Below are 143,877 nucleotides of genomic sequence, written 5' to 3' on the forward strand. Positions count from 1 at the left end.
CGTGTTAAAGGTAAATGCAGCACCAAAATAGATACAAAAATAGAATTTCGGGTCTTTTGGCCCAGCTTCACTATTAATATAACTGCTATGAAATGTCAGAAAATAAAAGCTGCTCTCTCTATACACACCTGCCCCCCACCCCCCTCACTGTCAGTATTGCCACACGCCCGGTCCTGTCAAACAGGGCATCAAGATGCCTGTTTTCTCTATATTTTAAATACAATTGCTTCCATCCCCCCATTGTAAACAAACATGGCAGAAAGGGGTTTGGAAAAAAAAAAAAAAGAACAAACAAATAAAAACCTACTTTAAAAATCCTTCATCATTTCTAGCATTCTAAATATTTCTGCCCCCTGGGGCTCAAATCCTGCCAGGTTGTTTAAAAGGACAGAAGGTACCTGTGATTTCTGATGAAGGCCCTGATGTCCTTCTCGGGTTTCCTTTGGATGCTCTCTGGTGGGGATGAGAGAGATAATGTATTTGCTTTCCTCTATGCAAAAGTCACAAAGTGTTTGATCGGCAAACCCGTGACTAAAAAAAGTAAATATATAAAATAAACAGCGATCCACAGCCTCTTTCTTATGTTTCCCCATCTATCCAGTTTTCAAAGTGCAAAACCTAGAGAAGCATAGAATTATTTTCTTGAGGTGTTTTCCTCCTTTTGTTAGGGCTTTTTTCCCCCACGTGCTTGACTGGAATGGCCTTTCTACAGCAAAAGTCAGATAAAGCATAATTGCAGTAATTCTGCACATGGAATCATGAATCATTCCAGTGACTTGAGAATCTAAGCTGTTAATAGGCTAAAAAAAGGAAATTTTTTTTGTTGGTCTTTTTTTTTCTTTTGTTTTCTTTTTGCATTATAATTAAGCATGAATATATATTACTATATTACACTGCTTGGATTGCTGGAGCAATCCACATCTTCCTATGCTGTAAAACTAACTCCCACCCTGCTCTCCCCAGATCAAGAGCTTTTTTTCTCCTCCCTGTGCCACTTACCCTCAATTCACATGATTAAAAGTCCCCTACCAGCCCCCCTTGTTTTTTTCTTTTTTTTTTGTATTTTTTTTTTTAGTAGATATTGCCGCATTCTTAAATTCATGCATTGCTGCATTGCTATTGCACATATATAAAGGATTGCTCGCTCCCTCCCGCCTGCTCCCCTCCCCTCACTGGTTGTGCACATCCTCTCTGCGGACAATCTTGTAGATGATCCAGTAGAAAATGTTGAAGATGAGGAAGGCCATGGGGAAGCCAATGCGGGAGATCTTGTCGATTTTCTTGGCTCTCTGGATGAAGAGTTTCCTCATCTCCTCGGGTGAGCGGGACGGCGCCGGCACCGGGTTGGCCGTGTTGTTGTTGTTGGCTCCCTTGACAGAGATGCCATCCTTGGCTTGTAGGCAAGCTGGCCCCATCCCATAGGCGGTGAAGTTGAACCTGCCTTCACCAGCTTCGTCCTCCTGGAACAGATTGAGCATGGGACTCTACTTAAAATGAGATATAGCCAGTGCACCCTCGCTATAAGGCTCTCCGCTGACGGTCCTGCTCTGCATGGGAGAGATGCTCCCACCACGGCACCCTGGGGCAAACCCTGCTCTTGGGAGAACAGCCTTATAGAGGGGTGCCAGCTGTGTGATGCACAGATGCAAATCAGGGGATCCAGGCACCCTGTGGAGAACTGGACTGACTTCCACCCCGCTGAGGTCTTTGACGTATTGAAGGGTTGGTGGCACTGCTTTCATTTTTCCAATTGCATCCCCTGTTTTGCTTCTGCCTCTCCCTACCCCCCCACCTCCTATCAGCACCTTCTTTGCTTTGCCTGTGCAATTTCAGCTTGCCCAGAAGGAGTGGGCTCCATGTAACTCACGTAGCCAGAGCAGCAGCTGCTTCCTACAGAGTTACATGGATGTGCAGGAGCCAGGAGCTGTCCAGGAAAAGAGCTCTGCAGGCAGCGTGCAACCAGCCCTCACTCACCTGCCCATGGCAAGCCCACAGCCATCCCCATCAGCCAACTTTTGGGGGAGGAACTGAAGTGCCCTTCTGTGGGTCAATGGTAAGACATGGCTGCTTGTGGTAATGCCAATTATTGAGAAAAAGTACAATTTGTGTTCTGATTTGAAGGCAAATGGTGTTTCTGTTTTTGGTATTTTTTTTTGTGAAAGCTTTGCTGGTATCCCAGAGTGATTTAGCCCTATTTTATTGAATACAAGGATGTAATGACAGGGAAAATTAAGTTTGGCCCAAGTAATTCAAGTAGTGAGTTGCAGAGGCAGAGTCAGAATCTGAAGTCTCTTGACTACAGGTCACCAAGGCTAATTATAGACCAGTGGCACTAATTAATCACTAACAGAGACTGATCCATGCAGTGTCTCCTAACACTGACCTAGCAGCCCCCTCTTTTGTAGCTGCCTGCCCACTGTGCCTTGCTGCCCCTTCCCCTGTGCTTCAAAAGTGTCTTTTCTGGATGGCCCCTGCATTCCACGGGCAGCTGCATGGGATGGAGGAGCAGGATACAGGGGACTTTGGAATATCTGAGCAAAACAATTTCTGAGCAAAACAAAACTAGCCAAATAAAATCAAGAGCTAACTTTCAGCAATAGTCAGAGCTTATGGAGCTTCTCACCATGTCTGTAAAACAGGGGTCAGGTAAAACTGCCTCTGCTCTTTTCCCACTGCACAAACACTGGCACATATCTGGTTTAACCTAATCCTCTCAATCCTTAATTTAGTGGATGCTTTTCTCTACTTATTTCTGAGGGGCCACTGACTGACTTTGTTTTGGCCACTGTGCCTTTATTTTGGTGAATGCTGTACTGGAGTTAGAGAAGACAAGACTTTTTCAAGGTGCCATATCAAAGGAGAAAGGCAAAGACACCACCAGCCACACTGGGAATTGTTTCCAAGTACACTCCATGTGGGTCTGATGATGCTGTCATGTTAACCAGACTTTTCCATACCACTGCAACATCTCACTTTTTTTTAGCCTGGTGTGTCATGCCTAAACCAGTCAGAGGTACCCAGACAAGTCAGGACATCAGGACAGAGCAATTAGTGTCTTTGGCAGCTGCATTAACCCATTTGCATATTAGCAGTCAGCTTAGTTTTCTGATGAGTCTGCAAACCTTGTTCATTTAGCATTTGCAAGTGTTTTTGTTTATGCTTTGCTCCAATTAAATAACTGTGAGATGGGGCAGGGACTGTGCTAACAGCCTTGTGTTCAGTGAAACACCTCTGGCAAATATCTCTTAAACTCATCTGTGTATTAGGGGCTTTTTTTCCCCTTCTTGTTGTTTCATCAACAGACTGATCTGCATACAGCACAGATCCAGAGACAGGATGTCTGAATTCAGATGAAGAGATAAATGCACTATGGAGACACCCATGTGGGTGGGTGTGGCTCTGCCTCTATTCAGCATGCTGCATCTTCTGAACCAAAGCTGTGTTGATTTTGGCTCTGTGGGTGCTGAGGGTCTCATCTGTTACTTCTCATCTGTTACTTCTCATCTGTTACTTCTTTTCCCTTGCATTTGTCCAATGCTTTTCATCCCTGGTCCTGGATGAGTTGAGCACAAGTGAACAATTATCTCCTGTTTTGCAGATAGAATGACTAAGAGAGAGAGAAATCTAGAAAAATACAAGGATTCCTGCTCCTCAGCCCCCACTTCCTCCTGGAGTGGTAGCAGTTCTGCAAGCATACACTGTGCAGTGCTGCAGGACAGGTTAGACCCTGGGAAGGACTTTTAATGGCTAAGACAGTGAAATGATGGAATGGGGATAGGCTTCTGGGTGGGATGGATCATGGAAAGTAGGCAAATACCTATGAGGAATATTTAAGGCAGACCTTGGTGGTCACCTATGTGCTTGCTTGAGACTTTAATCAGCAAAACCATCTTTGTTTTTTCTCTCCTGGCAAATATACTGGTTTTTAATGCTCTCCCAAGGGCAGCCTCTCAGACCTGGTGCTGAAAATTTCCTAACTCCTTTCCTGATTCTACCAGTTAATTAGGGACAATTTTAAAGTGCCTTTGGCCTTGTGATCACAGACACCTTTTTGTTCTTTCTAGTGTGTTCTGTGAGGTGAAATCTTTGCTGTGGCACCTCAGCCTAAAAGCTGTTAGAGCCCAGGCTGGGGAGTTGTTGGAGCTGCATGCATGCTCAGATTGGGATTGGGATTGGGATTGGGATTGGGATTGGGATTGGGATCAGCCATGGCAGGTAAGCATGGAGCAGGCTAAGGCTCAGAATAAAGCTCTTTCCTTACAGGAGGAATTTGCAGTCTGAAAGCAGATGCTTTTGAACACAGAGATGGCAGAGACAAAAGAGGTGTCACTTACCTCTGGGCTGCTGTAGGCTGTTGTTTTGGGGGTGCTGCTCTCTGACAGACACCCCTCACCCCTCCCTGCCTGCCTCCCCCCAGCCCTGGCTGCAGCTTCTGGGGAGGAGAACTCACACCAGAACTTTGCTGTGTGAAAATTGTCCTGTTGAGAGCAATCCTTTTGGCTGGCTAACAAAACCCAGCTTGTTGGACTCCTGGGCTCAGGAGGTTAGAACAGACTCCATTCATTGAGCAGCCCTGGTTTTGGTGTGTGAGCCTCCTTAACACCTGACCAGACACTGGGGACTTGCCTGGGGGCTAGTGGCTTGGTTCAGTTGGTCATGGAGTCACATTTCAGCTGTGTCCTTCATGCTCTATGTATTACCTTATGATGCCTCCTCTTCCTCCTGAACCTGAGCAGCTCTTTGTGCTGCCGAGACACGAAGTTGACAGCAGCGTATTCCAGAAGGGCAGAGAACACAAACAGCAAGCACACAGCCATCCAGATGTCTATGGCCTTCACATAGGACACCTAGGAGCCAGAGAAAGGGACAGAAATGGGGTGGCTTCCTTACCCAAATGCATTTTTACTTGGTGTTTTACCTGGCTGACATCATGTTCAGTTCATCTTGGATACCAGAATCTTGCTCGTTTAATGTGAATGTGTTATCAGGTCACTGAAACTCCTCATGGGCTCTTAAGTAGCAATAATTTCACAACTTTTGATTTATTCAGGCTGTATGTATTGTCTGTGATTGTTTATGTGCAAGAAAATCAGTAATCCACCATACCAGAAGCCCTTCATAAAGGGAAATTCAGTACTATTATAAAAGTAGGATGGTCAAGTGATTAAAAGGCTAAAAGGTAGAGTGCACATCCATGTGCAGGGGTTTGTAAAGTACAGAGCTCCTGTTTACTGGGAGCTGTGGTGAGTGCTGGATCTTAGGGGAAGTTCTGCTGCTAGTCCTAGAGAATTCAAAAATTTTTCAGGATAGGACTGGAATTTGTTCAGCTTGCCCTTAAACAGGAATAGTGCAAAGGCAGCAGGAGGATCTGTGTGGGGATTTCCTGGGGGGCATGGGTTCCCTGGTGAGGGCAGGGGTGGTCCCTACCTTGGGCAGTGATGCTCGGGAGCCAGAGCTCTGCGTGGTCATGGTGAGCACGGTGGTGATCCCCAGCCCCACACGGGCAGGTGCAGCATCCATATTGATCCAGAAGGAGATCCAGGACAGGATGACAATGAGAAGGCTGGGGATGTACATCTGGATCAAGTAATAGCCCATCTGCCTCTCCAGGTGGAAACGAGCTTCTATGCAGGTGAACTTGCCTGAGGAGGGTGGGAGATACGTGGGAGGTTATTGGTAAGGCACAGTGAGCCTCCTGTTTGCAGCCAGTGTCTGGGGATTTTCCTTGCATTGCCTAAAGCAGAATCTTCTTAGGGGAGGAAATGAGCAGCTGCTGCCCAGGGATGTAGTGATAGGACAAAGGGGAATGGCTTCAAACTGAAAGAGAGAAGGTTTAGATTAGATGTTAGGAAGAAATTCCTCTGTATGAGGGTGGGAAGACCCTGGCACAAGTTGTCCAGAGAAGCTCTGGCTGCCCCATCCCTGGCAGTGTCCAAGGCCAGGTTGGAAAAGGCTTGGAGAAACTTGGAACAGTGGAAAATGTCCCTGCCCATGGCAGAGGGATGGAACAATATGGTCTTTAATGTCCCTTCCAACCCAAACCACTCTAGGATTTTATGAACATTAACATGGCAAAGAAAGCCCTTTGGCAGTATGTCCTTTGTCACATAAATTTCAAAGACAAAATAAGGTTCTAGGAGAGAAGATCCCAACCAAACACCCTTGAATTGATGCAGATGTTACTGGGCACAAGAGGATTTTGCACATTTGTGTCCATTAGCTTTTAATTTGTTATATATATTTATACAAGTCTGTTGTCTCTGGAAGTGTAGGACAAGGCCAGAGTGCCATCAGACAGAGCAAGAGACTCTGGTAAGTGCACAATCCAGAATTCCTCTCTCCTGAACCCCTCAGTTGAGTGTTAACAGCACTGACCTGTGTTGTAGTGCTTTGTGCAGTATCTTAAGTCTTTTTCTTCTTTGAGGATAAACTGAGGCAATGTCAGCCCATCAGCAACTTGCACTGCTCCCTTTTCTTGCCACTCAAATATGAGATCATTCATTGTGTAGCCAACTGTTGAGAGGAAGGGACAAATGTCATGTGAATCACATTAAATACTGATCTGGAAAGGGACAGTGCTGCAGAAGAGAGCTTGGAGGCAGGGGTGCATGCTGGCCTTCCCTGACAGTGCTTCATGAATGGGATTTGGGTTGAGGCAAAACTGCTGTTCATGTGGTGAGAGCCAGGGCAACAACCTCCACTGGAGCTGCAATGGATTTTCTGCAACAATAACATTTTTTTCTTTAATTTGACCTGCTGAACTGTTTTCTACTGTTTCCAACTTGACCTCGTTCTCTGGAAGAAGCTCATCATCTTTCCCTCCTTTGGGATAAGCAACATGCACAAGTGGCAGATGTTCATCCAGAGAGAAAAAATCCCGCTTGTAGCTGAAAGCACTTTCACCTCTCTCTGCAAAGTGAAAGGCCAATGTAAACAGAAGCAAGCCAGGGCTCCTCACATGGGACCTTTGCAGGTTTGGCTTCTCTAGCAAATGCCACATGTGCTGAATGAATGGAAAGTCAATCCTAAGCAAGAGGTTCTTGAGCAAGCTCTGAAGGCTGGGCTGGGAATGGGCTGCAGCTGGGAAAGGAGATGGCAGGGGGAGCAGAGGGAAAAGAGCTGGTCTCCCTCCAGCCCGGGGTGTGCACAGCACTCACAGCTTTCCAACTGCATGATGCACGTCTGCACATCCATGGGGAAGTTCTTCAGGTCCATGGGGCAGGCCAGGGTCAGCGTGATCCTGAGGGGAGAAGAGACCCAGGGAATGCCAGACACTGATGAAGGCTGAGCCCCAAGCTGGGGGCAGGACTGATCCTCCATGGCTCCCCTGCCTGTGCTCTCTCTCTGGAAAGCATCAGAAGGGCTGAACATTTGGGTGTGTGACACCACTCCCAGCAGAGCCTGCTGCACGGAGCATTGCAGTGCTGAGACTGTCTAACAGAGTTTCCTGTGGATGCTAGTGACACTCAGGGAAAAAAGCAATTTGAGTTTGCCCAAGCTACTCAAAGGAAAACAGAGAGAAAAGAATTAATAACAGAGTTTAGCACCTGCTGTTGTGGACAGGAGGAGTGTGTGAGGAACGTGATGTTTTGGTAAAAGCACATTTACAAGAGACGTTGCCTTCCTTGGACCAATGAACTATAGTTCTATCCTTGTTTAAATGAACCAGTCTATAAAAATGTGTCTGCTTCTACAATAAATTGCTTCTTCAGCCTTCTGGATGAAGCCCATGTTGCTGTATTCTTTCACCACTCCCCAGCCTCACAGTGACACTCACCAAACCCTTCTGCTGCTCTGATTTTCCTGCCTTGCCTTGGGTTCACAGCAGGATTAGCAGAAAGCCCAAACCCACTCTCTGGAACCCCCAGATGGATTTCTAGAGACTGGCACTGTTTGTATATCACTGACCAGAACGTTTCTGTGTCATAAAAAACCACCAAAAAGAAGTTTGATCAAGTTCATATGTTTGTGTGAGGGGAAAGAAAGACTTCAGTGGGATTTTCTGCAGGGAAAATGCCTTGTGCTAAACCAGTATGAACTCCTGTATCTTCCCAAATTCCTCCAGTGCCCTTGAGACCTCTATTTCTGTCTCCATTTTCCACTAGGTGCAGGCTGCATTTTCTATGTTATATTGTTGTGCTGCTCTGTACCATGATCTATGCTTAAAGTGTTTGGTTGGTTCAACAAGCTGATACTAAATGATTTGCTCCAGATAGTTAGACTTGAGTTATCTGGTTTGATAATGTTGAAAATGCTGTTCCCTGAAGTGTTCAGGGTTTTCAGCTTTTTGCCTTGATGTAGAAATAGCAGAATTACCCAGGAGACAGAAATTGAATTTTTCTATCATCAGAACTACAAGAAACTTATCAGGAGGGAAAGATACTTCAATTTAAAATCTTATGTTGTGAGAAATTCTCAGCTTGAGTTTAGAGGCATGTTGGGACAGAAGATGTGACAAAGTCCACCTTCTTGTAATGCCTTGCCTAAGGTTTGATTATTGCAAATAGTAGTAACAAAAATCTGGTTAGAAAATGGCAGAGCACCCTGGAGAGGTTTTTTTTTTTAAGGGAAAGACTATTTGTCCTCCTGGAAACTCTGTATTTACAGTGTGCTCTTCTTTAGGAAAATTCTTTCTTTTTAATTTTCACAGGAAAATGTACTTATAAAGAAACTTATATTTTCATTTGGAGACAAGAGAGATAGGAAAGTTATTATTTTGAAACAAGAACTGAAATATTTTCAAGTTTTTGCCTTGAAAATGGTGATTTTTTCCATGTTCCCAGCTGATTGCCCCAGGGCTTGGGCACCCTGCATTTCCCCTCTGTGTCCCTGCAGACCCTCCTGGACTCTGTGCCACTCTCACTACAGAGTTGTTGCTGTTGGTTTTGCTCCCTACCTGTTTTTTAAAATTAAACAGTGTGATGTTACCCCATTCAGCCAACACACTTTTTTGTTTTGGCAATGAGGGAGCTGGTCTTTGGGCTGGAACCACCTTGGTGTTTGATGAAGGCCACCTAATTTCCATAATTAAGCTGTTTATTTCCCATTTTACAACTCCACACTGCTTTTCCTTCCCATAGCTGCCACTGGGAGCTGCAGTGTGAGATGGGGTGTGTGTCCCATAGGAAAATTTAGATTATACATGAGGTATAAAAAGTCTTCAATGTAGAGTTAAACTTCCCCAGTCTAAGCCAGTGAAGTTTGACCTTAATTTCATTGGTTGAAAATAAAGTGTGAATGGGGTTGGAATTGAAGGTGGGGGCTAAGGTTGATTCCCTGTGGGAAATTCAGTGCAATTAGTTCAATTTTGCTGATGGATTCTTGGATCTAGCAATAAAAGGATAAAACTGGGGAAAAACTAGGCTGAGACAAAGCCATGGGGCCCTACTTAGCATTTTCCCTGATTTTTTACTTTTTTTTGGTCAGGAAATGCTGCAGCTTTGAAAACAGAGTGTTCATGAGCTTCTACTGGTTTTCACACAGCACAGCTGCTTTTAGGCTTGTACTAACATAAGACAGATGAAGTAATTTTACATTAGCAATGTACCAGCAAGGAGCAGAAGTCCTTGAACTGAAAGAGGTAACGATGAGTTAAATTCCATCCCAGAACAACCCTCTGTCTCAATATGCTTTAAGAGAAGTCTCTTTCTTCCACATTGCTTCAGCACTGCTAATTTACACCTTAAAAACCTTAAATATATTTTCTGCAACCAAATCTAGGTTGGAATGGGCTTGAGCTGAGCCCCTCCCCAGCCTGGCGCAGTCACCTCACCTAATGCTGTAGAGCACGTTGCCATTCCTGGAGATCCTCAGCAGCTTGTTGTCCGTGGTAATCTCATGGAAATGAGCCCCTTTCTCGTTGGCAAAGAACAGGTCAGGCTTCCAGATGGAGTCCAGCATGGAGGGGTCCAGGTCCAGGGAGTCGTCGGGGTACTCGTTGTAGGCCAGCCGGGGGTCGTTCCACTGCTGCCGCAGGAAGATGTTCACCCTGTAATCCTGCACAGACACAGCCAGCTCAGCCCAGCTCAGCCTGCTGGGCAGGGAGCACCTCCTAAAACCAGCCTCAAGTGACCCAGGCCTGTGCAGGCCTACGGCTCCCAGGCTGTGCCAAGTGGTTTTGGTGTTATTCCTCAAGGGAATTATTAATTTGTGGCTTTGTAGCTTGCAGCTGTGTCACAGCATGAGCAGCTGCCTGTCCCTGCATCCCTCTGTGACAGCAATTGTCAGCTGTGTGGGCAGTGCCAGGACCTCTCTGTCTGCAGCCTGGGGCTGCACAGGTGATGAGCAGTTGTGGAGGTCAGGACTGCCTCTGTCAGCAGGAGGATGGTCCAGAGGATTTTTGGGGAAAGAAACTGAAACCAGCATCCTTTCAGAGCTGAACTGTCCCATACTGTGATTATCTGTGGTTCCCCCAGCACTGGGAAAGGAAAATCACAGTGAGACAGGTTGTCCATGAAGGAGAAATTCCCCGTGTGTCTGCTAATATAAGGATAACTCAGATGCACTGATGGGAGCAGCTGCCCTTGGTTAGAATTTATGAGCAGGAGAGGGATATGTAGCTCTCCAAATCCTGAGCATTCTGGGTTCCCCTCTCTAATGTCAGAATATCATAAAGGCTGCAGATTTTATAGGATAACCATCTTCCTTAATTGAAGGTAGTCCCTCTGCACTATGCAAAATTATACTTGCTTCATAACCACGAGTCTTACAGCTCCTCTAAGGTCCCCAGGTCAAGGCTGGCTGTTGATGCAGAGTTCAGACACTACTGGAAAATTAGAGGCAGTTTCTCTTCTTCCTGTCTGACCAACAGCTTCCCAGGGTGATCAGCATGCTCCTTTTCTTCTGACTTGCACATAAGAAAGTGAACCAATAAATTAAAATGGGGAGAGGATGTGCCAGCTATCAGGAGAGGGATGAAAGCTCCACAACCATAAATTAATTGACATTTTCTAAGTATAGAGGCAGACTGAGTCTGAAGAGCAGCATATAATAAACCAATTCCACTGCCCAGGCCCCAAGGAATAGTTGTGCTCATGGTTAAGGGTTTCTTTGCTGCCTTTCTAACAAAATGTACTTTGAAGACTTTTATTAGGAGACAGGTAATGGAGGGTGTCTCATGGTGTCTGATCCCTGCTGCAGCACTCGGTGAGAGGCTCCCCCTCACTCTGCCACCAGGTTTGCTCTTTCCATCTGGAGAGCACAAAGCTCTGGAGTGGAGGGTGCCTCTGTAGGAGAGACTTTCTGCTGCCTCACGAGCTCACTTGGCTGTGCACCTACATCCTCTTGTCCAGGAGGGCACGACTCTGGTGGTGCCCAGTGGCACTGGAGGGCTGGGAGAGGATTGTGTTGGGTGCTCTGTGCCTTGGATGAGGCACTTCTTAGCCAAGCACATGGTCTAGAGTCTGTTTCAGGCCACTTAGTGCCATCTGCATCCTCAGAGCACAGAAGCTGCTAATGACATTAATGATTGTGACAACAGCAAATGAACCACGGACTTGATGCTAAAAGGAGCAGACCTCTGAACACAAAAAAGAGTTGCAACACTCTTTCCTTCTGCTGATATTCCAAGTGTCACCTTCACAAGTCCTAGTGCATCCCTCTCACTTAATTATTCATGTCTGTCGACCCTGGATAATGTGTCTGGAGGAAATGTGAATAGCTGGGGACAGCTGGGGATCAGGGTCTCAGCACAGAACCAGCCCATCACACAAGCCTGGACAAGGAAAGGATCCATGAATTCCCACTTTCCACAGCAGGCAGCAGCTCCCAGAACTGTGTGTATATTTTCAATTCTCCCTTTTCTGTGCATCAAGATCTGCAGCCATTACAGTCAGGGGAAATCAATGTCACTGACCTAATAGGTAGAAAGCAAACGGTTGTTTTGCTTATTCAGCTACAAATAAGCTAGATGCTAGCAGGTCAGCTCCAGTTTGGGACTTCTGTCATGTAGAACACAAATTAAACTCGTGTTTGGAAGAAACTTCAGTGGTAGCTGCCCAGAAGTGTGCTCAGCCTGATGGAGTAGTGAAAGGGGGGAGGGAATGGAGCCAAATTCCCTATAACAGCCTGAGTTACTGCAGGTAAGCTTTGTTGATGGAGTAAATTCACTGTTTTGGCTCCAAAACTTGCCAAAAGGACAGGAAAGGGTGAGACAGGAGGTGGTGAATGGTTTATATTGGCACCACAGCAGGTATGAGAGCCCACAGGCAGAATGATAGCCATAGTCTGTCACCACGAGGAGGCATCTTAATTAAATGCTAGTGGGCCAAATGAAAATTAACTTCTCACAGTGGATGGATGTGAGGAGGCCCCTCCTAACTCAGCTCCAGAGTCACAGTGTCCTGTCCTCATGTCCTGCTGAGAGCAGCCCAGGGGCACATTGTGGATGTGTGGTGTGAGAAACTGCATCACCTCCACCCTGGGATGTGCAGCAGTGTGGGGAATAACTCTGGTTTGTGTAACTGTGCTACTCCTTTGGAGACAAGTGTTTGCTGTGGATGTTTTTTGTTTTGGAATACAGAAAATGAAGCATTTATGTTGTGATATAAAAAAGGCAAGGACAGAGAAATATGATACATGCACTGAATGCAATACTCTGGCTTTGACATTTCAAGGCATGAATATTTTACTTCTGTCTGTGCATTTATGAAGATCTTCCTACTGAGGGAGTTTATTCCACAGTCCTGCCCTTCTCACTGAGAATGTGGTTTTCTCCCAGATGCCTTTGCCCTTATGTCATTGCACTGCAGTGTTGAAGGTTCTGAGCAGCCTTTTAGGTTTCTTGTGTCCAGCCTTATTTGAGCATAAATGTAAAACCAAGCACTGTGACTGCAAACTGGACATGACACTGCCTGGGGAGGCAGCAGAAGGCATGGAGAGCAGTCATGGTATGTGTGTGCTGTGACACAGGCTAAGAGAAGGGTTACAGTGCTCTGTACCAGCTGAAGATCCTCTGTGCTGGGAGCTCTGTCCTCAGCACTGCAGTCAGGCTGAGAGGTGATGAGCCAAGCAACATTCCTTGGCTACCTGGAGATGGGCAGCATTTCCCCTGGATGCTGTTATTAGGAGATCTTCATTAGCATCCCCAAGAAGTTCATAGTTATTCCTAAATGATGGACAGCATTGGCTAATTTCTGATGTGAACTTTCAAGCAGAGAAAAAAGATGTTTGACTGGGGCTGTAAACTTGGCAAAAAAAAAATTCTCTTTCTCCATATCCTCCTCATTCCTCACGTTCCTCATTTGTGTGCCTATCACATCCAGGCATTGATTATCTTGTGCAGCCTGCTCCTCTGGCTGGCTGGGGAGAGGGGAGCAGCAGTGAAGGCATTCAGGAGCTTTGAAACATGGCACAAAGGCATTTTACTCCCAAAAGGGAAATGACACAAGGCAGGAAGAGAATAACTGGAGTGATCAAAGTAGTTCAATTTGATAATGCTGAAATGAAATTCTGCTTAGTGACCTCTCAAGGAGACAAGGAAACAGAAGATCATTTGAGACCTTCCCTCCCCAGGATCCCATAGCCTTGACATCTGCTGACAGCAGAGGAGGCTGGAGGCAGTGCTGGGCAGAGGGATGGAGCCTCTCAGGACACTCAATGGATTTTCCCTCCTGACTCAGGGGTTCTGTCAGAGCAGCCTCTGCACTGAACAGTTTTGGGGAGACATTTCCCCTTTGATAAATTTACATTTTGCTGTTGGAAAAAACAAGGTAGAGACTGATCTCCTTCAGATGGGGATTCTGGGACTCCAGCTGGGCAGCAGAGCATGAGGGGCTTTATTAGCATTGAGTTAATTCTCTAGAATGGGAATGAACAAACATTTTGAAGGCAATCTGTCTTCCCAGGATCACTACAACAGACTGCAAAAAACCCAAGCACACCAGGAGCAACCCTAGGAAGGGTTAATGGCCAAGTAGCCAGTTTGAAGCCAGTGTGGAAACACACCTGGGTGAGGGGAGGAGGAATCTGTATCAGAGAAGGGCAGGCACTTGGTGAGGGATGGGAGCAGTACCCTGGTGCTTAGTAAGTGTGGGGGTCTTTATGCTGGAACCCAAAGTAGAAAGTTTTTCTGTGTCTCCTACAAAAAGTGGGGAATATATATCTTTCTGAGCCAGTAGAACTGCTGGAATGTGAGATGTAGCCAGCATCCAGAATTACAAATGTGGGTATTTAGTAGTGAGGTTTTATTTTTCAGCTTGAGGGGGTTTTGTGTCCTTGTATTTGGGTTGCACAGCCCTATTTCATGGCTTCTTTTTGTTGTTTTTCTTTTCCACATCCCTCCTCCATTAGTGTGAAGACAAACTCCAATTACAGACAGCTGGAACACTGCAGGTCTAACACTGAAATGGCAGCAGACTGTGAGTTGTTGTGCAAACCTTTTCATTTTGTGTTGTGTGACTTGTTAGGTGCTTATCATCTCTGTGGGACTGATGGTTGGGTTTAAGAATGACTGACTGCAGGAAAATTTGCTCAAAACCTATTTTTTGCTATGGGCTTTGTGTGTTGAAACTCATATCCTTTGCTGATTTTTGAAATGAGTGGGATCAGCATTAAATGTGTGACCCAAGTTCTTCATCAGAATCTTGGCTGTACTGGGGTTTGTGGGTCTTGATTGAATTTATTGGTCTGCTTTGCAGGAGGCTTTGTTTTTTCTTGTTGGAAATCTCGTGTGCAGATGTCTCTGAACAAGTACTTAACATTTGGACAGTTGCAGCCTCCAGCTTCTCCTGTCCCCAGGAGATGCTGGGAGCCCAATTGTGGCTGTGCTGGAGCAGGCTGGAAGGTCACATTTGCTTTGCTCTTTACAGATGAGATAACTATGGCATGAAAGGAGCAAAAATGAATTTGCATATTTACATTGTGTCTAAGGGAGGCTGTGCTGGCTCTTCTGTGATTTTTCTTTCTTTTTCCAGTCTCTTCTTTGCTGTGTGTGGGTCATTTTAAAAGGAAGAGTCTAGAATCATCCTGAGTCCAGCTGCTAGCATTGCTAGGTGATGATATAAAAACATATTCCTTCTTCTCCCTGTGCTTCCTCTGTGCTCCCTGCTGCCTAAGCCAATGGAAAATCATAAAACTGCAGTTTCCATTGGAGAAGTGAACAAGGGCATCACTTCATTTCAAATTTGCTGTTATAGCAGGGAATTCGTTAATTAAATACTCAGATAACCCTACCAGTTGCTTCATGCCCCAAGAAAAAGCCAAAGCTGGTGCAGTTCATTCACTTAAAACCCCAGATCTGTTCCCAAGATGTTTCACTTCTGTTTATTTGGAATGAGGAATTTCTACATTTGCTATAGGTTTCATAATCTGGTATGGCTGGGGAACTGTTTGTGCTTTTGAACAGCAAAAAGGGATTTAAGAGCTTGTGTTTGGGGGTTGTTTGGTGTTTGTCCTAAAAATAATTGGAGAGAGTGGCTGCATCTTGCACTTGTCCTTGGGAATCCCTGGCTGCTGGCTGCACTATTGCAGAGATGCTTTGGGACAGGAGGAATCTGCACTCATCTGGCTGTTGGGGTTGGTGCTCTCCTTCCCTTTGGAGCACTGGCTGGTTTCACAGGGATGTGCTCCCAGTCCTTAGAGCTGCAGGCGAGTGAGGCTGGACACAAGCTCTGAGCTGCAATCCAGCATAAATGTCCAGTCAATTATCTGCACCACTAGTGGCTTTTATGTTGGGTCTCCAGCTCTGCAGGATGCTTAAAGGAGTTACTTCCCTTGCTCTAAATCAGCTCTGCCTTAGGAATTCAATTTGGTGGATGACTTTGCCTTTTAATTATTTTTAAATTCCTTCTAACCTTGCAGAAGTTTTCTGATCTCCATTTCTTGCCTTGTTCATTTTGAACCTTTGTGGGGCAGATAGCAGCTTTCTGCCCACTCTGGGGAGTTTCTGCCTTCTCTTGGCTGCAACTCATTTTCTTTCCTTCTGAGGTTTGTAGACTCAGCTGTCTGCATCAATTGCCTGTTGTTTTTTTGTTTTTTGTTTGTTTGTTTTTTCTATTTTTCTGTATTCTCTCCACTTTCTCTACCTTCCTGAGCACTCTCCCTCTAATTTCTCTAATCCTCTCTATGGTGAGCTCATGGTTTACACTGATTTGTGATATTCAGGCAGTGTAAACTTAGAAGGGAGCATTGGTATTTTCTATTGGTAGGAAGTATCAGCCCACTATGGAGATATTTTAAAGCCTTCTGCACTGCACGTGAGGTACCCATAAAACCCCATGATTTCTCCTGCAGATATTAGTGTAACAGTACTGAAATATAAGGTGATGTAGACCTGAACCTGACCAGGCTTAGAGTGCATAATGATGGGGGTTTAAAACATAATTTTCTTTCTTTTTGGTCAGTGAAGCAGCTGGGGGAGTTTTGCCATCATTGTTCCCAGGGGTCAGTAACAGGCTATAGATAAAATTGATTTTCCCCTCTCCATTTTTAAGCTGCCATCTCTTCCTCTGATATTTGACCACTTGTTTGAATTAAACACAGTCAGGTCTGTCTCAGAAGCCCTTCAAGGCAGGACAGTCTGTTCTCCCAGGAGCTGTGCTGGGAGCTGGCACTGCCTGTTTGTCCTGCTGCATCCCCAAACAGCAGGGAGGCTCTGCAGAGAAAATCCCAAGTGTACAAATCCCCAGGACCTCTCCAGCTTGCTGAGATCCTCTTTTCAGCTGTTTCAGTTCCTGTTTCTTGTGTTGCTGTTGGTGTTTACGAGCAGAGCTGCTGCTCCCACACAAGAGCATTAGATCAGGCTGTGTGCAGTGCTGTGTCAGCCTGGCATCTGGGCTGGCTCCTCAGAGCTGCCTCGGATATTTCTAGACAAAGCAATGTGCCCACAGGGTGTTCTTGGGTTCCCATGGGAAGTTTTTTTATCCATGGAAGATTGCCTTTGAAATGAGTGGCATCTGGAGATGATAGCAAGTCCCTGCAGCGTGTCTTGGAGGTGAGCTGCATTTCTCTCATGCTAGTCTGTGCTAATTTTATGGAGCATCCTGCTTTACAGGGATCATGTGGCATCTTTGGCTGCTCCAGTGCATCTCTCAGTGTGGGACAGATGAAAAGCACGTGAGTGGAATGTGCTCTGTGCATTGCACAGATCCTTTGTGGGCTTGTCCTGCTCCCTTGCACTCTGGGTTGGTGTAGGAGCAGCATTTATTGCCTGTAACTCCAAAGGAGGGAACCACTAAACAGTAAATTAGGAACAGATGTGTATTTGGGTGGCAGTTCTTCCTCTTTTGCTTTTTATAAAAGGAATCCATGCTACACTCCTCACCTGTGAGCTCTGACAAATTCTGCAGACCAGATAGGAAATCTGTTTCCTTGTGCTTGGACAGAAAAACAGCTGTTGTTTCCTCCTCTACCAGAACTGAACTGTCCCAACCCAAATATTTCCAGCAGAATGATGTAGTGTCAGGAGAGACTTATAACCTGAGCTGTGTGGCTGTGGCTCTCCTCTGACAGTGGTGTGCATGCCAAGTAATTTGTTCAAGTCAAAGGGTGTGATCTATATGCAAAGCCTAAAACTTCCTGCCTGAATGCACAAAATGCCTGAAGCTGGAGCCTTGCATTCTTCATTCAGCATTTTTCTAGAAAAAGAATTACCAGAGGGTAATTAAACACCATATTTCTGGATTATCTTTAATTAGCACAGCAGTAAGGCACAGTACCTCCAGAGTTTTCCTTTGCTGTTCACTGGTTATGTCACAACCAATCTTTAATAGTTTTCAGATGGAGCAATTATCTCCTGTTCTAGTGATCCTCTGCTCCTAGTGCCTTGCCAATTAGATACAGCCTTTAGCCATGCTCACTAATTTTGTATGAAGTGAGCCTTAACTCAGAAATATTGGTTTTGATTTTCTACTAAAAATCATTGTCTACCAGAAATATGTCTCCAAGAAAACAATCATCTTAATCTTTAATCTCATCATTTTCTTAATCCTTGGGAATCTGAAATCCTGGTGCAAGTTGAATTTGAGTTCAGTTGATTTCCTTTCTCTTTGAATCCAGGTTAATTTTGGATTTATGCCCACTTAAACACAAAGTATCTGTAACTGTCGCTGAGTTTGGAGTCTCAGGCAAATCTTCAGAGAAAGGTTATTTGTTTTCTTTTCTGGCCCTTGTCCTTTGCCCATGGAGTGTTTTTATAAGATGCAGATGGAAACTGTGTGATGTTCAACTACGTGAAACGAGTCTTGTGTGTTGACCATTAATTTACTCCAACCCTGAGTAAACCTGGGAGCAGTGAGTGTTTTTCCCTGGTCACTCTGAGGAGGAGGGTGATGCAGAATTTCTGGGAGTGCAGTGAGGCTGAGCCAGTAGCTGAGCAGCTGTGCTGTGGTTTGTACTTACCATAGTTGTTTCTGCAATCGAACCAAAGCTGTTGATGAAAATGTTGCAGCTGACGTTCACTGGTGGGCCTGCATGACAAACACAGATTGGAACAGCAGCTCACTGGGTGCTCCTGGAACAAAGCATTTCCACTCTGTGGAGCTGAAACCTGCAGGGGGAATGGGGTGAGGAGGGGAGGAAGGTCTGGGTGGCCCAGCCAGGTCTAGTTTTGGTTCTGATGCCAGTTGGACACCAGGCAGTGCTCCTGCTCTGCCTCTGCTCCCCTGTTTATCTATCTCTGCTGGAACTGTTCAGATGAACAGGAATAGATCAGACCAGCCAGGACAATGTCTAAGTATCTTGACCTGGCTATATCTCACCTTGGATGTGATAGCAAGTTATCCCCTGAGACACAACTGGCTTTTATTTAGAGCAATACTTATGAAACCCTCTCTGTTCCTGAACTAGGGTGATGTGGTCCCATCAAAGCCAGTGCAGCAGGGTGAGCTGCAGGATCAGGCTGGCCAAGGCAGTAAATACCCCACATGGTGGTGGTGGTGGGGAGCAGACACTGCCTGCTTGACCCTCTGCATCCTCAGACAGCAGGGAGGGACTGGCTGCCCATCAGAGCAAATCCCAGGCTACAAATCCCAAAGACCTTTCCAGTGTCCTGACATCTCCTTTTCAGCTGTTTCTGTACCTGTGTTTCTTGTGTTGCTGTGGGTGTTTCCAGGCAGAATTACCTGTAAATCCCAAACCCCAGGTGATGATCCTGATCTGGCTCACACTGGGTAGGAGAATTCAGGGCTGTGCCAGCAGGAATTCTCTGGCTGTCCTGTTTGGGCAGAAGGTAATCCTGGTCTCTGGGCCATGCCTCTCCTGGGCTTGATTTGCTTTCAGACCAAAACTTTGCTTACCCTGCTATTACTGGAGAGGTTAAGGGGTCACCAAAGGAGAAGACTGAGGGTTAAGGGATGAAAAGATTGTGGTTTGAGGGCATGGGGTCAGTCTGTGTGTTACTGATGCCCAAAGGAGTGACTGGAAGTGTTTCACAACATTGCCAGGAAAATGTGAGGTGGAAATGCTGTATTTACACAGAGGGAGATGCCAAGAGCTGCAGTTCAGCACAAAGCAAAAATCTGGGTAGCATTTTGGAACCAGGGCATACCTGGTGCCTGGCAAACCTATGGCTGCCCACATATAATGAGAGGATTTTTTGTAGAGGGTTGGAGCAAAAGGAGCCACTTCTCTAGGGGCTGCCAAAGCTGCTGTGGGCACTGCTCAGGATGTGGTGGGGAAAGGCAGCCCAGGCAGAGAGCAGAGACTGCCCCAGGGACCAAGGTCTCCTTTTGCACCAGAGTTAATCTCATATCATCCCTGTGACAGATGCTTCTGGCAAGATAAGATCTGTGCAAGTAGAGAGTGTGGATTTTCAGATTATTCTCCCATTTTTTATGGAGTCAGGGATGGTGTCTGCATTTCAAACACTGCCTGGTGGCTCAGCCTGCTGGGGGAGTGATGTTCCTGTTAAGGTCACATCTGCAGTCTGGCTGTTGCTGCAGCATGAAGTGCTGGGGGGGGAGGAATGGCTTTAACGAGAGCCTTGTGCCTCTAATCAGTGCAAACTTCCTCCTGTGTGGAAATTAATGGATTTTCATGATTACTGAGGAACATTTGGAGCTTGGTTTTCTCCATTTCCCTTTCCTCCTCTCCTACTTTGGCCTGCTCTAAAGTTTGTGCCTGTCCCCTGCAGTGATGCTCTCTGCTGGGGTTTTCTTGGTGTGAGTCCCAGGCAATCTGAGCAGCTGCTGTCTATCCAGCCCCAGACAACCTCTGCCAGCTCAGCAGCATCTCACACTGCTCAGCCTGTGCAGCTTTCTCCAGGCTGTTAAACACTGGCACGGGTTGAGCTATCAGACACAAAAATTATGTATTTTTTTCACCTCACCCCTGCATTCACCAAGCCCTCTTACCCAGAAGTTTATCCACAGGCTGAAAGCACACAGTTATCAGGCTTTAGTACTTGTTTCATCCCTTCTGTTGAGCTCAGGGGCATTGCTTTGTTCTGGATCCCTTCATGAACAGCATAAAAGATCCCTGAATATGTGATTCCCCTCCAACAGGGCACAGTATAAGGAAAACACTGAGCTGATCTGATGCCTGCACATTCTCATGGCTGTGACAGGTATGGAATATTTCTGTCCCCCTGCTTCTGCTCAGTGCTGGCACAATGCTGAGTGTGGGGTGGGTTTGGCTGTGCATGTGAAGCTCCTTGGGGCAGCCCAGCTCTTGTTGAGGCACTGAGCTCTTCTCAGTGTGTCCAAGGGGAGCCATGAGCTCCCTACAGGATTTGGTGGTTTTTGGTGTTTTTTAGCTTGTGAGAGTCTCTAGAAAATTCCCTGCCTATCACTGAATATTCCTCCTCTGTGCTGGGATGCGGCTGGGAGGGAATGGAGTTTTCCAGCAGCAGGGATAAGGGCACAGCCTGGGTGAGAGATGCCCTGCCCAGCCCCTGCCAGGTTCCTCTCTGTCCCTGCTCGACTTCCTGACTTCATCCTCTAGTTTAAAACCCAAACACCACTTCTGTGTTCTCAGAATGTGAATCCACAGCTAAGCCCAGACTTTACAGCATTTACAGAAAGGCTGCAATCTTCTTTTTGTTAATCTTCCCCTCCCCAAAAATCAATCTGATATGGATCTTCGGTATTATTTTCATTTAGATCTAAGCAATTAAAATGTCTTTATGAGTTACTGCAGTTAATTTAAATGATGTGCTTTGAGAGCTACAACCCCAAGCTCTGTAAAACACCTCCTATGCCTCCCATATAAATTGGAGCCTGATTTATGTGTGGGAGGCTAAGCCAGCAAAACTGCCCTGAGGGGAAGGTGTAGTTCATTGAAGTAAAACTGAAATTAAATTATCTCAAATAAAAATGCAATACAGCTGCCTTCAGCAGGAAGTGAATGTATACATTTCATTAAATATTAAAGTTTAATTTGTGTGTGTGCATAATTTAGAGGTAGGCAGGTTTATAGGGTGATATTTTAACTCCTTGTGATTTGGAAAAGAGCAGCAGTGTCCTCTGTTGCCTGGTTGGTTGCTGGGATGCAAGATTCCCACCTTTCTTTGGGTTTAAAAGAATTTATTGTTAGAAGCTGGGTGCCAGGTGCTGTCACCAGTGATTAATGGGTCCTGGGAGTCCTGTCAGCCCTGCCAGTGGCTCCAGGGGAGAAGGAACTGCTTGCAGGAAACAAAAGAAGTGAACAGAATGAGCTTTGGAGATGGCTGGGCAGTGTCTGAGAGGGGCATTTATCTTTATCTCTGGGTGTGATTTGGGGCCAAAGAGCCCTGGGAAAGGGAGCCAGTTAAAAAGAAAGGAAAACATAACCATAGAATAGTTTAGATTGGAAGGGTCCTTTAAGTCCCATCCTCTGCCATGTGCAGAGACATCTTCCATTAGGGCAGGCTGAAAAAAACATCCAAAAAGCCCGTTGCAGAACCCCACACCTCACTTGCTAGAAGAGCTGTTTTGAGGAGAAAAGAGGTTTTGTTGCCTCTGCCAGGGCCTGATTCAGTGCTGCTTGTCTGCCATGGAATATGGGGTAGACTGGAAAACTGGGTGGGAAAAACAGAGCAGTGTTACTGTAGGGGGCAGGGGAGGGTTTGGGCTGCCCCTGGCATGGTTGGAGTATCTTCAGAGCTGATGGGAGAGGCTGCTCTTGGCTGCAGTGGCTGTAAGGGGGAGCATTGCCTGCCATTAGCACTGTGGGCAGCAGGGAAATGAAAGTTGGGGATTTTATCTTAACCCCTAAAGATGCTCAGCTTCCTGCCAGTCACTGCTTGGTTTGACAGGATCCTTGGTCCCTATATTGAAGCAGGGATTGGAGCCCTATGTTTGCAGTATGTGAAGTTCTTACATGGTTGTTTCCACTCTGAGCAGACATTTGCTGATGTCTTTCCAGACATCTACAGGGATCCACGTGCCAAATATTGTTATGATACATACTTCATCAGAACATAAATATTCATATTTCATGTAGCATTAGGAAGGTAGTAATGAGGATTGCATGCAGTTTTCGTGCCAAAATGAAAACAAAAAAGCTGTTATTTTTGCATACCTTTAAAATTTGGTCTGATCCTGGCATCATATCCTGAAGTTCTCCCCATCAACTTATCCAAGAAATCAGAAGGAGACATGGGTTTGGGGGCAGATCGAGCTGCTGCTTCAGCTTCCTTGGAGGCTGCCAGGCTGTGCAAGTAGAAGTAGAGAGGAGGTTTCAGTGTGTATCCCATGCTGGGGAGGGCTTGGGGTCCAGAAACAGAGCAGTCAGCATCTTATTCCTGCTGAGGCAGGATGGGTACCCATGTGAATTCCTAATGAGGCTGGTCTCAGCTAAATTGTTTGCCCAGCCCAAACATCTCCAAATACAGAATCCCAGCTGCCACCAAAGCAGAAGAGAGATGATGAGCAGTGAAAATCCTTTTGTGAGTTTAGGTATAGCTCCTTGGTGTGCCACTAAATTACAAATGTGAACTCTGGTTTGAGCTCCACAGGTAAAATACACTCTGAGATTAGCCTGGGGCAGCAATTACTGCTTAATTACAAGGCAAATAGCAAGGAGCATATTCAGTACTCTGACAGTATGATTTTCCAGAAGGCAGGTAGGATCAGAGGAATCTGGGGTTTGAGGTTTAAATGAGCACCATGTGGTGGTACAGCTCCTGCAGAGCCTTTGGGGCTGTAGGGGACAGGGGTGGTTTTGCTGATCAGTCCAGCCTTTGCTATTGGTACCTGCAATGCAGGCTCTGAGTTCAACACACAACTGGAGTGTTCTGAAATTTTGCTCATGTTGGGTTGAAGATGAAAGGAAATGGAATCTTTCTGAGGTTTGTATGGACTCTGGGGCAGAAAGAGTGAAATCACCAATTTATCTGTAGAAAACAAAAACCTGTGGCTAGCAATGCAAAATCTGCAGGGTGATGATTTGGGATTAGGGACTCTGTTGTTTTCATCTACACAGCAGCAAGTGACCCTTGGTATTAGGTGTTCATTCTCAGCTTTGCAGGAAAGTTTGACTTCCCAGGCAGGAACAGACATTATTCAGTACCCTCCCTCTGCTTGTAAGGTTTGTGTTTGAATACCAGTCTGTTCCCAGGCTGCAAGTGTTGAGTAAAATTGCCTAGATTATCCAAAAAATCCCCCAAATCACCTATGCAATGTGCTGAGGGTGAGCCTGTGGGTTCAGGTGCTGGGTGAAAGCTGCAGGCAGCATTGCAATGCAAATGTGCAATGAGCCAAAGGAAGCAGCTCAGGAGGAAGTGAGGCCACTGCTTCACACTCTGCAAAATTCCTGAATGTTTTTAAGTTCTAAGGCTGTGTGGGAGCGGTGAGGAGCCCTGACAGAGCAGTTAGTAAAACTGAGGTAATTTACAACAGGCACAAGCTGTTTGGGAACTCATGTCCTCACAAATAACACCAGAGTTCTCTGACAGCATGAGATCCTCACCTTGGGAAGTTTTGCAGTAGCCAAACCTGCAGGAGTAGTGCTAAGTACTGACACAAGATCGTTTGGGAAGAATTTGGGGCCGTAAATATGCATGGTATTCGTGTGATCCCACCCCCAAAGATAAGCTCTTCTAATGCAAGTTTGAGCTGAAATCCCAAAGATACACGTTATCTTGACAAAGCCTTGATAAGAGCATTTTGAACCATTTGATTCCCTAGAACTTTAAAAAATCAGATGGGATTAAACAGTGCTGGGGTGCATAATTTCAAAATCAGGAACTGGGTAACCTGCATTGCATTGACTTTCTTTTCTGGTGTCAGCAGCTGTGGCTTGCCAAGCTTGGGTTTTCAATCCTGCAAACTCACAACTGCAGTCTGGCTCCTTTTGCAAATTGCAACAGAGTTCTCTGCTGGATTTTTAACTGTTAAAAATAGTTTAATTTGCAGTGAAGAGGGGAGATTAATTCCAGATCACTTCCAGTGAGAGCCTAAACTCAGGATTTTATTCCCTCCTTTGTGCACTCCCACACTGGACCCTGTCTGAACAGGCTGGTGCATTTCTTTCTTTCAGGTGCTGACCTGACAAGATGTGGGTCTTGCTCCTGCTACAACCATGTCCCTTTTCTTGTCTTGTCCCCATCTCTGCCCCAAGAAAATACAAAGCAGATCCCATGCGTTTCAGGGGTAAATGGGGTTGTGGAATGGGTGATGTTTTCAAATTTAATTTGTTTTTAGAAGGAAAGCAACAGGGTGCAATTGATTTTCAAACGCAGAAGAAAGCTGGGAGTGGGAGGACAATCAATACTGGGCTTGACTACTGCATTCCAATGGAGTGTCTGCATGGCAATGAGTCCAGAGAAAAGATTTCAATTAAGCAGCAAATGACTTGGTAACCAAAGACTTCTGCCACTTCAGCAAGATGCCAGACAGTGCAATACACTGATTTCTTCTCATTAACTGTAGACTGGATGAAGTATATGGAAATGGAAAATGTGTGTGGGAGGGGAAAGGCAATACAAATCTAATAAGCATCTAATAATCTTTAAGTGGAAAAAGATAATTAGAAACTGCAATTCCCCTGGCATTTGTTTTAAAAAATGAGGTGGAAGAGCACATAAGTCAGTGCTCATCTTTCCTGTAAACTCAATGTGAAAGCCTCTACTCAATATATTCACCCTACTTCCAATGAGTGAGTGTTGGGTACCCTTCTGCATCAAAGTTGCAAACAAATTAAATTCATGGGCTCACTTCCTCACTCCCTCACTATTATGGAAACAAATATTTGGATAACTGAATCTCAGAAACCTCTGGGAGAGGACCACATCTCCCAGTCCCACTGCTTTCTGCAGCTTCAGCCCCATCCCTGTGGCCAGTCCCTGGGACTGTCACACAATGCATGTTTGAAAATCAGTCTGTTTGCTGTGTGGTGTTGACCTGGGAATGGTGAGTTCTGAGTTCTTTCCAGTTCCTGTTTGGTTACTAGATAATTTCCTAAAACTAGATTACCCCTGGATTTAACAAGAAAAGGCAAGAAAGCAGAGCATAGGGAGCAGCAAAGCCTTTCTAGAAGCAGGCAGCTGAGTCTACTCTCTATCTTAGAAATAATGGCAGAAAACACCACTGGGAGCTACAGAGAGGCTGATGCACCACCTGCTTTAGGTGGATGGATTCTGTCTAACAGAGCCCCAAAATCTTCACTCTGGTTGTGACAGCTGAGCTTTGCAGTGGCAGCTTAGCTCAGACAGCACCCAAAAAATCTGCCAGCTTCCTCTGTCCTCCAGGTCTGTCTGGACTAGTGCTTTATGTGCTGTCTTGGGAGCTTTCTGGGATTTTCTCCATCCCTCAGTCCTTCCAGAACACCCTCGAAAGTCCCACAGGACTGTTCGTCTCCTGGCTCAGCAGGAGGAGAGGGAAATTGCCAAGTGATTGAAAATTATTGGCAATGGAAGAGAATTGGAAATTTAGTGTGGGTTGTGTTGCTCAGAGAGGAGATTTATTCTGTGCATAAACAAAGAGAGGCAAGGGCTGTAACAAACCCACCGAGGATGGGTTTGCACTGGTGTAAGAGTTGTCTGGGCACATTTTAATAGCAGTCTGACACAGGCTTATCTTATTTATGCTGCTCTAATCCCTAGTGGATCTGGCTGAGAAAGTGCCATCAGGCAATCATCACAGCAGCTACAATGGGAAGGATCTCTTCAAAGGGTCGATGAGCTAGCATAATCTTTTGTGATATTGCTGCTGGTGTGTAAGCAGAGAGCCCCTGGGAGGTCCAGCCACAAGCAGGATCTGGAAATGGGGGAGATGAGCAGCCCAGGATTGCATCCCTTAAAACAGAGCAGTCAAGCTTTGCAGGACACCTATTGCTGGTTTTTCCCAGCTTATGCAGGCACTGTTTACTCTGTCTTCATCATTTTGTTTCAGCTAAACATATATTAAATAAATATATTCTTACAAACAATTATTTGGTTTAGAAAGTGGCTCTTCTGCAGTCTGGATGTGTCTGTTCACTTGATTCCTGGCTTCCCAGTTATCTGTCCCTTTCTCTTCCTCCTTCCATTTTCATGATCCTTGAGCAATATTTTCATACTTTTTTTTTTTTTTTTTTCTTTTTTGGCTGTGGCCATGGTTGTCCATCTAATTAAGTCCAACATCACCAAATGCTCTGTTCTGGCTGAATGCTGATACTAAGAAATATATTTTTCTTTTTTTTCTTTAATTTTTTTTTTTGCCTTTTCAAAGAGGAGTGATGAAGGAATTTAATTAGCACAGAGCCTCTATTCCCTTGTCAAATAATTTAATTGTTAATCATTAATTCTGAGTGTAAAAAAATTATGTCTGGCAGCAGAAACAAACTGTTGCAAAACAAGTGTTTGTAGAGGAAATATCTCTCTTCAAAGTGTGAAAGGCTCAGGTCCCTGTGAAGATAAAGTGGTGCCACATCAGTGGCTCCAGAGAAATGGGATCTCTGCAGGCTGGGGAGAGAGGAAATACCTCATCCCCTACCCTGGTTCTGTGCTGCTCAACAAAGGTTTATGAAATGGCTTGTTTGGGGTTTTTAAATTTTATTTATGAAACACAGCAAGCCAGAAACCTTGGCAGAGATGTGCTGGGAATAGTGTTCAGGTGAGCTGCCTCACACATTTGTCCTTCAAATGTTGCATGTTCTTGAAGTAAATATCCCAGGGGAGGGAAATATCCATCAGGGCTGAGGCAGGGTGAGTGTGCAGAATAACTGCTTCCCCCATTACCTTCAGAGCCAGGCTAGGGCAGTGCTGGGGGCTGGGGATGTGGGAGAATTCATCAGCTTGGTTTTATTGACTGCAGCAGGCTCTGAGAGGGGCAGTTGCAAAGAGAACATTGAATATCTGGGCACAGAAAGGCACAGTGCTGTCCATGATTAACAAGTGCAGCCCAGGGTAACTCTCTTCTTCCTCTTCCTGAACCCCCTCCCTGGGCACAGAGCAGATCCTGGGGCTCAGCAGAGCCCAGCCTGGGTTCAGATGATGCTGGGGCTGCCTGTTTCTCTGTTCTCCTCTGCAGCAGGAAGGACAGATTGTCCTGGTGAAAAGAAAAAGGGGCAGCCCTAAACTCTGCACCCAGACATTTATTTCTGACTGCACACCAACATGTTATCTGGAGGGGAATGCTGCCAGGCCCTTGCTGGGAAGGCTTGGCAGAGACTGCAAGCAGACTTTTTATTTTAATGATTAGATTTACTATCAAAATTAATAGCACAATCAATATTGATATGCAATTCAATTAAATAGGATGAAACTCATTGCCTGCGTGTTTTTCTCTGTCACCTTGTCTGAATTTCTGGCCTGCAGTATTAGAGGTGGAAAGCAGATGGAATAGTGGAGGTGTGTGGGAGAAGAGAGCCCCAATACTGAATTTTTGGCTTGTGCTGGTGCTGAGCAGAAGGAGCTGTGAGTGTTACAGATGTGCTGGTTGCACAGTAGTGATCTCAATCCCTTGGTCGTGCTCAGCTGCTGACATGTTATAGCCCCTGGGTGTGGGGTGTACTCAGGGGTCAATTAATTTTAAAGTTAATTCTCACAGGTGGGAAGGGAATTTGGACATGGTTGTTTTCTTGATTCAGCTGAGTGTTCATGCAGGAGAGGCAGGGAGCAGGCCTGAATACGAGAACAGGTTAAGAAAGTAGATTTCTCCAGTGAAGCTGGAGAAATACAAAAATTGAGAAGCTGTGGAGAGATTTTACTCTGAGAAAGAAATGGTCAATGAGCTATTATTTGTCTCCGTTAGTGGCAGGAGGATGGGGACAAGAAAGAAAGAGCATGTTTGTTAAATGTTTCTGTCCTGCATGCTGTGCTCTGTTGCTCTTTAAACCAGTTCTAGCTCTTGCACCAGAAGTAACTGCATTGCAGCAGTCACAGGATGTAACCAGTTAAAGTTTTAACCCAAAGCATCCCAAAACACTCTCAAAGGTCCTGCACAGCCCATGTTGTCACTGATCCCTGTGGCTGTACATGAGGAGAGGAACTGGGAGGTGCTTTGTCATGAACCTCAGGGAATTAACCCTCTGTGATCATTCCCATGCAGGCTAAGCTGTAACAACTTTACTGGAGTGAGAAAAATCTCTTCAGACTGCAGCATTCTGGTGTCTCTGTGCTCTGCTGCCACGTTCCTGCAGCCCATGGCTCCTATGCCATATGGCAAAACACTCTGTCCAGAACTATAAACCATCCCAATTACACTGATTAACTCTATGGAAAGACACCAGCACTTGGAACATTTGCTGATGCTGCCTGGACAGAGCAGTAAGAAAATAATAAATGACTCGACAATTGGCTGGGGGGAGGAGAAATCTGCATGTTGTATTTAGTTGGGAATAGCAGAGGGACACCAATAAACTGTATGGGAATAATGCTCAAATTTGTGCTGGGTCTCTGTTCCTCACAAGGATTGTTGTTCTGTGGTCACTCTCGCTTAGTGCATACTAAAAAGTGTTTGTTAAATTAATTTTTGAGCCACAGGCATTATCTCTAGTGACTTTCTCAACTATTCCCTCTTCCAGAAGCATCTGCAGCTCTTGGAGCCCATGCAGTGACTTTTTGGAGATATAAGATCCTAAGCCTCTGAGACAGGTTTGAAAACAGTTCAAGCAACAGAGAAGCACAAGTCAAAGCTCAGGTTTTAACCACTTGTGAGATAAATCCAGCAAAGATCAGCATTGACTCTTACCTGTGCCTATACTTAGAGGTTTGCAAAAAAATAAGTTATAATTGCTTTTTTTTATTTTGTTGAAAAACAAAGGGGAAAACATCTTTGCAAAGACAAAAGCATGTGTCCGTAGCTTCACACACACACAGAATATTCCTTTTAAAGTCAGGAAGGCTAGTCAGATATTCAAAGTCATGCATAAACAGCCCTCCTGAAGGCAGTAAATAAAGGGGGAAAATGTCTTAACAAGATGAAACTTCACAATCTAGGTAAGAATATTCCCTGTGCTGATGTGCTGCTGATGTGGTGTTTGGATGGAGAGCTGCAATGGGAACCTCAATTGACGTCAGAGGGTTTCAGATCACAGAGCAGACAAGTGTCAGAGAATTAGGAGGAATCCTGGATCTCTTCTATCTATAGCTCTGCAGTCATCAGTTCAAACAGCTCACTATGGCAGCTTTTTAAAAATTAGTTTTAGTTTAAGGATTTATGCTGCTCGTTAAGATTGGGTAAGGATATTGTAACATTTTTGCTAAATCAGAAGTGGTATGAATAGAATTCTCTTAAGAGATATGACATGTAGTGCAGAGTGTTGGTGGATCTTATCTTCTACAACAATTTTTTGCTGCAGATCCTTTGAAGAGGTCTCCTGAGCTACCCTGTGTAACTTACCTACAAAACTGAGAGTCCTGTGGTAAAACTGGGGTTCTCTGATGAATTTTGTGCTGTGTAAAATGAGTTGTGTCATGAGAGTGCTCATGTTGATATTTTCTGATGGAATTGATCATTGTCATTGCAATGCAAATACCCTGCTAGACTTGAATGTTCCCTCTGTACCCTCTGTGATTCCATCAGTTTATTCATGAGCAATAATGAAATGTAACTTCTGGAATGAAAGGCTAAGCCCTGGGTCCCCTGCCCAGAAGGGATTTTCTCCTTCTCACTCCAGGTGCCCTCTGACTTTGTTTTGTCAGGGAATTGAAGAAACCAAACTTCATCTGTTCAGCCCTGATGCAGGGAGAGCAAGCTGTGTTTGATGAGGCTGCTGCTTTGTCAGCTACACTACTGGGAGATGATTTCAAACTCCACAGCTCTGTGTCAGGGTGTGATGGATGGGACTGGAAGCTGGACAATGCTTGTAATTCCCAGGCCCATGGGGTGGCAGGAGAGGTGGGATACACACATTTTGGGTTGTAAATGAGATCCTGGGCAACCTGGTGTAGGAAAGAATTCTGTGTTGTGAGTGGATGTGCCAGCAACTACTGCCCTGGTCAGCAGTGCTTCCAGAGGGTGAAAGGACTGTGAGCAAAGAGACAGGATTGTAAACATACCCCTCAGAAAGTCTTTTTTTTTTTTTTCCACAGCCTGTCTTCACATTCTTATAAGGAAAGGTTCCCTCACCCAGCAGCCAGAGCTTCTCCACTCCTTCCTGTGGTGAGCACACTCTGCTGTTAGGGGGGACAGAACCAACATTGCACAGGCACTGTTGGCACCACCAAGGACATTTGGAGCTAAGGCTTTTTAAAAGGGTGCTGATAACAGCTGGCCCTTGCAAGTTCTCAGGTTTTATAACTCCCCCATAAAAGAGGGGAGGAGGGGGTCTCTGCTCGAGGCTTTATACAATGCATTTTATACTGGCATCAGCTGAAAAAAAAAAAGAATAAAAACAAAATTGGAAGAAATCAAGGGAAGGTGAGCAAACCATGATTTTGTCTGGATTTCCTGCAGGATTCCCGGCTCAGCTGCATTTTGCTGCCGAGCCAGACGAGCGGCAGAGGCACGATCCCCCCCGATCCCGCCTGCGCTGCTGTTAAATTGATTTGTGTGTTTGCTCGGGCTGCCGGGGCTGGGGAAGGGGATTTGCATTCCGGGCGAGCGGTGGCAGGCGGCGCTGGCAGGGCGAGGGGAGTGCTGCCGGCAGCCGGGCTGATTGATGGCACTGCAAGCCCTGCTGCTCCAGCCATGCGACACTCCCGGGCTTGGAGCCCCCGGCGCTCTGTTCCCTCTTCACCCACCCCACGGTGAGGCACTGATAAACACAAGAGGGTTCCCTGGCTGTCTGCTGAGGCTCTTGGGTGTTTTGTCTTTTTTTTTTTTTCCCCGTGTTTTTTTCCTTTCTTAGCAGTCTGTGAGCCTCAATGGAAGAGTGAGGAGGGAGAAATCAAAAGGAAAGCAGGGATGCTGAAGTATTTTCTGTTGTTTTGCCCTCCCTCTCAAAATCTAAATTTAGTGGGGTTCGGTAAATTAAGGTCTCTCCTGCTCTTCTTGCTGGCACTTATGTCCAACAGAGATGTATTTACAGGATGCCAGCTGTGTCTGTGTGCCAGCCAGATGTGGTGTGGTCCCCAAGCCAGCAGCTCACCATGGTGCATTGTATGGATGGACTAGCTGCATAATGGGAGAGGCTCAGCTCCTGTAAACAATGGGTGTGTGCATCTGCCTCCATCTATTTCTGTTCTCTGCAGGCCCCCTCTGGGCTTTGGCCTTGCTGAGGGGAGGACAAATATTGTATTTCTGGATTTTTTCAGTTCTTCTGCATTAGTCTCTTGAAGCACCAGAGAGATTTAAGAGCAGCTTGGAGGTGTGTATGGGATCGATAGCACCAGATCAGCTGGACTGCATCAGCACTTTCCCAAGAGGGGAACTGTAACATTTTGCACCAATCTTGCCTAAGAAATCCCAATGCAAACCAGCTCCTCTGGAGGGAAATAGTTTCTGCTCAGTCTGCCTTTGTAAACACCAATGTAAATTGTTTGGATACTTTGGGGGAAGGGTGAGAGAAAAGAAAACAGTGAAATTTTTTGGTCTCTTTAAAGGGTACTGACCTGTTGAATTAGCAGTGGTTCATTATGCTGAGTACAATGCAAAAGTTACTCTTTCCTGGGCTGTGCTAGTAGGTCTGGAAGTCAGCAGCCAGAGAGTCCATTGTTGAGTTTTCTGGTCATGGCTGCTAATGATCCTTCCAGTGCCTTGCAGGAAGAATTCCTTCTTCTCTCACTCCTTCTCTTTTTGCTTCATGTACCCCAAACTGATGTTGGGTTTTGGTGTGTTGTTGGTTTGGGTTTTTGTCATTTTGTTGGATTTTTTTTTTTTTCCAAAATAAAGTTATCAAAAGTTCTTGGAATTACTTTTTTTTTTTGTCCATAAAAAAAATTGAATCAAACTATGGTGGGGAGGGTGTGCTGGAATGACATTTTTATCTTTTGAAAGCTTATGGTGAATCCTTTCTCTTGGAAAGTGTGAGGTGCACAGGTGTAGCCATAGTTCACAAAAAAACTAATAATTTGTGCTCTTGCTGATAGATAAGGTCAGTAGAAACATGCCAGGTAATGAGAAGAAAAGGGTAATTTACAGGACAATAGTGAAACCCTGATTTAATGTGCCACAATAGTGAGAGCTAATACAGGCAAATAAACCAGATGGAAGTCATAATTTGTAAACAGCCTCTCTGTTGTCTTAACATTGATCACTTTGGGATGTCAGAAAAGCTCCAGGTCATAGAAAATAAGCAAGTAAGAATAGGTGTGTGTGGTTTGACATAATTAAATGTTGTTGGTGTGATTTTTAAAGCATGATTTTTTTTTTTAAGACTCTTGTCTTTCATCAGTACCTAAATAGCAATTATATTCATTAGGTTCTTGACACTGGAATTTGGAGAGCCCTTCTAACCTGTCTCCTGGGATGAAAGGAGAACAGGCCTGTGTACTGGTTTTCTATTGCAGATAAATAATTACTACTCGGTGCTGGGATAATAAAGTAATTTAATTTTGGACATTGATTAACTTCTTAATTCAGATGTTGGGATCCTTTTCTATCCAGGACAGCTCATGAGAGTTTGGTGACATGCATTTCTTAAGCTCACAGGGGATGTGTTTACCCAGGACCAGGGGGAGTTGCCCTGTGCTGTTGCTTATGAGGGCTTTTCTTCCTGGCTGGAATCGCTTGCTCAGCAGCAGAGTGAACTTCCTGAGCCTTTTCCTGTGCTGTTAAATCAGTGCTGGGACACTCATGGTCAGAGGGCTGCTGACTTGCTTCATACCTAAGGGTGTCCAACATCTCTTACGGAAGAAGGAGAACAAGGATACCCATGCCTAAATTCTTGTTTTTGAAGAGTCTCTGTAGTGCCTTTGCATGGAAGGGCATGGTCTGACCATTCCCTCCAGATCTCAATCTCTTTTCAGAAGCAGCTCCTCAGGTATTTGAACAGTAAATCTCTGTTCTGCCAGTGGGACTTGCTGCAGTGTAGGGTAATATTTAGAGTGAGCCAAAGTGGACAGCCAGTCTGCATTACCTAAAATCTGCACAGCAGCAGTGCCTCAAAGACCAAGGATATTTTATTAGTCCATGTGAGAAACACAACATTTGTTGTAATGGTTTTGATAGGTAGGTTGGTTATTAGGGTTTTCCTGATCTTTGTACCCAGCCTAAGGTGGGGTGGGAAATAACGGGTTTTTTTCCAATCATTTGTGGAGCATGTTTTAATCTCTGAACCATCCACAGAGCAGGTCTGGAGTTGTCTAAGGCAGCTGTTTGGCTAAGAAGGCTGTTAGAAAATGTTTTGTGTAGTTTATGTTGATTTCTCTTAGATGCAAGAGTCAGGATGGATGGATCAAAGTCCCTGCAGAAGGCAGGGTCCCAGACATTTTGTGCTTTTGCTGCAATGACACCAAATTAATCTTTCTTTACAGAATGATTTATAAGAGTTTCTAGAATTGTCTACATCATCATATTTTCAAACCTTGGCTCTGTAACCCTTTTAGTGGGGTCTCTAATGGGACTACTAAAGGTTGCAGACCAAAGCAGCTGAAGAGTATCCTTAGAATCATCTGGTCCAAGACTTTGCTAAATCATTTATATTTCATGGAGATGAGGGACTCTGCAGAGGCATAACAGGTCACAACTTCTAGTAGATTTTAGTTAGCATGGGGAAAATATTCTGTGACTACTGACAATATCTGCTGCACTGTTTGTCTTGTGGCTCTGGAAGTCTCTGGTTAGGGCTCCACTCTGTAATGTTACCTCTTCCTGCAGAGCTATATAAGAAGCCTTAGAGATATGGTGCAGGTTATTCTTCTCATTCTTGGTATTTTCAAGGACATGAAACCAGCAGCTCTCCAATCATCCCCTTTACTTGCCAAGACAGTTTTAGGAGAAGGTTTGTTCCTGGTTTTTTTTTTTTCCCCTCCCAACAAGGTTGAGGCTTCATGTTCACAGTGGCACCTTCCTGTTGTTTTAAAAACTGGCAATGAAGACCTCTGTTACTGACAGGAGGGAATATAAACACGCCAGTTGGAGCAATCCAATAGGGACTGAGGCTGGCAGCAACTTTTAGCCTGTGACTCACTTGGAGCCTTGAATCACTCCTGCTAGCTGACAGATTGTTGTTCGGAAGGGGCCAACTCTGATCTTGAGTCACGAAGATTGTGCTGCTGATTCCTGATATTAGGACCAAAAACAGGCCCAGAGATTTTCAGAGCCTCACAGGACAGTGTCCATTTGGGTAAGGTGTCAGTTCTAGGGCATTTTTTCACTCCTAATTTGACAAGGTGCATTCCTACCTCCAGCTTATGCAGTGATGTTTCTGGACCATTACAACTATTAAAATGTAATGGTACCACAGAAAGTCCAGGCCAGATTATCACAGGATAAGGGAGCATTCTGTTCTGCATGAAGGAATTCACAACTGACCATTCAGGGTGTGTAGTTAGACTTTGGGAGAATGATTGATTGTAAATGTCTCCACAGATATAAGCAGGACATTTGGAAATCCCTGTGTTCAATATTGCCCCAAACTCTCTGATTTATTTTAAAGAACTAGCACTTTGCTTTACCTAGATACCTGTAAGGAAAGCTTGGTCAAACAAGCTGTCTTCATCCCCAACCCAGTTCCCATCCCTGCTCCTGCCCAGGTTCCCAGTAAAAGCCTGAGTCACAGCTAAGTGACTGCAGTCTGAGGAGGCAGGTAGCAGGATGGGAAGTGCTCTTCCATAAATAAAGGCATGTCGGAATAAGCCACATATCACAAATTCCTTCTGAAACACCCCAACTGGAACAGAAACAAATATCATATTGGCAATACCATAGTGTTTGCATTTACACACCAGCTGTTACTCTTTCCCATGGGGACTTGTTTTTTGAAAGGCTGGCAGAGGACATTTTTGTTAAGCAACAAATCTAGCCTTATTTTCTATATTTGCTTATTTTCCTATATTGGCTGTATATAATTTTCCTTTGAATCTTCGATTATCTTCTTACTTTTTTTTTCTTTCTTTTTTTTTTTTTTTTTTTTTAAATTTAAATTTTATTTTAAAAAATATTTGCGTGGTATATGTGCTAACATATCATGGATTCTCTTTCCAGAATATTTTGACAGTCTGACAATAAAGTGTGGTGCACTCTGTAATTTAGAGCAATGCATATTTCTCTTATGGATTATTGGATTATCAGCTTTGGGTTTGTTAAACATCATGTATGACTGAGTGCAGGAGTAATTGGCACACTAGATTAATGAATGACTGTTAATTAATAATTTTTTCTTACTGAAACTGAAATAGCAAAGCTATTCCTGGACTAGAAAAACTGGTAGATTTTTGGCCTGTAGTAAATTGAACACATAACAAAGTGGGAAAGAAAAAAAGAAACGTTGCATAGAATCAGTTCTGAGCAGGAATTACTGATTGGTTTTTTGTTTGGGCTTTCAAAAAAATGTATTTTCATAAATGATTGCAGTATATAAACCAATTTGATTTCATTCTTTGCCTGTAATTGAATTAAAGCATTTTCAAATATTCTTGAATGTTGATTTTGGGGAAATTAAAGTTCCAGAAATACCTTTTGGATGCAATATGATGTAATACCACATATGTCTGTGTGTAATTTATAACATTATGAACGTTTGCATTAGAATCTGAAGTGACTGGTTTGCCAGGGGTTTGAATGCCCATGACTGTGATTGCTGTGCTGGGAACCTGTCAGTGCTCACAATGTGGTGTGAAGCACAAGTGTGAGCAGGATCTGCAGGACAAATGTGCATCAATTTCACTATTCCAGCACTTCAGAGGAGACCTGGGCAGAGGCTTCAGTACCAGGGACACAGCAAATGCAAGCCTGGAAATACTCTTTCTTTTCAGTTATGTGATTTTCCTTTTGCTTTCTGGTGTTTGCGATGTTTAGTCTTGTTTGTTTTGTTTGTTTTTTTAACCCAATAGTTCCCCACTGTTGAATTAAGAGTTTATTGCACATCCATTTGCTCCCTGTCCGTCCCACTGTGTTGTTCAGGGTTGCAACACGCTTGTGACTAAGATGAGAAAGGATGGCTCTGAAGTGTTGATTGTTGGGCACTGCTTTTCAAAGATTGATGATTTTAGCTATTTCTAGAACTTTTTTTTTTTACCTAACATAAACATTTACTGCTTTGAGTTCATAAGACAATCTTGTTGTCTCTGAATTTTCATGGAATTACAGGAAAAAGTGGGGATATTTCCATTTTTATACCTAGAAAGACTTTTGTGTTCAGAAGGAAGGAGAATGCTAGCACATAGTCTGGTCAGTATTGACAGGTCTGTTACTGTGATTCATAAAATAATAAGCATTTTGCCAGTGATTTTATGCAAATAAAGTCTGTGTTTTCACATTAAACTACAAGGTGAGATTTTGGCAAAACACAGAAGTAAGAGTCACTCAACTGAATTGAAGGCTGAGACTGATGAGCAAGTTCAGATCATGAAACAGGGTTTTGTTCTCCAATTACCTATAGTGGATGTCTTACTTGCTACAGCAGGCTGCAGTTTTCATTGAAATATAGAAGCTTCTACCATTCAAAAAAAATTTTTTTTTTTTTTGGTCCGTTTAATAAAAGCAATGCAAGGATAGATGGACAAGAAGCAATTCTTTAAGACTAAAGCTGTTCGCTCTATCTTAGCCTTAATGAGAAACTGAGCACATCTAAACCAGAGTCAAAATACAGCTGGGTGATGATAATGGGCACAATTGGAAAAAGCTCCCCCCCCATCCCCTTTGGCTTTCATTTAGATTCTGCAAAGAAAGAATATCCAAAACAACACGAAAGGAGAGGGAAAAAAAGTTGGGAAGGAAGGAGATAATTCTTTGCTTTCGATGATTTTAAACACAGCCAGCTAAGGATTGAGGGTGAGCCGTCAGAGGCAGGCAGTACAAACATCCCACGGAACTCACCTGCAATCTGAGGATGGGGAGGGGGCGAGGTGAGGATATTTACCCGGGCAAATTCAATTGCAGCATTGCCAGCCGCCACTAGCTGTCACTTTGCAAGCAGTTGGGGTCGATGTTTTCAGCACTGCGGTTAGCGAGATTGCGGTGCTAATTAAACGGAGTAACTCCCCGAGCCGCGGAACGTCCCGAGCCCGGGGCTGTGAGACAGCAAGCTCGAGGCACCGAGGGGTGGCAAAGGACAGCTCGGGGCAGGGGAGCCGTGCCCAGGGGCTGTGCCCCGAGCTGGGGTGGGCACGGCGCTCAGCCTGGCTGCTCTCCTCGCGTAAAACCGAGCCTTACCTGAAGAAAACGATCGTCTCCCACACGTAGACTCCGAGCGCGTTGACGTTGCACATTTTTCCAGCTCTCGCTGTTGTTTTTTTTTGTACTCCGTGAGGGGTGGGCCGGTGGGGTTGACCAATAAAGTAACCGGGCACTTGGGAAGAAGCGGTGGGGAGAGAGAAACAGCCCCGGGGCACGGGCGGACAGCGGCGGGCGGGCGGGCGCGCTCAGCACCGCGGACAGCGCCCGGTGCGCGCCCGCTCAGCACCGCGGACAGCGGCAGCACCGCGGACAGCGGCAGCACCGCGGACAGCGGCAGCACCGCGGACAGCGGCAGCACCGCGGACAGCGCCGGCTCCGCTCCGCCGCTGCCTCGGCTCGTCCCTCCTCCGCCGGGGCCCCGCCACCGCCACTGCAGTGCTGCTCGGGGCCGGGGCTCCGGGCTGCCCGCACGGAACCCTCCCTTCAGCGGGATGTCGCTCCGGACATCAGGCTGGCGACAGGGGCGGACGCAGCGGGTGTAGGTTTGCCATCAGGGTGCTGGCGGTGAGGTGGGAGGTGGGGGGACGACGACCCTCAACAACCCAGGGTTTAATCTCCGCTGCTGGCCGGAGTGTCTTCCTAATTACATCCACAGGAATTTGTCAGTGTGGAGCCGTGCTGCAGTCCCGGCTGTGTCGCTTTCCTGCCCGCCGTTTGGCTGCTGTTGATTCCTGCTTCCTGGGCTATTTTCCTGCTGAATAAGTTATTGCTGCTGTAGGGAAGGTGTCCCATTGCTCAGGGTTAGAGCGGAGGGGAGCGAAGGGGAAGTTTCTTGGGAAGCACTTCCATTGTGCTCGGAAAGAAAGTGGTTCAGTGTCCTCCTAATGCATCTCATCTCCCCTCTGCCCTCTCTCCCCTGCTAGGACTCGCCAGATCTTGGGAGTTTCTTGCTGCATTAATTTACTAAACTAAAAAAAAAAAAAAAGAAAAAAAAGGACCGAAAAGAAGGGAAAAAAAGGAGGGGGAGGTGGAGAGAGGGAAGACAGAGGGGAGGGGGTAACTCAGCCTCTCCACCATCCCAAGGCCCTCCTCTTAGCTGTGCTCATTGGTCTCGGGGCTGAAAAAACTACTCTAGGACGTGGTTGGATAAACGCATGTTGTTCAGCAGAGGCCGTTAACCTTTAAAGCGCTGATACGTTTTGGTTTTTTAACTTGAATTGCTATCTTTTTAAGAAGTCTCTGAAATCACCTCCCTTGACAGGGCAAGTGAAACGTGCCTTAAATCTCCATCTCGTGGAAGATCTGCTTGGCCGGCAGCTGATATATGTTGCTGTTGGCTTTTAAGGAACATCTCTGGGTTGCATTTCTTTTGTCGTTTAGCTCTGATTTATCATTTTTTCCTTTTTCTCTTTGTTTTGTTTGATTGTGGTTTTTTTTGTCTTTTCCATTTGGTTTTTCAAAGAGCTTTGGCAAACACCAGAGCCGTCAAGGCCAGGGCAGGTAAGGAACATTCAGTAGTTTCTTATCACAGCTCCAGCTGTACTTGCAGAGTGCTGAGCTGGAGGTTGGGGTGGGAAGGATTGGGCTCCTCGGTCACTTTGTCAGTGTCACTCTGCTCGGCTTCTCATCAGCTTCGGAGAATTGAAAAACTTAGCTCTCCTAAATAATCCAGGATTTTTTTTCTTCTCTATTGTCCCACTGTAATGGGATTCTTCTTTAAGTTCTGTTTTGTTTACTTTTTCTGTGCTTTGCAAAACTCCCCACGGCAAAGATTCGCTTTTAACCCCTGTTTAACTGTCTTTAATCTACTCAAGGACTCTTCCCATTCTACGCTGAAGGGTGGAGGAGGACTCTTTCTCCACTACTATTGCAGCTCCTCCAGGCTAGGAAATAAGTTTTTCTTCTCCCTTTGGGTTGCATCTCAAAGGACCTTACTGCCTTACTAAAATTCAACTGATGTTTTTTATTTTCTGCTTTTGTTTTGTTTTGTTTTGTTTTATTTTTTAAATTTTGTTTTAAAGCAGTATGTTTATGTAGTGAAGCAGACAGAAATATCCTTTGGGTCACCATTCAAAAGAAAATAAAGACCTGCTTGGCTTCTAGCCACTGGTACAGTGGGAATTTAATCGGATTTACTCCAGCTCCTGGGTCTCGGTGTCTGGATAGATTAATAACAGGCTCTGATTTCACCTCATGGAGATTCCTGGGGACGTGATTCCATGCAGCATTTCCTGCATGCTGCTTGCTGGCTCCTTGCTGTCCCTTCTCTCCTGACATTTATCCCCACATGGATGAGCCTCTGCCACTGTGCTTTTCCAGTCCCCCATGGGCTGACAGACCAGAGGAGGAGCTCCAGACCGAGTGTTAACAGGACCCACACAGCAGGAAAGAAATGGTCTTTCTTTTTTTTTTTTTTTTTTTTTTTTTTTTTTTTTTTTTTTTTATAACTGGGAAGCAGTACAAAGAGCAGGAAGCAGAATAATCTCTTGGCATCTGTGGGTTAATTGTAGAGGCTGTCAGCCTTCTTGTTCCCTTAGAAATGGAAATGGGCTCTGTAGGAGATACCAATGTCTTATGTGATAATTACCTTGCTTGCAAGTTTGATCTTTATACCAAAAGATCTGGGCTTGTCTCTTGTCTCCACTTGCTGTCCCTGCAACTTTTTGGACCAGGGGAGTAGGGGGGCTGTGCCTGAGATAAAAAAAGCAGATAGATCTCCTGTTTATGTAGGATAAAGAGTCTTCTTGGCTGTTACTGTTGAAAGGTCTCAAAAATGCTTTTCCCAGGGAAAGAATTTCTCTGCTTTGCACTCAGCTCTCCTGGTGGTAATGGTAACCAGGGGGCCCAAGGACACGTTTGCTGATATTCAAATATTTCTCTCTACTGGAGAGGACCAGGAACATTATTTGCTTAGATATTTGGAGATATGGAGGATAAACCAGATTGCAACAGAGATTTAGAGCAGGTCATTAGGCGTTGAGGTAATGTTGACCAGGGAATCAAAACAAAATAAATGTGAATTTAATGGATATGAATTTTGCATGTTTTATCAGGATGACCTCAATGGTACCCACACATTCTAATTTACATTTTTGTCTATGCTGTACTATATCACTCTTAATTGCTTGCCTTGGCACAGTGCTATTTACTGTGCTATGTGAACATGTCAGGCCTTGGTCAGGATGGTTTCAGGTCCTCAGAATTCATGTCCTCTGATTTAACCATGGTGATTCCAGAAACGGCCTCACTGACTCCCATCTATAGTTTCTGTCTTTTTTAGTTCCTGATGTTCTTTCATCTGTAGATATCTGTGATGAAGTTTCCCACATTTGTTCTGTACCATGCCAGATATTTAGACTTTCTTCTGTTCTCTAAGAAGTTAAGGGCAGATAAACTGGACATAGGTCTGGAATAATGGCTGGAAGTCAATTTTATCACTGTTACTTTAAGTCACTCTTGTCCTCAGGTACTTCTCTCCCTGAATCTGTCCTGGCTTCCTCTTAGATCAGATTTTAGCTTTCTGCTTGGTTTTACTGCAGTGGTTTGTGATTTATTGTTTTAGGGGAAAGGTTCACTTGCCAGGTCTGCTGCTTTTCAAGCAGAGTCCAAATGGTTTTGAAAGGCATTAGTCTTTCTCTGGTGGCACTTGTACAAATTACAGAATTGAAGATAACTTATCATTATGTCAAATGAGGCTCTTAAAATTAGAATTACCTGCTGCGTGTTCATCTTGTTCTTGTTTTTAGTTTTAAAGTAGATGAGTCTTGTAAAACTCGCTCATAGGTGAAATTGGGAAGATTCTTTGTTATCTTCTCTCTGGACTGTGGGTGATGGATTCTCTTCAATATAAGACATCACAAAGATAATGGTTTTAATTTGTTTTTCAGCACTAAACTAAAATTTGGGAAGGATGTGCATGAGGACTGATAAAAGCCAGGGAATATCTGTTTCTTTGGTTTCCTTTATGCTGCTCATCCCTGATCCTTTCCCTTTGAACAACGCACATGAAATTCTTCTCTGTGAAGAAAACTATTCTTCCTGGTAGGCTGTGGCTTCATTTTATTTTTGATAGTTGATAGAATTGCTTAAAGAAAAGGAGAACACAGAAGGCCTTGGAAATCCCTCCGTAAAGAGGAGACCATGCATTCTATGCTGAGAATTAACCTAGAGATTCATTCACAACTGCAAGTTGATTTCATTCCTGATCTGTTTTCTATCTCTGAATTTTACAGCAGGTAGAGTCATTCTAGTTTCTTCTGCTTGATTCTTAGAATTCAAAATTCGATAGTAAATCCATCATGGTGATAAACTCCTTCAAGTTGACTGTGCTCTGCCTTCCTTCTCCAGATAAATGACAGGATTTTTGGTGAAGAGGTGGCCAGCACAGCAGTAAAATACACTCAGTATTATCTTGGGAATACTAAATCCATTATTGTCAGTTTGTTCTTTGGAAAATGGCTAATGAAGAAACAGTGCCCCAAGAATCTGGATTGTACTTCCCTAGGCAGAGATTCAAATTGCTACAGCAGCACTACTTGCCTTTTGACACTGAACAAATGAAAAACAAATTTTAAATTAGAGTTAAGTTCACAGAATTTTACAGAAGGTTCTATAAAGTAATTTCCTATTCAGCTAATTTCCATGTTGAGTAAGCTATTTCTGTGCAAGATGATTCAAGTAAATACAATTTTCTTAGAAACTTGAGAACGTGGGATTCTTTTTTTTTAAGAAAGTAATTGTTGGTAAAATAGCACCATAAAGTGTTTCTGAAATAATTTATAATTCAGAATTTATAAAGTGCAGAAAAAGATTCTTTACTTAAAAGATGTACAGAAGAAATAATTCACTAGAACTAATGTAAAGGTCCATCTTCCACTACTTTTGAAAATATCCATAGTCTAAGAATATTTTTAGAATTGAATGCTGATGAAAAGTTTAATAAATTCTCTTTTGATATGCATTGACTCTTTGGAAAACAGCCACTGCTGTCTTGCATGGGAAATTCAGTGGCCCAAGACTAGAAGGTTACAAGGGATGGAAGTGAGGAATTTGTGGTGTAGGTGATTGATATTTTGGACTGAAATTCAAAACAAATATCACTGTTTTGACAGCCTATTACCCCACAAGTTTTTAAATTACAAATCTAACTATATTTGGGGTTCAGCCCTACAACTTCCTCTGCAGACAGAGCAGTTACATGGATTGTCCTTGACCTTCCCACTCCTGGGAATTTTATTTCCTGACAAGTAAAGTAGGAACTGATTTCTCACCATTGGAAACATGGGCTCCATGAGCCTGGTGATGCCCAAGATGTGATCACAGACTCTGGAAGGGAGTGGACCCCTGGGCTAGGATGACTTCATGACACACTAAAAGTCTGCAGGAAGCCAAGCAAAGATGTCATTTGGGTACAACATGATTTGAAAGTGTGTTTCCCCCCAGCATGTCCAGGTTAAGGCAGTAAACCCTGAGGAAGAGGAAATAGGAGAGAATGGATGGTGGTTTCCCCCTAGGAGTGCTGAGTTATTAATAAATTTCCATGTCTCATATGTCACATAACGACACTTGAGCTGTGAGTAGTCTTGCTGGGTATCACAGCCTTGTCATGGTTACAATTTATGCACTGTCTTGCAGTAAGAAAGCAGCAAAGACCTTGTAGCCCTACAAAAAACACACTACTAGAATTACAGTGCAGTCTTAAAATAAAATTACACTCACACTAGAAGCTTGCAGGGTTTAGGTTAATTGTTTCTGACCTGTACAAACAATTACCAGGCGATTCCCCCAAAACCCAGAAATACTATTTCTTTCGAAAATCTTGACAAATAACTTTTTTTTGTTACATTACTGTGTGAATGAAAAAGAAACCAAAGCTACTTTTATAGTTAGTCTTCTCAGAACTTGTTGGGTGTTGGGCATCCTGCAGTTGTTGGAAATATTCTCTTAACATTTAGTGAAGCCCATTGCTCCTGCCTTAGCTGCCCTCAAATGCTGTGGGAAATTGAACTTTTCTACCCTTTATTTTGCTTTTAAATGAAAGAAACCTTCTATTTATTTTGATGTGAGCAGGCACCAGATTTTGCAGAGGTATAGAAGGATGCAGGGCAGACCTAGAGCTATTCACATCACCTTGTTCATTCCTGATTTTTTGGATATAAACAAGCAAAACATTTTATTTTATTTTATTTTATTTTATTTTATTTTATTTTATTTTATTTTATTTTACTCACATGGCAGTGGCAGCTTTGGCTGTTTCATTGTCATCCAAAGCATCCCTGGTGGGGTAAGCAGGGATTTTGAGAGGCAAAGGATTTATTACCCAGTTTTATTTTATTTTGTTATTTAAAACAAAATGGCCCTGTAGACTTGAAGAAATTTTACTGAGTTGGGCTTCACACAAGCATCTTGCTCTTGCCTCTGTATTTCAGACAGAGGGCAGTGATGTAGGGCTGGGTTAGTAAGGACATTTCTACATTATGTAGATTATATGCTTTACTAGTAGCTTTTCTGAAAGTCCTAGAGGGAGGTGAAAGGTGCCATTTGAAAATCTCAGCCGGGCTGTGTGAGCTGAGATGTTTACCTCACCTAAAATCCTTGCCTCAGGTGTGGTATCTCAGCCTCAGGTGAAAGACAGAGAACAGAGAATTTAACACATTTGCTAAGTTGCTTGTTTTTGCCTTGGGCCATGTATTTCTTTGCAGCTTGCTGAGCTAAACCCTGTGACAGGTACAAGGCCTCTTTCAAGCCCTCCCTCAGCTCCGTGTTCGCCCAGGGCTTGGACAAAATTCCCCTCCTGCCACCCCCGGGGGCTTCCAAAGTTTGTTCTGTGAGCTCCAATTCCAATTTTGTCTCATACAACTGATTCAGCAGCTGGAGAAGGGGATTAGTATGGGCCACTCATTGGGCTCAGCAAAGGGAATTTGGGAGCTCTCAACACTGACTTATCCTCTGCCAAATGTGAATGGAGGAAATGCTCCTCTGTGATCAAGGTCTGCTGGATCATAGCACTTGATAAAGCTCCTCCTCTAAATGACTGCCACCAGTAATGAATGGAATTCCTTGATTTTCCTAACATTCTAATGATCAACTTCCTCTTGCACAGTGACTATTCTTATGGGTGCATGTTGGAGAATCTTAGATCACAATACTTTTTGCCCTAACTGCAAGACTGCTATTTCTGCCAGAACCAAAATTCTCATATATCTTGAAAATATTAAAATCAGGTTTTAACGACTCTGCAGGCAGACAGCTTCTGTGTCTACAGTTCAGCTGACACAAAACCAAAGTGCTACTGCTTGCAAGTTTTGCAGTGCTGCTCTGTTGCTGCCTTTACATGCTGTGTGCTGGCAAAGCCCAAAGTTGCAAAGCTTTTGCAAATCCCTGTGAGCATCAGTGGCCTGTATTTATTGAAAGGAATGAATGCAAAAAGCTCATGGTGTAAACAGTATAGATTTTTTTTTTTTTTTTTGGAAAAATACACTAGCTCTGATTTTTTTTTTTTTCCCAAGTAACAATACAATTTTTTATAGTAAAAAATCGGGGAGTTACCATGAATTTTTCATTTGGACAAATCAGAGAAAAAGAAACTCCAGCCTGCTCATCATGTTGCACCACATTGGCATTTTTGTCTTCTATAGCTTTCCCTCCCCATGAAAACAGTTCTCTGCCAAGGCAATTGAACTGATCAGAAGTGATTTATGGAGTCTGTGCAAAGAGAAAAGGCTTTGTTAGATTTCAGGGAAGACATGGAAGCACTGGGGGTGAGTAACAGCTGAGACATGGGAACCACAGTCCTCTGGTTAAATCCCCATGCCTATGACCAGACTGGCCTCACTTTGCATTTGCTGCCTGATTACTGAGTCTATGAAGCTGCTGTCTGGAAACAAAAAGCAGTAAATCAAAGCCATGGGCAGCATTCAAAGGGAGCTGGGAGAGCTTGTGATGCCATGGTCTCCTTTGGCTCCTTGTCTGATTGTAGCAGACACCAAAACCTGTCCCTGGACATTTCTGCTTCCACATGGAAGTGCAAATACAACTTTTTAACTCTTCCTGTTGTGTCATCATGGTCTAGGGGAGACTTCTCATGGAAATAAATCTTCCATTCTCCTCCCAGATGACTTATCCATGGGAAAAGCACTCTCTTCAACTGGTAGAGAATTTTGTTTTTCATTGTGGGCTGCAATAGGGAGAGAAAAGAAGGGAATAGCCTTGGTTTGAAGCAGTTTAATTCAATATCAGGTAGAACTTTGGAGACAGTCACCTGGCACCTGTGTGGACAAAACCACTGAAGATATTTCTGATATTACACTCTCTGTACTCCTAGTATTTTAAGTGGAAAAACTCTATCAGAGCCAGAGCTTGGTTACTGAAATAAATTTTGGAGAGCTTTATTGCATAGGTATGAACTATTCTGATGTACTTCTCTTGGTATTTGAGAGGTGTCTGAATTGTGTGAGAAGGAATCACCAAAATATTATAACATATATATAAAACTAGATTTGCATATCTATTATATGTTATATAATATGTATAATATAATACATTATATTAGTACAATACATTATAATATAATATATAATATATAATATATAATATATAATATATAATATATAATATATAATATATAATATATAATATATAATATATTATATGTTATATATTATATATTATATATTATATATTATATATTATATATTATATATTATATAATATATATAAAAATATATTAATTTTTGTACCTCTGAGCTATTCTCTGGAAACTCACAGGGGAAGTGCCTTCAAATCTGAGCTGTGCCACCTGTCCTGCCTTGAGGATATTCATATTCATTCCCAGGAATATCAGAGAACTTCCAAATCTCTTTCTCCCACATAAAAGTCACAACTATCTCTTTAGAAAAACTTCATAGCTCCTGGACTTTTAGACAGGAAAATACTCCTTTTCTAAAGTCTGTGAATTGAAGTTCTCTCCAACTTACTGAATTCCTCTGGGCAACTCCTTGGATAAGGAACTGACATTGAGATTTGAACCACTTCAGGGCTTCCAGAAGAGATTATTTTATCTTTATCCCACATCCAAATACTCTCCAGATCCTGCAGCTGGGCCACTTCTCACTTAGCTGATGTTCCTCAAAAACCCAGGGAGTCCTGGAAGAGTTTCTTACAAGTCTCAGCATTCAAAAAAGCTCCAAAATCTTGGATATGAGAACTTGAAGACTGTGTCTACTGCATCTGGGGTAGTCTGTGCTCAAGTCTGTGTAGAATGTGCTCAAGCAGTTGTCCAGTTGCAGGGGAGAAGAAAATTCTGAGAACTTCTATGAGCTTTTGGGAATTGAGGCATTCCAAGGACCCCCAGCTTGGCTGGAGTTGGACAGGTCTCACTGAGAACTGTAAGGGAAACATCTCCCAGCCCTTTGCATCTGTCTCTTCACTCAGGATCACTGGGAGCAGCTTAGTGCCTATATAAATTACACACAAGTTGCTTTTTTAACATTGCTGAAACTCCATTTTTCCTCAAAAACCCTGCAGTGTGTTGGGGGAAGGCTGAAGAGGAATCCAATATAAAATTGCCATAACAGAAGGTGAACAAAGCACTAAATGAAATGGGGAGTTACAGTGGATTTTGGGCAGTCAGACACAGAGGGATGAAATGCATTTATTGTCTAATAAATTCCAGTTAACATTACACCAGCTATCCATAGAGGGTGTGCCTACTCCTGGATGAAACCTGGGACCTCTGGGACCTTGTCTGTTAAAGAGTTTGTTGGCCCAATAAACAGGCTCACGTGGCACTGCTGGATGCTAGAAATCAATACAGCTGCTCTTGCCTTGTCCTAGCACAGGAAGGGAAAGCTCCAGGGACTGATTAAGTTCTCTTTGCTGAAAAAGCTTCTGCATCCTGAAACATTTTAAATAAATGCCACTTGTCTACAGGTAGTTCTGCATTTAATTCAGGTTTTATAAGAGGCTTGCTGTACACTAAATAAATGCAATTTGATTATAAATAGCTTATTCACTGTAAACAGGCATCTCATTTAATAGATTGTACATCTCATTATGTTACTGTTTCTTAATTAGTACGGTGAGCTGTCACAGTGAATTGTCACTGGCCAGGCTGTCTTGGTGCTGTTGTGACTAAATTCAGTTATCCATTTACCATCACAGCCCCAGAAACAGTCATTACTTATGAAATGTTTTAATAAGCCAGGTATAATTTGTGCTCATTTTCCCTTGGCTTGACAGGCTCAAAGATGTTTTACTTCATGTCCAAAGCCCTCAGTAGAATCAACTGGCCAGACTGCCCCATGGAGCTCTGAGGAAGAAGAATCTCTGGGAAGGGCACAAGAGGTGTGAGTGTGGGTGTATTTGACAGATTGCCAGATTTGTAGGTGCCCAAAGATTTTGAACAGCTCTTCCTCTCCTGGACTTGTGTTAATGAGGAATCAGAGTGAGGGCTTGGAGAAGTTTGGCTGTGGTTTGTGTGTGGTGCTGAGTGTGGTTCTTCTTCCAGCCCTGGTGATGGTGAGTGCAAGTGACACATGTCTGATGAGTCAGGTCTGTCCCTACATGCCCCTTAAGGATTCAGGACTAAAATATCACTGAGGACACACTTGGGAAGGGAACTAGAGCTGCCTCAGGGCCAACATGTGTGTTTCTTTCCTGTTCCAAGCACCAGACTGGAAGGGTCATGCAGTTGGGAATGTCCCAACACCTCACACTTGCACCTCTATGTAACTCTACATGTTTTTGTCTATTTTATGTGCCTGTGTTTATCACTGAGCAACAAAAACCCCCTCTCCCTAGAGACATGAAGAGAGAGTCTGTTGGTTTATGCTGCCCTGTAAATGATTTAAGTGAAACTTTATGCACACGACTTGTGTGGTTACCAATTACCATTCCCAGAGGAGGAGCAGAAGGAGGGAGAAAAGGGGAACTTGCCTCATTGGTATGATGGGAGTTAATAATCAGTTTAATTCCCAATCTCCAGCTCTTCAAAGGAGTTGCTAATAAGTGTTTGTCTTCTCCTTCCCTCCCACTCCTTCCCCCTTAGGAGCTAGTGAGAGACATAGACAGCACTGATCAGAGAAGGCAAATTGTAAAGGAGAGAAGAAATCCCCAGTGGAAACTCTTTAATCTGCCTCTGGAAGGGCCAATTTGTGTTAATAGGACAAAACTGTAACGTTTAATATTAATTATAGAGATTGGGGGAGGAGCACATGAAGGATGGGGGCAGAGAATAGGGAAGGAGAGATCCCATTGCAAGATTTTTTTGCTGCACTAGGAAACAGAGCAGCCAGATGAGCTCTGTTTTTTCTGTCAGTGAAGGAAGGTTTTTCTGTACAGCTACCAATTGAATCCTGCTGCTAGGACGGAATCTTCACGTGTTGCAGACAGATCCTGTTCCTCTGATGAACCCTTTGGACATTGCTGAGTTCAGGCAGGGAGTGTAAAAGATGAGTTAAAATGTGTGCACTGTAGTTCATTGCACAGAAACCCCTGCCCCCTTGGGCTCTAGAGTGCCTCATCACCTACAGCCTGGCCAAGGAAAGGGACCTTCCCCTCTCTGAGGAGTCCACCTCCAAAATTTGTAACTGGGTGCTGTGGGCTGAGAGCAAAGGGGGATGCTCTGAGAGCAGCAGTGACTTTTCTTGCATGCTTGAATTAATGCAGCCCTATCAGTTTCAGCTCTTGCTTCTGCTGCTCATCTGAGCACTGCATTTGGCTCCCATTTCTTCCCTCCAAAGTGATAAAAAGATGATAGGAGATTTAATTTCCAGAAAGGGACACCCAGGCAGGCAGCAGGATGCCAGCTGTTGGTTAGATTAATATGGGAAGTTTTCTTATCAGATGTTTAGAGTCTCTGTTACAGATAAGCAATGTCTCTTAAAAAATAAAAATACATATAAATGCCCCTTTGCCGATGAAGCTTCTTGGTGATGTTCCATTACAAGCAGGATGAACAGGAGCTGGATTTCATCTGACCTTTAAATTACCTCCATTTTATCAGTTCCATTTCATCAGCAGCTCTTTTGAGAATGAGCCCCTACTTGGAATTAATAGATTCCTTCAATGCAGAAAGCTGTCATGGGCCTGTGAATAGCCCAGCCAGAGTGTGCTGTTCCAGAAGAGATCACATCTGGAGAGAAGAGCACACTGACACATGGCCAGGGTGCTTGGCAGGGCTGTCTCTGCCTTGATAAACCCACATTCCTTATAGGAAAAAGTTCATCACAGACAAATGGTGACAGTGGCATAAAATCCTAATTCCATCTTCTCTCTGTCCTGCCAGGCTGTGGGGGCAGAAGACAGATTATCCCCTTAGCATCTAAGAATAAAAGAAAATAACTTCTGTAATTCTGGAGATAGAAATCGAATTATTAGGTGTGTAAAGGGGTTGGATCTGGGGATTCTTAGGAGATGATACTGGACTTTTTTTGTTTTCTTTGGTGCCTACTGCTGACTGACTTTTGTTACACCATCCCAAGGCTGACTTTTGCAGCAAAAGCCACCAGCCAAGGGCAGCTCTGGCAGTGAAGTGGTTTCCTGGAGAGGAGCACGGGGTGTGCTGGGCCTCCATCCCTCTCACATCTTGCTCTGCCTCTTGCTGGCAGCACTCACAGGACAGAAAGAGACCTCAGAAAACACCAAGGCTCTGACACTCCCCCCATGCAGCTGCTCACATCCAAGCCATCACAGTAAATGGAGCTTTAATCCCACAGCCAGATGTGTCCAGGGGGTGAAATGATGCAGAGAAGCTCACAAGGATCAGACCTGCTTTCCTGGCCACAGAGGAGCTGGGGGTGAGGGTGCTCAGCTCCAGCAGTTTGCTCAGGCACAGTTCCCAGCCCTGTATGGTGCAAAAAGGATGTGAGAGCCTGGCATGGGCTTCCAGCAGATGATTGCTTCATATTTGGCTGAATTCTTCTCCTGAGTGACCTTTTGGGGTGTGATTAATCCCTGGGCTGTGCATGCATAAATGGGTTTTGTTGTCTAGACTCTGCTTTGTCACATCAGTTCCTGGCAGTCTCATCTACATACAAGTTAAACATTTTTTTTGTTGTACTATTAGAAAACTCCAGAGTGAATCATGGTCATGTATTGTCTTCCACAGTCATTTTGAAGTTGATCCATATATTTATACTGCAGGATGTCACCTCTCTGATTGAACCTCCCTCCTTGCATCACCTTTAGGGCTGCTTCAAACAAAGATACTCCTGCATGAAGAGGAAGATGGAGTTTTATAATGGAGAAATATCCTGTTGATAGTAGTTAATCTGCTTGTTTGAAGAAAAAAGACCCATTTCATCTTCTAATTTAATGATAAATTGCAGTGATTCATCAGGGAAGGAGGTTTTATTAATAGAGAGGATAATAAATGGGCTGTAGAAAGATATGAGAAAATAGTTTTGTCAAGTAAGGAACTGGTGGGGGGAAATGCAGAGTTTGAGTCAGAACTGAGATCTTCAGAATCATTGGTACCTCTCTGTACCCCACATATCAAATCAAGGATCTTCTTGGCTTATCTCAGACTTGCTGCTTTAGGTTAAATTCAGACTGTAAATGATCCAAGAATGGAAATAACTACAGACCTATGACATGTCTCCAGATCCAGAACAGGCAGGAAAATACTCAGGAATGTTCTGAGTTCTGGAACTGTTTATGATTTTGGGTTGAACTTAGGGAATTGTTTCTGACAACTGTAAGATGAAAAGTACAAAATACTTTTTTTAAAAATAGAAGATGGGTTTTGGAATTCCAGGGTCTGGTTTTCACTTTGAAGAGATGGTGTAGGCAAAGACACCCTTGTGGTCATTTCCCTTCAGTACCATGAAATGGGATTCTTCTTGGGTTTGGGTTAATAGTAACTGGAGTTTGACATCTGTCCCTGCAAATGCTGTTTAAATTTTCTGGGGACGAAAACTAGGAGTGAGATTTTTCAAAAAAAGGTCCTTGTTGTTAGGAAATTCTGCTTAGGAGTGAAGATACAACTCTTTTACTCCAGATAGAGGGGAGAAAATTTGCATATCTTTTTCCTGGCAGGAACAGGCAGAAGCTGTTGATCTTTTGACAACATCTACCCCTTCCTGTCCTTTGCTTCTGCCAGGGGAGATTGAGGTAGAACATAATTCCTGTATGGCACTTGAAAAGTGGTTTTTTGGCAGATAAATGAGATGCTTTAAATTTTTTTTTTTGGCGAACAATAAAACAACTGATGTTTTGGTCAGATTTTTGTGGGTTTTTTTCCCATTTAGGCTGGCAGCTAAACTGATTCTCCAGCACTCAGCTGCTTTCCAGGCCCCAGTGCTGGTTCTGAGCAGGCAGGCTGGAACAGCCCAGCTTGTGGAATGGGTGATCCTCCTGATGCTCGTTAACAAACCCTTATTAATCAGGCTTCCTTTCTACCTCCTTTGAAAGAATGAAAAGGTTGGGAGGTGCAATGCTCTGCTTCTCTTTGCCTGGGAGGAGAGGAGAATGTGGGTCAGGGAGAGGCATCACCTGCTGTGGCAGGGGATTGCTGCCCATGTGCCTGGTGCTATTTAAGGAAACAGATTAGAGGAGGGGAGGGAGAGGGAAAATCCCTCTATTAACAAACTCATTAGTGCTGGGACAAGTCAGACCAAATTGCTCTTCAGAAAAGCACTGTCTCGCTGAATTTATTATTCTCTATAATTAGGGCCAAAACAGGATGGAGTGTGGTACAAGCAGGGGCTGGGAGAGGAAACGTGGCTGTTCAAAGCCAATTATTTGTAATTACTCAAGTCGAGATGTGACATTTACACCAACAAGAGAGTAAGATCACAATGCTATTTCTCCCCATAAAGAGCCTGTGCTGTGCTTGCAGGCTGCCTGTAGACCAGCAGCACTGTGAGGGAGATGGTTTAAAGGGATTTGGGTGTGACAGATGAGAGGTGGGATGCCTGGACATTTGTATGCTGACATTTAGGTTGTACCTGGGGAGGTGTATTTTTGTCTTCCTTGGATCCAGCAGCTCTGGGCACCGTTCACAGGCTGGCAGAGGTCGGAGCTGGGCATCCTCAGTGGAAAAGAGGAAGTGACCCCAAACCTCAGCCACAGCTGCTGTTGGATCCCACAAGGCTTTCCAGGCAGGATTTTCTCTGCTGGATTGGAGTTCTTAGTGCCCTGGTGAGGAGCAGCAAAGAGAGGGGCAGAGCCTCCCATAGCAGGGAGCAGGAGCTCCATCTGCCCCAGCTGAGCAGTCCTGGCTGAGCTGCCAGCAAAGCTGTGCTTTGCAGAAACTGCTGCAGAAGGGAGGAAAAATGGGTTCCCCAGGGAAATCTGCCGCTTATTCGTCTGCCCAGGAGAGGCTCTGCAGGCACTAGTTGCAAAAGCTTTTGTCTCTGCCTCTTCAAACGCAGCAGCCTGAGGGGTTTCTTTGAAAGAGGCTTTTTGGTGAGCTGCTTTCAAGTGGCAGGAGATGTGCGCTCGAGCCGCAGGTGGTCAGCTCTGAGTCTGAGCAGTGTGTTTGCAGGGGCTGGCAATTCCAAACTCCCTGAGCAGAGAGGAAACATCAGAGAGATGTGAGGTTTCTCCATGCCATGACTTTGGAAACAGCACAAACTCAAAATGCTTTCATCAAAAAAGTGTAAGCATCTCTGTGGAGATCCACAGCTGGCTTTAATAGTGACTTTTAAAAAACAATGTAAGTTATTGATCAGAGTATAATCACTTTAAGTCTTCTTGAGTTTAGCAGTGTATGCTTAAAATGTATTTAAAGCAAATATAATAAAAACTTAATCTGGTGTAGTTCCCCTACTCCTACGCCTCCCTCATGTGCAGTTGTACTCTTCATCTTGCAAATCTCACCCACACTGTCCTTCTGTGGAGGTTTCTAACCACCCCATGCAGGTTTACTTCCAACAAGTTTAGATCTCCTGGGTCCCACAGCAGTCGTGGGCAGGGCAGTTTGAAAGCTCTGCCAGCTCTCTCTCAGCAGGTCTGAGATTGTTTCAAAACCACAGCTCTGGTGCTTTCTTTTCCTTGGCTGATCCTACAGTAGTTGTTCTGAGCCAGAAAAAGGTCCAGCTATGAAATGCTGGTCTCCAGCACTATCAGAAGTGGATGCTCATGGGAGTGCTGGAAGAACAAGGCAAAGGTTTCCAGCAGTTTGCAGCTCAGCAGCTGCTTAAACCACACTTAATATCTTTGTCTTGATGGAAGTTTTCTCTTCTGAACTTCTCCAACTGCTTTCTGAATTCTGGTAAGTATTTGGCATTCCTGAACCTCCTGTGGCAAGCAGTTCCACAGCTTAACAAAGTGCTGTGTGAAGCTTCTCTTCTGCCTGCTTTGAACCTGCCACTTGCTACTCCATTTGATGTCACTTTGAGTGTGAGAGACAGTGAACAATTTCCTTTTTTACATTGCTAGAATGGTAAATGCCACACTCCTGCTCAGCTCTCTCTTTCTGCTCTGCTAAGTGCTTGGCTCAGGTGTTTCACAGAATGTTTTGGGTTGGGAAGGATCTTAAGGATCACCCAGTTCCCATCCCTCTGCCACAGGCAGGAATGCCACCCATAAGATCAGGTTGCCCTGATGGAGTGTTTGTGGGGGATAGGGATAACTTCTCACCAGATGTCACACTGATCTGCATAGTGGGAAGGGAATGTCTCTGTCCAGCAGGATGAAGAGTTCTCAGAAATGAGATACCTTCACCTTTCCCCGTGCTCCTCGGTGCTGCTGTTTCTCTGGGTGTGTCCTTACTGCAGCACAATCAGCCTTAAATTAACTGGCTTGGATCTTTGGAGCTGTCAGACACTCTGCAGCAGTTTGGATGCTGCATTCCAGGGCTGCTCTGTGCCAGCCTGTGTGTCATAGTGGCCACAAGCCTTGTGGCAGGTAGGACTGTGTGACAAAGAATCAGAGTTCTCACGGCTCTTCAAGCACAGGTAATGGTAACCAAAGATTTCTCAGGCAACACAAAGAGGTGTCCCAGGGTTTTCACAGAGTTCCTTTGCAAGTGCTTGAAACTCTCTTCATTGTCTTCAGTTTTTAATGCTCTGTGTAGGACAGGAAGGGCTGTACCTGCAGTGTGGCACTTGTCAGTGATGATGTCTGTCATGCCCAAGGATGCTTCTGTGGAACAGTCTCTGTGGTACCCAGGTGGTGCTGGGGCAGAGAAAATGCCACTCTTTGAACACCCCTGGTACTTCCAGGTTGGAGAGATGGGCACCCTTCTCTAGAGCATTGTTGAGCTCCAGTGTTAGTCCAGCACCTTGGGTTGGCAGTTCAGTCCCCCTTGCTCAGCACTGTCTCATAGCTCAGCAAATATAAAAGCAAACCAAAGCTTTCTGTCTCTGCCTCTCAGCCATTTAAAAGGACTCGATGGGAGCCACTTTGTGCAGTGGTGGCCACACCTTTGTGTTTGGAGCCATGTCTGTGCTGCAGGGAGCTGGGGGCAGGAGCTCGGCAGGGTAGATTGCTGCACTGTGCAGCTCACCTGGCGCTCTGCAGAGGCACAGCTGCAGGGCTGGGTGCAGCACTACCTCAAAGGTCCCTCTGTGTGGTCCCAGGAGAATCCCTGGATTCAGCTGCCTCCACCCTCTCCCCCTCTCCATCCTTGATTTAACACAAAACTCCTTTTACTTCCAATCAGTTTGCTCTCTGAAGTCATGTCTCTCTGCAGCACTGAGCAATTTCCAGATATGCTCTGAGAGGGGGAAGGGAGTCAAGTTTCTTATTGATAATAGCTATCTTTAACTCTACAAATAGACCAACCTCTGGGGATGTACCTGAGCTGATGAAAGAATCGTTTATATTGGTCCAGTTCCTGTGCAAAGCTTGAAAACTGACAGGAGAATAATGCAGAAAATGTCTTTCTCTAGGAAAGCAGAGCATGACTCGGTGCTTTCTTATATTTCCTTCAGGGAAAACGGGGTTAAGAGTTGGTTTATCCAGAGAGAAAGGAAGAGCAAGAAAACTCAGTGCAAAACAAGCAAGGCTAAAACTCTCATGCTATGAGATGACTTTACAAACCAGTAGAGAAATTGGGTGCTGAACTTCAGTAGAGATGAATGTTATCAGACAACTTTAATTTTTGCTCTTGCACCTGCTGGGCCAAGTATCCAGAGAGAATATATCACAAAGCAAATGGGCTTGTCACCCTCTGGAAAACACAGGTTTTGTAGCTCAGGACAGGAATTCAGAACTGAGAGAGGATGATCCAGCACCAGGACCTTGCAGTGGCAGAGGCAAGGCTGCCATGGGGTCACCATGCAAAGGAATCAAAGACAGAGGGGAAGACAAGAAATCTGCACTGATGAAATGAATGTGTAGAGGAGGAGAATGTGATTGAGTTCTAAGCATTTTGATTTTCTGTAGAGTTAGATCTATCTTGTCTGCTTTGGCTGCTAGAGACAGGACCCTGAGCTAGAAACTTCTGCCAAATGCTGTGTCAGTTGTAATTTTCTAATCAAGTTCCTACTGCAGCCCATCAGAGACAGATAAACAGATTCTCTTCAGTCTCCATTCATGTATGAGCCATCATTGTGAGCTTTGGGGCATTCAAAGCTACATTTTTTTGGGGGTGTGTGTGGGGGTGTACCTAATAAAAATAGGGATAATATTATTGTGGAGGATTAAATCATGACAACAAAAAGAATACATTTGATTCTTAACGTTTGTTGAGGTGTTTGTTTTTGTTGGTGTTTTGTTATATTCCTGTGATTTTTTTAAACTTCAGCAAATTCCCAGGATTGTTAAAATATGACCTTAAATTTGACACAGTTTTCAAACTGTTCCTTTTGTCTTGGTCTTGTGCTAACCATTATTCTTGGTGTTTGAGGGGTCATTTAAAGTCCATGGTATCATTAGTGAATCTGAACTGGAAGAAATCCAGACTAAATTATGTCTGGACTATTGTGAAGATGGCAAAAGAAATTACACATTTTAGATGCCTTTGTTCCAGCAGTGCTTCTGAATCTATCTTTTTGTTTGTGCATTTGTGAGCTCTTTGGTGTCTGTGACTGCATCTGTGGGGGAAAAATGCATTTCTGTGCATGCTTGAGGATGCTGTTCAATAGCACAATATATTTGGATGAGTCTCTCCTCTTACTCTGATTTTTGTGAATGTTTCCTCCCTTTTTATCTTCCTTTTTTTTGTTTTCAATTTTTATTTTTTTTTCTTGAAAATTTAATTCCGAGGGTTACCTGCAGCACATTTGCTAAAAGCTCCCTCCCCATTTTGTTGCAGTGGTAACAGGCTCATTAATGGATTTATTCATAATCTCCAGCTGGACCTACCCAGGGAGATCTGTGGGCTCTGAGTTAAGGTGTCTGTGGCTACCTCTGCCAAGTGGACATCTATTATTTTTCTCACCTCAGCCACAGAAATGACTCCCCTGACAGAGGCACTTTGCTACACCACAATAGCAAGAGATTGCTGAATATTCATTGTATCTGACTGCCCAAAGTGCTTTGCCAGCACATGGTATTGGAGCCAAGATGTTTTATTACCTTCTTGCTTTTTGCTTCCCTTGGAGAAGGCAGTGTGGTTTCTATGGGCAGCTCAGTTAACTTCATCTGAGCTCCTTCCCTCCTGCTCTGCTCTGAGAAGGGGGAACAAAGGGGAAAAACTGATTCAACCCGAGTGCTTTAGTTCCATGAAAGTGAAATTTGCAGCCCTATTATTCTGCTGGAAGATTGATTAAAGAAGACAAGCCTTTGAACTTTGTTTCAAACAAGAGGCAGTTGTAATAACTGTAATCTTCTGTTTTATATTTCCCAGTGTGAGGGAGGGAGGAACTCCATTTACCTCTCTGTCACGGTGAAAATGAGGGATGTAGGTGGCCTGCATTCAAACAGCAGTGGCCACAGACCCTCTTTGTACCTCTCAAAATCTCATGTGGCCATTTTGTGTTGCTTACTGAGACTTAAAACTGGCTCAGGCTCCTCTGTGGGCTACAACCCCAGTGAGGGTGAGCAGAAATAACCTGGGCACTGCATGGCAGGCCTGTGGGCTGTGAACTCCATCCTCCAGCTGGAGTGAATCCCTGCTCCCTGGGAATTCCAACCTCTCTTGTTTGCTGCTGGGGTGCAAACACTCAAATGATCACAGAGAGACAGTCTGCAGGTCCATGCAGGGGGCTGTCTTTGACCAGCAGAAAACAATGAAATTAGTGTATGGAAGGGAATATAGACATAGCTGGCTTGCATCTGTTCTGTAGTAGCAAATGCCAAATCCTTGTGGTCAAAGAGATGTGTACTCTTCAGGCTTATGCAAATTCCACTTTTGACAAAAATCCTGTTTTATTCACTGTCATTGTAAGAAAAAGGCAAAAAAATGAAATCCGTATTTGATCATTATGTAATTACTTGAGGATTTATTGTAATGGTTATAGGAGATTACTTTAAAAAGCAGTTTTTCATTACAGCCCCCCTCCCAATGTTTGGAGTGACTTAAATTTAATCCTTTCCTCTGTCTGACTGGGTTCAACCTTGCTTTAATTGTTTCACAGAACATTTCCCTGGCAATGAAATTGTAGGCAGGGGTTTGTGCGTGTGGATGAAGGCAGAGCTGCTTCAGTAGTTGCACTTTATGTGTAATTCTATATTCAGCAAGGGAAAGCATCTCTTCACCCTGATATTGTCAGTCCTGCACATTCTGAGCAGTCAAAATACCACATCTGGTGGGCAAGAGCCCTGGAGAGTTGTGGCTTATTTGGTGGCTTGAGAGATCTCTAGAAATGTAAATTCAAATACTGTTAGATAGAAGAGGGAATTGAATCCCAGTGCTTTGCCTGCAGCACAGGGCATGAAAGAAAACATTGCTGTTATTGTCTGATGTTTGTGGGATTTAGTGCCTACTTAAAGGATGTGGCTCAAATCACTGATAACCTGCTAAGCCGTGCTTAACTCTTGTGTTAGCTCATGTGTTTCATTAATTTTTTTTAATTAAAGGGCTCATCTAATGAATTTAGTGTTTGCACTTGCTGGGGTGCTGAGCAGTATTTAACTGCAATTGTTAGGGCTCTGCTGCATTGACTGGGACTTCTTTCACTGATTGCATAATGAGATTTCTACTTTTCCTTCTTCTGCAGATGATATTTTCTCTCCTCTAAAGAAATTTAGTCATCCAAAAACAGGGGAATGGAAGGAGGAATATGCCTTATATCCCTTATATCTTGGATACTCTGCAGAGATCCCTTTATGCAAGGTTTTATGTGCAAGGAGTACATGGAAAATAATGTCTGTGATTTCAATGATGTGGAGCTACTCTGTTTGATACCAGTTTAGTTTGAGGGTCTCTATTCAAATTCTCTTGACATTACTCTTGTAAGTTAATTCAGAATAATTATACCACAATTTACTCTCTGCAGATCCTACAGTCAAATCTCTTCCCATTGATGTCACCTAGTTCTCAGCTCAGTAGATATGCCTTCATCCCTGGAAATGAAATTATCAAGGTTTAAAATACATTTTCCCTATACTTAAAAAACCTGTTAGGCAGTTTTAATACCAAATCCGTTCCAGCCATAGAAGCAGAATGGAATAAACTGTCTGTGTGTCTGGCTACAGGCATCAGAAAATCCATTTAAAGAACTGGATTTTCTTCTTACTTATTCAATGTTTGCCTTCACTATATCCAGCCACACTTTGCAAAATAATAGGTTCATGTACTCTCTCTGCCAACAATATTAATATTTCAACACTGCATAGCTGAACCAGACTTCTTTGTTTGTTTCAGTATTAATTCTTTTTATGCAGTCAATACTGCCCTCAGCTTTGTGGGGCTCTGTGGAGAGCCTGCATTTTCTCTTGCTTTGGGGCTCAGCTGACATGGTCAAATTTGTGGTTTTGGGGGATTTTGGGGATTTGTGGTTTTGTTTTCCAGTTGTAAGCCACAATGTCAAAAGCAGGCTGGACTACCCAGGTGATGGGAAATTTAGTCATATTTCAAGTTTCCATTTCAGATGCTTTACAGCTTTGGAAATTTATTGCCATTATATGGCTTAAATTGGAACTAATTTAGAACTAACCTTGGGACCAAAATGTTCTTACATTTCACTTTCTTTTTTTTCTCCCTGGGACAAAAATTTAACTTTTGAAGGAGCAGTGTCAAGCTTGTACCTTTTATGAGCCAGTATATTTTTAGCTAAATCACAACATCTATGCTATCCTTTTTTATTATTTCTCATACCAAATACAGGAATTTTTTCCTTCAAAAAGAATTTTTAAACAAAAGCAATTTTCCTTTATCAGTAAGGAATTAAACCTCTGTTGGGATCCTTTGATTTCTTCAGTGTACAAAAGGTAGGGCACAGGGGATTTTTAATTTCATGGTTTGTTTGGTATTTCAGAGGCAGTGAACATGAGAGGTTAGATCAGCTGATAGAGGATCAGAAATCACGACATGTTGTGGAACTTTTATCAAGTCTTTAAGTATTCTTTTTCCTTATTAACCCCTTCTGACAGGGTGTTATTGTACTCTACTTTAAAATGGGAATAATGATGAATCATCATCATAAATGATGAATTCACCAAAAAAGCAGTAAAAGATAATAAGGAATTAAAAGCACAAAAATGAAAAGGGATGAATGGGATTTCTTCAAGGACTGGTGCTGTTAAACCACTGCTCCAACAACATCTTGTTCAAATCCACCCCAAGGATGGAGAATTCTCTCTGGGGTTACCTGGGGACACCCAGACCAGACAAATGCCTCCTCTTAGGATGAAAAGTGTCCTCTACCAAATTGGACACGTGGATAAAAAGGCATTTTGGGACAATGTGTGTACTGGCATTTTCCACAATGTGCTTGCTTGCACATAGCTAGAAGAGGTTAACACCAGGCCAGTAATTTTTTTTCTCTGTTCTAAAAAGCCAAAATATTTGTGCTGATTGGTTGTTTTTTTTTTTTTTTTATTTTTTTAATCAAAAATTTATATGAATTATCAGAATTAGATTCTGGTAAAATATTCTGCAAAATTTTGTGCAAAATAAATGTTACTTTAACAGGGATTGTTTTCAGAAACAAGATGTATGAAGCACAGCATAATAGCAGTAATAATTCAGAACCAGAACTTTGAAAATTGTTTTGCTCAAAGTCTATAGAAATCCTAATGAAAAGAAAAACCCAGAAAAATATGAAGCAGGGGCAATTTCCCAGAAGAAAATTGGCACCTTTTAACAGAAAATAGTTAATCCATTCTGATGCATACATGTATGTTTATAATTCAGCAATTATTTAGGCTTATGTTGCTTTCTGTACTTTAATGACCAGTTGATACTTAACTACCTTGTGATTACTAATGTATTTAATTAAAGCTTGCTGTTCCTTCCTTACTGGATACAACAGCAAAGCCATTCCATCTCCTTGCAGCAGGGCTGAGGCTGTTTCTGCTGTACATCGAAAATCAGGTTTATTCAGTGCTCCTGTGTGAAAAGAAATACAGAATAAATATTTGCTGGGTTAAAAAAAAAAAATTTAGGAAAGTTCTGCTCCCATCAGCACTCAGGGGGTCTGGTTTGTGTCTTTCACAGTTCATGCCATGATTGCAGAGGAGCTCTCTGCTGTTGATGTGCTTTGGGTACATTTGGATGGTGAAGGGTTGGAGGGGCAGCTGAGGTCACTTGGTGTGTTCAGCTGGACAAGAGGAGGCTGAGGGGACCCTCCTCACATTCTACACCTTCTGGTGAGGGGGAGAGGAGGGACAGACACTGATCTCTGGTCTGTGGTGACAGTGACAGGACACCAGAACACCTGGAGCTGTGTCAGAGGAGGTTTGGGTGGTAATTAGGAAAAATATCACCCAGATTAGGAGAAAATTCACACATCGAGTGTTGGGGCACTGGAAGGGGATCCCCAGTGAGAAAAATGTTGGATTTGTCTTTACAAACAACCTGTGGATCTGCTGGTGTATGAGATTAGCACTGAGAGATAAAAGAAACAATGAGATGTATTCCACTGGCTGATGAATGGAAAAAGTTACTTGCCTTTACAAACTGTGGGTTTGTTTGTAAACATTTGTTTCTCATTCTCTAAGAGGCACTGGTTTCTTTATTTCTTTTAGGGTTGGTAGGAAATTAGTCTCTGAAGTAGCTAAAGCCTGCTAGAAATTTGAGCCAGGTTCCCATGCCCCTAAAAAGTGAAAAAATCTCTGTCTCAGCTGGGAATGTGCTGCTGGACCCCCTCAGCACCTCCCTTCTGTGCTGCTGGGAGGAATTCTGCTCTGTCTGTAACCTCTGAGTTTAGGGAAGGAGCACTAAATGGTCAGAATAAAACCCAAGGCACAGCAATACTTTCTCCACCTCTGGACATCTTTCCCTCATTCCTAAGGGAAACCTTCATTCTAGGAAATTCAATAGAAATATGACAAATGGAACAGAAATACAGCAAATAAGAGTGCTGTGAGCCCTTTCCTCTCCCACACTGCTGCTCTTCACTAGAAAACTCTGTACCTCCACCTGATAGAAAATCTTATCTGACCTGACAGCAGCTGATTTATTCACCAGCTACAAAAGCAACATCAACATTTCTGCTGTTGGGGAGGAGCAGATGCTGTACTAGGAAGGTGATAACCTAGAAAGGGATATTTCTGCATAGAGAACTTTGATTGAGATTTGATTTTTGGAAAGGATCAAGAATGTGTTCTTTCATAGATGCAGAGGAAGGTCCTGTGAGCAGGCTCTTGCATTTCTGTGACTCTTGAAGTGCTTTCAAATGTCAGATTTCCTGCACAGTGGTGCTGGGGAATTGTCCCTGCTCAAAGGTGTGTACCAGAAGTGCAGAGTGTTTGTTTTGGACAGGATGTTCTTATTTACTGCTGCTTGTAAAGCCTCTGGCCCAATGGGATTCCCTGCCTTGCTGACATGAAGATGCTATCACTGTAAATATTCCTGCTGTTCTGCATGCCTGCACTTGCAGTTGTTGGGGTGGTGGGAGAAATCAATCAGAGTATCAGTAAAACCCATGGGTGGAGATCTTCAGAGCTGCCAGTTCCCCAGAGCATCCAAATCCCCCAGGCTCTTTGGTGATCTCAGCTTGTAATTATTATCAGCAAACATCTTGCTGTTGGGAGCTGGTGAGAGTGGCTGGAAGGAACTGGCTTAAATCCAAGGAGTTTATATGCCACCTTATTATCATAGTAACTGTATCAGGGAATAGATGGGGTGTTCTCTTACTGCTTTTCACCACTTGGTGACTGAGACACAGAAAAGCTCACAGTCTGACCAGAAATCTCTGTCCATTTGGGAATTTGAATAGGAATGTTCTATATTCCAGGCCAGTGCCCTAACGTGCATCTTTCCTCCCTTGTTATCATGCATTAAGGGAGAGATGGATGATTTCAATATGTCATTTTCATAGGGAGTGTTGACATTTCATTGTTTTCTCCTGTATTCCTATGAAATAATTTCTGAAATTCTTTCTTGTAGTAAATTAGGCATTTTGGAGTTTCAGTTTTTTTTTAAACAAGGTTTTCTCACTGTTTCTATATTAATCCATGCTATTTCCAATTCTGAATTTGTTTCATTGTTATTTCGATTTACAATAAACCAATATTTTAATTCAACCTCATGATTTATCCAAATCATCATCATCTTCAACAAAAAATTTATTTGTGATTGATTTCACTATATGTCCATGTGAAAATAGAAAAGTGGAAGTAACAACAGTATACTGTCAGCATTCCAAGATGAAATAAAAAGAAAAAATCCAGAGGTACAAATTCCCAAAAGAATCGGTGTTTTTTTAAAAATTTAAATTGATGTAATGTTACTGAAACATAGAAATCAGTTTTGTACCAATAGCATTCCCACAGTGAATCTGTTGAGATGAAAAGATTGCAGCCAATCTTGTCTGAACCAGCTAAACTCTCACAAAGTAGATATAAAAAAGTAGCAGTAATATTTTCACAGCCGTAGCCAGAAATTCTCCTACAAAGCCAGTGCTATGCAAAAGTTTTGAATCAGAGCAAAGATGAACATTAAACAACAAAACTGGTATTTAGCACTTCCCTTTACCTTGTTCTGCCATCCTCTCTCCCCTTGTAAACCACCTCTATGGAACCTCATCCCTTCTGCTTTTGCAGCAGTAAATCTGATAGGAAAACAGGGTGAAAATTAATTTAATGTGGATGGTAATTGTGTCCCACCTCGATTCCCCTGCTGCTCACAGCTCTGTGGTACCCGGGTGCCTTCCAGGAGTGCAGTGAGCAGTGCACTCACAGCTGGCACATCTTTGTTCTCATCCCTCCTGGGGGAAACCACTTCCAGCTGAGCAATTTGGGAGGAATTCTTTCTAAATATGTGCACATAGGTTGCTAAATATTTGCTAGGAAAAGGCCAGGCCAAATGAATTCCTGCTGGAGTGGAGGAAAATGGAGTTTGTGAGGATTATTTTGTCTCAGGAGTCGATACTGTAGTAATTAGTTGTTGCCTGCACAGAGATGTGATGCTGCTGCCACAGATGCAGCATTCCTTTTGGGAATGTTCCTTGGGAACATGGAGGTGTGTCAGTGAACCTGGAGGTGAGGACTCACAGACAGAGCAAGGAGAATATACAATAATTTAAATGAAAATATTTGCTCCTTATTCTGCTTAAGCAGAACTCCAAATCAGTGCCTGGCTGGGAGGCAAATACCACTCATGGAGTCTCACATGGAAAATCAGGATCCAGAACTGTTCCACGTTATCCAACAGACAAAGTGGAGACAGAACACGTTCCTCCTGAAACACTGAGCCTCCAGGGTGTTCCAGGTTAGGGAATTCCTTGTATTTATTGCCCTGTGCAGAACTGTTGTGTGTTCCCACATGTAGAGCTTTGTCCCTGACAGCTGCTGGCATCTGTCTCCCTTTCAGAGCTCCCCTGTGGGACTCCTGTGCTCTGTGCATCACATCTCTGCCTCACTGATTCTGCACTGATCCAGAGGCACAGCAGGAAGGGCTTTCCTGCCTCCTCAGCACATTTTCTGGAGAGGGAGGGAGGGAGTGGAAGGGAACACCACGGGTAGGATGGTGAGCATTTCACTGCTCTGTGCCTCAGCACCCCTGGCAATAAAAATATGTAAAATTTTCTTCTCCAATAAACTTTGAGATTCAATTTGTGACTGTTCATAAGGGCAGAAGCTACTACAGAAATTGATTTTTTTGAATATTCAGTTAATTAGTAGCCTTAAGAATTATCACAGCACTAAGCTGAGTTTTTCTACAGATTCATGTTCTTTTCTCATTTCCTATAGCAATTTGTTTTTCCTGTGAATAAAACATTTACATGCATTTAAGCACTATTTTCTTACACCAGTGTTTTTGTTTAGGATACAAAACAGATTTTTACTGGCTCTTAATTAACCTCATACAGAGTTGAGTATCTTAGCAATACAAGTTCTTCCCTAGGAAGCTTGTACCTGGACAGTGTGTCTTGTAATGGGACAACTAATTAAATTCAGCAAGTTTGGGTGAAGAACATAATCAAAATATAGGTGATTTCTTTTTGATGTAGCTTTCCTGCCTTTCCTTGCCCAACACCTGCTGTTGTGCTCACCTCCTGCCTGGTTCTTTGTGCTCTCCTGCCCCTGGTTCAGAGCATCACTCTTGGTTCCCAGAAGGGCTTCAGGCTCAGGGGAAACTGCTGTGCTGGGAGAAAATTGCTAAAACAAACCCTCTGGTGCCTCTTTGTAGGGGAATTAAAGGTCACAGAGAGCTCTTGGGAGGGGATGAATAACATGAAGGATTGACACCTTCCCCTGCTGCTCTCTGTGATCATTGGACACCCAGGTATAAAGTGAGCTTGACTTCTGAGGGTTTTGCCCAAAAACAGGCTCTGTCCCCACTAGAGGAGAAGCCTTGGCTGTGTGCAGGGTTCTGGCTGAGGCTGTTTTTGGGAAGACTGAGTGGCTTCAAGACATGGTGGGGAGAGCTGCTGCTTCCTTTGCTTTGCTCTGTGACTCATGCATTCACATGGACAACATTGCTCTCTAACCAGCTTTCCCAAAAATTGGGAATGAGCTAGAGGGGAAATTAAAACTATCAGCTTACCTCAAATGCCCTGTGATTATGATACTTTTTTTTTTCCTTTATTTTTTCTTTTTTTTTTTTTTTTTAAATAACGCTCTTCTAGATGTAACGAACAATAATCTATCTTTCTCCAGGCTATTGACTTTCCTATAGAGAGCAATGCAGAACAGTGTCCTTCTGCAGCAACCACAGAGGCTGCTCAACACCACCTCCTGGGAGGACCTTGTTCTCATCTAAGCATGATGCTTTTCTGCTAATTTAAATTTATCTTGATTCAGCTTCATTGCTGTCAGGGCTGGTCCTCAAAATAGAACCTTTCCATAGGTAAAAATCTCTAAATGCTGATCTAGAAGGAGGCACATTTATGCCAGATTTTTAAATTTATCTATTTAAAATCCCACTTTAAAAATTAATATAAGTTAGTTTTAAGATGATATTTGTATACAAAGTGGCTTTTAGGCAAGAAATTTCTTTTTTGCTTATGTTATTTCCCCTCTTTCTATATTATCCTGTGCAATGTGGCAGAATAACATTAATTTTGCTTTGTGGATATCTTCAGAGCTGAGGTCATGGTAGCCTCTCTGTGAGGGATCTAAAAGTAATTTTTGATGTTTAATGTGATTAATTTTCTTTTTCTCTCTTTTTTTTAAATGATGGTTTCACAGTTCTCTGATATTTCCTTTGTAGAGACCTTTCCTTTGATTTGTCCTCTGTGTTTTGCAGCAAGACTGGTTTGGTTTGATTTTAAACATTTCTCTGCTTTTATTGACACTGAAGTCAATAAAAAACCCTCAGTGTTAGGAAAATAGATATTCCTTTCCTTGTACAACAGCAGTGGCATCATGAGAGAATTCTGGTGTCCCCTCTGAGCTCCCCTTTCCAGTTTGTTCCCCTTTCCAGCTGTTGCTCAGCTCCCCTTGTGGCTGCTGGGGAGCTGAGTGTGAAGCCAAGGAAAAAGAACACAACTTGACTCAGTGGCTTTTCCTTCCTGGATAAAGGGAGGAGTGTGGAAGACAGAAGAAGCAGTGATAGCTGCAAGGCTGAGTGGTTTTCCAAAGGATTCTGTGAGACATCAGCTGCTCTGAAAAAGCAGAAGCTGAGAACAATTCTGCTGTAAAACTGACTTATTTCTGATCACTAACATGAAAAACTGTGATGTGCTGTGATAAAAACTGTCATGTTGATTGCTTGGCTAGTCATGCACCATTGTCTGTCCAGTCTCTGTTGGCTTTGGGATTTTTGCATCGCCCTTCCCATGTTAATAAATGAACTGTAACATCCATTAAACTTTTCTGAACCAAATCTGGGATTAGCCTAGTTCAGGGAGCATCTGGATCAGTGGTGCTGTGCCCTGTGCAGTGAGAAGAGGCCAGGAGCTGTTTCTGTAATGCACTGGTTGTTCTAGGCAGCAGTGGAGTCAGCATCCTTGGAGGTGTTTAAAAGACATGTAGATGTGATGCTTAGGGAGATGTTTCAGTGGCAGACTTAGCAGTACTGGGTTAGCAGTAGAACTTGAGGATATTTAAGATCTTTTCCAATCTGGACAATTTTATGATTCTAAACTGTGTTTGGGGCTTAGTTTAAAATACTGACTAAGTTTAATATATGTGTCCAGTTTCTATTTGCTCTGTGGTTATTTAAATGAAAATGTCCTCCTCTTGCTTTCCAGCCCTCCATCCTTCTCTTACTGATGCTCTTGATCTGAGTTCCTTGGATGCTCCTCTGCAATCAGCAAGGTGCAAAATTTGCAAAATTATCTACTGCCTCCAATCCCAGCCCTCTCCCACCCTTCAGTGCTCCCTCCAGCTCTGTCTGGTAAGTCTCCTGCCTTTCACATTTAAATGATTCTTTAATAACACATAATACCTATGCAAGTAGATAGGTAGATCCCAGGGAAATCCACTTTGGGAGTAGTAAAACAAGATGTATTTTGCACATTCATAATTTTCTTCATTGAATTGAAGGGAAAGAAGTAAAGTACAAGAATGTTTTGCTTCTTGTCTGTAAAGTTTGGAACAAGCTGAAATGCCTAACTTCAGTGTGGACTAAAGCTCTAAAGAACTTGACAAAAATCATGAGTGACATGACTTGATTTGTGTGAAAGGCCAAAGAGAATTTGCCATGTGCTGGCAAATCACCTCAGGTGTCCTGGCAAAGCTGCAGTGAGCACTCCTGCCACAGCACCTGGAGGATGCTGGGGGTCAGTGCTGGCTCCTTCCCTGCCTTTTGTTCTTCATAAGGATCACCCAGCAGAGAGAACACAGGCTTTGGGCTTTTTAGTGATGGGTGTGCAAATGCTGAGCTGCTGCATAGGGAGGGTGTGATGTGCTGGTTGTCTGAGCTCTGTGTTTGCTTCCAGCACTTTCCCTGTACGTGTGATACTCAAAGCTACAGAAAACTGCCAATGTGAATTGTCTGGGCAGCTGCTGTGGAGCTCATGTAACTGCAATAACTTCATAGAAACTTCTCTCAGATGTGCCAAACTGTCATCCCAGAGAACACTCTGGGCCAGCTCTCAGAGAGTCCAACAATTTCTTGTGGCTTAGGCAGCACTTTGAGAAGGTTCTGGTTTTGCCCCGCTGATTTCTGAAGATGAGAGTTTTGATTCCCAGCAACATCTGGACCTCTCTTACATCCAGCTGATGTGGGAAGCTTATTAACCTTTGCTGAGCAGAGTTTGCTTTTTAAAAAATGGATCAGAAGAACATGTTTTGATACATTAAAAAATGCATGTCATAAAACTGCTGTTTCTGTGCCTGCTGAAGCCAAGAACTGCTCAGGCGTGAGGAAGAGCAAAGAGAAAAAAAGCCAATAAAAACTATCCAAGCCTAACAGAAATATTAGGAAAGGAGATGAAAGACAACCACCTGGGATGCCCATGAAACAACAGATTTTAATCCCCTGCTGGTGCTACATGTTTCCTTAGAAAGGGAATTTATAGATGAAGGAAAGATTGCATGGATAATGTGCTTGGTCAATGCTTGTAACCCTCAGCCTGGGGCCAAAAAAACCTGAAAGGCAAAGAATGATGCTTTTTTTTTTTTTCAGATATCAGGAATTCCCCTATTTCTTGCATGTTCTCTGCAGATCTGATAGTTCTTTAGGGAAGGAGTGTTGGGCTCCAGTCATACAGAAAGGAGGCAGCAAATATGCACAAGGAGGAAGTGCTGTGGACTTAGGAGCTGCTCAGTCTTTGGAAAAATGTAACTGAAAGAAATCTATAACTGATTGAAGAGACTGGGAAGAGTTTGAAAGTAATAGCACCAACTTCATACTGCTGAGATAAAACTTACAATAATACAGTGGGCTTGTGAAAACCTCCAGGATTTATCCTTATGCAGCAGTATGAGTTTGGACAGTGGCCAGGATGCCATCTGCAAGTGTCCAACAAAAATCCAAAACACTTTAGAGAATAGATATTGCCTTGCCTCCACTCCCCAACAGCAGTTCCAGCCAAGTGGGAATGGAGGAATTTTATAAGATTAGTGGGCTACAGGCTGCAAGCAGAGAGCTAACCTTGTCTGCCTCTAAAGCCAGGGGTATAATCTTTAAATTAAATTTACATGATTTATCACATCCAGGAAGATTGGTGAAACAACCAGAAAAAGTAGAGGAGAGGGGAAGAGATGATGGCCATTGGACTGGAGGGGTTTTGTCTTGTCAGTGGTAAAATTCACAATTCAAACCACTGAAATGGGATTAGTAGTGGGTCCCCAAACCAAATTGTACTGAAACACAGAGGTGCTTAATATATTGTTTGCAAAATGCAATATCTCAGGACAGAGACCCATCTGTTGTCACAGAGGAATCAGATGGAAAGTGCATTAAAAGTTGGAATTAATCCCCACTGGGAGATCTGCACTGAGTCATGGTGATATATGGGATCTGTGCACAGGGAAGAGACAATATTGTCCCTATGATTTATGCATTGCACAGTCACTGCCACTTTCTACAGCATCCCTGCTCTGTTGGCTGCACACAGCAGCAAAGAGAAGGACCCCTGGCTCCTCTGCAGTCTCACTGTGCTGGGGGCTTAGTGCTGGGGCAGCTCTGTTAGGATGGGGAAATGTGTTTGAAAAGCAAGGAGAAACTCAAACAAAATGCAAAGGCCAACAGAAGCTGGCCCAGAGGAAGAAATGGCAGATTTGATGCATTTTATTCACTTGGTGCCTTAATGTAGAGTCAAAACATAGAAGGATGATTTTTTTAAGCATCTCAAGTGTGTTCCTTCTTCACAGCCAGCTTTCATGGCATCCAATAAATTCACTGTACAAATGTAAATCTGTGGAGAACAAGCTGGGAATTAGGGCTGTGCAAGACCAGGCTGCTTGTGGAACAGTGTGGGTCTGCAACCAGGCTCAATAGGGGTCAAGAAGAGCTAAAACCATGTTTGTCTATATGGGTAAAATAAGAATTAGACCCAGGACAACTCAGCTGCTGAGTCTGTGGTGCTGCTAACAAAACTCACCCTGTCTTTATTTCTACTGATCCCTACTCCAGCACTCCCCTCTGTTGCTCAGCTCTACAGGCAGTTGGTTTTTATCCAGCCAAGTGCTCTGATTTTACTTTGCTGCTTCTTAAATAACAGCTACAACTAGGGCAGGTATAAAGCCACATCTTGAAAACCTCCCCTACACACCTTGCAGATTAAAGCTTTCCTGTTATCCCTGGGAAATCTGGGCACCTCCTAAGGAAGAGCTATGAAATTGTTTCCCTTGTTAACTGCTAGGATCTTCTCGGAAATCCTATCATATTTCATATTTATTACCTGTTACCAGAACTATGCAGGTGGCATATTGAAGAACACTTGTCAAAAAAATGTAGCATTTTTCTTTTAGTAGGAATAAATGAAATTTACCTCATAACCAAATCTCCTTCTAAAATAACTATAGATCCAGGCAAAAAGGAATCGAAGATAATATATTTTCTTTGTTTATTGCATCATCTTTCTTGTATTTTTCCACTTTTTTAAAATTTTATTTTTTTAAATAAACCCCCCAGGTATTTAAATGCTAGTAAAGACCATTTTGTTTTGTTTTTGCTCAGTTTTGCTGGTTAGCTGAGGCTGGCACATGGCCAGACTCATATCCACATAGTCTCTGTTAAAACTTTGTGGGGTGCCTCTCCAAGGAGACACCTCATTAAATTCATGTTGGCAAATGTTTGTCACCTTCTCAGGAGCTCTTGAGGTTGGGATTTTCCTCACCTCATCTCTGAGCCAGTCCCTGGATCCTTGTTAACAGGCATTTTCACTGGTAGCCAGGATTACTTGCCCTCTAAAATGTCTTTGTCTCTCTCTGCTGTTGAGGGAGCCTGAATGACAGGCCCAGGCTACACACTTCATTTTTGGATGCTTAAAATGAGATGAATCCCATCCTCCCATTCCTTCAAAACGATTTATTTGATTTTTCTTCCCTGCTGCCTCTGGCAATAGTGTGTCTCAGATCAGTTCTTCCCTGCACGAAAGATCCTCACTCAGTTGCTCCAAGGCTTGACCTTTCCTGAGCTTCTTCATTTACCCACCTGCTTCCCACATTTGACATGGCCCTAAATAGTTTCATATCATCTCATGAATTCTCTTTGGAGTCAAGTTTTCCCTTGGTCACCTCTGAGTCTCCTAATGAATACAGGTCATGTTTGCCCAGTGCTTCTGTGTGAGTTGCCAAGCTGCTGAATCAGTCTTGTATTGCCTGAGCTCCTTCCTCACAGCAACATCTCCTGAGCCAAGCCCTGGCTTGCTTGGAATGTGACAGTGAGGGAGAGGAAGGACACAAGTAAATTGTTTTTCCTTGGCAGAAGCCCTTGTGCTGGAAGAGCCCTGGTGCAGCTGAATGTCTCAAGGTGTGAGGAGGTTGCTGAAGGCAGTACAGTAGCTCCATGAAGGGGGTTTGTGCCAAGATTTATATGGCTGGTAAGTTTTGGGCAAAATGGAATAGATTCATTGCTCTCTGGCTTTGCCTGTTTTTTTGTTTTTTTATTTTTTAAATTGTTTGTTTGTTCATTCGTTGCCTATTGTGTTTTTTCCCCTCAAAATAAACATTTGGGTCACTCAGACACAATGAAAAAAAGGTTGGAAGTTTGGTGAGCAGCTTCCAGGCCACATATATTCATTTCTCTTTCCTTCATTTCCTACCCTATCTAGCAACCCTTAAATTCTCTTTCCTATGATCTGGGTTGTTCCTTCAGTTTGAGCACCAGAATACTGAGGAGGGAAGGAGGAGAGCATGGGATTACCTGAATGGCACAGCTGTGATATGTGCTGCAGTTTGGGCCTGGTTTTGTGTAAATCACTTATCCAGCACTGTGTATTGCACAAAGTGGAGCATCTTGATCACAATCTCAATTCAAAATCTAATCCTGGGCCTTCACCTGCTCTCAGGAGCTTTTAGCTTAGGTGCACACAGAGCCTTGGGACAGCACTATAAGGAAGGCTGATATGAGAGAGAATTGGATTTTTTGAGGAAAAAGACTGATGAAGAAATGGAAGAGAAGCTGTTTAACATTCTGGGCTTGCTCTGGTACATAGAGAGAAATCAGTGTCCCCTGAGGTGAGGGATGGGGTGGATCTGTCCTGCCCCACTCAGCTTGTCCCTGCACTGTCCCAGCCTGATCCTGAGACCAGGCTGAGCCTTGCAGTGCATCCACCTCCTTGGCTCTGCCTCTGCTGCTGGAGCCATCACAGGCTGTGGCTGCCAGAGCTGGGTGATGCTCTGAGAGGGGAAAAACATCCACTGTAAACCTCACCCAGAGCATCAGTGATCTGGAAGAACAACTCCCAGGAGCCAGGAGAGTGAATGATTTATCAAAGGCAGTTTTCACCCTTGCCAGGGTCATATTAAACACCTTCTTTCTTTCTGGCTGGCTGGAGAGACTGGGAATGTTGATATATGTTTTTCCCCATCTTTTTCTCCATTATCTGAGCCACAGTGAGAGAGTTTCAGTCTGAAAATCTGTTGGGCTAAGCTGAAAGGAAATACACAGAAAGATGGTGTCCTCTGCTGTTGGGGGGGGGGGGGGGCGGGGGCAATTTTAGTGGGAATTATTTATTTCTCAGTCTGATATGGAGAATTGCTCTGGTCCCTCACCTGCAATGGAGCTGCATGTAGACAAATTTTTCATTAATTTCTGTAAAAAATATAATTGTTTTTAGCTGGGGGATGAACTAGGTGATGTTCTCCAGGGACAGGAGGGGTTCCCCAGTCCTTGGAAATTTCACATCCAAAGCTGATATCCACCCCAAGTTCAGCCCATCAAATTTTGGTTCTCAAGTGTCTGTGTTACCCTCCAGACAACCTCCCATTTCACTCTGGAGAGCAGACAGGGCTGAGACCTCAGATTTAAAAGGTATTTATGTGACACTTGGGAACATGGTTTAGTGGTGGCTTAGCAGTGCTGCATCAATGGTTGGGCTCAATGAATTTGAAGATTTTTTCCAACCCAAATGATTCTGTGATTCTGAATTAATCTATAATTATTTGTGGGACTTTTCTGCCTTTCACTACCATGAGTGTGAAGGGGAATCTTATATTTCTCACCTCAGGAGGAAGGTGTCCCTTGTCCTGTGTTTTCAGGGTGACAGCACCCTTTGTACCATAAGGTTTTTAACTTCACACTGAAGAAGTAAGAAACACTACATTTTATCTAAAGAAAAACCTTTGAATCTACCAAATATTTGTGATAGATTTGCAAATATATATCACAAAACTTGCAAAGTGTCTGGAATGTGGCTGGTTTATGGCTGCTTTGTGGGTGTAATTTTCTCTGCTTGCTGGTCCTAAGCTTTATTTGCTTTGGGAAAATACTGCTGTGAGTGTTCCAGTGTGACATTTACAGTTTCCCTCATGCAAATTGGCCCAGCAGCAGCCCAGGGACAGCAGACCATGAACTTATAAGGGCTGGCAGGGAGAGTGTACAGGGAGGTCAATATGGGGGTGTGATTTCTCCTCCCTGCAGAAGGGGAGCTGGATCAGTGGCTGTGGAAGGATGCTCTGGAGAGCTGATGCAGAATTGTTTGTGTTTTGTTTCAGCTGCCCTTTTTTTTCCAGCTAAATCAAACTGGTATTTTGGGGCCACACTGCTTAGTTTCAAGCCTCGAGGCATTTCTCTTTCTGAGTGATGCTATTTAGTTTATTGGGTTTTTCTGTCTGTGTGGTTATTTTTAAGAAAAGTGGTGAGGATACATATCGTTCCTGTCTTCTGTTTCCCTAGATCCTTACACAAATTTATAAATCACCTGATCCAGTTTTTTTTTTTTAAATTTTTAAAGAAGAAGGAAGAGAAAACATATTTTGGATCAGAATTTGAAGGTCTACCTAGGGAAAAAAAAAATATTTTGGACAGAGGGAAAATCAAGTTCTGTAATTGGAATTGATTTTTAAGGTTCACCATGGAGTTTGCACTGCAGTGTAGACTTGAGAGCAAGGCAAGAAGATGCACAATAGGCAGGATGAGACAGTGGTATCAGGCACTGTAGAACCTGGTGGTGCAGTGTAAGGTGAGATGCTGCAGTTCTCTGAAGAGGTGCAGGTGCTAATTCCAATATCTTGGAGGAAGGTGCATTATGCAGCAAGAGCTGGCACTGCTTTTGTGTTGGGCTAGATGTGGCACTGATTTATCTCAGCAAGGAGTTCCATGCAGCAGGGAGCTGTAGGGAGATGCTTGCCTGTGATTTACTCACTGTGCCAAACTCGCTTTGAGTTTTATTTTTAAAAAGCCTGTGTAGTCTCTTTTTGCTGCCTCCCTCTCCTGCTCTGAGCAGCACTAAATGCTGTTTGCCACTGAGGACATTTAAACTAATTTTTCCAAAGTGCTGATGAAGCAGGGCACTCTTTTATTGCTGTCATAACACTGCTCAGGCTCTCTTCCTTGATTGTGTCTGTAAAACACCGACCTTAATCAGCTCTCACACTGAGCAGTGCTGGTGCAGGCAACCCCTGGGTGCCAGAGCCCATCTGCTGCGTGTCCTGCTGGCCAAAATGACTTCATTAGCATGACTTCATTACCAGGCAGCACCGAGGGGACAGCAGGGGCTGGCAGCAGAGCTCAGCCCTGCTCTGATCCCGTGCTGCCTGCCAAGGGAATTGGCAGCTTCTGCTCCTCCCTCTGGGAAACTCTTCCATGGCCCAGCACGGTTCCTGCCAGTGGGGAAATGTGTTCTCTGTGTGTCAGCACATCTGCAGGCTGCTGTGGGACCCAGCTGCACACAGGTGAGGGGCAGGGCAGGCCCAGGTGAACAGGCAACTGGAGCCCATCTTTGCTTGCCCAACGAAGTTTAAAAAGCCCTTTCAACTAGCTGCCCTCAGCACACAAGAAGAAGTTGGAATTTTGGGAACCCCACCCACTCCAGACCCAGTAATAACATCCTGTGTCTGTTTTAAGCTGGGCCAGGAGAGGTTCAGGTTGAACACCAAGGAGAATTTCATCACTGGAAAGGTGGTTGAGCATTTGAATGGGCAGTGGAGTCACCATCCCTGGAAGCGTTCAAGGAATGACTGGCACTGAGTGTTCTGGTTTAGTAGCATGGTAGGCTTTGGTCAAAGGTTGGACTCAATGAACTTAGAGGTCTTTTTCAGCAGAGACTGGACACACATCCTGGCACTGTGCAGTCCAGGGCTGGGACAGTCCAAATCAGGTCTGTCTGTCTCTTCTGAAGAGGAGGCAATTCTGTAGTCAGGCTCAAATCTGTAGAATGTAATGCACTGTCACAGGCATGAGAAATGTCTCCCTCAGCTGAAAAGAACATGAGCCAAGTTCTCTTTGATCTCCTGATCAAATCTGTAAATTTCCCTCAGCTCCAACCTGGGGCACCTTCAAGTCAAATCCAGCCTGCAGCTCTGTTCCTGTCCCCTGGGTTTGACCTGCAGGTACAACAGCACTCCTGACTCCTTTGGTTCTGAAAATACACAGTCTGTCCAGCCACAAGCTCTTTTCTTTCTCCCTCTTCCAGCCTGGGCTCCTCTCACCCTCTCAGTCCTGCACTGCCCCTGCTGCAGCCAGAAAGCTCCTCTGGGAGCAGTGATCCCTCTGCAGGGTTCCCCTGGGCTGCTGCAGCCTCCCTCTGCACATCCACAGTGGCAGCTCACTCACACAGCCAGGGGCCCTGCTATTCCAGTCCTGCCCTGGGTTGGGAAGACTCTGGTGGCAAGTTGTGTTGTGATTCAGTAATAATGATAAAAGGTTGGGTGTTCATGGAGCTGTGCATGCTCACAGCTGACTTTACAGTAGCTAATTAATTTTCCCAATGTTGTGTTTCACTGGGGCAGCATTTTCTCCAACTAAAACCCTCCCAAAGCTTTGTCCAGTCACAGACACTGGCACAGGATGATAGCAGACATCTGTTCTCACACCCTCTTTGCTTTTTCCTGTTCCTTGGTCTATTTTTTGGGTCCAGGTGAATATGGAAATGGCCCTTGAATGGAAAAAACAATAGACTCTACTAACTCTTGCTGGGGTTTTTATGTGAATCATGTCCTGCATTACATTCTGCCTCTCCCTCTCAGTGTTTCTTGGTTAGGATGTTGTGCCTTCAAGTCATGTCTTGATGAGAATCAGGCTGGGCACTGAGTCCTGTTGGGGAATCAAATGCTGGGGGTAGCAATTGAAGCTTTTTGGCAATTTGCTTTCAAATGCCTTGGCCATAGGAATAATTTAGAGCTAATGAAGTAGATGAAGGGGAAAGAGGAGGTCATCTCTCAGGCTTGAAAAGGCAGCAAGTGTCATTTGCTCAACACTGGCTTTAAGACAATCTAGCTGTCCCAGAGCAGAAAATGTTATGGGTTTCTTCTCCCTTTTCTCTCTTTGATGTAGGCACTCACTTGGCTGCAAGAAGGGTTGAGGCATATCTGGGCTGAGTGGGGCTCTGCTGGGGCTGAATAAATGAGAAAAAAAGAAAATCTTAGTGGAACAGACCAGGTTTCTTTGCCATTACAAAAAGCTCATGACAGTAAAAACCATGTAGATTTGCAGAGTCATTGCAATATTTGTATAGGTGTGAGCTATCCCTGGCCTTTGTCTGGAGGAGAGGGAACAGTGGATTGCATCTCTGAACTTCTTCCATCCTCCCCTGATCCCATGGTGTCAACCTTATTGTCTAAGGAAGAACAGAATCAATATTTTTGGCTTGTCAATATTCTTGTCCAGTGTTTTTTATCCTGCTCTCTCTCATTGCACTCTCCACTGCAGCTGTTTTATTTTTGCTTCTCTTGATTTCCACCTCTATTCCTTTGTGGCATGACCTTTCCACATCTTTAAGTTCATGGTCTTCATTCTGTGTGTTTGATACAGTCTTAAGCAGTTTTGTAGTTTCTTTTCCTTCCTCAGTCCCTCAGGAATAGATATCACTCAGTCAGGTCATAATTTCCTCTCTTTCTATAGATTCCAGCTCCACTTCTCCACCCTGCTGTTGTAACTAAGGTCCCTCAGTCCCAGACTGACTCTGTGCATCCCTGTCACAAGCTCTGCATGCCTTTGTAGAGATCCTTTGTTGGGCTGCTGTCAGCAGCTAAATGCATTTTCTGACATTCTCCCTCTCTCTCTGCTGCTGCTGGAGCTTTGTTGGTGAATTCAACCCCGTGCTGCTTGTCTGAGCAAGGTGAATGGGAACTTTCTCACCCCTGTCTCAAGGCCCAGGGAAATGCTCTGGTGAGAAATGGAGATGTTTGCTCCAGCATCAATGCTCCACGTGGGATATTGCTCTGGGAGGAGCCAAGAGCCAGGGCAGGTGCTCAGTTACTGTATTTTGGTTTGTGCCCTTTGCCTCTTCTCCTGAATCCAGGCACCACTGAGGAGTTTGGCCCTTCCATCTGTATTCCCTCCCTCAGCTATCAGTACACATTGATAAGGTCTCCCTGAGTGTTCTTTTCTCCAGGCTAAATCAGCCCAGCTCCCTCAGCATTCCCTTGACCCCAGAGTCCCTTGGACACCTTGGATATCTTGAATATCTTCCTGCTCCTCCAACACACCCACATCTTTCTTGTTCTGGGAGCCCAGCAGTGACCCAGGACTGCAGGTGAGTGTCCCCAGTGCTGACCAGAAGGGAGTGACCACATCTGCCTCAGCTGCTGGCACTGCCTGTGCTGCTGCTGGCTGCCTTGCCATGGGGCACATTTGCTGGCTCACATTCAGCTTGTCCACCAGGATAGCACTGCATGCTTCAGTGTCTTTCCATTTAATTTGTGTCATTAGTGTTTCTTCTGGCTGCTGGAGCCATTTCTGTTTGCATTAGAGTGTTCCAGTTTTCACTGAGTATTATCAGATAGCAATTTGATGTGAAATGGGCAAAAGCTGATTGAAGGGCCAAGGCAATTCTCTCTCTCATCATCTTCCAGAATAAGCATTGCTGTTGTAAGCTCCAAAAACACCTGTGAATGAAAGAATGTTCTTAAATTCTTGGATGACTTCCAGCATCTATCTGTGGGGAGGATAATCTTTCTGTGAAGAAAGGATGGAAGCCTGTATGTGTACAAAGGTGACATTAAACTGAGCTACCCTTCCACTCACATTTGTTAATAATCCATTGCCTATGTTTCAGAGGCTTAAAGGACCACTGTGAATTTCTTCCTGGGAAAAGGAGCCTTGCACAAGATGGGTTTTTAGGCCCTAGAGACAAGCAAATCTTCCTCAAATATTTTGAATCATTGATGGGTATTTGTTCCAAGCTTTAATCACTCCTGTCGTACCAGTCTCATTTTCACCCAGTTGACTGTTCCTTGTGGCAGGAGGGTGACACAGTGGCACTTTCACATCAGAATGGAGATGTCTCAGCACAGTGAGAATCCCCAGGGTTTACTGGAGGGGGATTCAGATCCTCTGAACAGTGATAGGATCATAGCAGAATTTGCTTCTGAAACAACTGCAAGGGCTTCCCAAGGTCCTTCAGAGGACTGTTGATTCAGACTTCCACATTGTACATGGTAATCATTTCCTTGAGCAAAATTTCAGAGAATTGCAGCCTCTTCAGCAATCCCTTTTCTATCCTGTTGTTTTTGATAGCAGGCTGTTCAGCAGACATGGAAAAAACTGCCCAACCTTTTTCCTCTGCCTGTGGCAATCCTCAGGTGCTCCCACATTCCCCTCTCCCAGCACCACCAGAAAAACCCTGTGTTGCTCTTCAATGCAAAAAAATCCCAGCCAGAAGTGAGAAGTTTCTTTGCTGTGGAGGGCAGCAGCAGGTGGATTACACCCTGAAAATCCCTTGCCAGTTCTTGGAAAATAGGATTTAGATCTTTGTATAAAAGCAACTTTTATTAAGCAAACTGCTATCCAGTTGGCTCCCTGGAGTGCTCAGCTATGTGAATTTAGGAAGCTTTTAGCCAGGAAATTGGAGGGACATGGTGATCTGTCACAGGCTTAAACCCTGCCAGTGCCCCCAGGGGTGATGCTGCTATACAGATGCAGGAAAAATCCATATGTACTCCAAGCCATGAGGAGGGGAGCATGGCTGCCAGGTGATATTTCCACTTAAAATCAAAAGGAAAGTCCTTAATTGATCATGAGTACTTTTGGGTGGTCAACTAAGAGAACCTGAGGCCTATAAACACTGCAGCTTTCTGTTTTTACCCATATGATGGTTTTATTTGGCTTGATTTTTTTTCCAAAATATTGACAGTAATGTGCTGCTGGTAGGAAAGTTTAGGAAGGAATTGAGCAACAGCTTTGTTTCTCAGGGCAGAAGTGAAGAAGGTTTGGCCATTACTTGATGAAAAGCTACATGTGCATGCATGAGTATTGCATATTTTAGAAGAAACACCTGTGGCTGAGGTGCACATCACTGCTCAGATAGACCTCATGAACACAACCTTTGGGCTTAGTTTGATCAAGTTCCTCAGGGAAATGAAAAAGCTTGAAGGTTGTCACCCTCTGCAGCTGCCAATAGCTCCAGTATCCCAGCTGGACACCTGAAATCTCTGGGCTCTGGCACACTTGACACCTTTCATGGGATCATGTTTGCCTGGGTTAGCATGGTAATGGCATTTAGAGCTGCCAGATTGGCATAAATCTGACCAGAGATCCTCTTTGATGGTTGTGCTTCTCTGATGGAGTTGGGAGCTGTTTGCACTGAGCAGTAGTTGATCTGGTCCTGGAAATCTTGAATGTGTCATGGATAAAGCCAGCAGAGAGCTGAGACTTCTCCAGAGCTGGAGAAGAGTCCAGATAAAAATCATCTGAGCTCAGGGAGACAAGTTCTAGTTGCAGGGGGAAAAAATGGAGCCTTTTAACTGAACTTTTTTTATTTTTATTTTTTCTTTTTTCCCTCTTGGGCCTTTCTGTCCTTGTCCAGAGGGAAGGGTGCTCTGAAGGGATGGGTGATGTCCCTGCCTTGCTGCACAGCATGCAGGGCTGGTGAGGACTGGTGGACAGCACTGAGGCCACAGCAGCACTGCAGTCACCTCCCTCCTGATTAATGGCAGCAGACAGGGACCAAATGGGTCATAAATGTGCCCCTGAGCTGCAGAGATGCTGCACCCTGTGCTGGACCCCAAGGGGCTTGTCCTGACACCATCTGGATGGGGCAGCCTGCTGGATGGTTGATGGGGTCAGGGAAAGGCTGAGACACACAAAGCTGCCTCTGAAATGCCTCTGGGCCCCACAGCTCAGACACAGCCAGACACCCCTGCCTGCTCTCAGTCTGGGAGGGAAAGGCTCAGCACAGCCACCTGGACATGGCCTGAGCGTGTTTTTGTGTGCCATGCTGGACTCTGCCATGCTGGACCCTGCTCTGCAGCTCCCCACAGCTCCCCCAGGCCATTGCTGTGTGCAAACAATAATTGCACATTATCCTCTCCCTGCAGAGGTGCAGCCAGGCTGGATATTGCCCTCAATGTATGGAGAGGATGGGTAGAAGGTGATTTCTGAGTTAATGAGACCTCTCAAAAACAAAGCTTTCTTAGCAGATAACATTCCCCCTTCTTCATTTCCCCTCCCTGTCCCCCAGTCCTTCCTTCTTCCCATTCCAGGTGTTCCTGCTTCTGGAAAGACATTTATCATTTCTCCATCTCTGACGGTAGATTTTTCCCTCCCCCTCTCTTGCTCTCTCATTTTATCTTGCCCAAGGGGTCTGTGCTACCTTTTATTAGCTGACACTTCACTTCTGCAGATGGAAATGACACTAATGGAATGTGGCTGAGGCTTTATTACAGAAATGCTATTCGCCCTGCACAAGCAAACTTCCAAATAATCCCACAGGAAAGGAATAAACCTTGAAGGCAGCTGCAGGAGCTGCAGATGAAAAAAAATGACAGGAGAAGGGATTGATGAGTTAAGAAAGGAAAAAGAAATAGGGAAGGGGAAGAAACGGGCTAGGGCATATTCTTTTGTGTCCAAAAAGAAAACAAAGGTAGTTTAATTGAGAATCAGCTGCATTTAATGTCCAAGTTGCTGGCAGAGGTTTCTAGGTGAGGAGCTGGGGCACTGACAGCCCTTTGCCTGGCTGTCACTCCTGTCATTGCCCCAGCTCCTGCTGAAAAGCTGTGCCAGTAAAAGAACTGCTAAGGGTGGTGGATGCTGTTCTGTAAGCTTTGGTTTGTGCTACTGTGAGCAAGCAAAGGGTTTTTGAGCCAGAGGGTTGTCTCACCAAACACAGCTGTGCTGAGCCAAGCTGACAGGCCTGGGTCTTTCTGCTTTTCCTGAGCATGAAATCCCACCCATGACACACTGAGAGGGGACATCACCCTGTCCTTGCACTCTTCTCTTCCAACTTTAGTGAGGCCAGACCTCATCTCTGCACCATGAGGAGATGTTAACACTTGCAAAGGACCCCAGAGCTGTTTTTGAATCCTGCCCCTTGGCTGTTGCCGACTCAAAACCCCAGGACATAATGAAAACCAAATGGCTGCAGAGATAAAGTGCCAGAAGAGAGAGAACAAACATCTGGGAAGGGAGGAGGGCAGCTGACTGGGAAGACTCAGAGAAGGTGAGAGAAGTGACATTTGCTTAGTAGCAGCCTCTGTGGTTGTTTTTCTGTGTTATTGGTGCTTGCTTTTCCCTCCCATTTTATTTTCCTGGTGTGTCTATTACCTCTATGGCTCATTAGGCAACAAGATGCTAATACTGCCTGTAAAGCTGCAGGATAGATAACCCCCTCCTCTGTTCTTCTCTGTGCCTTTTTTCTTTATTAGATATCTATTTTTGCTTTGTTTTGTTTTGTTTTCTCTCCATGTCATCATCTTCCCCTGGCTCCCTTCATTCATAGTGTAGCTCAAAGGAAAAGTATTTCAGGAGTTGGAAAGTTTCTTTGCTCTCTCCTTCTCCTGCTAGGAATTTATTCCGTCTCTTAAACCAGTTAACCCTATTAAAAAAAAAAAAACAAACCAAAAAACCAACAAAAAACCAAACCCAGCTGTGAGATATTGAGAGATGCTACACTGGGGAATGATTCCAGCAGGAGTAGCCTGTGTATTGACCAGCCTGAATTGGCAGGAGACTTGGAGGGGGGACAGGAGTTAATGAACCCAGACTCGAAGATGCCATGAAACAGAAACATTGGTGTTGATCCACAGCAGAAAAGGCAACACAAGCAGCCAGTTTGTGGCTGGTTCTCCCTGCTCACTTGCTGGCTCCCAGACTGGCTGGCTCACTCCTTGTGGAAGGCAGACACTGCCAAATTGCCTCCACTGTGACCCTGGCTCCTTCCAGAGCAGCCACCACCCAGGGGAGGGCTGGTGTGTGGGGATGTGTGTGCAGTCACCCCCACACATCCATCATCCCTGTGCCTCTGATTGCAGATGAGAATTTTATTTATAGCACAACCTTTCTTTCTTCCTTCACCAAAGCACTTAAGGGTGTTGTACATCATCATCATAAAACCCATTACAATAAAATATTACCTCTAGAATCTTTGAAAATGGAAGCCAGGCTGAGGAAGCTCAGAGAAAGGAGTAGAGAGTGGGCATTTTACATGTCTGAGGTGCCAGAAAGGCCACATTGCAGGGGGAGCCTGGGGAATTACATAAAGGTCTTAAGAGTCTTGCAGAAATGGGGTTAGACAGAAGCAGACAAAGCTTGGACAAAAAGGGAGAGGATGGCATGGATTGGTTCACTGGATTGATTCACCCCAATTCTGGGAGGAGTTTGGAGGAATGTCTGGTGCTCGGGGTGACACTGTACCTCTCCCCAGTCTCCTTCTCACCTCTGTCCTGTAAATTCTTCCTTCTGGGAAGGGCTGCAGTGAATTTGAGGAGAACTTGAATCTTTTTCACATCTAAGAGCCCACCATGGTGTAAGTGGCAGCAGATGTGGGCTGTGCTGGTGGGAGGTATGAACAGATGGGGACTAGACCTGGCCTGAACTCTCTTTTTCATTTTTTCCTGCTGTTTTGTTTTGCACTTTTCCCTTCATCCTATTTCTTGAAATATTTTGTGCATAAAAGCAATCTTTCATTTTCTGTTTATGGAGTTTTCTTTGGTGTTGTTCAGGCTCTTTTGCACATCTCCCTAGAGCAGTGTGGTTTTTTTTGTTTGTTGTTTAGGCTCAGTTATTTGGGTAGCTTAGTCTCCCTTGTCCCCCTCTCCTTTTCCTGTTTATCCCCAAAGCCCAGCACTGTGCTCTTGATCATTTTGGGTAGTCAGACTGTGGCTGTACATCCCCAACAGCAGAGGCAGTGCTTGTTCATTGTCATGAAGAGACACCAGAGAATGTGCTGACCTTGTGATAATTAATGGATTGTGGGGTAATGGTTCTGTGTGACGCATTACAGAAATGGGATCCAACACTTCTACATTTAGGGTAATTGAAAATCTGAGACATTTATTATTTTGGGCACACTACAGTAACTTTGGTCTTTAAATCTTAAATTAATCATTACAGACATTTACAGGAAGAAAACAAGGGGCTGGTGAATAAGGGAGATTCAAGCAGTCCATGGACTGGTCACCCCAAGGAAGGGTTCTAATGTTGGTTGTGTGCTATTCCCCCAAGAAACCTGGGCATCAGAAAACCATGGACCTTTCTAATTGTTGTGGTGTGCTGACCAGAGTCTCCTCAGCCAGTAAAAAGCTCCACAGGACAATGCCTGTGGAGAAATGCATCACAGAACCACAGAGGTTGAGGAACCAGCCACTCTTCTTTGCTATAGTCCAGAGTTCTCAAAAGTCTCTCTCGAGCTTGTGCCTCATGGGTGGTGAAGCTGCTGAGTACAGATGGGAGTTTGCCACAGTTTAAACATTCTGTGACCTTTCCCAGAGAGCAAAGCCTCTTCTGGGGCAGATTTGTCCCTCACTGGTGATTCTTGGGCTGTTCCTGTTGCAGTGCCCAGAGCAATCCCTGGAGTGACTGCTCATCCCTAGAGCATCAGCCTGGCTCCCTGAGCACCTTGCAGGGTTTGCTCAGGTGAGCAGAGACAATTTTCTGTGAGAATCACTTTGCCAGTTGAGTGCTCTGGTGTGGAACAACCCATCATTACGGTCTCACCTGTTATTTGTGTGTACAGCAGGTTGCGCAATTAGGGGGAGAGATCTGCAATAACCAGCCCTAAGTAAAGGGATTGTAACCAAGCTATTAGAATCCATTTCCCTCAGCTGCTCCATTACAGCACTGCCCCAGACTGAGCTTTTGCTTCACAAAGAATGAACCACATTAATTTTCACTCTGTTATTTTAAAACAAGCAGACAAACAACTGTTTGCTTCAGCCTTCTCCTCCCACTCATTTGTGAGAATGGGAGGGGGTGGCAAGAATGGTACAAAATTTAAAAAAATAGGGAAAGAAGACAAGTATAGAGGAAATAAAGAAGACAGCTAGAAAACTTGAAATCTCTAGGAAAGATATTTTTCAATGCTCTGCTTCCTTCCCTGTCCATAACTTGTCAGGTACAATGTACTCCTGATGAGAATGTGTGACTTTTCTTTGGTGGGAGAAAAGTCAGTGGTGGATGCAGGGAGAATTCAAGCATCTAAATTTAGGGAATGCAACAGTGTGCCCCACACAGGAGCCCAGGCTTCATGTGTAGTTGTGCTGATCTTGAGAGATGTGTGTTTCTCCTGCAGGTATAGAGGGAAGCAGAGATTATTGCCCATAACCCCCAAGAACACAGAGAAGTCCTACTGGAGTTTCCTGTTTAACTTTTCTTTTGCCTGCCTTTATTTCCTCTTTCAATCCTTTAAAGTGTGGTGAAAGGATTGTTTTATTCTCCTCTGGATGGTGTGTTTAATCTCTAATTAAACAGCTTTTTCCTTACAGCTGCCACAGACCAGGTTACAAACCTCAGATTTGAAGTGAGAGTGGAGATAACAGAGGTGGTGCCATGCCAGAGATTGGGCTTGGTGCCTTTTAGGCTGACTGGAAAAGTCAAAGAGAAAAATAAATATTAACAGCAACATTGTGGTGTCCTTGAGCAGCTGAGAGGAGAGAGCCTTGGCCAGGACCATTGGCTCAGTGGGGTGACAAGAAGGAGATTTGCTCCTGCAATTCTTTTCCCTTTTGTTCACATTTCATTTGCAGCTTCTGAGTGAGATTCCCAAATGCTTCCTAAACCCAAGATATGCTGGGATTTTATGGTCAGTATTGCCTCCTACAAGATTGACAGTTGTTTCACTCCTCTGCAATGTTAGCCTCTCTTCAATTGGTGTTGTTACTCTTAAGGGCCAGCTGTGCTTTCTCTATTCTGAAAAAAACCCTTGCTGAAGTCAGTTCTTGCACCTAAAATTTCCCAGGCGCTTATTAAAGGATTCCTGTCAATAATATTTACAGGTTTGTAAAATGCAGCAAAAAATGCTATTTATTCCAGCCATATCTACCTCTCCCACAGCACATGATAAGGAGTCAAGGACAAATAGACAGATAGTCTGAAGACTGGCTTGATCAGTGTATCTGTACTAAATGTTCCTGCTCCTGCCTGGAAATGACAGTCCAATTTCATGAATCTGAAGTCTGACACCTCCCACAGGCACTACTTCACTTGTTGTTTCTTTCCTTTTGATTTCTCTTTGAAAATTCCAGTTCGTTTCATGGTCAGAGAACCCCATCTCTGGTCCCCTCTGTTCATCAGAGCCCTTGATAACCTGGGATAGGATGAAAGGGGTGTATAGATAATTTATGGGAAATCAGTAATTGAATCTTGGCTGTTCCCATAAATCATATCGCCCAGCTATCAAACAGCTGTGGGTAACATAACATATTCCAAAACCTGCATAATTGATGACACCCTTGCAATAGTCCAGCACACACAACTGGCAGTTTTTCCTTCCTCTCAACAGTGTTTTGAAGTTTTCAGTGAGGAAAGCTCAGTACCTGAGCAGACCTGCAAAGCGAATGGCCAAAGTCGTTAAGGGAAAGATGCTGATAAAAGGAGAATGTAATCCAAATTGATGGGTAAAATGAATCCTTCATGCTTTTTCCTAAAGGGATTGGGAATGATGAAAGCACCTGAGGAGGGAAGCTTTATCTCTGAGGCTGGTTTATGGGTGGTGTTTATGCAACAGAGACGTGCCTGTGAAAATGGGATGTAAGGGAAGCTGTTACAGACAGGCAAACACGAGAGCATCACTTGCCTTGGGGCTCCTGCTGGACCCTCCCCTCAGCAAATCCTCAAGGCAGATCCTCACCCTCTGTGGGCTGAGGTCAAGTGCCAGTGATGGGCTTCAAATTTATTTCATCCAGGTCCTGATTGGGATCTGAATGCTGTAGGGACAGCTCATGTTTTTGTCACATGCTGCTTACCTCCACCTCAGACACACTGCAGGAGCCCAGGTGAACTAAAGAGGCCAAGAAGGATGAGAAAAACCATGGCTGAGTGTTGTGCACTGGGGAGGCACAGTTTTGGACTTTGATAGAATCCCCCTGGGTGTAATCTGGCTGTGAAAACAACTACTGATTTCACTTGCTTTGGATTCTGGGGCTCAGCCTGCAGCCCCTGTGGCCACACAAGCCAGGCAGACAGGCTGTTACAGCAAGAGCTTTTCTGTTCTTTGCTAGCAAGGGAAAAAAAAAGTATTTTTGTACCCTGGCTAACCCTGACTACACAGCCTAGGGCTGTGTGCTTTATGGCTGAGCCTGTAACAGTGTCTGCAGCTGTCACAGAAACCTGCAGGCTGTCTTGTGCACTAGAGCTACTGTAGAAAATGATGCTCTGTTTTGGCAGAAAAGAAGTCCTGCAAGCCAGGACCAAAGCATACCGAGTGATGTGTGACTTTTCCCATCCATTTAACAAAGGTGTTTGCTGAGGCCTGTTGGAAATGTATGGCAGATTTACAGGATCCAGAGAGACATGGTAATAAACTGTTCTCTGTGTGCTGCTGCTGCTGACTGGATGTTTGCTTAAGCCTACAATGCTGCTGTTTCAACACAGAGCAGCCTGCATAAATTACTCCATTTTTCCTCAGGGAAAAATGATTTTTCTTTATGTTTCACAGCTCTTTGGCACTGGAGACCAAGAGACCTGAGGCCAGTTCACCTTGTAAAAGCCCTTTCAGGGTGTGCCCTAGCTGAAGTTTTAGGGGCCATTTTTAATGGACTCTCCTGAGATACCCTCCTGGTGCTTTTTTTTGCACTGGGGAGTGGAGTGTGAGGCATAATGGGAGCAATGTCCATCTGGTAAAAGGATAGAGCTTTATCCAGGTGAAGCAAGCCTCTCTCCATCTGGTTGGTTGTAAATGCAACACAGTGAACCCTGGAACTGAACTATACCATACAAAGACTCTGCAACCTAAGTTAGGGATGCAAACTTCAAAAATCAGCTTTAAGAATTTGCTACTGATTTCATGAAGTACCGACCAAAAAAGGAACTTCCAAAGATATCAACAGTTGCCCACATTTAGCCATAATTCAGCCTGGAGTGATATGAGGCTCCAGTATTCTGTGAACTCCTGGATCAGATGCAGCTGCAGCGTCTGCTCGGCACCTCTGCCATGGCCCAGGACACCTACTCAAAAATGTGTCCTTTTACCTCCTATTTGTCCATTCTTCTTGTGGGTGCTTTGTTCACTGCCACTGTTAAATGGAAAATCAGACAGGTGCTCTGAGGTTTGGGGACCTGTCCTAAGATTTAATTGAAAAGTTTTTGCTAAATTTGTTTGCTTGTGTTTAAAATGAGAAAAATCCCCTGAAGGGAATAAGACTTTTAAATTCTACCACTGCTTTAGAATTCACGTGCTCTGAATTTTAAGTTCAGGATTTGGTTGTTTGCTTTAGTTGCAGGGAAGCCATACATAGGTTTTCTGTTTCCCTGGGCCATCACACAGCACTGGTTCCACTGTCCCCTCCAAGTGCTGCTGCAGAGCTGCCTCATTGTCCTAGGTTACAATGTGAAGATGTGTCCAAAGGGATGTGTTCTATCACCATCTGCTGAAACCAGCTGGGGCAGTGATTTTATCTCTGTGGCAGATATCTTCTGTTAATGGGCCAGCTGTTAAAACCAGGTGGGTCAGTGTTCTTTATCTTTCCCATGACCTATCCTTCCTCCAGGAGATATCTCCTGTTAATGGACTATTGAGTCCCAGTGCATGACTGATAAAATTACATCATCCCACTGGGAGATGCTCCACCCAGGGGGAGGAGCCAAGCATTTCCTACCTAGATAAAACCTGAGATTTTTGAACACCAAGGCAGACTTTTTTCACTGGATTCCAGAGGAAAATCAGACCTTTCCACATCATCACTGAACCTTCAGAAGAAAATTGCACCTTCTACAGGAGCACTGCTCCAGCTGAACCACATCTGCCACTGCAGGAGGATGCAGCCACCATTTAACTAGACTGCTACCACCACCCCAGCTAGTGGGGTGTCAGATTGTATTCTGACTCTGTCAGTGGTTTTTCTTTTGCACTATTGCATGTATTTTATTTTTCTCTTTTTTTCCTATTAAATTGTATTTCTGACTTGGAGTCTCTCATTGGTTTTGCTTTCAAAACCATTACACTCATCCTGACTCTGTTCCCAGAGAAGTTTTCATAAATTCACTCCCATTTTCAAGCTTGCTGTGCCTTCCTCTGGGGAGAAACCCTGTGATCTGTCCTAACCTATCGTCTCAGCAGAACACAAATGTGGGATGCCAACCTTAACAAAGAGATCACAAAACTTTGTTAGATGAGGTGACTCAATAGGAACAAATGAAGTGGAAAACTCCAAGTGACACTCCATGGGCCATTTGTGTGTCCATGGGAATTACAGGGGTTTCAACACCAGCCTAAAATACTCTCCTGAAGAGAACTGGGAAGGGTTTGAACTGCAGCTACCAAAACCATGGGGGAAGCACCAAAACTCCAGAGGAAAAAGGGAATCCTGAGGTACCTACAGTGAGGAGCAGCACTGCAAGATGCTCTCCACAGCCAGAGCTGTGGTGCAAATCACCAGGAGTGATCACTGCAGCCTGGCTGTGCTTGCAGAGCTCTCAGGGATGCTGTGATCACTCCTGGGCTACCTCTCGTATCAGACCCTCCAGAAGAGTTAACTTGAGTCTAATGATAGCTTATCTAGTTATTATAATTAGGTATATAATCATTAATAACCTGCCTTAATTACAGGTTGTCTTCTAAAGTAAAAGATTCCAATTAAGGTTCATTACATGGAAAATCTGTGGAGTCTGTTATTTCACTCCTAAGATCATCCAGAACAAAGAGAGCACATGCAGACACTAAGTTTCTTTTAAGGGCTGTATTTTAATTAATTCCAGCTTCTGAAACAATTAATGGATTTACTTATAATATCTCAGGAAATTCATGTTCATCTCTAGAGCGACAGTTCCACAGCTGAGGGAAGATAGGCTGCATTTCTTACACATTACTGAGAACCAAAATTTTAAATACACTATGGAGCTCATCTTGGGAATTTTGTACTGGTGGCTTTGCCTGAAAGGTACCTCAGAGTAAAGAAGGTGAGTCCCTGGTACTACCAGAAGCAAATCTCTCTTAGAGTAGCCTGGACTGAGCAGGAGGGAGGGTCCCTGGTGTGGTGGCACAGTGGCAGGGATCACATGCCACCACCATGCTGCCCCAGGGACAAATCCAGTGCTTAGGATGGAGAAGACATTTGCTGCCTTCAGCCCACCACTGCCTCCAGCAGGGAAAGCACAGTGTGGTTGGTCAGCCTTCCTCACCTGAAGGAGCATCTTGGCATCTTTTCCCTCCCCCTGCTTGTAGAGCACTGGCTGTGTCTTCTCCCCCTCAATGAAAAGTGCTCCTTCCCTCAATAAAACGTGGAGAAGGCTTCAGACAGAAATGTTTTACTGATCATCTGCCTTGCTGGGGCAGTGAAGCCAAGTGCTCCACAGATACACATCCAAAGGGAGGAGGCAGACTCGTTTGTCTCTTATAATGAGGAAAGACAGATGCTTCCATCACTTTTAAGGGGAAGTTTTTGTTTTACATTGCTTTCAGCCTCATTGACAGCAAACTCTTCTGAGAAACTGAATCTATATCCTGGCAGTTTTCCCTTTTCTAGTTGTTGAGTAGATTAACCACAGACAAAGTCTGGAGACTGGTGGTTTCTCAGCCAGCCATTGATAATCCCCTAAATAGGCAACATCTGTGGGTGAGGAATGAGGTGGAAGTATTTCATTACTTCTTTCATAACCTTTTAATATTTCATAATTTTTGTATCATGGCTTGCTGAACCCTATAGGAATCTAAAGGAATGGCTATATTTTGCTGCTTGGATCTAACGCTTTGCAATCATATTCCTCCTCATTAGGAGGCTGGTAAAAGCTTGGCTCTTGCATTTTCTGCTGTGTGCTGTGGAGCAAAATGAAGTATTTCATGGCCTTTTGCTTGACCTTGTGTCAAATTAGGGGAAGAGATGAAAGGCTGATGCAGCTCCTCCTGAGTAAGGATGAAATTTAACCTCATGTTCCCAAGTCAAGGATTGGATCAGCATTCTCAATAGAGACCTGTGTAATATTTGTGTGTTTGTGCAAGTGGCTATTCTGGACATAGATGGGTTTCAGAGAATGGTTCCAGGACAAGATCTGAGGTTGGATTTAGGGTTATAATAGAAATTATGGAAGTTCTGCTCTGGTGTGGCTGATTTGGAATGTCTGATGATGCTTTGAGATCTATTTTCCACCTAAGAAATAATTGGAAACTGTCCTCTGAAGAGCTGCAGTAGGTGATGTAAATCCTAGATCACTAGAAATCCAAAGGATTGGGTTAAACCCTGGTGCCCTTACAGCAGGGTTTGCTGAGTTCTCTGTGTCAGCAGCTGCCTCCAGGCTGATGCTGAACTGCAGGTGAGGATGGGGCAGCAGCGCTCAGGAAGGGTGGGATGTGCCCAGGAGTGCTGCTGGGATGGTGCTGAGCAGCTCCAGGGTGTTCTGTGCCCTGTCACAGGGCACCAGGGGACAAGGCAGGGAGGGGAACTGGGGGGGATTGGCCCCAGCACTTTGCAGGACATGCATCAAACACCTGCAGTGCAGCAGATCCTGGGGCAGCTGTGCCACTGCTGTTCTCTCTGTAAATAATGCAAGCATGCCTTTCCTCCTGAAGCTGGAAGGAAGCCCTGGGCAAAGCTTCAGCTCTCTGGGGAGCTGCACCCTCCCCAGGCAGCAGCACAGTCAGGTGCTGAAGTATTATCAACCCAGACAAGGAACAGATTGTATACCTTATTAACCTGCTTTCCCCCAAATTCATGCTGTGCAGTGATCGTTCTTTGAGTCTGCAAGAAGGCTCATCCATTGGGAGAACTCTGCTGTGGCATCTATGTCATCTATTCTCCAGGGGTTGTAGCTTAACCTCCAGTCCCAGCTCACCTGATTTTCCACAACACTTAAAACCAGGGTTAAACTGCTCTACCTTTAGTCCAAACATTGTCTTTCTTCTCTTCAACCTCTCTGGTGCTGTCTTGCATTTAGTTTCTGCTATACAAGTCTTGGTGACTCAAGAAATTGTATTTAAACCAAGGGATAAAAATGTTGTAAATGCAGATCTCTGGTCTCTCAGTTGTTCTCCAAACTTCTGCTCTTTTTACATCTTCATTTGCTCCTCTAATGGTTCCACCAAGTTCCCTGCCCCAAGTTCTCTGCTTCTGCCTCTGGAAGGATTCCTTATTCTGTTTGGTGATAAACCCCCAAAAGCCTCCCATTTGGAGGCCTTCCAGCTTGTTTCCTTTCTTGTTCCATGTCTGTTTTTCTAAAAAACAAAAGAGAAAGAGATTAAAACCATTAAGAAAGTCTCTCTGGGTGTAGACCAGCATTTTCAAAAGCATCTTTAGCCATGAGACACCTGCATCTTGTGGGTTCAACAGAGGATTTCCCCACCCAGTTCTCTCTATCACCTGTGGAAAAGCATTACATGTTTAACTCCCAGGCAGGAATTCTTCAGTCAGTGATCCAGAGAACAGAGTCATGCTTGAGCAGGGAGTGAACTGACTTCCAGCAGAAACAAGGAGCCTGGATATTGCCTTAATGGCATGTCAGGGTTATTTTGTCACAAGCCTTTTCCATCCCATTACAATGCAGAGCTCCATAGCTACATCACAGGGCAGGGAGCAGCCAGTGTTCATCTGTATCTGTTTCCATGTCTCTGCTCTCCTCTAAAATGACCCAGGATTTAATTGTAGTGTGGAGAGCAGATTTGCTGCTGAGACGGCTGGAGGAAATTCTGGAGATGGTGGCTCTGGGTGGGAGCTCCACTCAGGACAATTTGTCTGTGCCATGGGGAGAGCTGCAGGTGATGGACAGGAAATGAGCTGGCAGAGGCTGAGCTCTCCTCTGTCCCTCCTCTCATCTCCTCTGGTTCATTAATTTATTAAATACATCCATCTATGCTCAGACTTGGAGGTAAAAAAGAGCAGAACTTTGTCTCACCATGTGCAGCTGTGCCTTGTGTGATGTTGACTTTATTTCCCTGTATACTTCCTAATATGAGGTAAACTGGAAGCATTTATAACTTGGAACAAAGAACAACATTGTTTGGAGGGCTGTGGAGAGAAGATAGCTGTGATTTGCAGGCCATGAAACACTGGGGTGGACTGGGGGTGTGGTAATTCCCCAGAAGAACTGGCAGAATAATAAGAGATGCTCTCTGAAGGACTTTGGAAGACAGCAAATGCCAGACATGAGATCCAAGTGGAATTTTCTTGCAGTCTGGAATCAGATGAGTCCACTGTTTGAGATCTGCACTGTGTGCAGATAAAATTAATGCTTTATAGTTCATTTCATTGAGTTACTTGCTTTGGCTATTCCACCCACTGTGAGCATTATGATATTGCCTGGAGAACACCACAGCAGGTTCTTTTCTGTCACTGTTTTGTATTTCCTCTGCCAATGGTATCTGTCTGTGCTGGACTCCTGAATACCCATTATTTCAGCTTCCTTGGTACCAGTTTCACACTCCTGTGGCTAAGAAGACATCACTAGTATTCACCCCTATTTTTCACAACACAGCACAAGAGCAGGGCCTCAGCTTTAGATCTGCTGATACATATTTATGTTCTGAAAAATGTCTTGCCATAGGATATCCAATCCAAGTTGAATTGTGAGTCTCCTCTTCCCTGCTAGGGAAATTACCATCTGCAAGGGCACCCTGTCAAAAGGAGGGAGAGAGTTTACAGTGATATGCAAGTTACATTTAAGAAGAACTGAAAATCTCAGGCAGCATAAGGCAAACTCCAGAGTGAGCTGTCAGAACAGAGCAACCTTTAATATTCATGTATCTATTCAGGATGCATCGCTGCATAATGTCTATTGCAGTCATCAGATACACATGTTTAGCACCTAGAAACAGTAAAATCACTTGTTAGAGCTAAAATGGAAATTATGGGATTGATTTACCTGCACACTTCTAGTTGCTTTATGCCAGACTGGTGATATGAAGAAGGCATAAACCTCATATAACTGGCTGAATAAATTAGATTAATGTCTTGTTCTCCTTTTTGGAAGGGTGTAAAGCAGACAAAATGTACCCTGAGCCTGTACAAATTCCTTCTCTTGCACGCCTCTTGCAGCCTTTCCCTGCTGCCATTTTTACAGTATTTCTGGTTTTAAAAATATCTTTCAGCAGAGGTTGTGTCCCGTTGTGGAAGGAAAGCTGCAGGAAGGTGACTCCTGGGAGAAATCCTCCCTCATACACAGTGCACACATTGCAGGCCCAGCTTTTACACTTTTGGGGACAAGTCTAAGACCCCTGTGAGCACAGTGTTTATGGGTTTTCCTTTCATTCCTGCTCTCCATTTGCTGCTGCATGGATTCTCTGGGAGCACAGGGCTCCCAAAAGCAGCAACACCATTCCCTCCTTCCTCCTCTGCAAAGACAGCAGAACACGTGAAACAATTTTGGCAGCAAACTCATGAGCTTGCAGTTGGGTGTGGTGCTGCATCCTCAGGTAGGGATTCAGTGCTCTGTTTGTTTTGTGGCTCTCTGTGGAGCTGTGCTTTGCTCCATAGATAAAAATACATATCCTCGTGTATATTTTCATCTCTAAGTGCTCTTTCTGAGGAGGCAAAGATGGAGTTTGTGCAATCACAGTGATTGCACTTGGCTCCTCTTCATTACAGTCCATTGAATGGATTCTTAGTTTTTTTCTTTTTCTTACATTACTGACATTCTCATTCTGTGGGAAAAAAAATCTTCAGTTTTAAGAAATTTTGCCAACAGAAAATAGCTCAGGTCACATCTTGGAATCCTCAGTGTGATGTTCCCTTTCTAAAACCTCAGTATATGTTTGATCAGTTGGCTCATGTAGAACCAATTCACTGATTTACCTGATATTCACATTTGCAGTCCTATAAGCAGGGAATTTATCCAGTCTCTGATGATACAAGCACCTGTAGACACAGGCAAGGGGCTAGAAAACTGAGGGCTGAAGATGAATCCATGAGAGTCAGCTTGGAACAAAGCTGAGTCCAATGCTCAAAGCAGATGTGCTGCTGTTGGAGAGAGAAGCTGGGAGAGGAGCCTGTCCTGACCCTGCTCCAACCAGCCAGTTCATCTCTCCCTCCCCTGTTCCTCATCCTGCTCATCCCCTCACAAAACCAGTGAATGCTGGTATCAAAACCAGGCAGACTTTTCTTTCACCACTGTGTCTTTGGAAACCATGGACCATGCATCCAAAATCCAGTTGGAAAAGCATCAGGCATGTGCTTTACTGGCTCCCTGAGCTGTGGTGGAAACATCTCTGGGTTGGATCCAGCTGTGCAATTAGTGAATAAGCAGGAGTGTGAATTCCCAAGAACATTTATAGCTGATGGGCCTCTTTTGCTGGCACCAGTTGTGCCCTGAAGCATTTGTTAAATTTAGTTGGATCAGAGGATCTGAGCAACTGCATTGTGGGAGGGAGAAAATCAATGCCATGGGCATGTTCCCACTCCAACATGATTCTTCTGGATGTGATCCTTCTGGATGGAGATACAGGGGCTATTTTTGACTGGCAGGTTGAGAAGAAAGCTGAAGTTGGGTGGTTATATTAAGTGAGATGATCGTGTCTTTTAGGGCTCAGCCTAAGTCCCAGGTGATTCTGGCCACCATCATTATGTGAATTCACACTCTGAATATTTAAGGAAAGTTCTGAAGTGGCTCATCAGTGGGAGAGGATGTCAGCTGGTGCTGTTCAAGACAGCTGGGCTGTTGGAGCTCTGGACCCAGGAATGCAGTCCTGGACTGCACACTGCATTCCAGGGACCACAGGGGATGCTGTGCTCTCATTTCCTGGGAGACAGAGCCATTTGAGAAACCTGACCTCCCTTCTCTCCTTTCTTCAGCATCCTGAGAAAATTAACAAGGCTTAACAGCCCATAATACTCTCATTTCAGCTGCAATCACAAATCAGAATGTGCTCATCATGTGTTGTGGTCTTTACTAGAACTGCATCAGCAGCTATTTCTGGTTGGACACTGATGAGAGCAGGTGGGGCTGAGGGCAGGAATTTTGGGGGGCTTCAGGCCCCAGCAGTGCCCTTGAGGCAGCTTTATAAGTAGCATAATTTAATAAAAATTTAATAAGCAATCAGAACTTGTGCATGGCCTTGCACTGGCATTTTTAAACAACAAATTAATATCCCTATTGTAGAATTTTATATTTTAATGAAATTTGCATTCAGATTTTGCAGTGTAGAGTGAAATTAGTCTGTGAATTGCTTATAAACCTTCCAGACATGCAGGACCTTTTGTTGGTTACCAATGATGCAATTTTCCAAGCCTTTGACCAAAAACTCCAGCAGCTACAGAACTGCCATCCAAATATGATACCAAAGTTGGAAAGTTGAGTAGCTTTGCCCCCATCCTTGCTGGAAAGCTTTGCCATTAGTTTGCTGGACAGATGCAGGTGGATACTAAATTCCCCATTGACTCATTGAGGGAATGCCAAGGTTTACAGTAGCTTGGTGGCCATGGGAGTCCTGCAGAACCCATGGGATTTGCAGAAGATTTGTCAGAAAAGAGTCTGCTGTTCACTGAAAAATATTTTCAAAATGCTTCCTGATACTATGACAATTAGTACAAACCTGGGAAGTGTCTTCTGTGGAAAACTGCAGACAAAAGGAGGTTTTGCTTTCTTCATTCTTCAGTAATTTTCCCCCTCGCTTTCTGTTTCTTCATCTCTTATTTTTCCTGATGGATGTCCCTCAGGGGAAATGTCCTTCTGAGCCAGAACAAAAGACTGGGTGGATTATGAACTTTTGTTATTAGGATCATAAAACCTTTTTCTCTTGTAATTTCCCTCTCTTCTCTATTATTTCATGTCCTTTGTTGCTCTATGTTACCCTTCCTCAGAGGCCTTTACATCTTTTTCTCCTTTCATTCCATGCAAAAGTTCTCCTTTCATTCCCTGCTCAGAGTTCTTCAATGTATGGCTGGGGGTGAAGGAGCATGGGGTGAGTTTGAGGAAACTCTTTCATGTCCCAGTGAAAATCCTGGGAATGAATTTTTACTTGTGATGGGCATCCTGGGGGATTACAGCACAGTAATGTGGTGGCAGGGATTTTGTTTGGGAAGGCAACACATCAGATTTTTCAGGGAGTTTTGATGAAATAAAATCCCAGTATCAGAGCTGCCAAGGTGTTTCCAGCTCCATCTACCAGGACCAGGGTGTGACTCAAAATAAAAACTCAGAAGAGGCTCAGCCTTGAGGTTCTGATGGACCAGTTCCCTGTGATCACTCAAATTGGTTTAATACATTCCTGTACATGATCTGATGGAGTCAGAGAACTCTATTCCTTACAGCCTTTAAACCTGGAACTCCCAGTTTAAATTATATGCAGCAAGGAACTTATTTGGGTTGGCAGGACAAAGATGCTTGGGAGAGGAAGAAATTGTGTCTGTGGCTCTGGTGAGACTTTCTAGCTGTTACTTTGCAGGAGCAGAGATCTCTGCCTTGCTGTTGGTGCAATCTTTCAGTCATGATTTATCCACAAACACTCACGTTGCTCTTGTGATTATTTGTGCCTGATGTGATTCACAAACTGTTTACTGTGTTGGTGCTCGAGTCTGCCTCATTGTCTACTTAGTGCTGAAAATATTGGGCTGTGTTCCTGGCCTGGGCTCACACAGCTCTGCCTCTGTTCCCTAATTGAATGCAGACAGCTCTTAAAATAAAATTTCCGCTGCAAATGTTTCTGCTGACAAGTTCAGCAAGAGCTGTCTGGGACTCGCTTTTCTCCCTGTCTGAGAGGTGTCTGTCCCAAAATCCTGCCTGCCTGTACATGTCCTGGCTTAGAGAACCCTTAAATATGACAGGACACAAAGAGGATTTTAGTGAATTCTGGGGGAAAAAGAAAGAAAACAAAGAAAACAAAGGAAAAAAAAAATTCTGCCATGTTTTAGGTGGTTTAGTAAAATAACTGTAGGCAGTTTGATGCTGCTGCTCTTTTCATGGTATACAGATACTTTTCACCTATGTAAATGCTGAGTTTTGGTCTCAAGCAGGTTTTTTCACCTGTCTTAATTTATCTTATTAAAAAAAAATAAAAAAAAGATAAAGGGTGTCTCTGCATGTTCCTAATACAGATGTTACTTGTCCTTAATGCCTGACTCCTTAGGAATGTTCCATTTTTATTTTTTTTTTCGGTGTGTGTGGTTTTTGAAGGACTGCACTGGGTTCCTTCACACACCTAGGAAAAATCAAATCTGATGATTAGTGCTTTGATTCTTCTGGCAGGTTTATATTGCTGCCTTACAACAGGCAATCCTTAACCAGGTGCTTATTTTGTGTTGGATATATGATTTAATTCCTCCCTGGTATCCAAAGGTACCAAATGTTCTTCTTTGCTTTGTATTATATTTTTCTAATGCAGAACAATTTACTCCAGAGGATTTACAGTGGGTCACTATATTTAGGTGTGCAGGAGCTTGGTAGAGGTGAGATAATTTGAAGTGCAAAAGCTTTATGCTGGTATTTAAAAGCTGAAGGAAGATACAATGTGCATGGACTGTGCTGAAAACTACAGAGAGTAACAATTTTGCAATATTTCACTCTCAGTCACAAGAGGAGGCAATGGAAGAATCTATTTCTCCAGTGAAGCAGAAGTCTTCTGCTTGTATTTATCAACATTTAAAACACATCTCTAACTGTAATCTCTAGCATGCCAAATGAAATTCCTACCAATCTCTCACTCTGTTGTTATTAGTGCTGTTAATAATGTAATTTATTCAGCTAATGGGTTCCTACAGAAATGCATAAGAGGGGAGAAATAAAAACTGGAATGATACAAGCAGTAAAAATTGGCTGGTTACATAGGAGCCTTGCTGGACTGGTGCATCAGGTGAGCCTTGCAGGATTTTTCCAGGTGGTCTTGGCGTGCTCAGAACTGAGCTACTGATTCAGAAACACCTTATCTGAATGGCTCAGGGTCCCCTGTGAGAGGGGACAGCCTGTGTGGTGGGTGACAGCTCTCCAGTGCTCTGCTCCTTCCTGCAGCCCTGTGCCTCTGCCCCTCTGCCCCAGGGGATGAGGCTGTGCATGATCTGCAGGCTGAACAGCACAGGAGCACTGATGAGTTTGTATAATCCTGACTAATCCAAGGAGCTCAGGAAATTACACTGGGTTATTTGTACACAGCAGGAAGGACTCCAGAAGGTTTAGAGTCAAATTACTCTTCACACTTGAGGCAAAACTGGCCATCAACCCTTTCCCTGACTTCTTTTCTTGTTGCAAAGTGTGAGGCTCATTACAGTGACAGGTTCATTTTGCATTTGAGGGCTCTTGAACATTTGGCCCTCAGCATATTTCCTAGTTATTTATCACTGCTGCTAACAGCTGCTCTTTTGCCCTTGGTGTTTATTTTAAATGTGTTCTTCAGCCCCTGGAAGAGCTCTCTTGGGGCTGCCTGTGGGGAGGCACATGAGCTATGTTGCAGCCCACAGGTTTTTGTCTGAGCTCTGGAGCAGCCAGGCTGGGGGAGCTGAATGAGACTGAAATTTGCAGCTTTAAGGAACTCTATACATGGGCACTTATTGGAAGAAAATCAGCATTTTATGTGTCCTGTGGTTCATCTATCACTAGTAATTCATTTTATAATGCATTAACTGACCTAAGCCTATTCCTATTGTGCAACAGACAATCCTTCTTTCTTGCCTTCACTTCCCTACAGCGTGTCAAGGACCTTAACTTGTTCTTATTGGATTTTTATTTTCTCTTGTTTAGAAACTGAGTATTTAAGGGCTAGTTTTCACAGCAGCAGAGCATATGCAGCAATAAACATCATCTCCAGTTGATTAAGCACCATAGCTGAGTTGTTCAGCTTCCACAGAAGCTGTTTATTGTAAGTATCCTCCAAGTCTGAGGACATCATTTTAATTATATTGCATGAGACGGAGCAAAAACAATAAACCAGAACATTAGAAAAAAAATTAAAAGATATAATTTTCCTTCCCTGAGAGGAAGATTTCAGTGAAGGTCAGAGTAGATTGGAGGTATTTGTACAGCTGGGAAGGCCATTTCCCAGTAGTTATTTTTTTACAGAGGCTGCAGAAGACATTAAGGATAGGACAGGCCATTCCAACTGATCTTCTGAGGCCAGACTGTGAAGTTGTTGTGAATCATTCTGGTGATTTCAGAGAAACTTATTGCACCAGCTCACTATTTGTCAGTGCAAATAATGTGTTTCCAGCTTGACCAGTGGAGTCTGGCCTTGACAGGGTGACAGTAATGGGAGCAGCTTGCTTAGGTTTGCTTGCTATCTCTGCTGAAAGATGTGAGAACATTCATTTCTATCACTGCCATTCAGAATCTTTTCTGGTTCCAGGTACCAGCTTGGACATTTGTCTTTCCTGCCATTTGTTTGAGAGAGGCGGTGAAGAACTGTAATAATAATAATAAAACAAAAAAGCTTTAGCAGGACAGGCATGGGAGGACAATGTCAAAATGAGGCTTCTCAAGCACATCAGTCTCTTATTTCAGACACATCCCTTACCCTCCTGAGCTGCTGCTGCCCCCAGCACTGTGAGCAGTGGTTGGTTTTGGCCCAGGATCTTTACCTGGCTGGTGCTGAGCTGTGCCAACTCAGAGGATAACCTTTTTCGTGTCCTGATTGTTGTAATTGTCTCCTCTTCCACAAAAGTGTTTAACTGCCAATGAAGCCCTGCTTTAAGTCAAGCAGTGCCAGTCCAAGGCTGGCTGATGCTCAAATAACCCACAGCAGAGGGACAGGGCAATCTCTGCTTTGGGAGCCTGACCTTAGGCCAGGCTTGTCAGGACATTTGTGCCAGGCTTGTTGAAAGGTCTGTAAGCTTTCCAGTAAAACTGATTCTGAGCAAACCCAGGCTGTGCAGGCCAGGTAAAACATTAGCTCCACATGCTGCAATTCCTACCTCTTTCCTTCCTGCACAGTGTGCTCTGAACCAAATAAACCCTCACAATTCTCACAGGGGTTTCAAAGGTTACTAGTGCTGCAGGGCTGGTGTGAGGTGAGGAAATGGATCCAGTTTGGCTCCAGTGATCTTCTTTTGAACACAGATGTTTTTCTCCACTCTAGTATGAATGACTCAGAGGAACATAAGACAGGCAGTGGGGCAGGAGCTGTCAAAAAATGTCACCCAGTGGTGCCTGGTGCTGTGACCAGGCCATGAGAAACCTTCTTTGTCCTCCCCAACCTCTCTACTGCATTTTAATTGACACATTCCCCTACCTGCATTTATTCAAAAGCACTGCCTGCAAACACACCCAAACATATACCATGACTGTGTTTTCAGTCCCCTTTAAAAATCCCCTTTACTGCAAATCCTGTTCTGTACAAAGCTGCTGCAGGCCTGTGAATTTGCCTCTCCTGAGACAGAGTATTACTGGAGTGAGAATCCAATATTTTTTGGAGCACTGTGATCATCTCTTCTGGTATAGGCCCCACAGAGAAAGAGCCTGCTCTGTGATCAAAAACAATACAAACAAAAACAGCCTGCAGTCACATTACTTAATGCCAGCAATTTTTGCTACTTCTATAAATCTGTCTTCTACCAGCAGTTAAATGATACTGATGTTGACAACATTATTTACTCCTTGATGTTTGAAGAGTTGCTCTTTCTCTAGCCAGTGGTGCAAGCATTTTGAGAATGGAGTGCTGACTTGGAGAGATACAGAAAAGTCCAGTTGTGGCTTTTTGCAAAGGTGTCAAGACCCTTCAGAAGAAGGACACAGCTTGCTGTTCATATTCCCACCCCAAATACTGCAATTCTTTGGTGGACACTGCAGGAACAATGGGAAGAGCTCCTAAACTTGTCATCAAATGCATTTAACAAGGTGATGTTGACTAAAACTGGCTCCAATTCTGATACTTAAGGATTTACTACTCACCCTCCTCTACCAGAAGTGCCCATCATTCCTGACTGCTCCTTTTATACATTTGCCACCAAATTGTCCCTCTGATTTGCCAGACCTGGCTCTCAGTTTTTGATTTGGCTGAAGAATATCAGATGTGCTGGGATATTTCTATATGCAGCATAGTTATGGGAAAACACCTTAAGGTGAAAGCATGAGAAAGTTTGTGGTCACTGAAGATTCCTCATTATTTTTTCTCTAATGTGGGGAAAAGTAGCAAAGCAGCAGCTGATCCTTGCAGAAACACCAAAGCAAGAAGCAAAACCAGGAGGAAGCTGCAGTGCAGTGACTTTGAGATGTCACTGTTTCTTGGTGCTGCTTTTGTGGCTCAGATGACTCCACTCCACCCAGAAAACAAGCAGGAAACAAAAGCTATAATGCAAAAGGTGTGGGAATCACATATTTCAGGGGTGGAAGGTGATCATGACTCATTTAATCTCAACTCTTTCATCTTGTCAGCTTACAGAGTGTAGACTTGCACTCCATTACATCTGCACAAGACCCATAACCTTTGTGTGATCATCCTACCTTGCTTTAAAGACTCAGTGAAAGAAACCTCCACAAAGCTGTAGACAAACTATTTTAGTGGGTAATTGCTCTTGGAAAAAGCAAATCTGGTGTTTGTTGTATGTACTTCTTTGCCTGTTTATTCTGTCTTTGAATATATTTATAGCCTTGGGCTATAAATAACCTCCTCTCAGGTTGTTGTTTGACTCTTTTTGGTTTGTTTTTTTTTTTTTTTTTTTCATTTTAAATATGTGAATTAGCCCTAATACAGAATATATTAATAAAAATATTTTAGAACAAAGTTAGCATTTTCTAGGTAAAAAATTTGCTGTAACTATTTTTTCCTAAGTTCTTCCTTCCCTTAATTTAAATAAGCCCATGTGTACAGAGCTAAGGCTCTTTCCCAGTATTTCCTAATGAAAACTGCTGGCCACAAAACACTTCTTTAAGCTGGTTTGTCTTGCTCCCTATGCCATTCTTTCTCTGATAAAAATATAAATTTATAGGTCCCTTCCCTGGTAATTTTCTCTTGCTTAAGGAAAAAAAATCTTTCTATCTTTCTCCAGATCCAGAGGTGCTCTGAAGACATGTAGGAACAAAGAAATCCTCATCTTCAAGTGTTTGGATGTATTTTCAGGCTGAATAAATCTTTCTGATGGTCTCAATTTTTTGACAAATTTATTGCAAAATTTCTAGCTTTTACATTTATACAATGAAACATCTTTTATGCTACTGTTTGTTGCAAATTCATCATGTGATCTGAAGTCTCATATAAATGTTGCAGGAATATGCTGAACTTATGATATTATTATCTGCATTGCTTTCTTGTTCCTGTTTGCAGCAAGTTCAGTGAAAATTTACTTGTGTTCCTCCACACAAAAAAAGCACCTACAAAAAAGCATCTACACGGATTTTGGTGTGTGCCACTGTCAAGAACAAAGCTGTAGCACTTAATAACAGAATTTTGTCATAGTCTTTATCTCTGGAAGCTACTCCAGTTTATCATTTTAATAGCAAAACTTCTTGCCTGATAGAAGTTCCCATAAGCATCTCTTTAGGGTTTTATTCATTTTCCTCTCTCTTCAGCCAGAATTTCCCCCACATCTTTTTGAGGCCAAGGTCAAGCCTAGTGAAAGATGCTGTGGGACACCTCAGGTGTCAGACATATGACAGAGCTTTGAGACAAAGCAATAAAGCAGAGTACAAAGGGTCCACAACAAACTAACAATGTCAGAGTGATGAAGAAACAAAAGATGATGGGCTCTGGTGAAAAAATCCACTGCCAGTGTGCATTGCAGTTCAGGCTCCAGCCAGCTGGAATGGAGAAGAGAATGAAGGTTGTTTCTGTCTAATTTTACTACCTTATTTCTGTTTCATAGACTGAAAAACTTAGTCAGCTGTGACTTGTGCCTGTTCCTCACCCAGGCAGGTTTCAAAAGCCAAGGAAAACCTAATTTAAGTGGAGTGCATAGAGAGGCAGCCCAGCAGCTACCAGTAAACAAATTACCAAGAGTTCACATTTAGAGTGCCTACATATCCTGTCCTGGAGGATGTCCTTTAGCTGGTATTTCATGTCCCTTATACAGTAATAAATAGTTAAATACATTTCTGATAAGGTGCAAAGTGTTGTTCCAATCTGTAATAGGAAAACAGCCATGCCAAGGGTTCAAAGGAGCATGAGACATCCTGAAGTGAAGCCTGGAAAATAAGTTTTGGGGTTGTGTTCCTTGGGAGGAAATTATTGAGATTGCTTTTGAGATAAGAATGGTGGCTATTCACCTGCAATGGGTGAGGTGAAATAAAAGATGATTGATGGGCTAAGGGGAAATGCAATTTTGTGGGAGAAAAGGTCTGCAGTGTATACAGGAATTTAGGGGCAGTGGAGTACCTGGCTTGGAAAATTGCCTTGTCCATACTTAATAAGGAGTGGATTTTTTGAATTGAGATTTGCTTGAGTTTAGGACTTTCCCTTATTTCAAATCCAAGGTGTGGGGCATTCATGCCAAGTAGGGAAAGGATTAAGCCCTGCAAACTTGGACAACATCAACTTCCATGGTGACTTTGTGGAGCTCTCAGGCCATGGACAAGGACAGCCTAAACTTGCTGTCATTAACTTGCAAACTTCAACTTGCTAAAAACCAAGTTCTAGAAATATGGGTCCAACCTCACCCTGGGAACCTGAGCTTCCAAACATGGACCACAGCTGAGTGCTACAAGTGTTTCCTACAGTCTGGTTCAGAATGTAAAAGAGAGGAAGGACTTGTTGCCTACAGTGTAAAAAATGCATTTTATATTAGTAATGAATGAACGGATGAAGGGCTTCCATCAATAAAATCTACTGAGATGAAAACATCAGCACTTATTTCCCAGGTTTTGTGAAGGGTGTGTGTTCAGATGAGTCTGAAATGCTCCTAATTAATTTTATCAGAAGTGTGACATTTAATTAACTCAGTAACACGTTCAGCCTAATGATAACACATTTTGATTCACCACAGGCAGCAATGAGCTCTCCTGAGCAGCTCCAAAGGTGGGGAGGACTGGGGGAAGGAGGAGAGCAGGAATGCACACAAATACACCTGCTGCAGAAAGGCAGAGTGGCAAGAGAGGTGATTATGTTGTCAATCCCCACCTCACATCAGAGACATTTATGAGTTCAGAATATCTGCTATCAGATATTTATAACAATAATCTATTTTCCCAGGCTTAATTATTGCAAAACTCGTTTGCCACTGGAAGGAATAACAACAGGATGCATTAGTTTCATATTCTTGAGTCGGATCTAGTCAATGAAACGGTGCCTTTTTGACATTGAAACCAATTGCAAACATTTTCTAAAACTGAATCAGCAAATGAATGTTTTGTTTTTTTTTAATTTGAAATGGAAATTTTTGCTGTGTCATTCAGCTAATCAATAAGGAGTTATCCAGAAAAAGTAATATGAATGTGAGGGAGAGAGAACCCCACCTCTGCTGTGCTGTTACTGCTGGTTTTGCTAAGCATGTAACTGATCAGTCACGTAGCAGCATGAAATTTTCTTCTCCACAATATTTATGTGAATTTAAATGCTTTTCAGAGATATCTTATTTCTTTTAAATAAATAAATAAAAAGAACTAAGATGAATGGGGACTATGCTTAAGCATCCTGTGGAATACTTGATCACAGAGGATGCTTCTGCATCTCAGAAATACAATGAAAATTTGCCATTGGCCCTTTAACCCTTTTAAGACTCACCCTCCCACCCTCAATTTATGACATGACTTCTTAAGTGCTCTCAGGAATAACAACAGCAATTTGTTCTGCTGTGCAACCTGCCCAGGTGGATGAGATAAAGAAACTCATGAGTGAAAGTGAAGTTTTCTGAAGGTGTTTTTGATGACTCACTCCTCTTTGCAGGAAAGCTACAGGCAGGAACGAAGCTGGGGAGATGGGACAGGAGAAATCATCCAAGAGACCCAAGGACAGAGCTGGGGGAGATGCAGCAGAGCAAGGACCAGCAGAAGGAGTATGGCAAGCCACAAGTTCACAGGTGTTCCTATCAGGTGTGTTTGCTGGCAATGATGGAGCCATGCCCTTGGAGATCCAAACCTGCAATGTTTCCCTGACTAAAACTCAGCCTCTGTGGGTTTCTGTTGGTATCAGCTAGGAGAGGCTTCACGTTGAAGGTGGGACATGAGGCTGTGTGTCTGTCAGTGCTGTTCCCATCTCATAAACCTGTGCTGAGGGTTTGAGTGAGGAGGATGAGGCTGGGTCCCACCACAGGAGCTGACCCTGGCAGCTGTGCCAAGCCATGGGCTGCACCCCGGCAGGTGGACAGTGACTTATTGCTCCTTCCAGGAATTGAATTTGCATAGTAAAGGCAGAGGAGGACCGCAGTGTCCCTGCAGCAGGACCATCATCACAATTACTGCCAGGGTTACCCTTCCATGGCAGAAGTATGCATGTTAAAAAGGGGGCTGTGCATGGGGACGGCACCCACGGACACTGTGGCATTTGGGAAATGAGCTGGAGGACCGCAGACAATGGAGCCACGGTCCATTCCCGAAGATGTATGAGGGGGCGTTGGACAGCTGGAATTTTGTTGTCGCGGAGGGTTTTGTTCTTCCTTCTTTTCCTCCTTTCCTCGCATGCGAGAGCGGGAGAGGGCGGGAGGGAGGCGTGAGCCTCTCCACTGCCGCGCTGGGTGCCAGGCTCGCTGCTGCAGTACCGTGCTCAATATTCTGATCACCTTGCCAGCCAAGGAGCCTTGTGGAGCCTGCAGTGGTGTCAGAGTGAAAAACGAGCCACGCCATGGCTTGGCCGGGCGGTGGCTGCCTGCCCGCAGCGAGCGCCAGCCTGCAGCATCTCCTTCGACAGAAACCCGCTCCGGGGCGGTGGGCGGCTGTCCGGCTCTGTGTGCTCGGCTGTCTGTGTAACACTATTTCCATTGCACTGCAATAAGAGGTTTCACTGCAGTGGTTCACAATGCCGGGGGCTTGAACTCCTTGGATTCCTCCCACGGTTTGGCAGCCGTTTGTGAAGAGGTAGGAAGGAGTGAGCTCGGTTGAATGTGGTTTTGGATGCGTTTTCTTCTCCCTCTGTTGCTGTTCGACACGGAGTGAGCTGGAGGAGGCAGTTTCCTGCAGGGAAAGGCAGGAGTGCACGGTGTGTGTGTACGTGTCCATGTGCCAAGCTTCTTCTGCAGGGAGGTACTGCACTGGTGAGAGTTACACACACCCCTGGTGCTGCTAACCCAAGGCATTGTCTTTTATTTGATTTATTGTCCATGGCAAAGGCATTGCCTAGGAAACCTCGATGCTTGCCCACTCCTGAGTGGCGCGTTCTGCGTCACGGGGTGGGACACGCAGAGCAGCCAAAGGAGCAGGACTGGTGCTGCCTGGCTCCAGGCACTCAGGGGCTCACAGGGATGCTTGGAGGCACCTGCACATCAGGGAAAAGCTGCTCAGGGTATTCCTGGGCTGCTCTGTCTCTTCACTCAGAAGCATGCAGCATCCCTTTGTTATCCAGGGCTGGTCCCTCTGCTCATGGCTGGGTTGGGCACTCTGGTTGCAGTCTGCTGCTCCCCTGGCATGTTGGTCATGCCATCTCATCTCTGCAGTGTCACACAAACAGTTCTTTGCTTGCAGCAGCCTCCAGCCTCCAGGATGGCTTGTGCCATCCCCAGGGAGGAAGGCACAGGGAATGACTGGTTGCCTGTTAGGTTCCACGTTCCGTTCCCAGCTCTCAGTGCAGCTGCAGCCCAGAGGTGTGAGAGTGAAAATCATTCCTTCCCTCGTGGCTGGAGAGCTGTCCAGTTATGTGGGCTTGTGATGACAACTTCAGAGATGACCCACAAATAAAATAATCCAGTTGCCCATCCAGCCCTGGAGAACAAGGAAATAATACCCTCTGGGAGCTGCATCAACATCAGCATGACCACCCTGCATGGAGACTCTCCTTTATGCCTGTCCTCTGGGCTCAGGACAAATTTCTCACTGTGGAAGAAAGAAGCCCTCAACAAAACCAATTTCCAGATGACCAGATCAGTGCAGGAGTTTGTATTTGCACAAGGCACAAGCACAATTTTGTCCTGAATACAGCAGCCATCTACCAGCTTGTGGTGAAACTTGCTTTGATCAACTGAGGAAATTCCAGGATTAATATCTTTCTGTCTACCTGTTGTTTAGAGAGGGAAAGAAAGAAGGAAGGAGAGAAAGGAGAGAAAGAGAGGGAGGAAGAAATAAAGAAAGAGGAACTGCTTATTATTTCTTTAGCTGCTGGTAGCTCAAATCATTCTGCATATTAGTTTACTACAAGTGGCTTAAGCTAATGGAACTGAGTTGATGTAGAGTCATGAGGCCAGGAATATTTTATTAAAAATATGTTGGCAATATAGCTAACAATTCAAGCTTGCTATCCATTCCTGTCCTGGGATAAAATGAAAGGTGGTGTGAAAGTTTTGCTGCTCAGTGTACAGGTCACATACAAATCAGCATTCTGGCAAAAGGAAACAAAATGTTCTGCAATGTGGAATTGCTCTCATGGGGACATTCTAAATGTCTCATTCAGATGCATTTCTTCTTAGAACATCCCCTTGGGTCCAAGCATATAGTTGAAATGTTTTGAATTTGTAAAGCTCTTTCACACTTTGGGGTTTTTTCTTGTGATTTTTAATCTTGCTATTTATTTATTTATCTATTTATTTATTTATTTATTTATTTAATGCCTTTTTTGTTTGTTTGTTTGTTTGCTTGCTTGTTTTAATTGCATATTCACAAATTTTCTACCATCCTGTGGTGGTATCAGCTCAGAAAGTCTTCCTGCAGGGTTATTTATGCATCAGTGTTTCATAGCTTTTCTTGTTCTCCAAACTGCTGTGCTACCAACAAATTCATTCCTCTTTCAATTAAGCATTTATGGAAAGGGGAAGATAAGACACTATCTAACAAGGAATGGAAGAAGGAACAGATGTTTTGTTTTGAGTGAGAAATATAAAGGAGAATCTAATGCTGATAAATTAACAGAATATTTTTGGAGGTGATGGTGAAACCCTTTCAGAAATTCTCAGTTTGGTCTATCTGAAATATTAAATTTCACCCAAAATGAAAGCTACATTTTATTTTAGGTCTGTGAAAGCAGTTATAATTTTTATTAATGCTCTTATCCTCTGGTTCCAGAATAACACCAAATATATTTATATAAAGTTGAATTGAAACGCACCACAAATTTCTAAACAATACTTTTTGAGGCGATAAATGCTGAATTAAAATATTACAACAGTAGAGAAATAAATTACCTTTTTTTTCCATTCACTAGCAATCATTCCCTAGGTCTGCCAGGAACCACCATAAATGATGCACTTCCCTCTTCAGAGGAACTAGTTTTAGGCATAGGTTTTGCAGCAGCTGAGTGGTTTTGCCCCATCTGCTCCCAGGAGAGTTTGTATTGTTATTTCCATGGGTGGCTGAAATGTTTGTGCAGCCAGGGAGGATGGAGAGAGGCAGGAGGCAGAGCCAGCCCTGACCTGGAGCATTGCTGGCACTGGGCACACAGCACTCAAAGTGATCCTGTCACAACAGGCTGCTCAAAATCCCTCATGATGAGAATTTCATGGAACTGACAGGAATCCCTTGGGGGAGAAAGGAGTGTGTCTGGAAGAGTGCCAGGGAGGTGCTGCTTTCTCAGGTGGGTGGAAGCCTGTCCTCCACGTGTGGCTACCAACAGTGGCCACTCTTCTGACCCTCATTATAGCCCTGATGCTGGGCTTAAACCCAAAGGAACACCTCAGCTGTTAGAAAGTGGGATCCTTCTCTTCCCACCCATGTTTCTACCTGGGAAGAGAAGATGTAAGTTCAAATGATATCCCATTCCTGATTGAGCCAGCACCAAGTAAAAAAGGTATAAAAGGTATTCCCTTCTACATTTATTTCTCTTCTGCCTTTTTTTTTTTTTTTTTTTTTTTTTTTTTTTTAATCTCACCTCACAGCAAATGAGAGAACTGGAGAGACAGATCCAAATTAGTAACAGGCTGGAAGCGTGCCCAGGGGCAGTGAGCACCTGAGGGATGGGGATGCAGCCTCAGGTGTGGATGTGGAGCCCAGCTCCCAAGGTGAAACTGTCCTTCTGAGTGCAGGTAGGTTGTCTGTGAGATCAGCACCTCTTCCCTGTTGAGAGTCTTGTGTTTCTGCCTTGCTCTTGCTCTGCTTTTGACCCTTTTGCTTGACTGGGTTGTAGGGAAGATGGGAGGGAAGCAAAGCTAATGAGGAATGTAACTGGCAGATACTTCATGGAGAAGGCTGCTCCAACACCTCAGATATACCCAATGTCCTCTGCCTTTGTAGCTCTCTGGACACTTGATCACTTAATTATTCTTCTCTGGCAGGTGCAGAGCCCCCTGTAGAGACGAATGATTTACTGACTCATGTGACTTGTATTCAATATGTAAGTTCAGACTGTAGCCTCAGCTCTGTCCCTTGGCTCTGCTCCAGTGATGCAAGAAGGAGAGAGGGCTGAGCTAAAGGATTAAAGAGGGGTCTTCTGCATAATGAACAGAAAAGTGGAAGGGAACATCCAGGCCAGTCTGCAATCCAATAAATCTGAAGGTCAAACCCACAAAAAGCTGGTTGTGACCACAGAAACCACAACAGCCTGGTAGCTGCCCTGCAGTGTGCCCAGGATGATGGGCTGAGGTATGGGGAGGAAGATGACCCAAGTCTCACTATAGAACACCTTTCCCATTCAAGATGTCTCAAAAAAATCATTGAATTTTGTTGTATGAGGACTTTCATCTCCCTCACTCTTCAGAAGCAGGGAAGTTGGTAGCTCTGGTGCAATGGTGTTAACAGGGAAATCCTATGACTCACAAAGTGAAGTGTCCTGTTCACCTCTGAACCATCCCATGGAAAAGCATAGATCATTCCATCAGGAATATGGCTTCAGAGAGCTTGTGGGAAGGGTATTGATGTGCCCTCTTGGCAAAAGCAGAGAAGCACTTGAGAAAAAAGTCTAGATGGAAAAATACAACCCCAGCGTTTGGTCACATTGCTTTTAGGAAGTGGCAATGAGGTGCAGGCATGGTTCCTGCTATTTCGTGGTGAAACCTCATCTGAGCTGTGCTATTGCTTTATTTTCTCTTGGGATAGCAAGCAAACACCAGGCTGCTCTCAGGCTCCAGGGGCTGGCATGATCCCCCTCCAGTGTGTCCATGTCCATGCTGCTGCTGCAGGGAGCTGCACTCCCATAAAACTGCCGTGACAAACAGCAGCAGTGCAGCAGGGCTGGGAGCTGAGCAGCCTTCTGGGACAGACACTGCCCTGATTTGGGTGATTCATGCCTTAATAATGTCCTTTCACTTCCAGAGAGAGGTGGCATGACAGGCGCGTGCCCGATCTGTTCCGACAGGGAACCTCTACATCAGCTGTGCCAGGGAACTTGAACAGATCAGGGGCTCCAGCTCCATTCCAAATGTGACAGGGCTGTGTAAATAAATAATCCCAATCTACATAATTATCTCTTTTCAAGGAGTCATCACATAAATCAAGCTAGTATCAGGGGGTGCTGCATGTGGAATTCACATATGCAAAGCCAGGCTCTCCTCAGCCTCGCTGCCTGGCACTCTGAGAAGGGAGAGATTTTGTGCACTCTTGAACATCACAGATATTCTTCTGAGGATGATCAAATGCTTGTATCATTTTCACTAGAAAAATGCTATCCACTGCAGACTTCCAGTGGTGATTGAAAGTGTGGATTCTCATGCAAACAGATTCCTTTGCATACAGTCATCTGGGAGCTGGGCCTTTGATTTTCATTTATTATTCTTCCTGGCAGCATGTTCAGTCTGTATGCAGATTTCCTCCTTCATTCAATTTTCAGTGGGCAAGAAGACTACAATTAGTCATATTATCATCAGTGTGAATAAAAGGGAAACTCTGAACTGGATCTTTACAAGCCTGCAAATGCAATGGGATGATGCAGATTCATTACACATGAGTAAGGTATGAAAGAAAGCTTCAGGCCAACTGCATTTGACTCCTTGCTATCTTCCTCTTTTGTGGAGCTTCTTGTCTTTTGCTGGTATTCTTCTTCCCAAGTCAGCCTAGCCAGAGAAATCACTGGATGGGACAAAGTTGCATCCTGAAGAATGATGAGGACAAATAAATTAGCACAGAGAGCTGGCTGGAGAAGCAGCCAGAGGGTTGCTGAGGGGAGAGCACTGCCTGTGTTTCCAAAGATGCCTCTCACCTGAGCCTTGCAGATCTGGGACCTAGATGCAAAGCACACAGCTCAGAAGCTGCTTGGGCTGCAAAGCAGGAGATAAGCACAACAGGCAAGGGATAAAGACATTCATTTTACAAGCAGGATTTTTAGGGATGCAGTCAGGAGCTATGGTTTGGTTTTTTTTCTCATGAACTTATTTTACAGGGTTTAGATTGGGTTAGCTGTGTTGAAAGGAGGATTGAGATTTGTGGAATCTGTCCCTCTGCTCCCTTGCATGCTATCAGAGGTAATTTAGGTGCTGTGTGTACTTGCATTGCTCTGAAAGTGTTGGGATCTCTAGGACACACATTCACATGCTGGAAATGATTCTGATGCCTCGTTTGGTTAGAAAAAATTTGTAATTTCCCTGATTTATAAAAAGAATGGGGATTTGGGAGTTGACTGTAGTGTTGTGCCATGCTTATGTTTCCCTGCTGTTAATAAATCAGAGAGAAAAAGAAATTAAAGACAGATCTTTTCTGCTTCTCTTATGCTGAAACATTATTAATTCACCAGGAAAAATTCATTTGGGATAACCTGATAATTTCCTCAACTTCACATGGTAACATTTCCATGGCTTGGCAAGTCCTCTGGCAGCAGCATGCTCTGACTCCTCATGCTGTTGAGGATCCTCAAGGTGCAGATTAGCTGAGTTTCTTAAACCCTGCATGAGGCCACAGGGACACAGCTTCACAGAAATCAGAGCAAAGAAATGTTATTTTTCCACAAGCAACCAAAGATGTGAGTCAAACATTTTGTGTGGCTTCTCTGAAGGCTCACACAGAATTTCTGAGGGCTCCATGCTCAGTCCAGCTGCTCCCAGCACATCCCTGCTTTCCTGCTTTTGTGAAACATGTGGGATGCCCTTGAGACTGAGCCCCTATGTAGAACTGGGGGAAATGGGCAGAGAAGACACACACATAGAACATGACTGCAAGACTTGTTGTTTTGTTAGGAAATCAGGAAAAATGAGAGTTCACTTCCAGCAGGAAACTTCTGCTTTGACTTCCAGCTGTCCTTGCTTTATGAGCCTCTTTCTCCTCATCAGGATCATCTCCCAAGCTCCCTTTTGTTTTTCTTCTCCTCCTTCCACATTTTGGCTTCTATTTCAACTTCCTGGAGTGATGTTTATTGCAGTAATGAGTGCAGGGAGTCAGGGGCTGGTGGCAGGTACTGACCCTCCTGTCATCACACTGCTGTGTCCCCCAGCCTGACAAACCCAGCTGTTGTGCTGGCAGTCTGTGAGCCTGACAATGATGCTTTGCCTCACTCTGGCTTTGTGGTGTGCTCTCCCTACTCTAATTTGGGTGTTCTTTGCCCCCATTCCTGATGAATTCTGTAAAATTTGGACAGCTATCTCATTAAAGTATAGCTTTTAATCACTAGGTTATTCATCCCTCCCTTTTGCCTTAGCTGCTAATACTGTGAGCTATTTAAGCAGTGGAATTGCAGAGCTATTTTTTAAAACTCTAGGTGTTCCAATTAATTAATGTGAATAGAAATTATACTAACTAATCTCACCCTGGTGCTAGGGCATTTGACTGTATCAGGAGACCATTCATTGTACATATTCTATTTTAATTTCACATTTGGATATGTAAGAGGCCCTGAAGCGAGTTTCTGAAGATGGGTCCTAGAGGAACCTGTATGTCTGGGTGCTTGTTATGTTTAACCTGCTCTTCTGGCCAGGGAGAAATTCAATTTCTGCTCCTCAGCTGATGTGAGGAACCTGTTTTCACTCCTGATGGTTCCCAAATTTGATCTCTTGCACTTTCTATTATTCAGACTATTGGGTGAATTTTCCCAAGAGTAAGTTCCATGGACATTCAGTTGAAAGTAAATAAGATGGAGGACATTTTTTCCCTCATATTCCTTTGACCCAGCCATGCCAAATCTCAGGATGAAGTGTGAACCATCCCACCCTTCCACTGCTGAGTTTGTCCAAAATAGACCATGTCATCAGCTCTCATCCATGGCATTTGCATTGTCTCAGCTACAATCAGTGGATGGGGGATGTTTAGCTGGGAGAAGGTTTTTTCTCTCACAATACCCTGAGAACACTGGCCAATGATCAGGCATCTAGTGCAGATAAGGGCTAATTCCTTCTATTTTCAGAGGCACAAAGGGAACAGCAGATAGACTTTGCTAAGGCAGTGTCTGAAGGAAACAACCTCCCCATCCTCTGGCAATGAACAATTTAGGCTTGTCATCATGCACATAAAAATCTTTCAATCTCACACCCCTCACACTCCCCATCCTGGGCCTGCCTGCTCCCTCCTCCTCCTCTTTCTCCATCCTCAGCCTCTTCCCTCCTGCCAAAGCTGTCCCTAAGTCCATGGGAGTTGTTGCAGCAGGGCTCTGTGTGCCAGGAAAGATTATTCTTGACTGGTTGCCAAGTCTCCTGCTCTTGCTCTGGCACGCAGATAAAATGTTAATAGGGCTGAATGTGTTTGACACTGAGGGTGAAACTGTGTGTTCCAGGCAGAGCCTCTTGCATCCATTCAGCAGCTGCACGGGCTGGGTCCTTCTAGCTCAGTTCTGCTTGCTAAAGAGGATCTGACCAGGGACTTTCAGGTTTGACAGGAGTCAGGGGTTACAGATTCCCTGTGGCAAGAGAATGAAGCACTGTCACCTGCTTGCTGATGGGCACCCAGAGAGAATTATTTTGTAAGGACAAGCCTGGAATTCTCTTTGCTGACATGGATGTGGGAAGATCTGAAGTAGGTTAAATTGTGGTCTCTGTTCAGCTCTGATCATTTTTATAAGTGTTGAGGCTTCCCAGCACTTGGCTGAGGTCAGCCCAAGTGCAGGAGAGGAGTCAGGATCCACCATTCCTCACAGCACAGTTTGGGGCAGGAAGGAGCCCAGGTCTTGCCAAAGAAGAAGGTCAGAAGTTTTCCTATATTTGATGTGGCCAGCAAAGCAGAAGGAGAACGTTCTTAATTAAGTCCTGGTGAGAGTCTCTCTGCATTTTGACTGACAGGACTGCATTGCTTTGTTTTCTCTTAAGGGGAATTCCAGCCTGAAACACATCTGGCTGAGGATTGTTTCCTTTTAAAGTTCCTAATGGAGAACTCCCTCTATAAATTCTAGAATTCTAGCATTATATTTTGTCTTTGGCAACTTCCCTTGATAGTCAGGAATGGTCTCACTAAACTGCAGAAGCAGAAAGAAACCAGAGGGCAGGACAGACAAACAAGGTGTTGCCACTTGAGCAAGGAAGGTTGGAGCATCTGAACTGACCTGATTTTCCACCTTCTGGTAAAATCCTGATAATCTGTCTTCAAAGTGCCATTACCCATGAGGATTATTGCCTTCCACTGGTGTAAAGGGGGAAGGATGAAGCCCCTGAGGTGTGGCACTGGTTGCTGCTGGACAGAGGTTTGCTATGGCTTATCCAGCTGGAGCATATCCTACAGGCACAGTAATGCCAGGTGACCAAAGCTGTGTTCAGGTGCAGAAATATAAGCCCAGGAACTGTGTTTTTCTGCAGAGTAGCAAATAATTTTGCTCCTCAGAAGCACACACTGGACCACTTTTCATTGATAATTATGATGCACTTGAGGGAAGGGTTCTTTTAATGGGGAAATGCATTTTTTTTCAGACAGTATGCAGTTTCTCTCTTCTATCCTTCCCCCTCAACAGTGTGCAATAAACTCATCATAAGATTTATTAATGAACTGTCATGGTGATTTCCTTGAGTACCTTATCTAGCCAGAAATTACTCAAGGGATCAGACCCTGTATATGCTGAAATCAGTGGAAAATTCACATCTGCTTCAAAAAACTGTAGCTAAGACCTGTGAGTAATTATAGAAAAACAAGAGCTCAGGTGGTACCAAGGGCTGGGAGACAAGCATGAATGTCTTGCTTTCAGGGGTCTTTGAGTGTTGATCAGTTGAGGAAGACCAGCAGCCCTCCATTGCTCTGGGAGGAAAGGCACATTCCCATTCTTTGTGAGATCTCTGGATCTGTTTTTGGTATAAAGTGTTTGGAAAATGTATTTATTCCCCCAAGAATGGACACAAGACTGCTGCTACTTTATCACCCAGAGTACCCAGGTGTAATTACTTTGAAGTGTAATCACTGAGTAATGGAGAGGCAATATAATTGGTACCTGGATGCAGAATATGCAATTACTGTGTTGTGTAGTGACAGGGTGTTTGCCAAGCATATTTTCTGTAGTTACTAAGTAATTTAAGAGAATTTGCATGGCATTTTTTGTCTGAGAGACAGAAAAAATCACCCAGCTGAGATTTCTGCAGAGGACTATAAACTTTCTGCCATCAGGATTTGTAAGCTTTTCCAACCAAGCAATGTTTGAAGGATTTGCTTTCTGCCTTTCCTTTTCTTTCCAATACAAAAGTTCTCTGCCTGCACAATGCTACCAAAGGAAAGTTTTCTTTTATTTCCTTCCATGTGGAACATGTGCGTCAGCCAGGAGATTCACTGGGAAAAGATATAAATTAAGAGAGAAAAACTCATTTAATGAGAGGAATAATAAAAAAACCCCACAAAACAGCAGGCTTTGAGATATCAGAGCAAACTGCCCCATCTCCATCAAAGCCTGAACATCCCAGTGGGGCTGAAAATGTGAGACCTCAGGCAGGAGAACTGGAGGATGCAGCTCCAACCTGTGTGTCACTGAGTGCAGAGGGGGAAAGTGAGGATGCCTTTTGTCCAGACTGCTGAGAACTCAAAGGACAGCTTCAGCAGGATTTCTGCTGTACCACAGCAGGGAACAACAAAATTTATGGCTGTACCTATGCTAACGACCTGCAGAGGCAAGGCAGCCATTTGTTTCACGTAGCCCCTGTTAAAGCGCAGCAGCATCTTTCCCTTTTCTCTCTGTGGGAGAGTGATTGGTGTTTACAAACTGTCTTTTTCTTTCTGCTTTTGGAAATATGCTGCTCTGGTAAATCATGGAAAGCAGCCTGTTGGAGCTGTGTCCTCATTTACACAGCATTGGGGGGGGGGCAGGATCAGACAGCATACATCACTGAGGTGGCTCTTTTCATCACTGCACTTGGCCTTAATTACGTTATACTGCCCTCTCCAGAGAAATCTCTGATGCTGTGGGCTTCCATAAAGCAATGCTTTATCTTTTTCATTAAATGGTAGCTACTCGTTAGGGCAGTACAACATGCTGCTTTTCCTTCACCTTCTAATGAGGTTGTGCTCCTGCACATCCTGAGTATAATTAAACCAAGGTTTTAGTACTTTACCTATTGGGTTTTTGGCTTTACTTAGCCAAAAAAGGGGGAAAAAAAAAAAGAAGAAATATCCCAAAAAACCAAATAGTAGATATATTCTCTTCTGGTATCTCTTGGTGTTGGTTTTTGTTTTTTTTTTTTTTTTGCTTTTGGGTGAGTTGCTCTTTTGTTGCTGATACCTTGCAGCCAATGCTGAAAAAGTGAACCACAGCCAACACATTTTCTGCAAAAGGAACTTGGCTAATCCTTTGCATTCCAACCAGCCCTCACCTCTCTATTGATAAATACAGCTTATGCTCTAGTCCCAGGGAATGCAAATACTGTTTGCAGAAATAGTGCTATCCTGGCTACTCCTCATTATCGTGTTTTTATTGCCAGGGATCCTGGAGCTTTTTAGTAGCTACAGAATCAATAATGCTGTGACATTCACACATTTCTCAATGCCACTGTGCATGGTGCAGCATCAAAGTGCTGGTTCTCAGGGGCTCTACCTGATAGTGATACTTGTGTACTCATATAATCCTTTTTATCTATCGTTTACAGATCTTAATTAAGATTTACAATGCTGTTGTGAAGTGGATCTTCATGTCTGGGCAGACCAGCATGGCCAGATGCTAGACAGGAGCATTTCAGAAAAGCTCAGGCTTTTTGTCTAAAGCATTCAGCTCCCAAAGCAAGGAATTCCTTGGCAGCCAGGCTGCTTTGCAGGGAAATCTGCCTTTCTCTAAAGCCAGTACTGGAAACAGGGATGGCAGCCCTGGAGGCCTGACTCCACCTATGGTGATATTCCCTGCTCCACTTTTTCAATTTATTTGCAACATTTTCTAAAAACATTTGATTTTTGAAAATGTGTTGCACCCAAGGCTTTAACTTCCCTCCCCCTTTCAAAATTGTGGAGGTTTTCTTTGCAGAGTTTAAAAAATAACTAACTCAATAGTTATTTACTAAGCAGCAAAAATAACTAAATAAATACAATCAATTTGATTCACTCTAACTTCTGGAAACACTATTCTGGAGACAAGGAGGCTTCCAATTTCCTACATGAGTCATGGTGTTCTTGGATTCAACCTATCAAACTATATCAGCAAATCATATTATATAATGTAATATAACAAGACACAAATGCCTGTGTTTAACCTAGAAAAGATTAAAAAACATGTCCTACCATGGTCATTGGGCTGTCCTGGCAAAACTGTCATTCTCTTTTCTGTCCAGCTGCTGCCCCTGCTGTCCTCCCCAACCTGCTGTGCTGGAAGAAATGCCATTTTTAGGAACACAGACCTGAGCAAGTCTGGTAACAGAGAAGCAAGTCCTGCTTGTGCCACTCTGGAGTGCAGGCTGAGTGCTCTAAGGTCGAGTCAGGGTTTCACCTTTTATAATGGTGCAGAACCAGCATCTTCTGGTTGAGAATTGATGCACTCACAGTGGTATGGGAGTGGGGGAAGGCTTTTGAGCTGCTAATGCTGCCTTGTTCTCAGTAGAAAGTAGAAGGAAAAGGGATGTGTAGATGTGATGAAGAGTCATTCTCCTTTGATTCTTCACCTGCACAGAATGAGGGGATTTGGAGTCTTTTAGCTCTGATTCTGGGTCTTGTGCTTACCTGGTGTAAGGCACAACCCAGAATCTGCCCAGGGAACTTCTGGGAGGGTTGAACTGGGGATAGGAGCACATTGCTGTAGTTTACCTTGGCCCCTGGGGGATGCAGGGGAGGCTCCAAGGCAGTATTACAGCCCTGGCACATGCACCTCTATACCCAAATCCCCTAAAATAATCCATTCACCTGGGCAGTTCATCTGTGGGTATTTACTGTTTGGAGGTTGGTGTGAAAGAGGAGCTCTCCACAATGTTTTTGGGGGAGGAAAGCTGTGACCAGAGTGCAGCTCCCTGAGCCCTGGCTGCTCCCTTGTGCTGTCACAAGCCTGGCTACAAGGGCTTCATGTATTTAACCAGAGTTTGAGGATGTGGGAATGGAAGGAAGAATAGCCTTTAGTATCTCAGCTTTCTCATTTCCCCTGGGCACTTCTCCCTTTCTCTCCCAGGACCCAGTGAGCAACAGCTCAGAAACAAATTTAATTTAGCACCTGTCAAACCTTTTGTGTCTCAGGTGTTGGCCTTGACAGTGAAAAGCATCACGTTTTTGTTTGAGGGGCAGACAGGCAGGAAGAACAGGAGCCAAGCAAGGCTTGTTTCAAGGGTGATCAGGAAATTTGTGCCTTAGGAATCACAGTCCAAGGGACAAATCTCACTGAGCAGCAGGGGCATTAGTGCAGTGCATGATCTGGCAGGGCTGGAGGAGAAGCAGTGAAAGAGCCTGTCCAGCCTCCTTTGAAGCATTACAATGATGCACCTCTCTGCAGAGCCATTATGGAGAAATGTCTCAGGGGAGGAGATTTTAATGTATTTCAGCATGAGGTAAATGATCCCATGCTGAGAGAAGCTGGCACCCTGTCTGTGCCAGCCTCCACCAAAAGCAGCCAGTCCCCAAGCAAAGCCATGGCCAGTCCTTTATGAAATGCAGCATAGATTCTGGCATTAGCATTGCTTTGCTACCAGTTACACTTAAAAAAAAAAAAAAGGAAAAAAGAAAAAAAAAAGGGCAAAACTACCAAACAAGCTCTGAGAACAACAGCAGCAGCAGCAAAATCCTCAAGCTGTGCTGGAACAGAAAGTAATTAAGAAATATTTCATATCTCCAAGCGGCCCTGAAATTTTTATTCCTGTGCATGGAGCTCTGTAGGCTCCTCACGGGCGGCTGCTGCTGCTGCTGCGTTTCAGTGCAATAAATCCTGCTGCCTTTGGAGCCTGACAGCCAGCCCAGGATGTGACCAGAAAACCAACAGGCACTCTCTGTAAGGTTCATTCCTTGCCTGCCTCCAGTTTGCTTATATCAACCAAGCCAGTGGTCCAGGTGAAAACCAGGGGGTAAAACGCACGGGGAGATAAAGATCAGAGAGGTGGGAGATGGTGTCAAGAGGAGGGCTGGGGAGAGTGGAATTCAGACAAATAAGCTCCTATTTGCAATATTTCCACCCCAAACCCAAGAGACCCACCCAGCCTTAGTCCAGCCCTATAAGTATTTATGGCCCTGTGAAGGGTGACAGAGCCAGAACTGAATTTATCTGGAATAAATGGTGGTGTGCTTTAATCTCTCTTGCAGTGAGTGTGTCAGTGCACCCCAGACCATGCAGCCTGGCAGGACACAGCTCAGGGCTCTGCTGGCATGGGGCTGCAGGACCTGGGCTGGTGCTGGTGTCCCTGGGTGACCCAGCCAGCTGTCACCCCACCTGGGTAAGCTTAGCTGAGACCAAATGCCCTGCACAGTTGGCAGCTGCTCTGGGAGGGAGGCAGGGGAGTGGGCAACCTGTTTTTCTTTCTCCTGTTAATAAAAGAAAGTGTTTCTAAAGCTGTAACCCAAATTATTGGGTTCTAAACCCATTAAATGCAAGAGAACCTCTAGTTATATCTTTGGATTCAGACTTGTTTATGGGTTCAATTCTTGCAGGTCTGAATCCTAAGGAATCCTATTCCTCACCCTCCTTCCCATCAATCTCAGTCTTCACAAAATTCAGAGATCCACAGGGCTTGTGCTGCACCATCTTACAGGAACCCATCAGAGTCTCCTCAGCAAACAGCTGGAGCAGTACCAGTTTTTAGCAGCCAAACCCCTATATGTCACACACCAGGGCAGGGACAAGAGTTCTCTGCCCACCCTGCAGGTGATGGGATGTGACTGTCTCTGTCTGAGCCAGGTGCCTCCCCCAAGCCTTGCTCATGAGTCAGCTTGCAGGCTGTGAGCTCCATTTTTTTCCTTTTCCTCACGTTTGCCATCAGGTGAAGCAGGATGGATAGGATGTGGGGGAGTGACTCCACCCACTTTTTTGTGTTTCAAATTGGTTTTGAGTATAAGAAAATAAAAACATAATTATTTTTAAGCAAGGGCTTCATTTTGATTTCAGATTTTTGCCCCGTATTTTTTCCAGCTTTTGTTGTTGTAGGCTGGTATGACTAACATTTTGAAAAGGAAAACTCATTTTAAGGTGAAAACCCTCTTTTATTTAGAGCCAATCAAATGGAACATATAACTTCACTAATTATTCCTTTCCATTAGGAACTCGTCAAAACAGAAAGTTTTTTCTTTAAGATCTTTCTTGAGTGTCAAAACCTCATCTTTTTTTCTAAAAATATGGAACTGGAATGATGCCCAGGTACCTTCACTCTGTGGATGGCTTGTTCCTCTTCAAGTGCCCGTAGCATAAAAGAATCAAATTGTTGGACCTTGAAGGTTTTCTAGTGGGGTTTCACTTGAGGAAAGCCAAAGCCCCCAAAGCTCAGGGGTCCAAGGCTGCTTGTCCTGGGTGAGCTGGAGCTCAGCCCCTGTCCCTGCCCACACTGCAGCAGCTGCCAGGGACTGGCATGGTCACAGCAACCCGAGGACTGCAGCAGCTGCCCTGCTGAAACTCTCCCACTTCCATCCCTCAGAGCACTGATATGGGGAAATAGTTTAAATCCATCTCTTTCCTGCTATTTCTATTCTTTTATTTTGTGTTCTCCCTTCCTCCTTTTTCTCTTTGTTTTCTTTCCCCTTCTCCTTCCATGCATGAACTAATTGACGTCTGATCTATTCAGAGGTTCGGCCCTAAAAAGTAACCTTCACTTAACTGCTCACATAACTTGCCTGTCACTTTTGATAACAGTCAGGGCATCATTTTTGCAAGTGTTCAACAGTAAAATTACTGCTTTGCTCTTGTCAAGCAAATGAGCCCTGAGGCTTGTGTGAAAGCCATTAATGATGATGGCACGGTGGGACTGGTGCACTGGGCAGCCTGCAGAAGCACTGCTTCTCAATTCACCGTGCCCCTGCTGAGCACTTTAGGTTTAATTAACCTGCATTAATGCCTGCTGGGATGGCATTTTCTGTGCCTCCTTTTTCGGGGGGTCAAGTGGAGCTGGAGACAGCTGCTGGTGTCTCAGGTGCCCTGAGTACGTGGCTGGGATTTTGGAAATGTTTATGGCTGTGGTGTGGAAATAAACTCGGCTTATTGCTCTCATAAAACCGGTGGCTGTAGCCTTGGGCTTTGCCAGGCTTGCTGAGCTGCTGGAGAGAATTATTGCCAGAAGATAAAGCTGCTCCAGCTCGTGGTGCTGGGGCACAGGGCTGTGTGTGAGTGTTTGTAGGGCTGCAGAGGTTCTGCAGGGCTCTGCAGAGATCCTGTGCTTGCTGCCATCCTCCAGAAGTTGTTTACCATCTGTAGGGATGCAGTGGAGTGATGAAGTTTGCTTTCTCATGGAAGAGGGCTCTGAGACTGGGGTTTGTGTTGCTGAGCCTGCACCCAGCTATTATCAGGAGAGGAGCATCTAGCACAATAGTTGTAATTATAGCTATGGGGCTGCTGCTGCTGCTATTTTACTGATTAGTGACAGGCTGAGGCAGGGGACTGCTCCATACCTGACACTGGACTAAGCTCTAGAGTGTTTTTAGATCTTTAAGACAGCAGGTAACATAAATCTTATTTCTTTAGAAAACTCAGCTTCAGCGGGGTTCTGCTGAATTAAGTATCATTCCTCTTCTGCAGAAAAAAATGCAAAGCTTAACTTTATTTTTGTTTCTTTACCATTTGTGTGTCCTGGAAGGAATACAAGTCCAAGAATCAGAAACTTGGGCAGATCTTCCTGCTTATGAAGTTCAGATGAGACATAGGCTTTGCCATCAACAGTGCTTGCTTGTGTCTTCATGTGGCTTGACAAGTGAATGAAAGGAATTAGGAGTGAAGTGGTCATTAGCACGTATTTACATAGGTTAATTGCATGGGGGAAGGAAAGATCAATTTGATTTTCAATGGGGCTACTGATGGAGAGTTTCCCTGACAGTGCTTCATGACCCCTTTCTTTGGCATTGAATTTTATTTTTTCAGGTCTCAGCAGGCTGTAGCTAAGGATTTAACAAGCTTCTAGGTCATGTCAAACCTTGCCTTTGTAGTTGTGGGTATTTGGTTTGGATGTGCCATGTCTGCTGGGTGCATTTATTGAATTTACCCTGGCAGTTCAGGGAGGACATTTCAAAGGAGGGAGACTGTCATCATTTGCATGTATAATGGACTTTAGAATTGTAGAGTGTTTGGGTTTTGAAGGGACCTTAAAGCTCATTTCATTCAAACCCCCCCATGGAAGGGACAACCTGTTCCACTATCCCAGGGTGCTCCAAGCCCCACCCAACATGGCCTTGGACACTTCCAGGGATGGGGCAGCCACAGCTTCTCTGGGTGTCAGGAAAATTAATCCACAAACAACAGAGGTTTGTGTCCAAAAAGGAGAGAGAGGAGTCCTTTCTGCTTTATTCTAATAAAGGGAGAGGCCATGGGGCATCCCCCTGGGATCTCTCAGTTTTTTGGAGGACACAACCTCCTTTTTATCCCAGTTTTCCTGGCTGCTTTTCCCTCTCTCTTTCCCCATTGGCTGAGGTACTTGAGAGGCACAGACTTCCCAGAACATCTGATACCTGACATTCCCCTCTAATGTACAACCCTTCCTTCTAATTTTTCATTCTTATAGAATTCATAGTTTTCCTCCCCGTTGCTTCTTTCATCTTCCAATATCCAATTTCATTTATCAGCAAACCTGCAGTTTGTAAAGGCAAATATATTTTTTCCATTCATCAATCAGTGGAATCCATCCCATTGTTGCTTTTATCTCTCCCAATGCTGGGTTGTTTTTTTTTTAGCTTGTTTGCAAAGACAAATCCAACATTCCTCTCATGGGCAACCTGTGCCAGGGCCTCAGCACCAATCTGGGTCCATGGCAGCGACTGTGGCAAATTTTGATCAACAAAGATGAAGAACAGATTGGTTTAGGGCATCTGAGTTCCTATAGATGGTTTAATGGGAATTATGTAATTATTGCTACCAAAGGCCCACCCTGAGTGTGAGCTGCAGCTCCTCCTGCTTTTCCTCACTCCTGGAAAACCACTCCTGCCACTGGGGCAGACTGGCTTGGGGCTGGTCCTGTTGTGTGTCCATTAGCCTGCCATCTGCCACCTACCCCAACCTCCCCTGGCCCAGGGCAGGGCTCCTGCAGGTTTGCAGATGCTCCAGCACCCCAGTGGCTGCAGGATGGGACTTTAAATAAAACAGAGCATTGATGTGGAGATGAAATTAATTAATGTCCCTGCTACTGAATTACTGTCTCTAAGGGAAGACTTTTATTTTGCCTCTCAGATGACAGTGTTTCATTAGGGTAAAAAAACCATGAGGTTTGAGAGCTCAGGCTTTGGAACACTTTATCAGGTTTATTTGTAACTGAGAGTTGCATCATTTTTCTTGTGACTTTAGGAGAATGCAGAGCCCTCTATTTTTTGAGTAGAGAATTGCTGAGAAAAACCTGTTCCTGTGAACTCATAAGTTGCAACAGAGTCCTACCCATTTTTTAAAGATCAGTCCCTGACATTCTACACAAATCAGCAGCTGAACACCTCAGTGGGGCAGCCATTTTTTAATCTATTCATTTATTTTAGCCACTCTTTTATCTATTAATTTATTTCCAAAAATGTATGGGCAAAGCTGCACACACCTTTCAGAGCATGCATCAGCTGGTGATCCTTCCCTGTGTTCTGGCCTCACCTTCCTTCACATGAGAGGTAAATTTCTTTTTTTGAGTCTGGAGATTTGTATGTTCCTTATTTAGGGATATAACAAGAAGTGCAGTAAGGAAGAGAAACAAGACAGTATTTAGGAGAAAACCACTGGAATATGACTGGGAAACCTGAGGGAGGGTTGCAGGCAGACACAAATGGATCCACAGTTTTTGCTGTGTACCTGCTGCCCACTGCCCATCCTGCTGATATTGGCAAACCTCAGCCTGGCATGGCTGAACTAAATGGAAAAAGAGCTTTTTGAGGGAGTGGAAAGATCAGGGCAGAGGTGCTACAGTCAGGAATACAGCAGTGTCCATATGACTCCTAACTCCAGCCAGAGTTGCAATTTCTCACTGTCAGAAGCATTTAAATAAATAAATAACCTTGCAGTAGACATCTCTATTTTTTTTTCTCTAGGAGTTAGAAGAAAAAGTGTACCTGGAGAGGATGTATAATTTATTTAACAATATAAGAATGTTGAATATCTGCAGAGAATGAAAAAATTCCCCAATCCTTGGGGTTATTTGATCTGCTAATTATCCATACTTCAGAACCCATTATTCACACTTTCCTGCTTTCCTCCAAGAAATCTATTTGGCAGACATCTCTATATATTTTTATAGCTTTCTGTGAGATCAGCAGGAACAAAAGAGAAGAAAAATTCAAGTTGTAAACCATTAATAAAATGCAAACATACAACAGTTTTCTTTGTTTGATGTTTGCCAGAAAGAAGATCGAGACCAAAATCTCTGCTATGTTATATCCTGAAAGACTGAAAAAAATAAAAAGTTCTTCAGACTTGCCTTTGCTCAATGAAACAACCAAGGGCAAACTGCAGCTCTGTTTGGAAGCATGTTTGGCACAGGCAGCAGTGGTGACTCACCAATATTAACAGCAGCAGGGTTTTGGATCTCCTGCACCTTGCTACCACAATGCCAAGCTATTCATCAGCACAAACACTGTCCTGCACACTCCCCTCCAGAAAAAACACCAAGCTAAGGAGGCTTTGGGAGCTCTAATTTATGCCAGGCTTGGTCCAAAGCTTGCTGGAAAGATTGCCTTTGAGTGAAAAGAGCTGTGGGACCACCCAAAATGGCCTAGAGCAGGTTGCAATCAGTCCCAAATCTATGTATCCCATTTTATACCTTGAACATTTTGCAGCATCATGGAGAAGGTCACCTTTGGGATGCAAAACTGCTGCTGGAAGAAGACAGTGCTGCTTTGTGAGAGAGAGCTCACAGCCATGGCAGGGTTTACAGGGATGGAGGTTTGCTGGATAGGAGAGAAGGGGTTTATGTGTGTCCCAGTTTCTTTTTTGGAAGCAAATGGTCAGATTTGCAGGGGAAGGCTGAGGGAATTTGATGTTGGAATTGAGGCATTGTCTCATCATTCTGTAGGGCTGTCTCTGGACCTACACATCTCTGCTCCTTCTTCTTCAGTGCTGTGGATCTGTAGGCACCCTTGGATTCCTGCAGGAGCAGGAATTAGCCAAGAAATGAGCAGATTTATCTTACCTGGTGCCCACTCAGTGAGTGCCTGGAGCAGGGTGTCCCTCGTTGTGCCCTGGTTATGGTTGTGTTGCAGGGAATGTGTTAAAAATGCAGCAGCTGCTATTTGTTCTTGAAAAACACAGAATCTTCTATCAGGATAAACATTTCCAAAAGTGCATGGCCTCTGTGACAGCTATGGGCCTAAGAAGGACTCAAATGATGCACACAGGGTTAGAATTGACCCTCACCAGACTGGATTTCACTCTCTGGGCTAGAGAGCAGTTTGTTAAAATGAGATTTCTATTGCTTCTCTATCCACTGGCAAATATGTCTTGTGTGTTTGGATCTATATTTTCTGAGTGCTTCATTTAAACTCTGAACTCTGGAGGGAGATGAGCACAAGAGTCTGGTGATGGTTGCAGAAAATATTTCAGACCTCACAGCTGAAAAGAGGACAATAATAGAACTTTGGTTGGCTCTCAAGTAGAAAGTGGGGTGACATTTTCAAAGTCCATCCCTGAAAATGCTGTTGTATTTCATGTTGTGTCTTCTTCAGGACAGAAGACCAGTTAGATGTAGTTTTCATAGGTATCAAGTGAGAACAAAACAAAACCACATTTTGAGAGACATAGAGGAAAATAATCCATAGCTAGAGGTGCTGGTTTGAGCTTATGGGCAATAGTGCATTAAAGGATCATGCTGGAAGGTCACAGTCTAGGAAGATGAGCTTTAAATCTCAGAATTTTCTTTTTCCTACACTTTCTCTAGATGTTAGTTCTTTTTCAAGAACAGATCTATTTGATGGGGGCATGTGTACATTTTGAGGGGTCAGGCTTGTCATCCCCCAAGGCAGCAAATCTGTCAAGGCTCCAATGTCATGCTGTCAGGCCATGGAACCTTCTTCTTTTCAGCCACTTTTGAGACAGGTTGAATCTGGTGACAAGACACAAATCCCCATCCAAGAAACAGGGAGCCAGCCTGGGGAAAATGAGGTATTTGAAAAACAAAGGTAGGGAAGTGCAAAACTGGGTTGTCTTTTGTTGCAAAAGTGACTTTCCATGTCAGTAATCAGAGTGAAATGTCACTCAGGTCTGGTTATTTGAAGAACAGGATGAACAGCCAGCACACTGCAGAGCCTTCCAGGGTTTCCCAAGCCGACCTGCAGTTCATGCAGGGTGAAACAGGGGACAAAAGGAATGTCCTGGCTCTGGCTGATGATGTTGTGTTGTTTGTTTTAATGTAGGTCAGAAAGTCACATTGGCACTGTGGTAGGGAATAGCCCTTTGCATGGGGTCACGATGTAAAACCAGGCAGCAGCTGACCCCAAACTGTGTGTCTCCTTTCATGCCAGCTGGCCAGGGCATGTCAGCCTGCTGCAACTCAGCTCACACCCTCATAAAACAGTGGATAAACTCTAATCTGACCTTTCCATAAACCTGCTGTGCTGTGTTACACTGCTTGAGCCTCTGGCCCAATCAATTCTAAATGCCACTGTTTGCCAACCTTGCATTGTTCCCCAAACCAACTGAGTGTGTTAAGAGAGGATAATTAGGGAGAACGCAGTAATTAATACTGCTGATAATAACCCAGAGGTGTAATTTAGCTGCCTGACTTAGACTGAATTCCCTGTGCTGGAGGAGGAAAAGGCACCTGCTGCAGCCTTTCACAGCAGCTTAGCTCTCCACAGGAGGCAATGAGCACGCTGAGGTCTCTCCTGAGCTGCTAATGATTGCCTTGCAGACAGCCATGGTGTGTCACTATTGATTATTTTCCTATTATAAACTCCTTCCTCTTCTGCCTTTTTGCCATGATCTGTTGGGTAAACACAGGAAACAAGTACCAGCAGCTGAGATTTGCAGTTATGAAGTGTTTGGAGGAGGAGGAGAAGGAGGAGGGGAAGCACTGGTTCAGCAGGCACTTCTTGTTCTAAGAAAGTGGCTATGGCTGGAAAAGCAGTCCAAAGGGATGTGTGGTATCAGGATAAAAATCATCCTTCAGTCCTATGCAGACTTTTCTGCATTACAAGGTGCATTTTTTAACACTGGCTGCTGTCTCGAGCACACTGCAGCAGTGGGCATTTTGTGTGCAAGTCCATGGTCAGGGCTATTTGTTTTTCATACAGTTGTCATTTCAAGTATTTTATAGCTTCCTTTTACCAGAGATCCTTAGAAGGTCTCTCAGGTTCCTGTGGACTTCTATTGGCTGTGCAGGGTTGAAGATGGGAGAGACAAAACTTCTTTCCCACCTTGTGGTCGCTGCTGGCTTCACTTATAAAAGTCCCACATCACTGGACACCCCCAGATGTGTCCAGATGTTGTCTGCAGTACTTTTTTAAGGGATTTCACATCATTTAGTCCACAGCCAGAATTAACTTCATGCAGTGCAAAATCCTTCTGTTGCCTTCAGCTTTTGCCCCAGTTCCATTCATACTGCACTTTTGGTTCATTTTGGTGAGGTGATGCAGTCATTGATACTATTCCTGTGCCTTGGCTTTTTGTTAATGAAAGTAGTTCCTGAAAATGCACAGAATTGTGTTTTCCTGCTACTAATTTCCTCAGAAGCTTGAGGGAACTGGTGTGCTACTGCTCATGTAAATGAAGCTCCAGTTAAACATATGCAATGGAAGGTCATGATTTTTCTTCTGGTTGTTTTTTTTTTTTTTTAACTTTTTTTTATTTGGCATTTGAACTTTCATTTCCTCAACCTCATTGCTTGCAGGATAAATTAATTTTAATTCAGGACATTGAAGTGCACTCAGGAGACACAAATGGTTCTAGTGACCTTCTCTGTGACCTTGAACAAATGTTTTCTCTGCCTGGATCTGCTCCTTCCCTGGGGTTTTAAAACCAACTGATTGTCACTGATGTCTATTACCAGCTTTTAGTCTTTGGACCCATCCTTCTTTGTGTCCTGACAGTCACACATCTTACCCTGCAGCTGTGTAGGAGTTGGACATCCAGTCTGTACTAACTGTCCAATCTCCAAAGAATGATTTAGTCAATCCCAAAATAGCTTTCTAAAGAAGGTATGGTGAATCATTCTCCTGACTTCCCTTCTCTCTGCTCACTGAGGATAGAAGTCTGGATGGCTAATGAAACCAGATATCTAATTATTTAGAGATGTAAATTTAGTAAGAGGGAGTCTGCCACAAAGTCACAAAATGCAAATGTGAGAGTTTTGTTAGTAAAATCCCTTCTTTTCCTCTTTATTACGGTTTATTGGTTTTGTTTGTTTGTTTTTGGTGGGTGTTTTTGTTTTGTTTCGTGTTTGTGATATGCATCTTCCTTCAGCAGCAATTAATAACCTTTCCTCAGGTTCTGTAAGTCAACCTGACAGAGAAAAGGAATGGAGAAAGCTTGTGAGAGGAGAAAAGAAATTATAAACAGAAGAACCTGTTATAGCTGTATTGCAAATGCTATCAGTGTTTATCAGGGAAATAAGACAATAATCACTGGGTACTAAGAGGATAAGTAATCTCATTTCTGTCTTACTATGCTGGGTTTTTGTGGGGAGAAGGTGATTCAAGCATGATTTGTCAATAAGTATATTATACTAACTCCAGCCATCTATGATGGTCAGAAAGAGTTAAGAGATTGGTTTTTATTTTATTTTCTTTCTTGTTTTCCCTTCCTCTCCTGACTGTCAGGGCGAATTTGTATCTTCTAGCAATGTTGGGGAGGTCGGAAAGATGTCAAAAAGAGGATGGGAAATGCATTTTAAAGTGAGCTGTTAGGAATTGCTTTGACATTTTTGACAAAGGGAAAGGTTACTGCACACAACTCTTCAGCTCCTATCTTCTTATTGCTTTTCTTGTCAATCACAAGAGGAAGCAGAGGAATTCCCTGCCATGACTGGCTGGTCCCATGCTGATCTGGCAGGTGGGTTTGGCTTGGCATGCAGGCACTAATCACACTCTGCAGGGTGTCATTACCACCTGGGGACATCTGTTCTTACCATCTGTTCTTACCAGTGTCCACTGGGGCTCTGCTAAAGCACAGTGGTCAGTTCAGAGGTAGCCCTGGCCCCTCTCCCCCTCATCCTTTTTGCAAAAGGGAGAAATGCCTACTCATTCCCTCCTGTGTCTGCAAGGAGACCTTGATCCTCAAGTGAACTTTATTGACTGACTTGCTCCAAAAATTTAAAATCACAGATTTGGAGCCTTCTGCATAACCCAGTGAACCTCTGCTGTTGATAACAGACCAATAATGCTGACACCAGGTTTGGCTCCCAGCAACATTTGTCCTGGCTCACTCTCACATCACCTGCTTGGGAAGAAGGAAGGAGAAATTAAGACACAAAGTTTAAAGACAGCCCCCAAATGGTTGTGCCAGAAGAGAAGGGAGATGTGCTCAGCAAGGAGCTTTACTGGTGAGAAGATAAAGTTCTAAGTGCAGAAACATTTTACTGTTGATGCTTTCAATTGCGAATGAGCTGAGCCTGAGACAAGGGAAATCAACATGCATGAGCTTGTACTTTAACTAATAGTTGCTTGCACCATGTTTTAATTCCTAAATAACTCAGGAGCAGGAAAAAATAGAAAAATCTTTGCCAGTTCTGTTCATTATGAAGACCAATAACTGGTTCTAAATAGCCCTTGATTTCTTCTCCAGTCTTATTATAGGACTGGATTAATAGCTTCAGTTTCCTGGTTTTTAATAGGAAAGATTAGAACATTTTCAATATTTTGATAAAAATATGCAAACTTGATTGTTTTTCCAAAAGCAACTGAAAACATAAACTTATTTGAGGAAACTCTCAAGTGTTTTTTGTTTTTTTTTTCCTTTAGCTGAGCATTAACATTTTCTGAGGCACCAAACAAGTGTCATTAATTATTTTCCTTCTACCCAGCTCTTACTGGTTAGGTGGGTGGGAGGAGGGCAAATCTCCTTTGGGCTTTCACCCCTTCCTCTGATTTGCAGCCCTTGGTTTTGCTTTTTTCCTTTCTGGACTAAAACCAAAGGCAGCACTTGTGGAGGCCCTGAGAAGCCTTTAATGTCAGAGCTTTTCTTGGCAGCCAGAAGAGCACAATTGCAAAGCAGAAAAGAAGAGCCTTATTTAGCAAGCAGTTGTTGCTCTCCAAGTTGATGAAACAATTAGCTGGAGATGATGCCCTGGTGCCATTCTGCTTTTTTCACAGCACCACCATGCTCCTTTGCCAGGACAATCCTCTTTGTAGGTTTAACAAACCATGTGACATTCCTCACATTGGACCCTTCAGGCCTTGTAGAGGGAAGATTGAGCTTGCCAAGGGCAACATGATCCTCCTGGAGGAGCAAAGTGATCCCCCAACAAGGAGACTCTCTGCCTGTGAAAACAATTAATAAAAGCAGGAGCAAATCTCCTCTTCCAAATGTCTGTAGCAGCCAGAAAGGAGCTCTGTAGCAGAGGCTGGCCTCATCCCCATGCTGGTACAAGCTGTGCACTGTGTTGCCTGCTGAGGGGAGGGCTGGGAGCTGCTCAGAGCCACACAAGAGTGACAGTTTTCCATATTCCTGACAGCCTCTATCAAGCCATACACGGAGATTGATGAAAAACTCCTCTGCAAAGTGGTTGCCACAGATCAGAGCAGTTCAAGCAGCTGTTGGGTTAGAGCACCATCCTCTATTTGTTTCCTGGTGACTCTTTTCCACTGCTTTTTTTTCTGGAAGCAGATAGTGTTGTTTGCCTGGCTGCAAGCTGAGCTTGATGCTAAATCTGCTGGAAATGCTGAACATGGATGCCTCTTTACCTTCTGTGCAATTGCATATGGATTGGATCCTGCAAGAATTCCTAATAAACATTTTGATGGCCCTGTTTTTTGAGCCACATAGGAAAGTGATCATAAAAAGGGGAAAAAAAGTCCCAGAGGAAAGGAGATTAAAATTATCAGTGATCTCAATTCCCTGTGTTTCAGTTAAACAACATTTTTAATACTGTCTGCAGTGCATGTACTATGTCTGTGCTCCCCTCTCTTGACAGGTCCCCAAATCACATTCACTGCCATTCATTATGTGCAGTGGAATAAAACATTTATTCCAAGTCATGTTTTATTCCCGGGAAAATATCTATTTCTGCAAGCTCCAGACATCTCTTTAACTGTTAGCACTTCCCTTTGTGGCCCTGGGCTCCCTGCCCAGAAGCTGAGTCCTGCAGGTCCTGGTGGGATTGTGTCACCATGCCCTGCAACCCTGCTGGGACAGGCACAGGCTTTGCAGCCTCTCATGGTTGCAGATAACACAGCCTGGCTTTGAAAATTTAACTGCAACAGGAATCTTGCAGCCAGTGTAAGGAGTACATTATATTTTGCTGAAGTTCAAAGAATTTTCTTTTTCAGTTTAATGAGCTTTTGGTCAGCACTTGGATTTTATTTTAGGAATAGAACTAATGGCAGTGGAGCACCTTTCCTGCAATGTCTGCTGTCCTGCAGCCAGAGCACACTGACTCTTATTCCAAAGTGAAGAAGCTATGGCCCAAGGGGGCATATTATTATTATTTAATGGGCAGCAAAAGCTGGATGTTCTGACTCCAGCTCTTTCCTGCCTGCTTGACCAAGCTGCCTTTTAACTCCTGTTAACTTAACCCAACGATTAAGTGTGCAGTCTGTGAAAATGAACATCCTCTGATTCACCCTGTGCAGATGGAGCAGCAGGGCTCCCTTCCAGCAGCCCTTTGCCCCAAAAAACAGCCAAAACCTCAACTCACTTGAAGATGAAACACAGTGATGAAGGCAGAAGGGAGTGCAAAAACACAGAAAATTCAGGTTTTGAGCTTTACAGCTGGTCCCCACTTCTGTTATTGACACCTTCAATAAATCAGCTCAGCAAAGCTGCAGACAGAAAGATTCACAGTGGTTCAGTGACAGCTTTGCTGCTCAGAGCCTACAAATCACCCAGCAGCTTTGTTTCCTGCCTGAAGGTGCCTCTCAGGGCTCTGCTCTGCTTGGTGCTTCTTGCATCACTGTGGGCACAAGGAAGATCTGCTTCACCCTCTGCTTGTCCCTGGCAGAGAATGGCATTCATTCTGTACAAAGGGAAAGCCATGGACAAACAGCTCCATAACAGAGCTGTTCATAACCAGCACATTCAACATGCCCAGTGTAGCCTGGACTGGTTTCCTTTCTAATGTAGGACCCAGCCCCACTGTCCTCTTCTGGCCTCATGTCCCATGGGATGTGCCCAGGAGGGACAGAATTCATCCAGGAGCTGGCACTCAGAATATGCAAGGGCTTAGTTTGCTCTGGCTCTTCACAATACTGTGAGAATTTTACAAGTATCACAGCTCTGAACCCTGCAACAAATTTGGCTGAAAATGGCCAATGCTGTTAGGAGTTATTAGGAAGGATAGTCTATATGCTCTGTTAAGCCTTGTTTCCTGAGGAATCCAGGCTAAAATATTGCTCAGATATCTTAAAGCAGTTATGCCCAAGTGCACACGCTACTTTAAATCAGAAAGCATGAAAGCAAATTAAGGTTTTAAATCACCAGAGGTCAATTACCAAGTGGCTACTGCAACCTGTTATCTTTGCTGAACTACTGTGCAGGCATGAACATCTAAATCAGTGCTGTTTAACCCAGAGCTCTCTAAACAGGGCTCTTTCTGTGCTGCTGAATCTCACTGCTCTGCAATCATCTTGCTTTCAAATTGCTGTGGGAGCAGTAGAAAACAAAATCTCTGTTGGTAAAGTTCAAGTGTAGCTCTTAACCATCTTCAGTCACCCAAGCAGTAGATCTAACCTGTCTTAACTTTCTTCAATTCTTAGAATACTCTTTGCTTCATTTCTTAGGATATGCTGCATATTTTAAATCTCTCTTTACCTGTAATTCACAATACCTTCAAAATATCTTTGCCACTTTTCATTCCAGCTGCTTTATTTTTTCTTTTACTGAAAACCAACTATCACTGGTTTGAACTGGGATGCTCACTCAGTTTAGGGCTCTGCATTGACAAGAGCTAAAATTAAGTCAGAGCAGAATTGTGATCATTTATGATTTGATTATGAAGCCGTTGAATTTTGCAAAGCAGAAAGGACTTTAAGTCTGTTTTCATAACTCCAGATGTTATGGCTTTGGGCTTTTCTGAGCTACAGTGGACAATTGTTCCCATAACCAGAATTGTCTCAATTTAGCTCCTAAAGGGAAGAATTCATCCAAAATTAATATTGTCAGCAGCAAAACAGCTAACTTTTGGGAAGAAGACAGCATATGCTATAAAAAACCATGACCCCACAAACACAATTTTCCCCTATAGACTGGTAATGACTCATTTCAATGTTGAAAACATAATTGAATTGCTCCTTGCAGCAATTAGGAGACTCTGTCGATGTGCAACTACTTAATTGTGTTTTCATACTGTGGACTTTCTGTGGCAAGCTGGATGCACCATTCTGCTGCTGAAATTATTGGTCTTTGCTGCTTGTTTTTTCCTGAACTCTATCCTTTTTTTTTTTGTTTTGTTTTGTTTTTCTGGCTGCAGGTCTGGGTTTTTCTCATCTGGCTGAGCTGGTCATTGTCCCAAGGCTTGTTAAACCTTTAGCAGCTCATGGTGTTGAACTGTGCTTGCCCTCTGCCCACCCCACCCAAGGATGGTTGGCAAAGAGCTCTGGGTTAAACTGCTTGTGCTAATCCATTTGTTGTGTCTCAAGAGGATTAGGGAGCAGTCACACATAGAGCATATTAAGAGAAGGGAAAGTGCTGTATATTGGGGCAGAAAGTACCATCTGAAGGTGGCCTGGACTCACCATCTGTATCAAAGCAAAGAGAATGGCTTAGAGAAAGAAAGAAAGAAAAAAAAAGGAAATATTGCCTTGTATCCATCCTTTACTGCCAAATGCACCCTCAGCAAGGCTCCTCCCCATGGAAGCTGGTGCATGTGCCTGGCTTAAACAAAAACACAAGTCCCAGGAGGGCAAGATATTAAAATAGTAAGGGGAGAATTCAGATAGTTAGAGTGGCCTCTCTGGTGCAAAGAAATTCCTGTTTAACATGGGGGACTTTTTATATGCTCATCCCTACAGAGAAAGGAAGAAGAAAGGTTGTTTGTTCCTGTGCTGAGGGGAGTGTAGAGATATCCAGGCAGCTGCTGGGAGGTGTGAGGTACCCAGGGAAGGAAAGCTGTGCCCAGGAACATCAGGATTCCTTGTTAGGGGACTGTGGAGGGAAAAGCCAGCAGGTCTCTCTGCTGCTCTGGCTGCCTGCCACGTTTCCAAGCACGAGCCAGCTCTGTCTGGGCAGCTGGATCTGCTTGAGGACTCTGCCAATGACAAGGCAGCCAAGCTGTGAGACTGAGAGGTGGTCGAGCTGTCAGGAGCCATCTCTTGCTTGGAGCTGTATGGAGGGGACACAAATGCAGCTCCCTTGCTCTGGCCAAGACCAGCACTCTGGGCAAAAAAGCACCTCCACCTGCCCATCAGCCTTTGTCATTTGATATGGACAAGCAGATGCAGAGCTTTGATTGGAAAATCTGGTGTTTTGGGAAAGTTTCGATTTCTTATTATAATTTTATCTTGAATTCTCTTACCAGCCAGCAGCAGCAGTTACCCTGGAGCATCCCAGTTGTGCACATTGCAAAACCATAAAATAATTTGATTTGGCTGCTGAAACATCTGAGTATCCTCCTGTACATCTGTATCCTCCAAACCAGGAGCTTTGGAGCTAGATCAGAGTGTCTCCAAATCCCAGAGAGAGTTCAGATCCAGGGCTGCTCCCAGGCCTGACTGTTCCACAGCTGGATCTCAGACACATCTCTGAAACTCCTGCCATTAACAAAGATGAGTCAAGTGGGTCATTTTTGCAGCTGATATCTTGTCTGACTCATGAGTTAAAATATTGTGTTAGTAAAAGACTGAGTTTCACATGATGATATATTGTTATTTTTGCAAAAATTGTTTTGTTGTCATTAGAAAAAAAAGGTAATTCTATCCAAAATGGGAAGACTTGTCTGGTCTTGGCTGATTAGCATTGATAAATGGATTTGGAGAATGAAGTCAAGTTAGGAATTTCTGCTGTCTGGCAACTTCATATTCATTATGAAAGTCTAGCAGGGGTTTCAGTCATGCTGCTTTGCACTTGGAAACAGTTTAGCTCATCTCAAGACAGTGTGGGAACAGTCACAAATGCCAGGAAATATATCTGTGATGCCACCAGAGAGAGGAGAGGGATTTGAGGGCTAGTAATAAGAGCTGGGAGCCAGAGAAGCCAATAAACAGCTCAAAGGAAGTCAAAAGGGGCATCCCTCTCCCTTGTAAAGGGAGAAATGAGAAGGAAGAGCATCCAGCTTGGTGATAACACAGGAGAATTGGGAATGTTTGAAGGATATTTTGAGGGGTGCCAGGAGCTGTGTGACTGTCCCAGGACTGGCAGGCTGAGGGGTCTGGGCTCTCCAGGGCTGTGGGAGGGCAGAAGGCACACTGGGGGCTCTCTCAGGAGTGCAGGGATGGACTGGCACCCCAGGGGTGTGTTCTGTGTCACTGTGTGTGTCACACCTCAGCCACGGATGTCTGCACCTCCTGGGAGGTGTCACGGGTTCTGTTTCTCCTCTGGCTGCATAAATCCCATTTCTGAATGATTCCCTATCCAAAGGTGCTTCCCCACAACCAAGGGGATCAACAAACTCCTTGGATTTTCCATAAAATAAGGAGAAACCACCATTGAAGAGAAGAGGTGTTTCCCATGGAAATATTTTGATTTCTTCCCTGTGTCTGAGCATGGGAAGCAGCCGAATGCTCTTTTTCCTTCATGAATGGAAGGAATGGGAAAAGGAAGAGGAAGAGAAAAGAAAGGAAAAGGGAAAGGAAAACCCCCAAAGATTCTGGGGGTTTCTGTTTTCCTCACTTAAAAAACAAACAAACAAACAAACAAACAAACAAACCCAAAAAACAATCAACTAAACCTCCAAAATACAAAAGCAATTTTAGAAAATGCACCAATTCTCTATTTGGAAATTAAATTCTGAAATGGCTTGGTTTTAAAGTGCTAAAATTAGTCCAGTTGGCATTTAATGGATTTTCTTTAGCAGAAACTATTCCTGTCACACTACTGAGCAGCCCCTGCTCCTGCACTAGTGGAAGCTGGGAGCAAGGTTGGAAATAGATTATTTACCTGCATAAAAGTACTTTCTCCAAAGCAGCCTGATCTAATCTTAGGCCTTTGTGTCTTTTGGCTCTATTTCTGCTGGTAATCATGCTGTTAGTGGGAAAAAAGGAGGATGATTTTTCACTGGATGAATGTGTGTTTCAATTTTTGGGCTTCAAAATGTCATCCCTCTCCTTTCAAGGGGCCAAATTTTGTTTCAGACCAAGAGAGGGAATAAAATATTGTGTTTTGCTTTGGGAAGCTGTGTTGGTTGTTGGTTGATTTTCAAACTGTCAGTGAATCACATATTTGGCTGTTCACAGAGTACTAATTGATATTCATTCACCACAAATGGGGAAACTGAGGCACAGATGGGCTTCCCCTCCCCAAAGTTTGGGGCCCTTTGGTCTAACTGGACCCCCAAGCAATTCCTGGGGAGAACAGATACTGCTTTCCATGGGCTGTTAAGGCAAGGCTGAGCACAGGGTTCAAAACCTCTGGATGCAGTTCTGAAACTGAAAATCAGGGAAGGAGGAAAAAAAATGGGAAAAAAAAAAATTAGTGGCTCAAGTCTTCTGGGAAACAGGGATGGCAGCTGAGCCAGGTCCAGCAGGTCCAGCCTGTGTCTCCTGTGGCATCCTAGTCCTGTCTCAGGTGTGCAGGTCTGGGCAGGAGGATCCCCTTACATCAGAGCATGCTGATTCCTCGTGCATTGCTGCATCCCTGACAGTGTGGGTTAATTGAATGGACATATTTCATTAAACAAAGCCTTTGCCATCTGTTCCATCCCAATTAGAAATGCAGAAAAGAACATATTTCTCAATGACAATGACAGGGAGGGGGAAAATATATCAATGGTTTCAAATCATGTAAAATTTTTATGCAGAGCTGGGAAGTTCAGGTTATTTTCTTGAGTCAAGTTCCAGATCTTTAATTTCCCTCTCTGAAACACCAGTTTGGCTGGGTGGAAACTTCTGCAGTGTTGTCTCTCACAGAATTTGGAAAAGGGATGAGGAGAGGTCTGTTTGCTCAGCTCATTCCTGATACCAAGGCAATAAGGAAAGAGCTCCTTATGAACTGGTATGTTATTTTATCTTCCTGGTAATGGAAATTGCACACTGATGCTATGTTAAGTCCCCATCTCTTCCTGAGGAAAGCTGAACTTCCAAGTTGAACTGAGGTACCCAGTAAATGAACTCTTATTTTTTTAATTGCAAATCATAGCGATACACAGACAGGAAAAAATTATTCTCTGAAAATAAAGATTCAGTGGTGTGAACCACATTTTCTGTCCATGTCTTGTGTGTCTGGTTAAGAATGTGTTTGGTTTCTGCTCCATCCATTTGCTGGGGATGTCAGGAACCAGCAGTTATCAGCAGAGACAGGCAAGGGGGGATGCAGAAGCAAATGCCTGATGTTGTCTCAGGACACAATTTCCAAACCAGGAGGCAGGTTTGCTCTGACCTTTAGGAGGCAGAGCTGATTTGTTTTATTGCTGTGGTGTGTTTTATCTTTACATTCCCATTAATCATTTTCATTCAAATGAAACCTGCAAGCATGTAATGTGCAGAGCTCATTTCATCAAGTCCATGTGCATGTTTGTGTTTCTTTAAAAAAAAAGCCGCAGCCAATTCTGTTAAATTATTAGCCCTGTAATTCTCAAATTTACTGTCACCCTCAGGTAAAATTGCTGCTGCAACTAAATAAAACCCCTGGAAATGAATTGCATCTCTTGACAGCCCTTAAGCCCTTGAGGCACTTAAATTCTGGATTTAGCACAGGATTATTATTTCAGTGCAGCAGTTGACCATGTCTTTGGCAGAGATGCCTGTCCTGGCTCCACCAAGCCCTTTTGTTGTGTTTGCCTGGTGCCTTTTGTTGTGTTTGCCTGGTGCCCTTTTGTTGTGTTTGCCTGGTGCCCTTTTGTTGTGTTTGCCTGGTGTCAGTGCAGATCCAGCATCCCTCATTTCTTTGGGAGTGCTGGAGACTCAGATGGAATTCCTTCACATCTCCTCCTGCTGCACAATCCGAGCTCCTCATTTCCCAACCAATGTCCTGGCCAAAATCCCAGTGCCTTTCTCTGTTTGTTTGCTGCTGGTGTTGCTTTCCCAATGGCAGAAGCTCTGCAGGAGGGTGTGAGACTCTCTGTTGGGGGTTGGTCATCAGGACAAACTCAGTCACTCTCTATATTCTGAAGTTTGCAGTTTATTGCAAAGGGTGAGGGTATAGATGGCCCTGCTGAGAGCTGCAGCTGCAGCTCAGAGCAGGATGGAGAGAGAGTGGGGGTGAGGTAAGAGAAAGAAGTAAGAGAGTGATTTTCCCATTTACAATACAATAAATCTTTTTCTATGTTGAATATTCTAATTTCCACTAACCAATCTAATACAAGATACAAATCCTATAGCATTTACATACAGCCTATAAGAATCATTGCATCACCATAATGTGTTATACTTTAAACCCTAAAAATTTCTCTTTGGACCCCTTCTGCCAAACTAGCAGGGTCTTCTCTGACCTTTGGACGATTGTTCTATCAAAAGGGGATTGCTTTCAGCCAGCCATCCAATTGTCTTCTAGTTATTTACTAACTAAGGTTTGGTATCTCAAAGATGGCTTTCATTTCAATTTCGTTTATGGTTTCTATATTCTCAAAATCGTTTGCTAAGCACTCATATTTATAAGGTTTTCCTGTTTCATCCTTTCCAACAGGAGGGGCATTTTGCTGTTTTTTAGTGGTTTTGGACTCTCTATTACTGAAGCCAGCATGTCCACCTGCTGAAGGGGCCGTGCATGGCTCGGTGACACGGCTGTGGCCATGGAACCAGCAGGGCATTGTGGACACTGCTGAAGGCTCATGGAAAAATTCAGCCTGGATTTTTCCCAGGCTGTTGACTTTCTCAGCTTCAACCTGGACCTTTCCCAGGCTGGGGATATTTCTCAGAGACTAAACAAGGGATGGAAGAAAGAGCAACACAGATAAACACCTGGTGTTGACCACCAAGCTGTGTGAATGTCTTGTGATGTTTTTGCACAAAGCATGTTTTCAAAGAGGTGTTGCCTTCTTAGACCAATAAGTCTTTTCTACTTTGTTTTTCATGATCTCTCCTGTATATATGCCATGGCTTTTCAATAAATCACTTCTTGCTGCTTGGAAGGAGTCATGTTGCTGTATTCTTTTGCCGTTTCCTATCCTTACAGCCACAGGCCATGGAGGGCAGGAGGAGCTGGGGGGTGCAGGGTCAGGTCCTGGACAGTCAGAGATACTGGAGCAGAAAGAGTGAAACCAGCCAAGCAAGTTGAAGCTGTGCAGAGCATCAGCAGGGATATGTCCTTTTCCTCTTTATTCATATTGATGCTCTAGTGGCAGCCTGAATTGTATTTTCTTTTTTTGAATTTTGCATCTTGGGCTACTTTCCTTCTGCAAAGACCATGTCAAAGCCTTTCCTGTGCCATTGCACAGAGGAGGAGGGAGCACAGCCTGGGCAGCAGTGCTGAGGCACAGGGCAGTGTCTGGGGAAGGGCTTGGAGCTTGGGGAGCCAGAGGCAGTACAGCTAATCAGAATCCCTGGAGATAAATATGTAATGGTAGCAAGGATATTATTGATAATATCCGAGGCCTTGGCAGGCAGTTCTGGGTTCTGACATTTAGCAGGAGGTCAGCAGCAGAAAGACAGGAGACAAACATCACCATGATCTTTATTTTGTAGTCTCTGAAGAAGATCTTAACCCCATGGCAATCTAAGTCATGATTGAATACCCTCTGTGAATACTGATGAGTTAATGAACACTTGAACTTAGAGCTTCTGCTGATCTCACCCCAGACAGAGTTAGTCTTGATTCTAAACAATTTGGATGTTCTAAGATCAGTATAGTCCTTTTCCTCTCCCACCCACATCCCAGCTTTCACAGATTTGAAGACACCATCAGCCTCTGGAAGAAAGCAAACCAAGTCTGACTTTATCCAGAGCCAGTTACATCAGAAAAGAGCCCAAACAGACCTCCCTCACTTGCTATTTGTGCTCAGCTCCTGATCACTGCAGCTGCAAGACATTTATAAACAGACTTAAAATACATCTCTGCTAATTTATGACAACTTTGCTTGAGGACCAAATCCCAAAGAAGACTAATATGGTGATGTTCCCCAAGCTCCTTAGAAGATGCCTGTGTCTCAGCTCACAGATATCCTTGGCCAAGTCTGTGGTGAAGAACCCATAATTCAGACATTTAGTGGTGAGTTGAATTGCTGTGTGAGTTTTCCTTGTCCCTCACCCAGACTCAGGGGACAGCATGCAGAGAGTGATGCAGAGGAGCTGAGGGTGTGGGAGCAGCTCTAGTCCAGATAAAGCAATGAGCACTGCTGTGCAGCACCCCCAGTGTCACTGCCAGCTCAGGGGGCAGCCACAGGCTCAGCTGTGTCCGAGCTGGAGGTGGCAGCAGCCCTGTGAGCAGCACTGGGGAGGCAGGGGCAAATAATGCCAGAGGAGAGCAGGACAGCAGCACTTGGCACTCAGGAAAGGTTTATGAGCTGCAGAGCAGGGCTGCAGCAGAGGCAGCCAGGATTCAGAGCAGTGGCCAGGCTGATTATGCCCGGGGATGCTGTGCTGAGCTCTGAGCCCCTGCACACAGATGTCTCACCCCACACTCCACTGAGCCGCGTAATGGAGAGCTGACTGTTTGTGACAATTTAGGGCTGTGCTCTGGCTGGAAGGTCAGTGTAAATTAACGTGGCATGATGAGAATTGTGAGGACATAACTGATGGGCTTAGCATTTTCTAGCCAGGAATAAACAAATTCCCAGGTGTCACAAATCTACAATGAGTGAAAATTATTCAGCCCTCTCCTCGGTGCTCTTGTGTCTCCTCTGACAGGCACTAATGGGGTATTAGAGGCCAGCAAAAAAAGCTTTTGCAAATCTTAAGCACAGAGCAGTGCTCAGACACCTCTCTGCTTTTGGGTCTCAGGTAAAATGTGTGCCTAGCTTGAGAGAGGGTACATCCTGCTGTGGGAGGCAAACAGGCTGTGTGCCTCAGATGGAAGACTGAAAAATAGGGCTCAGTTGTAGACTGAAGAGACTAGAGAAAAGACTGAAGACTGAAAAGTAGGGTCCAGTGGCCTCAGAGAGCCAAACCAGGCCTGTCAGCTGAGGGTAGTTCCATCCTCTCCCTCAGACAGCACTGAGCACATCTGCCTCCCAGCCCTAGGCTGTGCTTCTGGGCACCAATGTTGGAATGAATTGTTTCCTGGGACTCTGATTTTAGACTTGGACATTTGACCAGCTACGATGGAGAGCACAGCAGGATGCAAAGAGAATCTGTCACAGCCTCAAGCCATGTTGTCTTAGCAGGAGAAGGGAAGGAAGTCCTGGCATGTAGGAACTTCATGGTTGTTGAACAAGCGATGGGTACAGCTGGCACTGGGCTCTGGGATGGATTCAGAGTTTGCTGCTGCAGATTTGGACTGTGATTATGTTATAGAGCTGAGAGTAATGGATAATTAATCAGCTGAGTGACAGAGCTGGGGGACCGAACCTGCCCCTCCTGGGCCCAGTTCCAAGCACAGGCATTACATGCCCTGTTCTGTGCAAATGGAAAGTTGTGTGAACTGTTCTTGTGCCACCGAATCCCTGCACAGGAGTAAAAAGCTGTAGCAGCTTTCCCCCCCGTCTCTGGCTGAGGTTAAACAGATAAATGGGATACCCTTTCCCTTCCCATTTCCCTTCCTGTCTTCCCAAGTTTGAAATTCAGATAGCTGCCACAGAGGCAGTGAAAAAAGAGATATTTCTTATGGTTGTACTCCTGTCCAGAGAAATAAACGGTGTGTGCCTGCATGTATGTGCACACACACACACACAAAAATGACGCATTTTAATTATCCTCATAAAGGATGAGGAACGTGCATCTGGGCATGACTGTGAGCCAGGAACAACGCATTCATTTCCTCACCATTGCTTTATCCCTTTTGACCTTAATTTGAATCCCTCCGAGCTGGATGGCAGCAGCTGTCAGGGCGGCTGTACCGTACCGTGCTGGGACCGAAGCCTGACGCAGGGAATCTCGGTGCCATCCGTCCCTGCCCGGAGCCTGCCATTACCTGATGTTCCCCAAGCCCCCCCTCGCTGCCCCCACCCTCCTGTGCTCGGGGCATTCAACCTGCAGCTGCCCTAATTATTTCAAGCAGAGGCTGAGCACGGGCGGTGCTGTCCCTGTCCCTGTCCCGGTGCTGCAGCCCTTGGGGTGGGCAGGGAGGCAAATGAGGTGATTCCCATTAATTCCACCTCTGTCATTTCCCTGCCTGCAGCCTGGCTGATGAGCTTGTCAGCCCTCAGATGACAGCAGGACAGAAGGTCAGGTTTTGCTAACAATGCCCAAGGAGCTTGATCTGAGTAGCACAACCAAGCTATTGTGGAACGGCTCTGACTTAGTCTGCCTTTGCACAGCTTTGCTGCAAAACTTGTCCATCCTAGATAGAGCCTGGATCCTGCACATCTTCCCAGACCAATCTGTTAAATGATGCCCCTTTCAGTGAGTGTCACTTCCACCATTAGTCACATTCTGAGGCACTGCAGGCTGTTTCTGTTTAGGTGGAAAAGGGCTGGGGTGAGGGGATGCTGTGTGCAGAGGGGTGGCTCCTGAACCCTCTTTCTGCACAGATACTTTTAAAAACAGCTCCAGGAAAATACTCCCAGTGCCTGGTGACAACTGAAGACTCTAGAATTGTGTAGTGGCTTGTGAGCCTGGGTTTACAAGGACTTGATGCAATGGGGTGACCCCACAACAGGAGCACATGAGCACATTATCTGCCTGTGTCACCCACAGGAACAGCTGTCAAATTATCCTTAGACTCTGCTCTGTGCTTCCCCTCATATTTTTGTCTCCTCAGCCATGCCCAAGCTTAGTGCATTTCTGCATCTGCTCCTCCCTTGCCTACCTCTTTCCTTGCCCTGCTGTCCCTCTCTTCAGAGCATGTCCTGGTTTGCATCTCCTGGGCAATGGGGAGGGACAAGAGCAGTTGCTGTGTCCCATCCCTCTGATCTGTGGAGCTGCTTTTCATTCTTGGCTCATAGCACTTACAAGGAAACTGTAGCATCTCCCAGCCTGAGGGAGGACAATCCTGGGGCTCATCACAACCCACCTTAG

General features: G+C 44.2%; 1 protein-coding gene and 1 long non-coding RNA gene across 3 annotated transcripts; one reads left to right on the plus strand and one right to left on the minus strand.

The window, feature by feature from the left end:
• Positions 1–1,169: 1,169 nt before the first annotated feature.
• Positions 1,170–22,561, minus strand: GLRA1 (glycine receptor alpha 1; the record flags this gene model as incomplete). 2 transcript variants are annotated; one of them, XM_079319470.1, is made up of 8 exons in its annotated part: positions 22,435–22,561; positions 18,337–18,404; positions 9,773–9,996; positions 7,158–7,240; positions 6,376–6,513; positions 5,428–5,642; positions 4,701–4,847; positions 1,170–1,460 (listed from the first exon to the last, which is right to left on the minus strand). In XM_079319470.1, exons 1-8 carry the CDS (start codon positions 22,511–22,513, stop codon positions 1,170–1,172), a joined length of 1,245 nt encoding a protein of 414 aa, XP_079175596.1. In that variant the 5' UTR covers positions 22,514–22,561. The 2 variants fall into 2 exon arrangements, with proteins under 2 accessions (XP_079175596.1, XP_079175595.1); XM_079319469.1 differs by having other exon boundaries at positions 1,170–1,484.
• LOC306808681 lies at positions 12,050–105,145 on the plus strand. Its single transcript, XR_013776089.1, has 4 exons — positions 12,050–12,080; positions 14,290–14,357; positions 67,133–67,278; positions 105,026–105,145. It is a non-coding gene; the product is annotated as an uncharacterized lncRNA (long non-coding RNA).
• Positions 105,146–143,877: the final 38,732 nt, after the last annotated feature.

This window comes from Erithacus rubecula (genome assembly GCF_903797595.1).
Source record: "Erithacus rubecula genome assembly, chromosome: 16".
Lineage (NCBI taxonomy): Eukaryota > Metazoa > Chordata > Aves > Passeriformes > Muscicapidae > Erithacus > Erithacus rubecula.